This window comes from Schistocerca cancellata, chromosome 6 (assembly GCF_023864275.1).
Source record: "Schistocerca cancellata isolate TAMUIC-IGC-003103 chromosome 6, iqSchCanc2.1, whole genome shotgun sequence".
Classification (NCBI taxonomy): Eukaryota; Metazoa; Arthropoda; class Insecta; order Orthoptera; family Acrididae; genus Schistocerca; species Schistocerca cancellata.
This window is the reverse complement of record NC_064631.1, coordinates 677,722,842-677,867,020: the sequence shown is the minus strand read 5'-3', so window position 1 is coordinate 677,867,020 and position 144,179 is coordinate 677,722,842. Positions and strand designations below refer to the sequence as shown.

At 40.4% G+C, this 144,179-nt stretch overlaps 1 protein-coding gene across 1 annotated transcript; it reads right to left on the bottom strand.

Annotated features, from left to right (window-relative positions):
* Nucleotides 1-37,362: 37,362 nt before the first annotated feature.
* Nucleotides 37,363-132,298, bottom strand: LOC126191272 (RNA polymerase II subunit A C-terminal domain phosphatase). The gene is made up of 8 exons (XM_049932081.1): nt 132,055-132,298; nt 101,059-101,215; nt 91,719-91,844; nt 87,777-88,021; nt 82,561-82,751; nt 81,675-82,477; nt 54,597-55,149; nt 37,363-38,633 (listed from the first exon to the last, which is right to left on the bottom strand). The coding sequence occupies exons 1-8, from the start codon at nt 132,270-132,272 to the stop codon at nt 38,353-38,355; spliced, it is 2,574 nt and encodes an 857-aa protein (XP_049788038.1). The 5' UTR covers nt 132,273-132,298; the 3' UTR covers nt 37,363-38,352.
* Between the last annotated feature and the right edge of the window lie 11,881 nt (nt 132,299-144,179).

The following is a 144,179-nucleotide window of genomic DNA, read 5'->3' as shown; positions in this document are numbered from 1 at the left end:
CACAAGTGACTGTGTTTCCCTCAATTGTGTGCACGGTGGTGACATGGGACGGGCGAGTCCATTTGCTCGGAGGTAAGGTAGGTATGTCAACAAAAAATGTGTGCTATCAGTGACAATAGTAGATTCCATTGCATAGTGTCTCCACAGCAGTGTTGCTACTATTTAAGTTCCAACCTATGTATAAACTGGATGTTGAATGAGAAGAATCAATAAACTGCTGCCACGTTTGGGCCACATTTTTTAGGCCATATGGCATGAAACAGTCCTCAAAAAGTTCAAGAGGGGTAATTGGAAAAATCTTGGGCATGTCGTCCTTGAACATGGGAATTTGGTAGTAAGCTTTGTGGCAGTCAAGTACATTGTACACATGTGCACCACTGAGCAATTGGGTAAAGTCCTGAATGAGTGGTATTGGTTGATTGTCTATAATAGTGTTAAGAGTTCAAGAGCCCTGTAGTCCCCATACAGAAGAAACAAATCATCTTTCTTCTGGACAAGGTACTTGGGGGAAGACAAATTGTTATGTGAGGAGCATATAATGCCCACATCAAGTAGATTGCTGACAGCTGTTTTAGCATGGCACAGTTTTTTGAGATTGAGGCAGGGAGCTTTGTGTCATATGGGTAGTCCCTCGATATTATTGGTTTTGTGACAAGTACCATTAGCAATCCAACTACAAGCACATTATTTGAATCCATGAGAGAAGTGTCATTGTCAGTTGAAGAGGGGTTGATGCACTGGGAGGAAGCACTGTGAAGCAAAGTGTCACTGACCTTAGAGTCCTGTGGAGGAGGTGAGGCCAGAGAGAGCATGTGCCTAGCTGCTGGGAGTCATCAGAGAGCAATGAGTTCACATCGGAGAGCTGACATTGCATCTTAAAAGCTTGCATCTGTTGCATGGATGCTGTGTTGATCAGTTAGTGAAGTACAGCATTATGAGTTCGTAGAGCATTGGAAGTGAAGTGCTCAAGTGTAAGCCCAACCAAGGATGCAGTGAGTTGAACTATTAAAGCAGAGCACTCAAGAGAGAGAGAGAGAGAGAGAGAGAGAGAGAGAGAGAGAGAGAGCTAAGGAAGGGTTATTTGTGGTTAATAAAGAAGAAGAGCTGAATGAACCTGGGATTAGGGAGCTGGAGTCACAGTGGAGCAATGAGACAGATTGGATACTTAGTGCTAAAATGAAATGTTTAATTCTATACCAAGCAAAGGTTTGCCAATTTCTCTGATGTGGAAAGTAAACGTAAAATTTAGATCAGGAGTGAGATTTGCTGCGCTGAGAACATTGATACTTGAGGTGTTAGCAACACATAAATTTAGTTTGGTCAGAAATGCGTGAGTGGGGGCTAACACAGTAGGTACGATGCTAGCCTTCATGCCTGTATCACTCAGAAATCTTGAGCCCAATATGTGGTCCACCACATAGATATGACCACCTAGAATGGAGGTGGTATTTGTCGATTGTTGTTTTGTTGGGTGCGATGTGAGGGCAGTGTGGGCTGGGGTGCCAAAACCAGTCCACGAGCAGAGTTTGAGAATGTGCAGAGAGGTTGGCAGTTCTGTACTGCATCGTTGAATGTAGCTTGGAACCAACAGAGGGGGTACATGGGGTGACGGGTGCTCATCTCACTTGTGCATCCTCTGCTGGGTTCCAAATGAGTCACCTGTGTGTTCAAATCAGCCTTCAGTGGCGATTAGAAGTGGTTGTGGGTTCAGTGCAAGTAGTGCTTGGAACTTGCCAACAGGTGTTTGCATGTCTTCCTGAAGTATTGTGTGTGCTCTCACATAGCTTCTGCCAGGGCAAGTTGGAAGGGGGTTTCAGAGTATTATTGGTAGTACCAACCCTGTCCTCTGTGCGACCACTGGGGTTTGTGCGAAGATGTCTGTGCCAGAGAATGCTGTAGACTTGATATTTGAGGTGGAACTTAGTCTCCAATGAATCTGAAGCACGTGAAAGCAGTTGCAGTTGCAGACCATACAGAAGCTAAGCCACAAAGTCCACAATGTCAGGCAGGACTTCCACATCAACGAATGCCCATAGGTGGCACTGTAGTTGGGATGGCGTCTGTGATCCCAACCTTTTATTCAGATGGAGGGTGCGATAAACTCTTGATTATCGTAGTTTTGACAACAGACATGGCCTTGATGCCTGAGTGAGCAAGATCGTGCAGGGAGGCAAACATTGCTCATCAGAGAGGCCCACCTGCAAACCAATGACACTGAACTTGCAATCATACTAAAGGACACAAAATGTGCATTGACTCTTGAACTTGTGGTGAGCAACCGGGCAGAGAACTAGATTACTGATGGGATCTGTGTGGTCATACAGACAGCTGATGAGATAGATAAAATGTGAGTTGTCATCTGCAATGCCATGGAGGCAAGGGATGTCTTTCAGCAGCAGGGCTGACAGTTTAGGAAATCTGCCATTCAGGAAAGTGACAAGGCACTGAGAGTGATAAAATCTTGATTGGGCATTGAGCAACAGATGGTGTCCCAGAGCAACTTTGCCACTTTGCCAGAGGTTGTTGCAGAAAGGGGGGGGGGGGGGGGGGGAGGGAGGTCACAGCAGGTAGGTGTGAGAGAGCATGGTTGAGTGATGCAGCAGGGGGGACAACTACGGTCATCAAATGCAGCAACAGTGTGCTTTGCTTTGATACAGAGGGGGAACACAATGTGATGTGTCACTACAGGACTCCCTGGGGGGGGGGGGGGGGGGGGGGAGATTTCATGGTATGGAGAGTGCGGAAGTGCCGTTGACCATCATGAGTGATACAGCCGTGGCTGTGAAAACTGATAACAGAGGATACATGGTATACAAAATCAAAGAATGTACGGTACCTTGAGGGGTACATTGAGTGTAGTAGTTCACAGTTTGGTAGCCACTGAGCATCAATGACAATATATGTAGTACATTAGAACTGTATTGGATGGTTATATTAAGTCCAAAACACACACGTTCACCAGCCTCCTGAGACACTTGCAGAGTGCTGAGATTGACATGACCTTGTGAACCACTGAAGACAATGCACTTTTTATGTGTGATTGTGAACTCAGATAGGTCAGAGAGGTCACCTGTGTTGCAAGAGGAAGGAATCGCTCATGTTCCAGAGTAACAGTGGTATGTGGTGGGTAATACAACCAAGATTCACAACCTGAAGGTGAAATGTGATGAGAAAACATGGGATTTGGTCCAGTGTACAGTGAATGGCTCATAGTCCATAATGTGCACGTACCACACCATAAACACTCACTGGCAGAATGTGCAAAGAAATGAAAATGAATTTGGGGTCACCAATGTGGCAGTTTCCATCCCTTTGTTGTATGATGAAAGAATAGAAATTACCAGCACGAGATGTACTGTAGAACAATTTATTCACTAGCTACAAGAATACATAATGAACAAACAAGAGAAAAACCCACACAAGCAAAGTTGGCAATTAACATATACCTAACAGTCTGCGAGTCAAAACTCGTAGGTGCTGTTTTTGTGTTCGATAGTCACAACACGAGGAAAGCCTGACAAGATTGTTAAGGCTGTCATGGCCACTTGTTGACAAACTACTCGTTGGTTTCTGTCTTGGGTTCTTTGGCCAACATTTGTTTGGTGATATTTCTGATATTTCACCAGCACAAGTGGCAGGCGTGGTCAAAGCTTTACCCTCCATTGCTGGTGGCAAAGATGGAGGGTGAAGCTTGATGATGCCAGCCACTTGTGCTGGTGAAATATCAGAAAAATTGCCAAACAAACATCAGACAAAGAACCTGAGACAGAAGCCAACAGGCAGTTTGTCACACTGATAAAACTCATCACCTCGGTTTTAGTCATAGGATCACCATTTATCTGTGCATAGGTAATCTCATTAAAAAATTAAAATCTTCTTGTCTTCTGGTTGTAGTCATTAAATGCACGAGACAAAAGTGAGACCTTAGTGATTTAATTCATGTATTTAAACGATATTGATTTAAACTGAAGCACAGTTAATTATAGATTCATAAAAATGAACTGAAAATTCCTTATCCCTTGGAACAGCTATAAACAAATTTGATTAGATCATTATTTTAAAATGTAACTGGGATGCATGAAAGCGCCTTTATGATTCTCTGATGAGCATTATAGAAAAGCACTAGCCAATACTATCAAAATAAAAAAATACACAAAAGCTCAACAGTGATGATGTAACTTACCAAACACAAACACACACACAAAATTCAAGCTTTCGCAACCCACGGTTGCTTCATCAGGAAAGAGGGAAAGAGAGGGAAAGACGAAAGGGTGTGGGTTTTAAGGGAGAGGGTAAGGAGTCATTCCAATCCCGGGAGCGGAAAGACTTACCTTAGGGGGTAAAAAGGACAGGTATACACTCGCACACACACACATATCCATCTGCACATATACAGACACAAGCAGACATATGTCTGCTTGTGTCTGTATATGTGCGGATGGATATGTATGTGTGTGTGTGTGTGTGTGTGTGTGTGTGTGTGTGTGTGTGTGGGTGTGCGCGCGCGCGCGAGTGTATACATGTCCTTTTTTCCCCCCTAAGGGGGCGCGCGCGCGCGCGAGTGTATGCATGTCCTTTTTTCCCCCCTAAGGTAAGTCCTTCCGCTCCCGGGATTGTAATGACTCCTTACCCTCTCCCTTAAAACCCACATCCTTTCATCTTTCCCTCTCCTTCCCTCTTTCCTGATGAAGCAACCGTGGGTTGTGAAAGCTTGAATTTTGTGTGTGTGTTTGTGTTTGTTTGTGTCTCTATCAACATACCAATGCTTTCGTTTGGTAAGTTACATCATCTTTGTTTTTAGATATATTTTTCCCACGTAGAATGTGTGTGTGTGTGTGTATATATATATAATAGAGGGAAACATTCCACATGGGAAAAATATATCTAAAAAGAAAGATGATGAGACTTACCAAACAAATGAAAGATGATGAGACTTACCAAACAAAAGCGCTGGCAGCTCGATAGACACACAAACAAACACAAACACACACACAAAATTCTAGCTTTCGCAACCAACGGTTGCCTCGTCAGGAAAGAGGGAAGGAGATGGAAAGAAGAAAGGATGTGGGTTTTAAGGGAGAGGGTAAGGAGTCATTCCAATCCTGGGGGCGGAAAGACTTACCTTAGGGGAGAAAAAGGACAGGTATACACTCGCACACACATCCATATCCAACCGCACATACACAGACACAAGCAGACATTTTACAGAAAGGGGAGAAAAGGAACTAAAGACCTTTTCTTCAGCATTATGTAAAACAATGTTTTATACAGTAATTAAATACACATATAACAAAAGAATCACAGTAAATAACTAGCTTATATAATATCAAAACATTTTCTTCATGACTTAGGTAAAACATATATTTTGATGATTAGTTTCTATGAATTCTTCAGTTGTATAGAATTCGTTGTTTTTTAGCCATGTTTGCAATGTATTCTTATATTTATTTAGTGGTACTGTATGAGCTGAGCATGGTAACTTATTGAAAATTTTTATGCTTAAGTACTTGTAGTTATTATGGACTACAGCAAGTCTTGTGGAAGGCAAGTCCAGCGGGTGACTGTTTCTTGTACTGTGTGTATGCACATCACATCTCATGTTCAATTTTTTCAGATTTTCTCTGGCATACATTAAACAGTTATATATGTACATGCTTGGCACTGTCATTATGCCAAGAGATTAAAAATAATTTCTGTAGGGCTCTCTGGGTGCTAATCCTTCCATGCACCTGATTGCTTTCTTCTGCCATAAAATACATTCAGCCCCTGGCGAGTTACCCCAAAGCAATATTCCATATTGCAGTTGGGAATGAAAAAAAGCGTAGTATGAGTGGAGTAGCAATTGCTTTCTCACACTGTTTCTTAATTTATACAATAAGAAAAGTACTCATGCTAGTTTATTACATAGATAATTGGTGTGCCCTTCCCGTGAGAGCTTTTGGTCTATGATTAGTCCAAGTAATTTCACTGTTTTGTTTCCATTTTTAGTTACTTTGAGATTAAATATTATTTCTTCTGCTTTTGTTTTATTTATGCACAGCTGGTTAGCCTGACACCAGTAATTAGCCATTTGCATCATTTCTCTATTTTTGTCCAGTCCATTTTGTAAGTTCTCTCCTGTACTTATTAATGTCATTCATCAGCATATAGTATGTTCTTACACGGTATGTAATTCGAGAAGTCATTAACATAGACAATGAACAGAAAAGGTCCAAGAACAGAGCCTTGGGGTATTCCTCTTTCTATAGGGAGTATGCTTATTTGCATATACAAGTTGTAACCTACTGCTCAGATAAGATTTGAATAGCCGGAATGTGTCATCTTCAATGCCATAGTATTTTAACTTTTTGATGAGTATGTCATGTGACACCGAGTCAAATGCTTTACTTAGGTCAATAATTGTTCCAGACATTGATACCCTTTTTTCATACCCTTCATAAACATTGCTCACCAAAGCTTCTACTGCTTTTACAGTTGATAGGTGTGACCTGAAGCCAAACTGTTGTTCATCTAAAATTTTGTTGGTTTCAAAATACTGCTTATGCACACAATTTTCTTCCAACTTGGATATGATTGGTACTATTGAAATGGATCTGTAGTTATTTGGGAGGTTTCTTCCACCTTTTTTATACACAGGCAATGTAACTGTGAGCTTAAGACAGTCGGGGAATATTCCTTCATCAAGTACTCTGTTTGATAGTGAGAAAAGTAGCATTTCAATTTCTTTTGCTATACATTTAATGATGAGGTTACTGAGTCCATAATAATCTTCTGTTTTGGAATTACTTAATTTGTTTATTGACTTATGAATATCATTTAATGTGATTCGGGTCAAAGTGAACTTCTCACTTCTTGTCTGTTTTACACAAGTGAGCAATGCTTCTGCATCAGAGGCAGAATTGATGGGTGGGGTGGTGATGCTATTTACAAAATATTCATCGAGAATATTGCAGTCAATAGGGATACTCCTTTCTTTATTGGTATTATTAATTTCCCTTTAAATGACAGTCCAGGCAGCTTTACATTTATTTTTAGAATTTAAAATATATTCATCATTTGCACAGCACTTAGCATTTTTTATTTCTAATCTGTAAAGGTTTCTCATTTTAGTGTAATTTTCCTTGTCCCTATCACTGTTATGAGATTTGTCTTTCATAATCATCAGTAGTATTCTGAGTTTGTTAAGTTGTGGGGTGTACCACTTGTTAGTATTTTGTTGCTTATGAGTAATATTACTCTGGTACCTTTGGTTACCAAGGGGCATGTCATTTCTACTACATGCTTGATCTCTGTCAGGAAAAAGGAAAAACATGTATTAATCATTTTCTTGTTATCCATTACATGAGTCCAATCCATTTCTTTTAACTGGTTAATCATTTTGTTTACATTAGATTCACCTAGAATTCTATATGTCACTTCTCTCTCTGTAGAACTGAAGGCTGACTTTTCTATTTTAAGCCATAGCCCTGCATGATCTGATATTTCTAATTCTATTACATCACATTGTATGGAGTCTCTTTGTACATTGCTAATTATGTTATCAAGGCATGCATTCAATCTAGTGGGTTTTTCCTTGAGACAGTAATAGTTTAATGACTTCAGAGTGTTAATCATATGAATTACATTTTTTCTCTTTGCCCTTATATCTATGTTAATATCACCTACAATTACAATTCTATGCTGTTTATATTTTGACAGCTAACTGAAACTCCTTGGTAGCTAGTTGCTCTTCCTTGACCAAAATGCTATGTTTCTCTGCCAGCTAGTCTATTCCTCATATGCGTAGGATCAATAATCTGTGTGTAGGACCAAAATATTGATTGCTGGACATATTCTTCAGTAGACTTGCTGGGTTAGTCTGCCCACCTTTTTGCTTAATCTGTTCATAATCCCTTGTAACTGGTGAAAATATCTACCTTATTATTATTATTAAGCATTTGGATCGGCCATATGATTTATTGAACTATTTTTGAAATTATTGGAGATATTACAATCAAAATATAATCTTTGAAAATAATTATAACAGGTTAGATTGCAAGGCACATTTATTAAAAGGTGACCAGTTCTGATAATTACGTAACATCTTCAGACCGCAGCCATATTGACAGTCAACACAACCATATTGACAGTCAACAGCTGTGCATGGAGCAGGAACTACTGGCTGATGATAGCAACAGTTAACTATCATCGTTCAGCAGTTCCTGCTCCATGCACAGCCACTGACCATCAATACGGCTGTAGGTCTGAAGATGATCATTCAATGATCTTTTAATAAATGTGCCTTGTGATCTAGACTGTTATAACTATTTTCAATGATTTATTGAGGCCCAGAAAACTTATATTCACTGTATAAAGGAGACAAGTAGCAGTCTGCCCTTTTTATAATATTGTCATTGTTCCATTCTGGACTTTCCATTTTATAAATCTTATATTGTGTTGTGTCAAAAATATGGGGCTGATGTCAACCCAAGATTAAATGTATAGAACATTTTTTTTCATAAGGATGAGTCCTTTGTAGCAACAATAAATGTTTAATATTTAGAAAAGTAAAGTACTATTTACATTAAACAGCTGGTACCTGAGAAGAGACAACAAAATTCTGCACACATACTGTGGCATACACTACAGTGGTGATGAGATGTAGACATGGCAACACATACAGTGGCTATGTTAGATACAAAAATATAAACAATACATGCTAATACATTCATAGAACATGACACATATAAATACATGCAAATTATTTCTTCATTTGGTTTACTCCTTACGATCAAAGAGATGTACAAGGTATAGAACAATTAGAATATTACACTTAGGACAAAATTAAAAAATATAAAGAAATTATATGCACTGTTGAGGTCTGTGTATGTAGCATGTTTAGAGTATACTTTTCTTAAGATTTATAGTATGTGGGGGAGATGATGAGTCATATAGTTCATGCAAGTTTGCCTTCATGCATTCATCAAAAAGAATAAAAAGTATGTCGCAGTACTATTTCCTTTAGTTTTGTTCTAATGGTATTACTTTTATTTCTAATCAATAAAGGCAGTTTCTAGAAGAGTAGGCTGCTCATATTTCTTCTGCTCAGTCTTTGGCTCACCAGATTAATGTTGGCCTTGGTTTGTGTGTCATGGATGTGGATTTGTCAATTTGTTTCCCCAGGTCCCTAAGAATGCTAAAATTTCAGCAGAACTCTTGTTGACCAACACCTTCAACCAGTTGCCTGAAACCTGGTCTTCTACATCATCAAAGATACTAACCACTTCCTTCACCAACTTTCCACCATCCCCCCACCTCTGCCGCCCGGATCCCTACTTGTCAGTGTTGATACCACCTCCCTATATACCAACTTCCCTCATGTGTATGGCCTTGCAACTATTAAACAAACACTCTTCCAACATCCTTCAGACTCCAAACCCACCACTGATCCCTTATACACCTTACCAACTATATCCTGACCAGCAGCTACTTTTCCTTGTTTTACAAACAAATCTGTGGCACAGCCATGGGTACCTATGTGGCATCTTCCTACACCAACCTGTTTATGGGGCATGTAGAGGAAACCATCCCAGCCTCCCAAAGATCCCAACTCCTAGTCTGGTCCACTTTCATTGATGATATCTTCATGATCTGGACTCAGTTCCAAGACATCCTATCCACATTCCTTCATAACCCCAACACCTTTTCTCTCATCACTTCACCTGGTCCTCCTCTACTCATCCTTTCTGGACGTTGACCTTCACCTCGGTAGTGGCTCCAGCCACTCCTCTGTCCACACTAAACCCACTAGCCTCCAACATTATCTGCATTTCCATAGCTGCCACCCCTTCCGCACCAAAAAATTCCTCCCACACAGCCTAGCCACATGTAGACAACATATCTGCAGTGACTAGAACCCCCTTGATCAGTATACTGAAGGTCTTGAAAAGACCTTCACAGACAGGCAGTAATCCTCAAATATAGTACACAAGTAGATTTCCCATTCTGTATACTACACACCCCCAATCCTCCCACCACCCCCAAGAACCAGGTACAAAGGAGCACCTCCCTTGTCACCCAGTATCAGTCTGGACTGAAACAGCTGATCCCTATCCTTTGTCAGAGCTTTGATTGTCTCTCATACTGCCCTGCAGTTAAGGACATCTTACCCAATGTCCTTCCCTCCCCTCCTAAAGTGATGTTTCATCAACCATCCAATGTACACAACATCCAAGTCCATTCCTATGCCACTCTGACTCCCAACCCCTTGACACAGTGATCATATCACTGTGACAGACCAAGGTGCAAGACCTGCCCAATCCACTGACCCAGCACCCATATTCCAGTACTGTTGAAGGCTTATCATATCTCAAGAGAGCCTGGACCACGTGTGAAAGTACCCACGTCATATACCAACTCCACTGCAAACACTGCACAGCCTTTTACGTTGGTGTGACTATCAACCAGCTGTGCACCACGATGAATGGCCACTGCCAAAAAATTGTCAAGAACAAAATTGACTAACTAATGGCACAACATGCAACTGATCACAACATGGTCAATTTCAGTGGTTGCTTCAAAACCCAAACCTTCTGGAACTTTCTATCCAACCACCAATTTCTCTTAACTATGCAGATGGGAGTTATCCTTACAACACATCCTCCACTCCTGTAATCATCCTGGTCTCAATATCAGGTAACCCACTGCCCTACACACTCCAACAAAGATTTTCCCCTTCCTCTGTCCTGTCACCCCCTCCCAATTTATGTTCCCACATCGCCTTCAGCATGTGCAGCTTCCCACCGGCTGCTACAGCTGTAGCTGTCATCCCCCACCCACATTCCTATCTGACAAACCGGCCTCCCTCCAAGCCACTAGCCACCCACCCCAGTCCCTCTTCCTACCACTCCCCTCTCTCTCCCTCTACCCATCCCACTTGACTCGACACTATCTCCACCATAACCAGCCCACCTGCTGCAGAATACCATAGGCTCAAGTCAGCCAGTCTAGCTGGTACCATGTAGGGACAGTGTGTGTGTGTGTGTGTGTGTGTGTGTGTGTGTGTGTGTGTGTGTGCGCGCGTGTGTGCGCGTGCGCGCGCATGTGCGTGCGTGCGTGCGTACATGGATGTGTGCGCGAGCACATGCTCAGCATCTAGCTCATCAAAGGTTAAGTCTAAAAGCTAGCAAGTTTTCCTTCTTTTGTGTGTGCATATTGACAACTCAACACTTCTGTTTTTTGGTGGGTGGTCTCCTTCAATCCTAAAGTATTTACATTCCATAGGAACTTTCCTACTTCACTATTTTAATTATTCTTTATGACATAAAATCTTTCTGTAAGTAACCCCCAGCCCCCCCCCCCTCCCCCAGAGAGGGATGTCATGCTGTTGTAGAGTGGGAAAGCTGATGATACACAGTTTCAGAGCAACTGCCCAACAATTCTAAATGTGTAATAGAGACTACCCAGGTTTTTTGACAGTTTCTCTTTGTTGTGGTTTCAGTGGAATGAAGCGCCAATCCACACTCCCAAAAATCTTGTCTCTGTCACTTGTTCAATTTATATCATCAATTTGTAACATTTCCATATAGGCATGGTGTTTTCTAGGTGGGTAAGAAAGAACATTAGCTGTCTTATTTAGTAACAATTTTTGTTATGGAGGCAGGAGAGGAGTCTCTCACTTGTGTCATAAATCTTTTATTTCAATAGCAGTGCTGAGTCAGTTTGGAAGGTCACATTTGTGTCATCTGCAAATGACACAGGATAAGTATCTGTGAGCTTTAATGGAAGTTCTATCTTTTGCTTTTGCTGATCAGGTAAGATTTAAACCACTAATTTGCTGATCCTCCAATGTCATATGATTCTAGCTTCTGAAGCAACTGTGAATGTGTCAGTGATTAACAATACCAAAAACCTTAATTAGATCAATGAAAAGCCTAGATGAAAATTCCTTTTTATTGAAGGATTTAACAATTTGGTCAATGAAGCTGAGCCTAAAAAGTGCATCATTAGCACCCCACCCCCCCTTTTTTAAATCAAATCTGCTGTTTGGTCTACGATTACATTTTATCACAAAATGCCAGCAACACATAAGTACCCACTATTTCCATATTTCCATTACTGGTAGATGTAACCATCCTGCTCCTATGTCTACATCTGCACCTTACATACATCTACGATCTACAGCTTGCAGTTTCACAAAAAATCTAAGATGAATGCCGTAATTAATTTTCCCTTCAATAGAAGTTTGTTCCCGAGGACCTTAATACTGAGGCTGCTATATTTTTGGTTTCGTGTTCACTAGAACTGCTCTCTGAATTTATGGTGAAATCTATGAAAAATGCTGCATGTTGCCTGTAAATGCTTTCTCTCTAGACTGTCTATAGCCCATACAACTGGGTACCAGTCATTACAATTACTAGTCTCATCAAACAATCAGAGTGGTTGAGAAGTCATACTGGGTGATCCCACTCACTCCTGAAAATTCATGAAATTTGAAAACCCTACCTCTATTACTGACCATATTACTTACCTACCCTGCTCCTGCTTTTGCAGTTAATTCCACTGAATCTTTGATTATTTCCTCTTCTTTTCCTCCTTATAGTATTTTATCATCTATATGCTCGAATTGCGATATGTTTTGTTAGTAATGTTTTGGTTTTGGACTGATACTTCATTCCTAAATTGAGTAGTGTGTCCCTGCATTATTCTTCAGTCCTCTCCTTTTTCTGCCCTGCAATATGCTCTGATATTAATCTCACTTCTGTTTAGTCTCCTGTGACTGTTACCCTCAACTGTTCTTGCTGTTTTGTCATCTCTATGTAATTCATGAAAAGGATATATTGCTGCTCACCATATAAGCGAGATTTTGAGTCGCAGACAGGCACAGTGAAAGCGAATGCGAGATATATTCAGTTACCGTACTAAGTACTTCATCAGATGTAGAAAATAGACACACATTCACTTCAGCACAACTCACATGCGTATGGCCACTATCACCTTCCCTGTCATCAGATCCAGGCAGTGCAGACAAAAGTATCCAGGTCGATCCTGTGTTCCTTGATTTCTGAAAAGGTATTAGATGTAGTTCCACTCTGCTGTTTAGTTAACAGTTAGTGATTGGATTTAGGGTATCCTAGCAGACAGAACTGAATATGTTGATTTTAAGTTAAATAAAGTCGGAGGTGCAAGCCCTTGACTGGGCTATCAATCTGAATGTTGGTAGATTGCAGCCTTCTATCCACTGAGCTACTAGGAGGAAGACGGGGTGGCACGTCCTTCTACCCCTAGGAAGGATCTCCAGTACACATTTTGACAGCAGTCTGAGTGGACCTGGAGCCATCCTGGAGGGACTGGAATGACGAAGAATCCCTGCTCTAACCTGGGTTGCATCTTCATTCTCATATGTACCCAACAAGCCACTGCGTGGTAATGGCAGGGGGTACCTTGTACCACTCCATCATTTTCTTTCCTGCTCCACTCACAAATTGAACATGGGAAAAACAATTGTCCACATGCCTCCATAAGAGCACTAACTTCTCTTAAGCGCAGGGCCCCAGTGCCGGAGTCTACTGCTCTACCCACTATACTATCAAGGTGCAAACACATTGCTCTTAATAGTACAAAATCAACAGACATAAAGGTAATTTTTGGAGTACCCCCTGAAGAGTCATGGCGCCATTACTGTTTACAATTTATATTAATGGTCTACTGGATAACCTCAGAAATGTTGTGAGGATATTTGCCAATGATGCTGTAGTCAATAGGTAGGTTACAACACCAGGAGACTGTAGCAACATGCAGAAGACTTGCACTGTAGCAGGGGTTGGTGCAGGGACTGGTAGGTGGCCCTGAATATAAATAAATAACACACAGTGTGCATAAATAGGTGAAGAGATCGACTACTGTTCAATTACACTATTGGCAAAAAATCACTGGAAATAGTAATGGCTGTAAAATATCAAAGAGAAACCATATGGAGCAACCTAATGTGGAATGACCACATAAAACAAACTGTAGGATAAGCAGATGTTGGCCTGAGATTCAATGGAAGACTCTTATGGAAATATAATTCATCCACAAAATAATTATATTACAAAACACTCATTTGCCTAATTCTTTATTATTTTTCATCAGTCTAGGGCACTTCCTAACGGTTTTGTCACACATCTCTTGCAGCTGACTTACATATTGTGTGCAGCCGATCTTCTTCTCGGATCAGACGGCTATGTTGATCTTCACAAACTCTTCTTCTCCGAAGATTATAGCTGTTTAAAGGAATTTCAAAAAAAGACTTCTTTTCTACTCTTGAAATGATTCTGTACTCTCAGGATACTTTTTGTTCAACTCTGTTGTATTTTCATCTCCACAATAAAACAACTTTACAAGTTTCACATACACGTTCAACTCTTGCAAGTCAACCCCGTCTTCGACCATTAGATACTAACAGATACAATTACAATATGTTTTGTTTAATAACCACTATAAAACCAGTTCTTGCTTCTAGCAAGTCCAACACCAGAAAATCAAATGTAAATGTCTTTAGTTCAATACATAATTCATTTGTTCACAACAAACACAGTTGTTACACCATCAAGGAATGAAGGCTGCTTGCTCCTTGTACTGGACAAACAGCTTATATAGCGCGAGCGGCAAACACTTGTCCACAACGATCGATCATCACTGTTGCAGTATTCTCCCAATACACGTCCATCCTGCACACACAGAAACCGGCGGCAAGGTAGACACATCTCCACTCTCTCACTCTTGTACTTAAAATATTGGGTGCTTGAGATGGTGGAAAGCCGAGTGTCTCTAGAACTTACACCGAAATTCTCGAGGCACTACGACTTGAAAAGTTGAATAAATAGAAGAGATAGAGAAGATCCAGTTTTGTCATGGGCTTATTTAGTTGGCACAGAAGAATTATGGAAATCCTCAACTAACCCCAGGCACAGACACTATAAGAGAGGCTTTTTCGTCATGGAGATGTTTACTTCTGAAATTTTGACGTTCCAATAACAGTTGGAAAATGTATTACTTTTCCCCACATGCGTCAAAAAATGTCCACAGTGAAAAATTTAGAAGGCCCAGGCAGCCAAACCAGAGACAGTGGTCATGTGTGTGCGTGCGTGTGTGTGTGTGTGTGTGTGTGTGTGTGTGTGTGTGTTGTCTATTTCAGAAGAAGGCTTTCTGGCTGAAAGCTTACGTGTTTGGTAGTCTTTTTGTTCTGCCTCTCTGTGACTCAACATTTCCAATATATGGTGAGAAGTGATCTATAATTTTCACGATATTGTCATTGAGCTCATACAGGGCTTTACTGCAATCATTGTTATCGCATGCTATTTGTGGATGGAACAGGGAAGCAGGTGAAAGATTACTTTAAACTGGCTTTCAGAGTACAGATATGGATATGGAACAGCCACATAGCACACTTCAGTCTTTGTGGTTATCACCTGCCATGTTAAGCCACACAAAGCTATCAGCTTACCTCCCCAAGATATCTATCATGGGTCTGGACAACATCGGTCCAGAGTTACTTAAAGCAGATCCCTCCATAACAGCAGAAATTTTATGTCCACTCCTGATAGCCATATCGATGAATGGAAAAGTATCAAATGTTTGGAACAGAGGCTTGCTCATCAAGCTCCCCAAGACAACAGACCTGTTGGTTTCTGATAGTTGGAGAGGCATCACCCTGCTGTCAATTCCAAGCAAGATCCTCTCACGAATAATCCTAAATAGGATAAAAGCATATGTAGACAAGAAACTAAGAAGAGACCAAGCAGAATTCAGGGAATGTCGCTCTTGTATTGATCAGATAATAGCTGAACATCCATATGAATACCAATCTCTGCTTTACATACTGTTTGTAAACTTTGAAAAGGCCTTTGATATTATAATTAGAACAGAAATATGGAGTTCACTGCAAACTTTTGGAATTCTGAAGAGAGTAATTGCTCTTGTCAAGTGCTTGTATAAAAACTACACTTACCAGGTTCAACATCAAGGTCTGCTTTCAGATTCAATAGCAGTGAAAACAGGAGCTAAGCAAGGTTGCATGCTCTCACCAATATTATTTAACATAGTACTGAATCTTGTAATTGCGCAAGCAATGGATAAAATTAGAGGAATAAAATGGAGCAATGGAACACATCTAGAAGACCTAGATTTTGCAGATGACCTTTGCCTTCTGCCCCACAGCCTCAACGACATGAAAGAGAAACTAGAAGATCTGAAATCTGCAGCAAAGAAAGTTAGTTTGAAAATTAACACCCAAAAAACAAAAGATATGTTGGCAAATGATAACACCACTTAGGTAATCAAAAGGATGGATAAGTTTTGCTATCTTGGAAGCATGATTACACCATACGGTGGTTCAACAGAGGACATTAACAGTCACATCAACAAAGCCAAAGGTGCTTTTACAACTCTCTGCTCTATCTGGAGATCAAAGGAAATAACATTGAGGACCATGTTGCAGATATTTGAAAGTAATATAAAATCTGTGCTTCTTTATGGATGTGAAACAAGGAGAATGACAAAGCAGCTAATCCATAAGCAGCAGACATTCAACAACAGATGTCTGGGGAACATCCTGGGGAAATGGTGACCAAATGTCATTTCTAATGAAACAATCTCAAAAAGAACCAGCTAGAAGCCAATTGAGCTGCAAATAAGAAGCAGGTAGTGGAGATGGTTAGGACATACACTTAGGAGACCAAATGAACACAATGCGAAAGCAGCACTTTATTGGATCCTGCAGGGACGACGGAGACAAGGCAGGCACAAAGTGACATGGAGACCATAAGTTGAAGCAGAAGGTCAACAGCAAGGAATAGGATGGGGAGAAGTGAGAATACTATCAGAGGACAGAACAACATGGCAATCCTTTGTTGCAGCCCTATGCTCCACATAAGGAGTTAGAGGAATTAATAAAAAAAATAATAAAATTGCTGCTGGACACTGTCCTATAGCAGTCAGTATGACTCTCATGTGAAGTTTTCTATGTGAAATATTCCTTTCTTTTCACGAAGTCAATGATGAACCCTAGCTTGTTTCATCAATTTAATTCAGATTACAAGTGATATGTCGGGGTTTGCTACAAAAAGCAACTATGCTAAAGTACAAAAAAAAATATTGACACTTCTGAATGAATCTTCTTCATTACTGTATTTATCAAATTATTTTAGTGGTGGTCACCTACCTTATTTTAACATGTAAGTTGGGATCAGTCGGAATCACCTTCTGCACTATTGACTAGAAACCACGTTGTTATCTGGTTGTTCTTGGAAAACTTCTGATCCAACCACTAGAGTGGAAGAGTTACATCATTTGTCATCTCCACTTAAACACATACTAGTCCCATTGAACATCCTTGAATCTCTGGAGAGCGAAGTTTTAGAAAATTTGTTATAAAGATGAGGGCATAAAGTCACCCAATAGTAACTACACATGTATGGCTACATTATGGTGGCTGAATATCACAAATGGTATTTCAACCAAAACCTTCCATAAGGAGCAATTAGCTTTCAACCATTCAGCACTGTGTTTACAAAATGATTTGGTTTTGCATCAGACACAAATATTCCTATTGCTGCTATACATCTTCCTATGACTGCATTGCTCAATATTGTACACTCCTGGAAATGGAAAAAAGAACACATTGACACCGGTGTGTCAGACCCACCATACTTGCTCCGGACACTGCGAGAGGGCTGTACAAGCAATGATCACACGCACGGCACAGCGGACACACCAGGAACCGCGGTGTTGGCCGTCGAATGGCGCTAGCTGCGCAGCATTTGTGCACCGCCGCCGTCAGTGTCAGCCAGTTTGCCGTGGCATACGGAGCTCCATCGCAGTCTTTAACACTGGTAGCATGCCGCGACAGCGTGGACGTGAACCGTATGTGCAGTTGACGGACTTTGAGCAAGGGCGTATAGTGGGCATGCGGGAGGCCGGGTGGACGTACCGCCGAATTGCTCAACACGTGGGGCGTGAGGTCTCTACAGTACATCGATGTTGTCGCCAGTGGTCGGCGGAAGGTGCACGTGCCCGTCGACCTGGGACCGGACCGCAGCGATGCACGGATGCACGCCAAGACCGTAGGATCCTACGCAGTGCCGTAGGGGACCGCACCGCCACTTCCCAGCAAATTAGGGACACTGGTGCTCCTGGGGTATCGGCGAGGACCATTCGCAACCGTCTCCATGAAGCTGGGCTACGGTCCCGCACACCGTTAGGCCGTCTTCCGCTCACGCCCCAACATCGTGCAGCCCGCCTCCAGTGGTGTCGCGACAGGCGTGAATGGAGGGACGAATGGAGACGTGTCGTCTTCAGCGATGAGAGTCGCCTCTGCCTTGGTGCCAATGATGGTCGTATGCGTGTTTGGCGCCGTGCAGGTGAGTGTCACAATCGGGACTGCATACGACCGAGGGACACAGGGCCAACACCCGGCATCATGGTGTGGGGAGCGATCTCCTACACTGGCCGTACACCACTGGTGATCGTCGAGGGGACACTGAATAGTGCACGGTACATCCAAACCGTCATTGAACCCATCGTTCTACCATTCCTAGACCGGCAAGGGAACTTGCTGTTCCAACAGGACAATGCACGTCCGCATGTATCCCGTGCCACCCAACGTGCTCGAGAAGGTGTAAGTCAACTACCCTGGCCAGCAAGATCTCCGGATCTGTCCCCCATTGAGCATGTTTGGGACTGGATGAAGCGTCGTCTCACGCGGTCTGCACGTCCAGCATGAACGCTGGTCCAACTGAGGCGCCAGGTTGAAATGGCATGGCAAGCCGTTCCACAGGACTACATCCAGCATCTCTACGATCGTCTCCATGGGAGAATAGCAGCCTGCATTGCTGCGAAAGGTGGATATACATTGTACTAGTGCCGACATTGTGCATGCTCTGTTGCCTGTGTCTATGTGCCTGTGGTTCTGTCAGTGTGATCATGTGATGTATCTGACCCCAGGAATGTGACAATAAAGTTTCCCCTTCCTGGGACAATGAATTCACGGTGTTCTTATTTCAATTTCCAGGAGTGTATTTTCTCCAAGCAGTACAGGTCGTTTGGACTATTTAGATCATAATGTAGGAAAAAGTTTTAACTGACATCAATGCAAAATGTTATCTCAGTAAAAAGGCTTCTGCAATGACATCAAATGTGCAACAGACATTTTCATTAATGTTGAAAATACAGTCTTATTTAATGGGGTACCAGAAAGAGAAGTCTATGGGGACACACCAAATGAAATTCTATGTGCGAAATTTCTAGGCATTTGGAGGGTCACACCAGTTTTACCTAGTTTGCTTACAGATATATCTGTCATGCTGCTGACATGTTTGTGGGTTTGCTAATGCGGTCCTATGGCACAGTCTCCTGCAACAAGAGAAATAAGTTTAAAAAAGGATTTATTCTACAGAAGTAAGCAGTAAGAATGTTATGTTTAAGTAGAGAAGTGGACATCTTGCAAATGTTTCTACAGGGCCCTAGGCATTCTTACACTTGTGTGTCAATGTCGTAGCTCCTTATTAATGTCTGTGGATAATAATAAGAGTGAATTTAGCAACATACATGAAACAATACTAGAAATAAAAATACTAATTGTACAGACTATGTATCATTGACTAGGACTCAGAAAGGAGCTTTATATCATTTAATACACTGTTGGCAGAATATTACAAATCTATTAATATTGAAAACTAAAGTAACAACAATGTAGGAAAAGAGAGATTGCTACTTACTGTAAAGCAGACACATCAAGTTGCAGACAGGCACAATTAAAAGACGCTTACATAAAGTTTTCAGCCATATCCTTAATCAGTAAAAGAGGGACACACACACCATTCACACACACAAGCAAGCACACCTCACGCACATGTAACTGCCAACTCCATCATCTCGGGCAACCTGACATGTCTGCTTTATGGTAAGTAGCAATCTGTCGTTTCCTACATTGTTGATATTCCTATCTTGAGTTTCCATTGTTTGAAAACTGAAGTAAAGAGGAGCTTATTGACATTTTCTTAGTGCTTCACTTTTACAAATATATGAAGCATTACTTTTTCAATAATTTTGCATAAAGCTGTCAGAAGTGAGACTGGGTGGTAGTTGTTAGCATCAGACCTATAACCTTTTTTATGCTGTGGTTTAACAATAGCACATTTCAGTCTGTCCAGAAAAATGCCCTGTTTCGTTGAGTTACTGCATATGTGGCTGAGAATCTCACTTATATGTTGGGAATAAGCTTTTAGTACTCTGTTGGAAATGCCACCAACTCTATGTGAGCTTTTACTTTTGAGTGAATTTATTATTTTCCTAATTTCAGTAGGAGACATGGGTTGAATTTCAGTTTTAATAAATTGCATAGCAATTGCCTCTTCCATATTCAGGTTTGCATTTTCTAATGAACAACTGGTCCCATGATCTCCACAACACTTAAAAATGATTCTGTAAATATCTTCTACTTTTGACTTTTTGTTAACATAATTTTCATTGAGTTTGATAGACATACAGTCTTCCTGTGCTCTTGATTGCCTTGTTTCCCTTTTAACAATATTCCAAATTGTGTTACTTTTATTATCATCAGAGGTGCTAATCCCAGACATAATGCACATACTTTCAGAGTTTTTAATAACTTTCCTTAATACAGTGCAATAGTTTTTATAATGTTTGACTGTTTCTTGATCATTACTCCTCTTAGCTATAAAATACATTTCCCTTTTCTGTTTACAAGATATTTTTGTCCCTTTAGTAAGCCATGGATTCAGATGGTTTCTTAAAATTATGTTTCACTTGTTTTCTTAGGGACAATATTTTCAAATATACTCACAAAAGTATAATAAAATATGTTCAGTTTTAAATTAGCATCAGGTTCCCTATTCACCTCATCCCAGTCTAACTGGTGCAAGCTTTCCCTAAAATTTGCAATAGTTAAGTCATTAACTGAAAGCATTATTTTGGACTGTTTTGTGTTACTGTAAGGAGCTCTGTCATATACTGTAACTAGCTAAGCATCATGATCAGGAAGACCATCCTTAACAGGAAAAGTTTTTATTTGGGTCGCGGAATTCACACTCACATTTTTTTTATTTGAATAAATTTGTCTTGGTCTATAAAAACATATCTATCAGTGTGCTGCCCTCCTGTACCATACGAGTACGAAAATCAATAACTGATGTCAAATTGAGAGAACCAAGTAATACTTCAAGGTCATGCTTTCTATCAGACTCTTTCAGAAAATCTACATTGAAATCCCCACAAACAATAATATCACTACAAAGAATCCAAGTTTTTTTCAGAAAAAGCTGAAAATTTTCCAATGGGGACCTATACACAGCTACAATGATAAAAGTGCCATTACTTAGGATAAGCTCACATGTGCATTCTTTTATGTGCAGGGTTGCCACAAGTTTCCCCAAAGTGAAATTCCCTGATTTCCAGACAAGTTTTAGCATTTTTCCCTGACAAATTTTGAGATCTCAAGAGTGAGTAAAAACATTTGTTGGAAATATATATATATGGGGTGGTCCATTGAGAGTGACCAGGCCAAATATCTCACGAAATAAGCATCAAATGAAAAAACTACAAAGAACGAAACTCGTCTAGCTTGAAGGGGGAAACAGGATGGTGCTACGGTTGGCCCACTAGATGGCACTGCCATAGGTCAAACGGATATCAACTGCGTTTTTTAAATAGGAACCCCCATTTTTTATTACATACTCGTGTAGTACGTAAGGAAATATGATTGTTTTAGTTGGACCACTTTTTTCGCTTTGTGATAGATGGCGCTATAATAGTCGCAAACATATAAGTATCAGTAACGTTCCGCCAGTGCGGATGGTATTTGCTTCGTGATACATTACTCGTGTTGCGGAAAAGGTTGATATCATGTTGATGTATGGCTATTGTGACCAAAATGCCCACTGGGTATGTGCTATGTATGCTGCTCGGTATCCTGGATGACATCATTCAAGTGTCTGGACCATTCGCCGGATAGTTACGTTATTTAAGGAAACAGGAAGTTTTCAGTCACGTGTGAAACATCAACCAAGACCTGCAACAAATGATGATGCCCAAGAAGGTGTTTTAGCTGCTGTTGCGGCTAATCCGCACATCAGTAGCAGACAAATTGAGCGAGATTCAGGAATCTAAAAAACGTCGGTGCTGAGAATGCTACATCAACATCGATTGCACCCATACCATATTTCTATGCTCCAGGAATTGCATGGCGACAACTTTGAACGTCGTGTACGGTTCTGCCACTGAGCACAGGAGAAATTACGGGACGATGACAGATTTTTTGCAAGCGTTCTATTTAGCGACGAAGTGTCATTCACCAACAGCGGTAACGTAAACCGGCGTAATATGCACTATTGGGCAACGGAAAATCCACGATGGCTGCGACAAGTGGAACATCAGAGACCTTGGCGGGTTAATGAATGGTGCGGCATTGTGGTAGAAAGGATAATTGGCCCCCATTTTATCGGTGCCAATCTAAATGGGGCAATGTGTGCTGATTTCATACGTAATGTTCTACCGATGTTGCTACAAGATGTTTCACTGCATGACAGAATGGCAATGTACTTCCAACATGATGTATGTCCGGCACATAGCTCGCGTGCAGTTGAAGCAGTATTGAATAGCATATTTCATGACAGGTGGATTAGTCATCAAAGCACCATATCATGATCCGCACGTTCACCAGATCTGATGTCCCCGGACTTCTTTCTGTGGGGAAAGTTGAAGGATATTTGCTATCGTAATCCGACTACACCTGACAACGTATGTCAGTGCAATGTCAATGCATGTGCGAACATTATGGAAGGCGAACTACTCGCTGTTGAGAGGAATGTCATTACACGTATTGTCAAATGCATTGAGGGTGACACACATAATTCTGAGCATTAATTGCATTAATGTGGTATTTACAGGTAATCACACTGTAACAGCATGCATTCTCAGAAATGATAAGTTCACAAAGGTACATGTACGTAACACATTTTGGTGACAAAAATACGCATTTCCTTGGAGTCACATGACAGATTTAAAATATCTTCACTGATTTCAGAAGTAATCCCAGAGAAAAGTAGGCCTCTTGAAAGAAGTGTATAAAGTAGGGAAGAGTTGCGTAAACCAACAGTATAGGCGACAGCCAATAAAATGTTGGTTCTACTATGTTTGTTATTATCAGTTATTACCCACTGTGTTATGTCTATTATTTTAGTGGTACTGAGTGTCCGCCTGCTTAGCTGAAGGAGGAGGAGGAGGAGGAGACTAGTGTTTAACGTCCCGTCGACAACGAGGTCATTAGAGACGGAGTGCAAGGTTGGGTGAGGGAAGGATGGGGAAGGAAATCGGCCGTGCCCTTTCACAGAAACCATCCTGGCATTTGTCTGGAGCGGTTTAGGGAAATCGCGGAAAACCTAAACCTGGATGGCTGGACGCGGAATTGAACCGTCATCCTCCCGAATGTGAGTCCAGTGTGCTAACCACTGCGCCACCTCGCTCGGTGCTTAGCTGAATGGTAATGTGTTTGCCTACCATGCAGCGGGCCCGGGTTCGATTACCAGCCAGGCTGGAGATTTTTCTCTGCTCATAGACTAGGTGTTGTTTTGTTCTCATCATTTCTGACATGCAGGTCGGCCAATGTGACTTCATCTGAATGAAGAATTGCAACCCAGCAGCCAAACTTATCTGGATGAGGCCTCCCGGCCATCAGTGCCACACGATCATTTCATTTTACACGTATCATGTGATTTTTCTTTTAAGAAATATATGAGTACATAGCGTTCAAACCGCCATCAACTACCACAATTTTCTTCTTCTTATCGTCCATACTTTCTAATATATGAACTACTTTCAAAGTGCAAAAATGTACTAGAATAAATAAATGTCTATAAAACACAGAACTGTGTAATGTACTTGCACTCAGATAATCGCAGTTCCTGAAATCCATCGCCTGTGGCCTCTGGCCTGCCGAGAAGCACTGCAGTCCTGGGTCCGCAACCTAAAGCTACCTCATTTTGCCACACACAAACAGACCCAGCCTGCTGGTAGACCAGAGAGACTAGATCCAACGGGCAGGGCCTGCACGTTAGTGGGAAATGATGGGCTTCAGATTGGCACATCCAATCCGTCAGAGATACCCAAGGAAATGGCCTGCGGTTTTGGCCCATCTTGGAAGTTCACTCATGTGGCCAGCTGTTCATGAGTCACGGACACCATGTTGATGAAATGAGACTTGTGGTGATCAAATAGCTTGCACAAATACTCTGAGAATCAGTACAAATGAGGATAGGTACAACTCACTGTGTAGATGATTGCTGAACTGCAGACAGGCATGTATAAAAGACAATCACACTCTCACAACTAAATTTTCAGCTACAGCCTTTGTCGGAAAATGATAGCGTGCATACACACACATTCACTCGGACACAACTTATGCACACATGCCCACCATCTCTGGCCACTGCATCAATAGTCTCTGACAATTGGATCGAAACAAACCACACCTCACACCTCTCGTCAGCAGCTGCTAGGCTAGTGGCAAGACATGGTGGCAGCACTGACTGCAAGCTGAATGGAATGGTAGGAAGGGGAGACGCAGTAAGAATGAGGGAGTAGGGAAGCAGTGCATGGACTCGGCTACGCCCAGCCAGAAACGATGCACGACATCTCAGTAAACAAACCATTTCATCTACTGAGACAAAAACAAGATCTTTCCAGCACTTTTTTTTTTTTTAATTTCTCTGATATTTCCCTGACAAATTTCAAATTCCCTGATTTCCAGAACTTGTGGCAACTCTGATATGTTGATCTACACAAAATTTTTTACTTTCTAAATTTTTCACACAATGATAAATTTTAACATATATGGATACTCCTCCTCTCTCCATAATCTCTCTACTTACACGTACTGAAAGCATATATCCACCCACATTTACCTTTTCCATGTCTGTCACTATACGATGTTCAGAAAGGCATAGTACACTTATTCCACTCTCAGTTTCTAAATCTTCTAAACAAATAAGAAGCTCATGTAATTTGTTTTTTAATCCCCTGATATTCTGATGTAACATACTAACATTATTTTTCATTGTACTTCTATGAGAATCTTATGATATTTTAACATCTCTAGTACCTGCCTGTCTGAGCTTCTCATTAAGGTTAATTTCATTCAATACTGTATCACTGGACACCAATCTTAGCCTAAAAAAGAGGTACTCCCATGAGTTTCAGTGCCCTCCCTCAGTGCCCTCCCCCAAGCTTTTACTATCACCCTGCCCAATTTACCCTACCCCTTCCTACTGAGGTAAAGGCCACACCTTGTGAAGTACCACCTACCAATACCATCAACAGAAACCAAACCTATGCCTGACAAAGCAGCCACCTGAAGCAGCTGATTTAACTCCATACTGATCCTCCTCACAGAGCTGTTCAATTGGGCCGATCGTACCACATGAAAGCAGATATGTGGCAAATGTCTACAAACTCACAGGGAACAATATTTAACTACCAGGTCCAGATGGTGGCATATGCTGATGATGTAGCATTAACTGCAAGGAATGTCCATGCTTTGAAGGATGATTATGCTGCATTAGAAGGAGTGATGCAGAAGTTAGTACTGGAAGTGAATATAGGCAAAATGGTGATGGGAGATCACGGTAGGGATAGAGGAAAAACTTCAGTAAAAATAAACATGAAAGCATATCAAAGAGTGGAGCTATAGGTCTGATAATAACAGAAGATAACAGAACAGCAGTAGAAATTCAAGATATGACAGCAACCGGAAACTGACACTACCATTCCTTTCAAAAATATATTCAAGTCCAGAAATGCTGATAGGAACACAAAAATCAAAATATGTTTGACAAAACTGAGACCTAGTGTAGTGTATATGGTGTGGAAGGCTGGGCAATGACTACAAAAGAAGAAAGTTGGTTATTGAGATGGAAAAAAGAAGATTTTGTGAATGATATTTGGGGTAAAGAGAGAGGAAGAAAGTTGGAGAATAAAGACAAAGGTAGAACTACAAACACGTTTTGGACAGATGAATGCTGTAGAGAAAATCAAGTGCAAAAGAATAAGAAGGGCTGGTCATGTACAGAGAATGTCAGAAACTCTTGAGTGTTAACAAAGTGTTTGCAGGAAAGCTGAGGGGAGAGGGAGAAGAGAAAGACCCAGGAAAAGGTGGCTTGAAGATATGGAAGAGAATCTCAAAGCAAAGGGAGTCAGGAATTGGAGGATGAAAGCAACGGAAAGAGAATAATGGCTGCAGGTGACAAAAAAGGCCAAGGTTCTATCAGGACCGTAGCACGAACCAGGTGTAGTAGTAGTAGTAGTAGTAGTAGTAAATGATGAGCATGGCCATAAACAAAAGTTGTGGTGTTTTTATGGGAACAATTCCTTATAAGAATATGTAGGTACTTCAGAAGTGGCTACTTGGACCTGCTGGGAAAAATGATTTATAACAGTTTATTTTTTCAACACTGGAATTGCGTGACTTAAAGTTCAAAATATCACAAAATTGCATCAGTAAATAAATAAAGAATACAAAGTGACTGGTTGGCATTGTCTTTCCGGTTCCACCGATTTTGTTGGGTGTCTGTGTCACACTTTCACTGACTAAGGTCTGATTTACCACTGAAACATCAGTCTGCGAATTTCGAGAAATCAACATTCTGAAGAGGAGAAAACATATCCACAACATTTCATCGTACAGAAGATCCTAGTGGCACCACAACGAACTGCCTAACTGAAAGTGGATGGAATTTTTAGATTTGAAGAAGTGGGGATAAAAGGCTCGATAAGATGATAATAGCGCACAGAAAAAAAAATGTTCAGTATGGATGGTGTCCTATGCAATGTGAACATCCGACACCAAAACCAGATTTCTAACAAACACAAAAATTCAAAGGGGTAAGTACTTTGTTGTGTGGTTAATACACAGAGGTGACAGAAGTCATGGGACAGTGATATGCATATACAAATAGGCAGCAGTATCGTGTACACAAGGTATAAAAGGGGAGTATATTGGCAGAGGTGTCATCGGTACTCTGCTGATGTACGTGAAAATGTTTCTGACATGAGTACGAGCACACAATTGGAATTAACAGACTTTGAATGTGGAATGGTAGTTGGAGCTACACGCATAGGACATTCCACTTCAGAAGTTGTTAAGGAATTCAATATTTTGAAACCCACAGTGCCAAGAACACCAAATTTCAGGCATCATCTCTCACCATGGACAACACCGTGGCCGACTGCCTTGTACATCTATATCATCCACATCTATAAACATACTCTGCAAGCCACTGTATGGTGCGTGGCAGAGGGTACCCTATATCATTACTAGTCACCTCCTTTTCTGTTTCAGTTGAAAATAAAGTGAGGAAAAAATGACAGTCTACACGCCTCTGCATGAGCCCTAACCTCTCTAATCTTATCTTCATGGTCCTTTCACAAAATCAGCGTGGCTACTCAAACTTTGAGAGAGAGAGAGAGAGAGAGAGAGAGAGAGAGAGAGAGAGAGAGAGAGAGAGAAACACCCTGAGAATTCCAGGTGAGAGGGGGAAGACACTGTCAAGAACCTCTTGGTAACTTAATGAAAATTATGGAATAACATTCAAATAATTAACATACTTTGAATATTAAATATTTTAAGATTTGTGACTTATAAAACTCAATAACATTCAATTTTTGTGTTAGCTTAAAAATGCAGAATTCCCAGAGAATCTATGAAATTCCTTAAAATCCCGAAGTTTTCCCAGTAAAATGTAATTCCCTGAGAATTCCAGGTTTTCCACAAGAACTGCCATCTGTGAAATGCGCACTGGTGGCAGTAGTATTGCTTTGCTGTCAGCCTCAAATGCCAGTTCTCTAAATTTTCTCAACAGTGTTCCTCAAAAAGAACATCGCCTTCCCTCCACTATCTCTGTAACACCTGAGTGTTGCTCAAACCTACCTGTAACAAATCTAGCAGCCCGCCTCTGAATTGCTTTGATGTCTTCCTTTAAACTGACCTGGTGCGGATCCCCAACACTCAAAGAGTACTCAGCAATGGGTTGCACTATTGTCCTATATGTGCTCTCTTTTACATATGAACCTGACTTCCATAAAATTCTCCTAACAAACTAAAGTCGATTGTTTGCCTTCCCTACTACATTCTTTACACGCTCAGTCCATTTCATACCGCTTTACAATGTTACGCCCAGATATTTAATCAACGAGACTGCATCAAGTAGCACACTACTAACACTGTATTCTAATATTATGGGTTTGTTTTCTCTACTCAACTGCATTAACTTATATTTTTCTATATTTAGAGCTAGCTGCCATTCATCACACCAACTAGAAATTTTGTCATTTGTATCCTCCTACAGTCACACAACAACAACACCTTCCCATACGCCACAGCAAACAGCTGAAGATTGCTGCTTACCTTGGCTACTAGATCACTTATGTATGCAGAAAATAACAGCACTTCCCTGGGGCACTCCTGATGACACCCTTGTCTCTGATAAATCTTGCCACCAAAGACAACAAAATGGAAATTTGTGGTAAGGTCTTATGGGACCAAACTGCTGAGGTCATTAGCCCCTGAGCTTATGCACTACTTAATCTAACTTACACTAAGGACAACACACACACTCCCATGACCGAGGGAGGACTCGAACCTTTGACGGGGGAGCCGCCCGGACCGTGACAAGATGCCTCAGACCGTGCAACTTCAAGGACAACATTATGGGTTCTGTTACTTAGGAAGTCTTCAAGCCACTCACATACCTGAGAACCTACTCTGTATGCTTGCATCTTCATTAACTGTCAGCAGTGTGGCACCAACTCAAATGCTTTACAGAAATCTAGGAATACATAATCTGCCTGTTGTCCTTCATCCATGGTCCACAGGATCTCACGTGAGGAAAGGGCAAGCTGAGTTTCACACGAGCAGTGATTTCTAAACCCGTGCTGATTTCTGGACATAAGTTTTTCCCTTGCAAGGAAACTTATTATATTCGAACTGGGAATATGGTTAAGGAACCTGCAGCAAACTGAACTTAAAAGTATTGCTCTGTAATTTTGCGGGTCCCTTCTTTTGCCCTTTTTGTATAAAGGAGTCACCTGCACTTTTTTCTAGTAATTTGGGACTTTTTACTGGGCATAAGATTTGCAATAAATGCAAGCTAAGTAAGGGGGCCAATGCTTTAGAGTTCTCTTTGTAAAACTGAATTCGGGTTCCCTCGTAAGCTGGTAACTTATTTGCTTTCAATTCTTTCAGTTGTTTCTGTACATCAGCAGTGTTTATTGCTATGTCTTAATGTCCTCCAAATGGGAGTCTGTGAGATGATCAAATGATGGTATGTTTGTACGATTCTCTGCGTAAATAATTTTTTAACTTCACTTAACAACTGACAGCAGTGGCGTTTGTGTAGAGTCGTAACTGCTAAAAGACAAGTAACACTGCATGAAATAACCACAGAAATCAATGTGGGATGTATGACGAACACATCCATTAGGACAGCGGTGCAAGATTTGGCATTAATTGCCTGTGACAGTGGACGACCAATGTGAGCCCATTTGCTAACAGTATGACATCGCCTGCAGCATCTCTCCTGGACTAGTAACCATATTGGTTGGACCCTATGACTGGAAAAATGGGAAGTGGTCAGATGAGTCTCAGTTTCATTTGGAAAGAGCTGACAACAGGGTTCGAGTGTGGTGCAGACACCATGAAGCCACGGATCCAAGTCGTCAACAAAGCTCTGAGCAAGCTAGTGGTGGCTCCATAATGGTGTGGCGTGTATTGACACGGAATGGGCCAAGTCCTCTGGTCCATCTGAACCAATCATTGACTGGAAATCATTATGTACAGCTACTTGGAGATCATTTGCAGCCATTCATGTACTTCATGTTCCCAAACAATGGAATTTTTTTGGACAACAATGCGCCATGTCAGAACATTCTGGTTAATTTGAGTGAATGATATGGCCACTTAGATCGCCAGTCGTGAATCCTATCAAACGTTTATGGGGCATAATCAAGAGGTCAGTTCGTACACAAAATCCTTTCACAATTATGTGTGGCTACAGAGGCAGCAGGTTGGATTTCCAATGACTTGTTGAGCCCAAGCCACATCGAGCTGCTGCACTATGCCGGGCAAAAGAAGGTCCAACACAATATTAGGAGGCATCCCATGACTTTTGTCACCTCAGTGTACTTGTAATTCTTTTTTTATCTGCAGAAAAATGAAAGAAACTATTTTTTCAAATAACAAAGCATTTCTTAGTGAAAATCAGAAACTCTTAGCAGAAATCTTTTTGGAAAAATAGTTGAAACATAACAAATATGAAGGCTACTGCTTCCCATGCAGCACACTTTCATCTCCACCGCCACATATGCATAGCATAACATGGCCAGAAGCAACCCTGGAAAAAGTGCACTGTCTCCTGATTTTTATCATGCAAATGGGATGAAATTCAATAACTGACATTCAGTGCTCGGTCAAAGTGTTTAATGGAAAGAGTTTGCCGATACCTCATCACGAAGTAACAACATAACTTGTTATACGGAAAGTGGTTTGTGAGAAATGTGTGAATAATAATGCCATATGACTTAATGCATTCTCTTACACATCTGTATTATTTTTACTTCGCAAATGTACTCGCTAATCAGATGAAATTACACAAAATAATTACGTGTGGCACACCCTTCAAAATCATTAAACTGTTTCTTTATCTAGGCTGGTTCACATCCTTTATGATGCTTCCACCTTTACTAATATTTCTCTTTGCACTCACAGAACATAATGACACTGATGAGCCAAAACATTATGACCACTGCCCACTGCAACGTTGGATGTCATCTGGTGTTTTGTGGGCACGACACGCTATGAAAAGTATGTAAGCGCAGCACAGGTGGGTGGAGGATCACCCTAGCGAAGATACGGGCTGTAGATGGGGAAATCCACTGAGATAAGCGATTTTGTCAAAGGTCAGATCATTATTACACAAAGCCTGTGAATGAGTATTTCGAAAATGGCGAAGCTGGTCGAATGTTCATGTGCTACTGTAATGAGCACCTACAGAAAGAGGTAGGACACTGGAACAACCACAAGGTGCTAAATGGTTGGACATCCACAGCTCTGCAAAGTATGTGGCGTTCGGAGGCTTGTCTGCTCTGTAAAAAATGAAATGAGCGTGTGGCACTGTTGGCTGTGAGGCCCCGACCGGGAAGTTCAGCTGCCGAGTGCAAGTCTTATTCCAGTCGACGCCACATTGGGCAACTTGCGTGCAGATGATGAGGATGAAATGATGATGAGGAAAACACTGATCTGTAAAGTAGGATGGATGGTCATCTGTGGTGTCTCTGCTGAAAGAACACAATGCTGGTGCACGGACAAGTGTTTCGGAGCACACCGTTCATCATACCTTGTCGTACATGGAGTTCCACACCGGACCACCCTTAAGTGTTCGTATGTTGACCAAATGACATTATCAATTACAGTTGCAATGGGCACAGGACCGTCGGGATGTGACCATTGATCAATAGAAACACATCAGCTCTTTGAGTGAATCACAATTTTGCTGCACAAAATCAATGGTCATCCCCACAAATGCCGTCATCGAGGTGAACTGCGGGTCGAAACATGCAGCATGCCGTGGATGCAGGCTGGTGGGAGCAATAGTAAGCTACAGGAGACATTCTCCTGCATTTGATGGGGCTTGTGGTAGTAACTGAAAACATGCTGACAGCTGCAAACCACCTGTGTCCCTTCATGCTTGATGTCTTCCTCAACGGTGATATCTTCCAGCAGTATAATTGTCCCTGTCTTGGAGCCACAACCATGCTACCGTCATTTGAGGAGTGTTATGGTGAACTCACATTCGTGTCCCAGCAACCAAATTTGCCTGATGTAAATCCCATGGTACCCATCATCAGGCTCGCTGTCAGGTGCCACCACCGCATATGCAGATCAGCGGCCCATTATTTATAGGAATTACATGACCCGTACGTCGACATCCAATGCCACATACCTTCACAAATCTACCAACAAACTGTCAGAACCCTCATATGCAGAATCAGTTATGCATTTCATTCCAAAGACAGACAAACAAGCTATTAAGCAGTTAGTCATAATCCTTTGGCTCTTCAGTGTATGTTTTGGCAATATTAAGGTGACAATGGAATAATGAGATGTGACCTAACTAAATACATTTTATTCCACTGAACAACTCCCTATTGTCTTTTTTCATAGTGGATTCGTGAATAAGAAATATCCAAAGAAAACAATTGCATAATGTAAGTGAAGATTTAGTTATATTTAAACAATGGAAAATCCAGGTTGGGATGTAACAATATTATGACATGGATAGATGCTTTTCAACATATAACAAAGATCCTGAGTTACTGATAGGCACAAGGACAAAAAAGGAGACTGTCAGAAAGTGGGCTTTCAGCCAACAAGGCCTTTGTCGGAAACATGGAAAACTAACACTCTCTCTCTCTCTCTCTCTCTCTCTCTCTCTCTCTCTCTCTCTCACACACACACACACACACACACACACACACACACACACAAATGCACGTATGCGCTCTACTCTCTCTCTCACGCATGCAAACACACACACACACACACACACACACACACACACACACACACACACACAAACTCAGAATCTCCACTATTTGGTGTGTAGCAACTACCCTTTTCAAAAATTATATTTAATTATATCAAAGGAAACTGCTGTCAAGAAAACTAATAAATAATGAAACAGTACTAGCGATCATGACTTACCTTCAGTAGACATATATAAAAGTACAAGGAACAAACTATCTAGCTTTTTGAGCCAATAGATCCTTCACTGGGGATGAGACAGATGTGTCGGGGAAGGTCAATCTCTGATCTATTCTTTGTCGTGCCTTCCCCTTCTTCTTTGTCTACCCTCACCACAAGTGGGTCTCTCCCACTTACCTCATCATAGCCCACTCTCCTCCTTGATGAAGGAAATGTTAGTTTCGAAAGCTAGGTACTGTGTTCCTTTTACTTTTGTAGCACGTGTCTATCTGCAGTACTGTACACTCCACCAACTGAAGTTATTTGAACAGTAAATTCATCATTTTTAAAACACCACAGACTATTTATTTTTTGCATGAAACTGTCCACTGCATTTTCCACAGAAAGTTATTTTGCAAATTCTTCAGTATTTTGACTAGTCTGATACAGTCATTTATCTTTTGATCTCTACTTAACTATTACACCCAAACATTTCTATAATCTGTTTGGCATATTCTAATCTTTGTCTGCCATTACTATTTTTCTCCTCTACTGCTCGTTCCAGCAACTTAAGATAGGCAGTCCTGTATGCCATTATAAATGTCCAACTAACTTGCCTCTTCCTCTAGTAAGAACCTTTCACAGGTTTCTTTCCTCACTTGCTGTTTTTAGTACTTAATAATTTCAATTTTAATTGTCCATTTAATTTTTAACAATATTTGATAAAACCAGGTCCACATAGCAACGATGAACATCTAAGTACAAAGGGCAACCAAAACATGTAAGAAGACTTGTACAGTATGTTCAGCAAATTAAACAAAGAAGCAGTAGTGTCATGTTTCAGTAAGGAAGAAGCATGTAGAGGAACTACGGCTCAAGTTAAAAAGAATTGTTCACCATGCACTGGAGAGATATGTACCCAGTAGAACAGTTCATAATGGGAGGCACCCTCCATGGTATATAGTCATTGTAAGGAAATTTCTACAGACAAATTTGTTAACATTGAGTATAGATTTAAGTGTCAGGAAGTCATTTCTGAAAGTATTTGTATGGAGTGTAGCCATGTATGGAAGTGAAACATGGACGGTAAATAGTTTGGACAAGAAGAGAATAGAAGCTTTCGAAATGTGGTGCTACAGAAGAATGCTGAAGATTAGATGGGTAGATCACATAACTAATGAGTAAGTATTAAATAGGATTGGGGAGAAGAGAAGTTTGTGGCACAACTTGACCAGAAGAAGGGATCGGTTGGTAGGACATGTTCTGAGGCATCAAGGGATCACCAATTTAGTATTGGAGGGCAGCGTGGAGGGTAAAAATCGTAGAGGGAGACCAAGAGATGAATACACTAAGCAGATTCAGAAGGATGTAGGTTGCAGTAAGTACTGGGAGATGAAGAAGCTTGCACAGGATAGAGTAGCATGGAGAGCTGCATCAAACCAGTCTCCGGACTGACCACAACAACAACAGGTAGACACTGAATGAAACATGTTTGGCAGTCAAGAGAGCAGTGTGTGAAGGCTTCAGTGACGTCTGTAGCAGAATACTGTCAAAAAGTCTTTTACAAAAAACAAGAAATTCTGGTTGTATGTAAAGGCTGTTAGTGGCACCAAAGTTAGTTTCAAGTCACTCATGGGCAAGACAGGAACTGAAATTGAGGTTAGCAAAGCAAAAGCATAAAAGTTTAAAACTGTTTTCAAATGTTCCTTCATAAAGGAAAACTCTGGAGTTTTGCTCCAATTTAATCCTCGAACCACTGAATTGATGAGTGGAGTATATATTAGTGTTGGTGGCATTCAAAAACAGCTGAAATCACTGAAATTGACAAAAACACAGGGCCTGGTGGAATCTCCACCATAACTAATTTGCAGCTAAGTTAGCCCATGTGATAACTATAATCTATCATAAATCCCTTGAACAAAAAACTGTGCCCAGTAGATGGGAGAAAGCACGTCACACCAGTCTACAAGGAGGATAGTGGAAGTAATCCTCAAAACTGCCATCCAATATCTTTGACAGCCATTTGTTGTAGAATCTTAGAACATATTCTGTGCTCACACATAATGAGGTATCCTGAACAGAACGAAGTCCTACATGCCAACCAGCACAGATTTTGAAAACATAGATCATGTGAAACCCAACTTGCACTTTTCTCACATGACATTCTGAAAGACACAGATCAAGGCAATCAGATAGACGTGCATTTGACTCAGTACTACACCTGCACTTATTATCAAAAGTATGACTGTGCGGTGTATCGGTCGAGATTTGAGACTGGATTGAAGATTTCTCGGCAGAGGATGCAGCATGTTCTCTTGGATGCAGAGTCATTGACAGATGTAGAAGTAACTTTGGGTGTACCCCAGGGAAGTGTGTTTGAACTCCTGCTGTTCATGTTACATATTAAAACAAAGGACATGTTCCACATCCCCAAGAATCATCTCATATTTGGGTCTATGGATGAAAACTGAATCTAATCTAATCTAATCTAATGACTTTGTGATCAACAGAAATAGTAACTACAGTTTGAGTCTAGCTCCAATTGCTACAGAATGTGGTCATGTGTGTGTAAGTTGCATCTCTGTGTGTGTGTGTGTGTGTGTGTGTGTGTGTGTGTGTGTGTGTGTGAGCGCGCGCGCAGTCTTTTCTGTTGTGCCTTTCTGTGACTCAGCATCTCCACTATACAATGAGTATCCTTTTCATTATATTGTTTTATGCTTTTATGTTTATATGCTTTTTGCAGATGATGCAGTTATCTACAATGGAGTACAGTATGAACAAATATATACAAATGATCAGTCAGACTTGATAAGATTTCAAAGTGGTATAAAGATTGGCAACTTGCTTTAAAAGTTCAGAAATGTAAAACTGTCACTTTACAAAACGAAAAAACATAGAAGCCTACGAATATAATATGAGTCAGTAACAGATGGAATCAGTAAACTCATACAAATACCTAGGTGTAACACTTAGTAGGGACATGAAATGGAACAACAACATAGGCTCATTTGGGGTAAAGCAGGTAACAGTTTCTGATTTACTGGTAGAATACTAGCAAACTGCAATCAGTCTATGAAGGAGATTGCTTACAAATTACCTATGCAACCCATCTTAGAATAGTGCTTAAGTGTGTGGGACTTATACCAAATAGGACTAACAGGGGACATTGAACGTATAAAGACAAGGCAGCACAAATTGTTACAGGTTTGTCTGACCCATGGTAAAGTGTCATAGAGATGTTGAAAGAACTGAACTGGCGAACTGTAAAAACAGATGGAAACTATCTCAAGAAAGTCTACTACAAAGTTTCAAGAACCAATTTTGACTCTCTGATTATATTACAAATCCCTACATATATCTCCCATAGAGAGAGATTAATTACAGCATGCACAGAGGCATTTAAACAATCATTCTTCCTGCACTCTATATGCGAATGGAACAGGAAAAGCCCTAATAACTGGAAGGATGGGACGTACACTCTGGCACGCACTTCACACTGGTTTACACAGTAGAGATGTAAACGTAGATTCACTTCCATACAATGCTGTGCTCTAGGCTTACACTTTCGGGAACCACTACTTCTGTTCCATATCAATATCTGATACCAGTATTGCCCTTTTATTAAAAATAGTTTTCTTCATTTGTGCCAATCTACTTGCTTGAAAAACCTTGTATAATCTTTTACTTCTTCCACTACTTCGTCTTTCCCAATGTTGATTTTAAGTATGTCATTATCCTCCTTTCAGCTACTCTTCATCACCTTCATTTTTCCTCTGATTATCCTTCTGCTATATTCTTCAGTAAGTATGTATGCTGTCTATTCCTTTCACCACGTCTTCAAAGCCTTCCTTAAATCCTATCTTTTTCTCCTGATGGTTTCAGTAAAAGAATTCAATGTTACATCTGCAATTGTTATGTTACTGTCTGCCACTTGTAAAGGGTTCTGAACTGTCACTGAATGTCCTCTCTCTTACAAAAAAGTCAAACTTTCTACATATGTCATACATTTACATACTCACCATACTGTGAAATAATCACATGTTGAAAAGCTCATTTTGGTACCTGACTTATTAATGAAATATTTGAAGTGTCTATGTACTGTATAAATCCATAGAATTTCTTTATACATTAGGTTAAGTATAGTTCATTAATACATAAAAAAGCAAATAAATTTATTCACCAAATTAGTAACTATTTTACTGCAAATAATAATGTGTGGACAATAAAATTAAAATTTTCATTTACCATAAGAAACTTAGGTGAAAATTCTGAAGTTCCATTTTCAATTTAATTTTGAAGGTATAGCAACACACAGACAACTTTGTGAAATATTTATGGATGAAATTCCTGAACTGAAATCCCAAGTTTCTCCTTTACAGTGTAGAAATAGTGTAGCTGTGATGTTGAAAAACAATTATTGCTATGGTAATGATGGCATATTGAAACTAATATTGTTAGATGCTCAAATATTTAGAAACTCTATTTAATTTAATGCATCCTCGCACTCTTCTGAGGAAGTCAGCAACTGAACACAAGCAGGAAACAATCAGTTCAGCACACAAAATATTTCACATTTTCACACTTGTCACTACACATTTATGGTTAGTAACTTTTGTTACTTTATTACTACTGAGAAGGAAGGGAAAACAATGTTGTTGTTTTGCAGCATTCATTTACTAATAAATGCAGTTCACATAAAAAAACAAATTACTGATGAACACTTCAGCACGGAAAGACTCCTTGGGCAGTTTTGCATATATTTAAGTCAGACTGAAGTCTGTAAGGTTTTCCACAATATCAAAATGTGCTGTGAATCCAAATATTAATGTTATACAGCGTTTTAAAACCTTAAGATATTTTGCACCTCTCTCTTGTCCTCATACTGAGCCACACATTAAAAATGAGTGTTGTAATAATCCTAAAATTACCTTAGAAAAATATGTATGTTTAATGTACATGTACTTTCACAAACTTTCATGACTAGCACAATAAATTATTTGTACAATCTTTACAAATGATTACAGAAAAAGTGCTCATTGAAATGAATGTGTGTCCATGCAAGCAGCTCTGCAGTGCGGTCATATTCCTGTTGCTAATCATTAAGCAAATTCTAAAGACATCTGCCACAACAGGGAAACCTCATGGTGTCATACCTTTACAGAGTGACCCCCCTCTCCCCCACATGCACACACCCAGAAAAAGAGAAAAAGGAATGAGGAAGAGAGGAAGAGAGAAAGAAAGAGATAGAGATAGAGAGAGAGAGAGAGAGAGAGAGAGAGAGAGAGAATGCCCACACTGTTCTTGATACATGAGCACAAGCTAAAATTCATTGAAACTTGCTGTAATGTCTTTACAAATTATTAGTTCTTTTCCTAACATGAGAAATCTTTCACTGGGGTAACTTTCAAACTTCAGCCTTTAACTATTCATCAGTGCATAGCAAAGATGAATTTTTGGGTCTATAGTCACAGTTCTAGAACAGGGTACTACTGTATGCTAGTTTGACACCCAAATAAAGAATGTAACTATATGTGGCAGTATGTACCAACAGCAGGAACTTCCACCAAGGCACACTGTAACATAAGTTAGTCACTGCCCGAGAGGAATTCCCTTTCAAGAGCAGCACCCATCATATTCCATTCCCCATCATCTACTTCATCAGGAGGCTCATCACTTCCATCATTACTTGCACTCTCTTCATCTTCTGGACTATCAACATCCAGATCACTTGGCACCTTTTCCCCACGTCTGAATTTGGCACATGGTGAATCCTCTAGGAGATCTTCATCATCTTCAAATGCCTCCTTCGCTCGTCTTTTCTCTCTCTTAAATTCTTCATGGTGTTTCCAGCCATGTGGACTTTCCGCTGCAAATAAAAAAATTACTAGTGTTAAGAATTTGATGATATACTACTGACACATTAATCATATTATATAATTGCAAGCAATAATTTTACAATGACAAGGTGAAAAGTTTTCGACCCTGCACAGCGATGCCACAAAGATTGCTTTCTTTTTGATGGATGGGTGACATAAGCTTTATTGTATTCTGTAATATTTTCTCAGGCGTCAAGTATGTTTCCAGCTACATATATTTTTGTAGAATCATGGTATCAACATTATAGTCAGTGAATAATTTACATATATCCTTTGACAAATTCCCTTTGTTGAATTGTATGAGGCAGCCTCTGAATCTGAAACTTGCTGCTGCTTTGCTCTGAAAGTGCTGTGGTTTGCATTTATCAGTTAATGAGTGTGAACTTCAAACATAATATTTATCAATAAATTTTATACAAATATGTGCAGTTACTTCTTGTAAGTCTTCATGGTATCAAAAATTTAACTTGCCAAGAAGTAGGCAATAAAGAACTACTGACAGCTGAACTAAATGGCTTAGCAACCAATCAATATACAAACCACCTGACATATCTGTGCCATCACTTCTGACTTGTTTCATCTAGTTAGGGGATTAATAGCCAGCATTCATCTCGTAACAATTCAAACAACAATTAAAGTGGAGAAAGAATGACAACATGGAGTGAATGATAAAATCTATGTCGCAATTTTTATACAGAAACCAAAACATTTCCCTCTGCCTAATGGCAAATTGTTATAAATTTTTAACTGTTTTCTTTTCCACAAACATCCTTGTTGTCCCTCTGGACCATTCAAGAATGGTTTTAATTTCCCAAACAGTCAGCATCATCCAACAGGGCATCAACCGAAAATCATTCCAGCATAAGACACATGCTATAATAAATCTACCCAAGTGACAAATGAAGAGTATCAAACATCTGGTGATCTACTAAAAGCTAAAAGACCCCTAATAGAATTAAAGATGATGAGACTTACCAAACAAAAGCGCTGGCAGGTCGATAGATACACAAACAAACACAAACATACACACAAAATTCTAGCTTTCGCAACCAACGGTTGCCTCGTCAGGAAAGAGGGAAGGAGAGGGAAAGACAAAAGGATATGGGTTTTAAGGGAGAGGGTAAGGAGTCATTCCAATCCCGGGAGCGGAAAGACTTACCTTAGGAGGAAAAAAGGACAGGTATACACTCGCACACACACACATATCCATCCGCATATACACAGACACAAGCCTAGAAAGATGATGAGACTTACCAAACAAAAGCGCTGGCAGGTCGATAGATACGCGGATGGATATGTGTGTGTGTGCGAGTGTATACCTGTCCTTTTTTCCTCCTAAGGTAAGTCTTTCCGCTCCCGGGATTGGAATGATTCCTTACCCTCTCCCTTAAAACCCATATCCTTTTGTCTTTCCCTCTCCTTCCCTCTTTCCTGACAAGGCAACCGTTGGTTGCGAAAGCTAGAATTTTGTGTGTATGTTTGTGTTTGTTTGTGTATCTATCGACCTGCCAGCGCTTTTGTTTGGTAAGTCTCATCATCTTTCTTTTTACTAATAGAATTAAACATAGACAAAAATGAGAAATAGAAAGAACTAGTTTCTCACTTAAGGAAAAAGGCATGGTTGGCATTACCAAAAATTGGTACTGCATTAAACAGTTGTCAAAAAGAACAGAACTTCATGTGAGAACACAATCTGAGAAATTTCACATACATCCAGCCATCAAAACAAGAAGAAAGAAAGAGACATATGCCCCCCCCCCCCCCCCACACACAAAAACTCTCACTCTGAAGTTAGTCAGAGGTGAAAGAACACAATGAAAACTTAAAACACAGGACCCTTACTTAGGTGTTCCTCTGTTGACCCAATGACATTGTCAGTTATGATTGCGGTGAGCACAGTGTCACTGGGTTTCACTGTGAATCAATAGAAATGTGTCACCTGTCAAACGAAACGCATTTCTTGTTACATCAGGTCGATGGTTGGGCACTCACACATCGTCACCCAAGCGAATGGCTGCTTGGATATAAACTGTGCCCCAGATGCAGGCCAGTGAGGGCAGAATTATGCTATGGGATTCAGTGAGTTGGGCTTCCATGAGATCTGTGGCGGTAATCGAATGAATCATGACAGCAGTGAACTATGTGAATATTACTGCAGATCATCTGCATTGCTTCATGCTTGAAATCTCCCCATATGGTGACAACATCTTCCAGCAGGATAACTGTCCGTGCCGCAAGGTCAGTATCATGCTACTGTAGTTTGAGTGGCATTACAGTCAACTCTCATTGACGTCTTGGCCAACAAATGTGCCTGATCTGTAGCCTTCTTCTTCTTCCATTGGCACTACATCCCAAGATGGGACTTGGCCTCCTCAATAATTTTCTGTCATTCCTCTCTGGACTTCGCCGTGGACCTCCAGTTACGGCAACCGACTCTGGCAGCGTCCTCTTCAAGCTCGTCGCTCCATCTCAATCTAGGTCATCCTCTTGCTCTTCTTCCTCCAGGTTCACTGCAGCAGGCTTTCCTTGTGGGATCTGTCCCATCGAGTCGCATTCCATGTCCAGCCCATCTCAGTCTACACAGCTTTATGAACTTTACCACATCCTCCTCCTTACAACAGTCATAAAGTTCATAATTTCTTCACCTTCTCCAGGTCCCATTTTTATATACAGGTCCAAAAATCCTCCTCAATATACTTCTTTCATGTGATCTCAGTCCGTTTTCAACCTGCTTCGTAATTGTCCATGTACTGGGCATATCAGCATTTTGTAAATTCGGCACTTAGTCCCTCGTGATATACGCTTGGATTTAAAATGTCACAACATTCCAAAGTAGCATTGGTTAGAAGCACTTATGCAAGGCATAATTTCAGTAAAGTTGGTGCCATTTGCTTCTATTTTTGAGTCCAGATAGGTGAAACATTCCACTCGCTCAAATGCCATTCCATCAAGGGTTATTGTGGGCTGTGTGGGTTGGTTAGCCCCATTATGCATAAACTTCGCCTTTCCTTCATTAATTCTCCGGCCCATCTTCTCTACACTCAGTTTTAGAGCTGAAAATGCACTTTGTAGATTTCTAAGTGTAATGACATCCAAGTCATCTGCATATGCCAGCAATTGTACAGACTTATAGTAGATAGTTCCTCTTGTCTGAATACCCGATTCGCATACCACTTTTTCAAGCACCAGGTTGAAAAGTAGAAAGGAAAGCCCATCTCCTGGTCTTAACCCAGTTCGAGTAGCAAACTGAGGCGATAGCCTCGACTGCACTCGCACAGTACACTGGGGGTACTTCAGGGTGACCTCTATTAAATGCACCAATTTTCCAGGCACTCAAAATTCCTGCATTGCCTCAAATTTTTGCTCAGTTTATTGTGTCATATGCAGATTTAAAGTCAATGAAAAGATGGTACACACCAACAATGAATTCATTGGTCTTTTCTACTATTTGTCGGAGAGTAAATACCAGGTTTACAGTTGACTTTCCTGGTCTGAACCTGCACTGATAGCTTCCAATAATATCTTCTGCTATAGGTGAAAGTCTACTAAACAGGATATTTAACAATACTTTATTATATAATATTTAAAAGTGTTATGCCTCTGTAATTGCTGCATTTAAATAGATCTCCTTTCTTATGCACCAGACACACTATCCCTACATTCCGTTCTTCTGGTAACTCTTCCTTTTCCTAGACGAGGCACACAATCTTTTAGATCCTACAATTTAGCTCACCTCCTCCAGCTTTCAATAGTTCAGATGTTATACTGTCAGTCCCTGGTGCTTTATTGTTCTTCAATCGGGCAATTGCTTTGTTCACTTCTCCTTGGGAAGGTCATCCCCATCAACGCGCAGGTCTCCGAAATAGCGTCAACTCGAAAGCCCTGCACCAGGCGAGCGGTCTACCCGACGGGAGGCCCTAGCCACATGACATTTCATTTCATTTCATTTCAGGTGGAGGTACTATGGCACCATCTTCTGGAGTGACTGGGATATCTTCAATAGGGGACTCTGAAGCATCCAACAGTTCACTGAAATACTCTACCCAATGCTCCAATGCCTCCTGATTATCGGTTAGTAGTGCCCGTTTTTACTTTTACACAGGCTGATGCGCAGCTTAAATGCTCTTCTTTCACTGTTAATTTTCTGATAAAATTTTCTAACGTAATTTGTTTTTTGAATTGTCTCCAGTTCTTCAATATGCTTTCTTTCCCATTCCCTTTTCTTTCTCCAATGCAGTTTCTTCTCTTCTTTCCTTTTATCTTGATGATTTATTACCGATAAAAGAGTATATGATTTCTCAAGCATTTTCCTGTACACCAGATTTTTCTCCTGACTACTTCTCTTACATTCTTCATCAAACCAGGAATAATTCAATTTTTTTCCTTCTTTCCCTAGCACTTCTTCTGCTGCCTTAATGACTGCATCCCTGCAAGCGTTCCATCCCTGACAGAGGTTATCACTTACACTAGGGGTGTATAATGCAAGATTCTCAGCAACCTTCTCAGAGTACGTTTTAGAGATGTCTTCATTTTTTAACTTCGATACCATATACTTCGTGGTGTTTCTTTGACTTAACTTGCATTGGATACTCGAGCTCTTAGTTTCGCAATTACACGGCAGTGGTCTGAATCTACATTAACTCCTCTGTAAGTTCATACATCTACTAAGTTTGAGGAATGCCTGCCATCGATAATTACACAATCAATTTGGCTGAAGGTACGCTGATCAGGGCTACGCCATGTTGCTTTATGAACCCAGTGCTACCTACAGCCATGTTATGTGACGGTGCAAACTGAATGACTCTGGGGCCACTGTCATTTGTGTCTTCATGGAGGCTGTGCTTTCCTGTTGCTGGGAGGTAATGTTGTTCTTTACCAATCCGTGCATTGAGGTCTCCCATAATTATTTTAGTGTCATACACAGGGCATCTGTCATAAGTTCTCTCAAGGTTCTCAAAGAAGGTGTCTTTATCCTGGTCATCTGATACTTCTGTGGGTGCATGTAGATTGAGCAATGAGTAGTTTGAGAATCAGGTCTTCAATCTCATATGTGAGATCCTAGATGTTATTCCTGTGAATCCTCTCACTAGGTGTTTAAATTTTTGTCTTACCGTGAACCCTGTATCATATTCATGGTGGCTCTCTGAACCATGGTAGAAAATTATCCAGCTTCCTATATCAAGCACTCCATGTTCACTCCATCATATTTCCTGGGTCAATTATGCCTGCCTTGGTTTTATCAAGTTGATCAAGCAGTGACCTCGGGGCCCCTGCCATGTACAGCAATTGTACTTTCCAGGTTCCAATAAACACATTTTTTTCATTTTCGTTTGCCTTTAACAGTGCCATTTTGTCGTCCATAAATCTGTCTGGCTTCTTTACTCTGAGGTTTCTGAACAAGAATTTCTTTACAGGAATGGGTTGTTAGCCACTTGCCCAACTCCCAACTTGGAGGACCAGGATTTGTATGAGGTTTACTCCTTTAGGGAAGCTAGCTTCACTATGCCTATAGAGCTCTCCCTGCCCTATGTTGTGGGACACACTTTGTCTGGCTCGTTTGTCAAGACCACTCCTGCTTGGGTGACCCAGCCAGTAGCTACGCTACCACCGACACAGCTCTCGACTTCATCAGAGAATGCAAACCCTCCTGCCCAGCACTGAATTTACCTTCGATAAGGCGATGTCCCCTGGGAAGGCTGATTTGTAACCACTGGAACACATATTGGGTGCCAACTGCATGCCCGTAAACCACCATCATGTAGTCTGTGGGAATTGCTTGACCTGTGCATAGACATCTGGTGCCGCATACTTCTGGAATCCTGTCAGGTACCTATAGAATCCTTGCCAGTTTTACAAGAGCATCATCAGAAACTGGATTTAATAATTTAAAGTACAGTGGTTGGCTGATTACATAGCCGGTGCAAGAGACTGAATTCCAGAGATTTTAGTAACGCTTTTGTAAAATTAAAGAGCAAAACTGGTCAATAAAACATACCGAGTGCTGTTCTGGAAAACTTAGGAAATAAATTATTGCCCATTTTCAGAATACTTAAAACCACCATAAACACTTTCATACCAACCAAGAACAAGATAAGAAAATCATTAGGACAAGAAACTACAACTAAGGTCTTATACCAACGTAGGAACACTTATCATATCCAGAAAGCATTGCAGGGAACAAATGTGATAACTGACCAAACACACATCAACTCAAATTCTCTGCTACACACAACCACATTAAAATATACACAATATTATGAAGAGGATAGATTGCTACTCAAAGATGACACACTAAATTGCAGAGAGGCAGAACAAAATGAGTGTTACGCATTGAACTTTCAGTCAAGCCTGCTTCAGAAAAGACAAAACGCACACATTCATACAAGCAAGCACAGCTCATGCAAACAACTGCTTTCACTGGTCGTGTGTGTGTGTGTGTGTGTGTGTGTGTGTGTGTTTGGGCAGATCACTGGTGGTGGTGGTGGTTAGTGTTTAACGTCCCGTCGACAACGAGGTCATTAGAGACGGAGCGCAAGCTCGGGTTAGGGAAGGATTGGGAAGGAAATCGGCCGTGCCGTTTCAAAGGAACCATCCCAGCATTTGCCTGAAACGATTTAGGGAAATCACAGAAAACCTAAATCAGGATGGCCGGAGACGGGATTGAACCGTCGTCCTCCCGAATGCGAGTCCAGTGTGCTAACCACTGCGCCACCTTGCTCGGTGGCAGATCACTGGTATCATAAACACACACTCTACAGTTGGTAACAGCATTCACCAGCTGACACCTGTATCCAAAACATAACATCAAGTAAACAAATTTACATTTCCTTGTGCTCTGAAAATGCAATTTCAAAAGGCAGTACGCAGAAGAAGAACAGCTGCAAAGCAGGAAAAACACACATGTAAATCAACATCTATGAAATTTGTAATTAGTAATTTCTACTATTATCACAGATAAGTAGGACTGCTAGACGTGTGCCAGAACTGTGTGTGTCTAAAATGTAAAACAAAATACAGGGTGTATACGCGGACAAGAAAAAAAAATTCCTGGATTTCCCAGTTAAAAATACACTTTCTCCCAGGTGAAAATCCACTTTTTCCGTGTTAAGTAACACTATACTTTTCCTCAAAACTGTAAAACTTATCAATCCTTTGAATGGTTATGGTTTTATACATTGGCGTAGAATTTCCTGGCACTTTAGGAGACGAAAATCAGGAGGAAAAAAAAACATGTTGTGGAAAGATCTTCGATGTGCAGCAACATGTACGCTGCATACTTTCGTATTTCAAAGGTATAAATTCGAATTCCACCAAACACGGCCTATTACTTTCCGAAACATTGAAATAGAGATTGTGATGCGCTTTTGTAAGCGTCAAAATAGCAACATCACTGTTATGTGGTGTGAACACACAAATAGACAAACTTAATGGTTTAAATTAATATATATAGTGTTGCTACAAGAAAAGCAAAACTTTCACACATAATGTTGATATTTTTTGTGCGTGTTATGCTTTAAGATACATCACACAAATGTGCCAGAAAATTTTTTAATAACAATATAAATGTCTGATCTTCTGAGCTCAAAATTCTTCTAAATGGTCGTCCTCAAAGAGTTGATTTTTAAATGAGAGTCAAACCCTCTGTGATTTAAGAAATTCATCGTACATTCTCACACATAGTTCATCTTGCGTAAAAGGAAATTTTCTTTGAAATCAACACTTTTCAAACCGCCATTCGCAATATTTTCCTGTGATCTGTTACAAATTGGTTCGTATTAGCAGTTGCCAGACAGCGCCAGCTAACAGGCGTCACCGCGCTTGCGCAACTACGACAAAACAAGAAGCCTGTATGTTCGTATGTGTAAAACATTAGAAGATCTTACATTATGTCATAAAAGAAACAAGACATCAGAGGATACTGCAAGAGCATCGGAATTTCGTGAACCATACTGAAACCCATAATTTGGCTTAAAGTGCGCATTCATATTTCCAGATTCAGATGTAAATTTTCTTGGAGTACCAGTACTGTATTATTTCCTGTTTGATTCTTTAGTATGGCATAATGCCCTACGTGCTAGATGATGAAAACATGCACTTGAAAGGCAGCGAACAGTAGAAACTAGTCAACAGTTGGGAATTAAGCATTTCATTTCAAATAAATTGACTACCTCAGCGCAAAAGATTAATAAAAGCCAAATTTCTTTAGAAAATGGACAAAAATAATTTCATTGTTCTGCAAGTCAATTAATGCTTGGCAGTCAGAAAGGTGGAAATAACATAAAGTCACAAACTAATAACATTTGGCCTTCCGTAATTTTGTAAATGTATTTTAATTCAGTTGATAGCTCCCGGCCAGAGAAATCCGTTTTGTTTTCATTTGACGTGAGAGCAATAAACGAAGAGGAAACAGCAAAATCACTAAACGTAAACATGGGTCACATGGAGACTACCCATCTCGCCACAACAACTCAGACAGCTCTGCACAGATAGTGCGACCCCCCCCCCCCCTCCTCCCGAGCGTTTGAGGGGGGCGAGGGGGAAAAAAAAAGGGGTGGGGAGGGTGGAGGACGACTTTTCAAAAATATGTTCATTTTGTAGAGCACGTCTTTCTGAGGGGTCTGATACATAAAACATATATGCTTGAGGAATTGAAGACATGTTACTTGGTCTTAAGTGTGTCAAAATGCAGTGCCCTGCCTCTTCACACACCCTTCTTTTATCGCATGGCACTGTATTTCATTCTTTGGAATTAAAACATGTATTATTTTGTAACGGATGCCGTCAAGCTATATTCAGGACAGTGGAAGTTTTAAAATGTCCTGTGGTGCCTCTCCTGCTCCCAGTCAGCCGGTTCAACAGGGAAAAAAGCCACACTTGCAAGTAATACTGGATGGGATTATGGATTATTTGTAACCAAGAGAACAAGAAGTCTTCACAAAATTTGCAGTCTTTATTTCCTACTAGCTAATAACGTCCTGCTTTGTGTGACACAATATTAAATATACGATACATACAACCAGTGAAGACAAGAGACAATCACAACAGTACACATTTTTTCAATCTTTAAGTCATGCATTTTTTTTCTCTAATCTTGCTACAGCTTTACATGAAGTGCTTTCCTCTCTGTGAAAGAACTATTACCTCATCAAAGTTCGTCAAATGTTTTGCTACATGAAAAAATGAAATGTCGACGTCTAAAACTAAAAAAGCTGTTACAAATAGTACTTAAGACTGGTGTTGTTTCTCGATCTGATTATGTGTATTTTGTCACTGTCTGCTAGATAAAACGAAATAGGCCTGTCTAATATTGCAGCAATTGTAACCCACACGAAATAAATGAGACTGTTTTGGCACAAATGGCCATTTTTATAACATGACAGAATATAATTCACGAAGTACCAATATCAAATGCCTATTAGGCCTACTACTAGCAAAATGCTTTATGTCAGGAAATAGTTTCACATTCCACTCATACATTCCCACTTCTCAAGCATGAAATTGAAAATTAGTGGTACGAAATTTTTATATAAATTTGGAATCGTCTTATTCTTCCATAATCTGTGTGATGTCCCCATTTATTCTCTTTCCTCATTCTAACAAACAATCTTGTCATCACTAATTCTGTAACTACTCCTGCCAATGTCAAAACTTATTTTCCAGTTAACTTCACTAACTCTTCCATAATCACCGGTTTAGTTATCCAGTGTTTATTCTCCCATTAGACGTTATTACGTGTTTGTAGAACATGTTTTCCATGCTATTCCCAGAATAGAACTTTAGCAGCTGCTAGCGAGGGACTGTACAACTGGCCTTATTCTTGTAGTGGTCTGACCAAAAATTTTCTGTCAAAATTACATTTTCCTGGATACTCCGAGAAGATAATATGCAATATTTCTTACCTGTTATTTCTGTTAGTTGTTTATTTCCCCCCTGGTAGTCTGAATCTCCCCCCATGAACCACAGACGTTGCCACTGGTGGGAAGGCTTGCGTGCCTTAGTGATACAGATAGCCGTACCGTAGGTGCAACCACAATGGAGGGGTGTCTGTTGAGAGGCCAGACAAATGTATGGTTCCTGAAGAGGGGCAGCAGCCTTTTCAGTACTTGCAGGGGCAACAGTCAGGATGATTGACTGATCTGGCCTTGTAACACTAACCAAAACACCCTTGCTGTGCTGGTACTGCGAACGGCTGAAAGCAACGGGAAACTAAGACCGTAATTTTTCCCGAGGGCATGCAGCTTTACAGTACGGATAAATGATGATGGCGTCCTCTTGGGTAAAATTTTCCCGAAGTAAAATAGTCCCCCATTCGGATCTCCGGGCGGGGACTACTCAGGAGGACATCATTATCAGGAGAAAGAAAACTGGCGTTCTACGGATCAGAGTGTGGAATGTCAGATCCCTTAATCGGGCAGGTAGGTTAGAAAATTTAAAAAGGGAAATGGATAGGTTAAAGTTGGATATAGTGGGAATTAGTGAAGTTCGGTGGCAAGAGGAACAAGACTTCTGGTCAGGTGAATACAGGGTTATAAATACAAAATCAAATAGGGGTAATGCAGGAGTAGGTTTAATAATGAATAAAACAATAGGAATGTGGGTAAGCTACTACAAACAGCACAGCAAATGCATTGTTGTGGCAAAGATAGACACGAAGCCCACACCTACGACAGTAGCACAAGTCTATATGCCAACTAGCTCTGCAGATGACAAAGAAATTGAAGAAATGTATGATGAGATAAAAGAAATTATTCAGGTAGTGAAGGGAGACGAAAATTTAATAGTCATGGGTGACTGGAATTCGAGAGTAGGAAAAGGGAGAGAAGGAAACATAGTAGATGAATATGGATTGGGGATAAGAAATGAAAGAGGAAGCCGTCTAGTAGAATTTTGCACAGAGCATAACTTAATCATAGCTAGCACTTGGTTCAAGAATCATAAAAGAAGATTGTATACATGGAAGTAGCCTGGAGATACTGACAGGTTTCAGATAGATTATATAATGGTAAGACAGAGATTTAGGAACCAGGTTTTAAATTGTAAGACATTTCCAGGGGCATGTGTGGACTCTGACCACAATCTATTGGTTATGAACTGTAGATTAAAACTGAAGAAACAGCAAAAAGGTGGGAATTTAAGGAGATGGGACCTGGATAAACTGACTAAACCAGAGGTTGTACAGAGTTTCAGGGAGAGCATAAGGGAACAATTGACAAGAATGGGGCAAAGAAATACAGTAGAAGAAGAATGGGTAGCTTTGAGGGATGAAGCAGTGAAGGCAGCAGAGGATGAAGTAGGCAAAAAGACGAGGGCTAGTAGAAATCCTTGGGTGACAGAAGAAATATTGAATTTAATTGACGAAAGAAGAAAATATAAAAATGCAGTAAATGAAATAGGCAAAACGGAATACAAACGTCTCAAAAATGAGATCAATAGGAAGAGCAAAATGGCTAAGCAGGCAGCATGACTAGAGGACAAATGTAAGGATGTAGAGGCTTACCTCACTAGGGGCAAGACAGATACTGCCTACAGGAAAATTAAAGAGACCTTTGGAGAAAAGAGAACCACTTGTATGAATATTAAGAGCACAGATGGAAACCCAGTTCTAAGCAAAGAAGGGAAAGCACAAAGGTGGAAGGAGTATATAGAGGGTCTATACAAGGGCGATGTACTTGAGGGCAATATTATAGAAATGGAAGAGGGTGTAGACGAAGATGAAATGCAAGATATGATACTGCGTGAAGAGTTTGATAGAGCACTGAAAGACCTAAGTTGAAACAAGGCCCCGGATGTAGACAACATTCCATTAGAACTACTGACAGCCTTGGGAGAGCCAGTCCTGACAAAACTCTACCATCTGGTGAGCAAGATGTATGAGACAGGCGAAATACCCTCAGACTTCAAGAAGAATATAATTCCAATCCCAAAGAAAGCAGGGGTTGACAGATGTCAAAATTATCGAACTACCAGTTTAATAAGTCACGGCTGCAAAATACTAACACGAATTCTTTACAGACGAATGGAAAAACTGGTAGAAGTCGACCTCGGGGAAGATCATTTTGGATTATGTAGAAATATGGGAACACGTGAGGCAATACTGATCCTACGACTTATTTTAGAAGCTAGATTAAGAAAAGGCAAACCTACGTTTATAGCATTTGTAGACTCAGAGAAAACTTTTGACAATGTTGACTGGAATACTCTCTTGCAAATTCTGAAGGTGGCAGGGGTAAAATACAGGGAGCGAAAGGCTATTTACAATTTGTACAGAAACTAGATGGCAGATATAAGAGTCAAGGGACATGAAAGGGAAGCAGTGGTTGTAAAGGGAGTGAGACAGTGTTGTAGCCTCTCCCCAATGTTATTCAATCAGTATATTGAGCAAGCAGTAAAGGAAACAAAAGAAAAATTCGGAGTAGGTATTAAAATCCATGGAGAAGAAATAAAAACTTTGAGATTCGCTGATGACATTGTAATTTTGTCAGAGACAGCAAAGGACTTGGAAGAGCAGTTGAACGGAATAGACAATGTCTTGAAAGGAGGATATAAGATGAACATCAACAAAAGCAAAACGAGGATAATGGAATGCAGTCAAATTAAGTCGGGTGATGCTGAGGGAATTAGATTAGGAAATGAGACACTTAAACTAGTAAAGGATTTTTGCTATTTTGGGAGCAAAATAACTGATGATGGTCGAAGTAGAGAGGATATAAAATGTAGACTGGCAACGGCAAGGAAAGCGTTTCTGAAGAAGAGAAATTTGTTAACATCGAGTATAGATTTAAGTGTCAGGAAGTCGTTTCTGAAAGTATTTGTATGGAATGTAGCCATGTATGGAAGTGAAACATGGACGATAAATAGTTTAGACAAGAAGAGAATAGAAGCTTTCAAAATGTGGTGCTACAGAAGAATGCTGAAGATTAGATGGGTAGATCACGTAACTAATGAGGATGTACTGAATAGGATTGGGGAGAAGAGGAGTTTGTGGCACAACTTGGCTAGAAGAAGGGATCGGTTGGTAGGACATGTTCTGAGGCATCAAGAGATCACCAATTTAGTACTGGAGGGCAGCGTGGAGGTTAAAAATCGTAGAGGGAGACCAAGAGATGAATACACTAAGCAGATTCAGAAGGATGGAGGCTGCAGTAGGTACTGGGAGATGAAGAAGCTTGCACAGGATAAAGTAGCATGGAGATCTGCATCAAACCAGTCTCAGGATTGAAAACAACAACAACAGTCTGAATCTATGGATTTCACTAGTAATTATAACAACGCTGATCATTCGCAAAGCCAGTCAATCACATACACAGCGACTGGCATTAAGCTATTCGGCTTTATTCCTCTCAGCTCATATAGCTCCATCCCCTTTTGTCTGCAGGAAAGTTTCTTTCTAGATGCGGTGGGGATTCCCCTGGCAGAGGCATCTAGTACACTATGCACGCATTCAAAAATCAACTTATGATTCATTCAGAAATCAACTTAGAATGTGCTCAAAACCAACAGGAATGCATTTCAAAATCATATGAATAATCGATAGACCAACGTGCGCTGGATACTAGGCACTTTGTGAAACAAGTTTTTTTTTTCATCAAGAATATAAATTTGGCGCCCTCCCTGAAATTGCTGCCTGGAGCAGATTTGGCGCCCTCCCTGAAATTGCTGCCTGGAGCAGATACTCTGGTCCCCCCCCCCCCCCCCCCCCCAAAGATCTTGGTAGCATCTGGCTGCTTGCCGCTGCTGCTGATACAGGTAACGGCCACATTCTGTAGCTAGAAGCAGGAGAAGGTACTACTCATACACGACTCAACTGGGCAAGCACATGAGCCTGCTCGAAACTGCTCAAACGAATCTAATGTAAACAGTTGTGAAGTCACGCTCAACAGAGGCAATTTGTTGTTTTGAAGCACTGCATAGTCTTCCTAAAGCCTTTGATACATTTTGATGTTGGCAGATGGTCGTATGTGCACTGTGTTTTGTTGTTGTATATGAGCCATTTCCTTTGCAACTTGAATTATACTTTCGTTTTTTTCTGTTGTTTATGTTTCATTACTGCAGATTTATTCTGCAGTAGAGGGATAAAGTAATATTCTTTGTTAGAGTATTTGTCCTTACCAGTCAAAATTACAAAAATTTAACTGAAAACTAAAACAATGAAAAATTCCTGGGTTTTTCCCAGTTTTCTCCCGGATGAAAAAATTCCCGGGTTTTTCCCAGATCTCCCGGGTCGTATACACCCTGAAATATTTTAAACACAATATGGATATATTCCAGGCCACTGAAGATTCCACACAAGGGATAAAGGCAAGAAATTTTTTTTTTACTACATTGTGAGTTGATAGGCTAAAATAATAACTGTAAGTGTAAGTGTGGATATGTTTACGAGCATCTTGTGAGCTCCTTGGGGAGTGCCATCAGCTGTGGATTTTTCCAGGGACGCAGAGTGGCTAGCATGTTGCTTGAAAGAGTACAGGCACCTAAACTTAATCAAATCATTCAAAGTAAACTACAGGTTATTTCGGGGTTGTGTATATTCTCTGGTTTTGGAAACCAGTACCTTTTCTAACATCAACAGCATCAAATGGTGATGACTTTGTTAACTTGCTCCAAATATCAAAGCCAGCAGATGGAGAAAAATCTTCGCCAACAAATTAGAAACCTTGAAATTATCTGACACCACATGGAGACTGCAAAAATCCATCTGACAAGGGGACCATTCCAACTGCTCTGCCTCCTCTGGAATTTTCTTGATACTTTACTTACAAGATTTGAAGTGCAGCACCGAGGTATAAATTTCATAAAGCAGTATAACACAATATTTCTTTTTCTTTCTTTTTTTTAAGGGCACTTTTTTGAGAACTTTGTGATACTTGTTTACGATCTTCTATAAATGTCAACAAAACCGAGGAGAGTAAGTCCGTAAGGTCCCCTTGTTAGACAACATTCCTCCAAGTACAGCAACATACAATCTCAATATCAAATATGATTGGCACTTGGCCATAATTAATCATAAAGGTATCACAGACCCTTCAGTTAAAACTAGGGAGGCTCAATCTGATATGAGAGATGTGGCTAGACTCAAGTATGATTTGTATGCAATACCCTAATGGACAAATAAGAACTCCGCAACTTTCTTAACTGTCTTTGTGTCTGTTGAGCTCATGGAAAGAATACAGAACACCTGGTCAATGAATATCCTCCACAAAAATATCCGGAAAAACTTCAAAAGAAAAAAACGTCTTCAACACTCAACCGGCTAAATATACTTGAGTTAAGTCTATGATCAAAACCTCCATATTGTTCTTTTGAATTTCTTTAATAGCTGTTCTATCATATGAATAAACAAACGAACGAGCAACTAGGATGGGAGTTGGCTTTGTATCAGTATGAAATAACTCTTCAACGTAGTTGAATTTCCTACCTTTCCCAAGTTTTCGAAAATATGTTTAAAATAACACTTCAACCGTCATTGTCAATTTTCAAGTGTTGGAGACAGAACTAAAGGATTAGAATCTTTCTGGTGTCCAATGTGACAGGACTGTCAAACTATTCTTACAGTCTAGGTTTTTGAAATACATTTGTCTTGTTTACTGCATCAGAGGTGGTATGCTTGCAATTGTAGTATAACCACTTAGTGATGTTGCTATTGATTTTTATCCATGTAAATTATTTTGCTGTTTGTATGGTTCCCTTCTATAGAGAAGGGGTCTCTTTTCCATTTCTATCATTTGTATTAGTATCGGAAAATCAAGTAACAGAAGATACCAAATTAGGTATGTGTTAGTGTCATTACTATTCTGATAACATTAATTTCTCATTTAACGCTACAAAGAACGGTATTGCTGGAAAGGTTGCATGCTTAAAGCAATTAGATTACAAATCATTTTACACTAAAAAATCGTATGAACTAAGTTACATAGGCCACAGACATGGCCCTGGTCTTCAATCAAAAATATTACCTGTAAGTGACCCCGAACTACTGCTGCTGCTGTCATCCTCACGCCTGATCTTGGGAGGACTACCACCCAGAATACTGTCATCATTTTTATCATCCTCATCAGTGTCTGCCTTACTTTCACCTTCAGAGTCACTTTCACTCTCCGATTCATTGAAGATATCTTCCACTTCGCGGTCCATACTCGCAATATCCTCAGATGAAAAAGACATCAAGGGATTGATAATTTCCAAGACACTGTCACCAGACGTGCTCTTCTGTTGTCCTGAGGAATCATCTGGAGTTAACACATAGCTCGGAGGAACACGAGTAGGTGAAGCACAGTGAGCCGGTGGATGACGACGAGCAGAGGTGCCACGGCCCAGCGGGAAGAGGCGCTCCTCGACGTGTTCCCAGCGTTCTGCACACGCCCAGAGCCAGTCGGGAGTGACGAGGAGAATATTATCGTGCCTCCTCTGCACTGCATTCACCTTTGCAGTGCCTGGGCGAACAGCAACCAAGTGTGTAGTGTAATCTGTCAGGTCGGGTGTTACCACAGCACCCAATTGCACTGCCACCTACAAAATGATGGGAGAATTACACTTCTTGGAGAGACTCTTAGTAGACACATAAGCCTCTAATATGTGTACATAATGACAACTGCAGAAATCCCTCTACAATTATTGTAACAGATACACTGATGTCAAGCACTCGTGTTTTAACAAAAGCCCTGTTACACTGAATTACACAACTGTTTCAGTATATTAGAGTCACAGCATACCAGGGTACGAAAATTAACATTTCTACAAAGTATTCAAAAAGAGTGAATGGTTAATCAACATTGAGGCTTTTTATGATAACTAACAAACGTCATACACAGATGTTTGTACTGTTCTTGGATTTCCATCCAGATGCAGTCTTCTTTGTAACATGATATTTTGACAGCTTACCTTGCCATCATCTTCAGGTAATATCTGTAGAATGAGTTTCTTCACTACATCCTGCCTCCTTTAAATACTGTGATTACTTCGCACTCCTTCACCCACTACAGATCGTATGACGCATTGGGTGGGGGGGTGGGGTGGTGTGTTTGTGGATGGCATTGCCGAAGGTTGAGTGCGAACCCTGGTATAGTGTGCGCAGAATATCGTGTGCGATAGATGCGCGGATGGTAGGGCATGCTTGTGGGAGAGTCGTCGTGGTGGAGTCTGCGGACAGGCCAAGTGCCGGAGGGTTGGGTTGGGTTTGGTTTGGTTTGGTTTGGTTTTGTTTTGTTTTGCTTTAGGGTGCAAAAACAAGTGGGGTCATACGCACCCAAGTCAAACTATAGAACATGACAGAGAGGAGTTAAAAAATGACAATATATCAGCCCCAATTGCCATAAGAGAAGACAGCTAAAAACAGCGACGTGGAGAAGGTGCAAGAAAAGACACCAAACAGAAATGGAGGCCAAAAACTAAAAATTAAATGGCCTTTGCCATATTGCTTTGGCGTTAAAGTAAAGTAAAACGTGGTTGACAGGCCACACTTCAGTTATTAAAATGGCCGATAACTCAGAAGGCAATCTCAAACTGGAACGTAGACGGTTAAAAAAATGGGCATTCCATCAGGAAGTGGCAGATAGTTAAAACTTGGGCCCAATGTATACAAAGTTGTGGGGGAGCGCCACTTATCACATGACAATGGCTAAAAATGCAGTGCCCAATACGCAACCTAGTTAAAATGACCTCCTCCTGGCGGGAGGGCCGAGAGGTCATCCAAGCTGCTGGCAGAGGCCTAATAAGCCGGAGCTTATTCCTGTGAAGGGAGGACCATTGGTGATGCCAAAGGGACACCACCTCCAGACAGACGGCAACATAGAGATAGTCAGAGAGAATATAGGAACTAGTGTGCTGAGGTAGGAGGACTGCAGCCTTGGCAGCAGCATCAGCAGCCTCGTCTCCTGGCAGACCGACATGACCAGGAACCCACATGAACAGCAAAGTGGCTCTACCAAAAGTGAGCAAGTGACTGTTTTCCTGGACCCATTGTACTAAGGAATAGGCAGTGTAGAGCACAGATATCGAAAGACATGGGTGTCAATGACGAAGGCATGCCCAACACCAAGGTCAGTCCGAGAGCCATCAGCGTATACAAGGGTACTATCATGAAGATTCATGCGAAGGTTGTGAAACTGGAGGCGACAGACTGAAATTGAAGGTGATAGAGCGAGTAGTGCCCTTCGGAAGCGAATGAAGGTCAAGGTTTAACACGGGCCACTTCATGAAGCCAAGGTGGTGAAGGGTTCACACCCATCAGGAAAGTTGCAGGTAGTGTGAAGTTAAGCCGCCGGAGCAAGTACTGAAAGCGGACTCCAGAAGGTAACACAGAAGTGGGACGCACCCCATACTGGCGATCAAAGGAATCACCAAAGAAGGAGACATAGGATGGGTGGCCACGCATGCAGACAAACGGCATGCATACCTGCTGAGGAGAAAGTCATGGTGGTAGGACAGTGGTAGTTCAGCAGCTTCAGCATACAAACTCTGAACCAGAATAGTGTAAAAGGCGCCAGTGGCCAAACGGATACCACGATGGTGGATAGCGTTGAGACGGCCTACGGGGATGGGGGTGCAGACGCAAAAACAAGGCACCCATAGTCGTGTTTTGAACGGACAAGGGACCAGTACAAACAGAGGAAGATTTGATCGGCACCCCAGAAAATACGATTGAGGTCACATAGGAAATTGAGGGAACACATACAGCGGGCTGTCAGGTAAAACAAATGGGAGGACCAAGGGTATCCTATCGAGCATGAGCCCCAAGAATTTTAGTTTCGACTAACGGAAGGGCAACAGGCCCAAGACATAAAGATGGTGGGAGAAACCATTTGTGCCACCAGAAATTTATATAGACAGTTTTGTCAATGGAAAAACGAAAGCCACTGTCGATGCTGCAGGAGTAAAGACAATCAAGACAGCGCTGGAGTTGGGGCTCAGTGAGACAGGTCCGTGGACAACTCCAATAGATGGCAAAATCGTCTACAAAAAGAGAGCTGGAGATGCCAGGAGGGAGATAAGCCATTATAGGGTTAATGGTGATAGCAAAGAGGACAACGCTCAGGAGGCACACCGTTTTCCTGGATAAAGGTGTCTGACAAGGCAGACCCCACAGGCACCTTGAAAACTTCGTCTTTAAAAAATTCCTGAAGGAAACAGGGCAGGCAGCCATGGAAGCTCCACATGTAAAAAGTACAGAGGATACCATTCTCCAGCAAGTTTCGTAGGTCTTCTCCAAATCGAAAAACATAGCCACAGTCTGGGATTTCCCCAGAAAACCATTCTTGACATGGGTGGACAAAGTAAGAAGATGGTCAACTGCAGAATGCCACGCTTGAAATCCACATGGTGGAGTCGTTAGTAAATTGCGAGACTCGAGCCACCATACCAGCCAGGCATGAATCATACATTTCATCACCTTGCAAACGCAGCTGGTGAGAGAGATGGGGTGGTAGCTAGAAGGAAGATTTTTGTCCTTACCGGATTTAGGTATGGGTATGACGGTGGCTTCACGCCAATGTGCAGAAAATGTGCTCTCTCCCCAGATGCGGTTGTACATGTTAAGCAGAAAATGCTTGCCCACAAGAGAAAGGTGCTACAACATCTGAATGTGGACAGCGTCCGGCTCCAGGGTGGAGGATTGGGATGAACTAAGAGCCTGATCTAGCTCCCTCATAGTAAAGGTGGCATGGTAGCACTCACGATTCGGAGAAGAGAATGGTATTGCTGAGCCTCCTCGGCTCCTTTCCGATGGAGGAAGGCAGGGTGATAGAGGGAAGAGCTCAAAATTTCCACAGAATTGTGGCCCACGGTGTTGCAGACAACAACAGGGTCCATGATAACATCGTTTGCTTCTTTCAGGCTGGAAATTGGCGAACAGATCTTAGTCCCAGAGAGCCGTCGGAAGTTGGCTCACACTACAGAAGAAGTGGTGGAACTGTTAAAAGAACTAGTGAATGAAATCCAGCTAGCTTTTTTGCTATCCTGAAGAACGCGGCGGCCTGTTGCATGCATCTGTTTATAACGAATGCAGTTAGGCAGGGTACGACGATGGTTAAAATTGCGGAGAGCACATCTCCATGCGCAAATTGCATCATGTCATGCCTCAGTCCACCAAGGGACTGGGACACGGCGCAGGAAAGAGGAAGTGCGAGGAATGGAATGTTCTTCAGCAGTAAGTATAACGTTTGTGAGATAGTCCACCTGGTCATTACAACTGGAAAAATCCTGTTTTTCGAAAGTCGCCAGGAAGGAGTAAAGTAAGCTGCCATTTGGGTGTGCACACAGGTGGGGGTAGGAGTCAGAAAACGGATAGCACATAGGAAATGGTCGCTCGAAGAGGTGTCACAAAGAACGGACCACTCAAGACAATGGGCAAGCTGGGCAGTGCAAAAGGATAGGTCCAAATGAGAATAGGTGTGCGAGGAGTCAGAAAGGAATGTGGGTGCTCCAGTGTTAAGGCAGAAGAGGTTAAGTTCTTTAAGAAGATCAGCCAAGAGGGCACCTCTCTGACAGGTTCTGGGAGAACCCCAAAGGGGATGAGTCACCGTAGTAGAATTAGGAGGAGGGGGGGGGGGGGGGGGTGCTGCCCAAGAAGCTGATGTAAGTCTGCCCTGGTGAGATCGAATGACAGAGTGAAATAAATGGTACAGAGGGAAAAGTCACGTGAGGAAGGAAAAGGCAAATGGCAACAGCTTGAAGATGGGTAGTCAGGTAGATGGGTTGACAATGAATATCATCTCATATGAGCAGCATGACGCCCCCATGAGATAGAATTCTGACCTCAGGGGGATGGTCAAAACGAACTGGGAAGAAATCTGAAAGCTCAAAGCAGTTGTGAGGATGCAATTTTGTTTCCTGAAGGAATGCCAGAGTCATGATGAGGAAGAGATGAAAGGCTGTCATCTCGGTGGCTGCTGAGTGACAGCCTGTGAAGAATCGCTGCTACAGGGCACAGAAGCAAGAGGATCCTGCTCCATGGCGCCCACAGAAGCATCAGCTTGCTTGTGCTGTCATTCTGTGGAGTCCAATACAGAAAAACAGTTGGTGGTGTGCACCGGCAACATGGAGGTCAGCCGGGCTAAGTGGCAACAGCAACGAACAGGATCTTTGCATCAGTGAAGGAGAAGACCGTTTGCCTTTGTTGGGCTTCTGCGATTCTTTCTTGTTAGTAGAGGAAGACTCAAGTGTTGTTTGGCTCGAGGGACGTAGGAAGTCTTCACGGCAGTACTCCTTCTGACCTTTCCGGCCTGCTGGTTGTGTAACTAGTGGTTTCGCTCCTTGAGGCGAGAGTTAGATGGCTTGTTGCACAGCTGGAAGCAAATGAGAGACCTCCACATGAGCAGTTACTTTTTTCGCCTTCGAATGCATCCTCATGTGCCTTGATCACTGTCGGTGCTCCCTGGGCACCTAATTGATCCTTTCCAATTAGGCTAACTTTCAAAGAAGGCGATTTAAAGATAATTCGAACAGCGATTACGAAATTAACAACAATATGAAACCCTATACAAACGGCACTGTTCAGAGCAAACATGGAAACGTGCTCAGAATGTTGTCGTTGTGGTCTTCAGTCCTGAGACTGGTTTGATGCAGCTCTCCATGCTACTCTATCCTGTGCAAGCTTCTTCATCTCCCAGTACCTACTGCAGCCTACATCCTTCTGAATCTGCTCAGTGTATTCATCTCTTGGTCTCTCTCTACTATTTTTACCCTCCACGCTGCCCTCCAGTACTAAATTTGTGATCCCTTGATGCCTCAGAACATGTCCTACCAACCGATCCCTTCTTCTGGTCAAGTTGTGCCACAAACTCCTCTTCTCCCCAATTCTATTCAATACCTCCTCATTAGTTATGGATCTACCCACCTAATCTTCAGCATTCTTCTGTAGCACCACATTTCGAAAGCTCAGAATATGTCAACTGAATGTTGAGGGACTGTGCAGATATAAGGGCAAAATACTATCTGAAATTTTGAGAGAGAATAGGGCGGATGTCTAAGCACTGCAAGAGACTCATACTGAAGATGACAATGCTCTGTGGAAGCGAGGGCATATCCCAGGCTATAAATTAGTGTCCCAAATCAACCATCCTCAATATGGAGTTGCCAGCTTTGTCCGCAATTACTTAAAGGATGTCTCAGTTATTCTCGAACAACTCCCAGTGCTAGAACATCCTGCAATATATGTAGGTGATTTTAACAGCCATAGTTATGAGTGGGGCTAAGCCGAAGAGGATGAAAATGGTAGAAGTCTGGCAGAATGGTTGGAAGCAAACAACTTAAAGCTCCATTATGATGCAAAGGGAAAAGGCACATTCAGGTCTCGAAGATGGGGTACAGAGAGCACACCTGACCTCTGCCTGCCAACTATGGACCCTTCGGAGAGTAGTAGCGGAACTATCATCAGAAAGGTCCTGCATGACTTTCCCAGAAGCCAACATCGCCCCATTCTCATCTCCTAAGGGCTACACATTCCCCCAGTGCGATCTGCTCCTGTATCCCACTGGAACTTTCAAAAAGCAGATTGGGATACATTTTCTAAATTGCTGGACGAGTCAATAAAACAGGTCCCTGCACTTCCAAAATACTCAAAATTTTTTAAAAATCATAATATCTACTGCCAAAAAGAGCATGCCCAGAGGATGCCGGTAAGAATACATTCCTGGCTGGAATGAAGAGATCAACCAGCTGTTTAACCAATTCAAGGAAAGTGGAGACTAAGAAACAGCTATGAACCTTATGAATCACTTGAATGAACAAAGGAGAGAAAAGTGGCATGAAGAAACAAGGGAGCTCGATTTCACACACTCCAGTAGAAAAGCATGGACGCTGATTCACAAACTTGGAGAAGACCCTTCCCACAACAAAGAGAACTCAACGGTCTCATGTGACTCAATCGCCAGTCACTTAGTGAGAGTTTGCAAGGTCCCAACAGATAAAGCAAATCTTCAGCAAGTAAAGAGAGAGCTTACAGAAGTCAAGAAATCTCTGCAACATAACCCGGAATTCTCTTCTCCATTTACAATCACTGAACTGGAGACAGCCCTTAAAGATATGAAATGTAGATAAGCTGCAGGTGCAGATGGGCTTTACCCTGAATTTTTGGTGCACAGTGGACCGGTAACACAAAATTGGCTGGTTTGCCTTTTTAACGAAATTCTTCGTACAGCGACATTACCCAAAAAATTTAAAAGAGCAAAAATTATCACTATCAAAAAGCCAGGGAAAGAGGGAACAGCTGCAGAACACTTCCGCCCAATATCTCTACTTAGCTGTGCTTACAAGCTATTGGAAAGAATTATTCTAAACCGAATCCAAGATCAAATTAATGCTATGATACTACTTGAACAAGCTGGATTCAGACCTTATAGAAGCTGCTGTGAATAAGTGCTCTCCTTGACTACTCACATAGAATCTGGATACCAAAAGAAACTTAAAACTGGAGTAGTGTTCATCGACCTGTCAGCAGCTTATGACACGGTGTGGCACGAGGGCCTATTATTGAAATTTTTGAGAGCAATGCCTTGCAAAACTCTAGGCAACCTCTTAAATAACATGTCAAGCAACAGGAGGTTTAAAGTACATCAAGGAGAAGAGAAAAGCAGATGGCATGTACTCAATGATGGATTACCTCGAGGCTCTGTTCTTGCTCCAGTGTTATTCAACCTCTACACAGCTGACCTGGACCTGCCGAAAATTTCAATATGCAGATGACCTGGCAATTTCATATCAGAGTGAAGACCTTTCTGGATGTGAAGAACACCTAACGAACAGCCTTACTAAACTTTATGAGCATTTTGAGACATGGCGACTGAGACCAAATGTTTCTAAAACCGAGGTAAGCCTGTTCCACCTCTCCAATTGCCTTTCATCAGCAAAGACCAGTCCACAGTTCGGCCCTCTTGGCACAGTCACATACAACGAAAGCCCTAAATACCTGGGAGTCACTCTGGACAGAACTTTAACATACAAAAAACACATCTTCAACTTTTGTAGTCCTGTCTTCCTCAGTTGGGTGTAATATTACGGTATATTGATAATTTTTACTTTTGGACCGTCTGACAGCAACTGAATAAAACACAATTTTAGTGCCATACACGTTTCGCCTTTATTTTCTGCAAGGCATCATCAGTGGCCTGGAATATGTACATATGTGTGCTATTTAATTCACATTTTTGTCACTGTACCTATAGGTTATAAACAGTTGTGGTGGTTGGTATTTCCTATTAAATAGCAATGTTTTCAACTGTACTTACGGGTTGCGTGGACAATTTCTTACATATTGTGCTCCTGTTGCATTTTTGGTGTTGTTGTTCTTCTTATGAATGGCAATTTGCAGGTTTTTCCCCACATTCCACAGCACTATGAACCAAATGCTTGTTTCAATGCAATTTTTTGGTTTCTGTTGCCGACTGTCAAATGTTTTTGCCAAAGATAGAATGTTATTGCACAAACTTTTGAGTGTAATTATTGAAGCATCTGTGATCTGTTCGTGTATGCTTTTGTGTGTGTGTGTGTGTGTGTGTGTGTGTGTGTGTGTGTGTGTGTGTGTGTGTGTGTGTGTCATTTCCTTTATTAAGTGTAGTAGGGAGCCTGTGCTGATGCGTGTTTGTTCATTTATCACGTTTGTTTTCTGCTATGGCTTTCTGGATGTGGAAGTTTTCTTGCGTTTGTATAAGATGTTTGTCATGGTTGCTTATTCTCATTATTTTCATTTCTTGTTCCATGTTTGTAGGATGAGGTTATGGTGTTTTAAATGTTCTGCAAATGTGGAATGGTTTGTTTCATACTTGCAACATCTGATATGTTCTTTGTACCGTGTTTCAAAATTCCTGCATATCATGCCTATGTATACTGCATCACAGCTTTGACATTCAAGTTTATATATTCCTGATTGTTGGAATTTGTCCCTCCTGGTAGCTGGCTGGCTTAGGTGTGATTGGAGGGTTTGCCCAGGCTTATATGCTATTTTGAAGGCCTGTCTCTTTAGGGTGTTTGCAACTCTGTGTGTTAGTTTATGTGTGTAGGTCATGGTGTACCATCTGGTTCTTTTCTGTGTGGTGTTGTCATTGTGTGTGTATGTTGAGTGTGTTTGTAAGTTTTTCGCTTGTTAGTTCTCTTGTATTCTGGAAATGTTGTGTTTGTTTGTATTTGTGTTTTTATTTTTTGATTGAGCCTGTGTACCACCTGTGTGTCATACCCGTTGTTCCTAACTATTTGTATGATTGTACTCATTTCTTGTTCATAGTTTCTCTTGTTGAGTGGGATTCTGTTTAATCTATGTAAAATGTGTCTTAGTGCTGCAAGTTTCTGGCTGTGGGGGTGGTTGGATGTGGAATGTATTATTGTGTCTGTGGCTGTTGGTTTTCTAAAGGTGTTAAATGTATGTTTGCCATTTTATTTTTTTATTGTAGTGCCAAGAAAATTTATTTGATTTTCTTTTTATTTTTCATGTGTGAATTTTACGTTCTGATGAGCTTTGTTTATTTCCGAATGGAGTTCATCTATTTTTTCACTTGGCTCATCTACCAGACAAATAACGTCATCCACGTATCTGTACCAATATATGATTTTGAAACTTTCATTAGTGGTTATCTTTTCAAATATCTGATTTTCTAGATGACTGATGAAAATGATTGCTAGTGCTCCTGATATTGGGGATCCCATGGGCAGTCCATCACTTTGTAGATAATATTCTTTCTCAAACTGAAAGTAGTTTTGTTCAGTTGTCAGTCTGAGCATATCTGTTATTTCTTTTATTGCGTCTGTGGTGAAAATATGTAAGAAATTGTCCATGCAACCTGTATGTACAGTTCAAAACATTACTACTTAATAGGAAATACGAACCACCATAACTGTTTATAACCTATAGGTACAGTGACAAAAATGTAAATTAAATAGCTAACATATGTACATATTCCAGGCCACTAATGATGCCTTGCAGAAAATAAAGGCGAAACGTGTATGGCACTAAAACTGTGTTTTATTCAGTTGCTGTCAGACTGTCCATAAGTAAAAATTATCAATATACCGTAATACAAAGAACACCTTTCCATCTTGGCCAAAAGATACAAATAGAGTGAACCTTGTGAGAAAGCTGGCAGGCAGTACATGGGGAGCAACCACATAAGTCCTCCAAGGAGCATCCCTTGCACTGGTATACTCTGCAGCAGAATACTGTGCACCAGTTTGACTCCGAAGCACCCACGTAGTGAAGGTAGATGTCCAACTGAACTCAGTTATGAGAGTAATTAGTGGTACAGTCCGGTCTACACCCACTTGCTGGCTACCAGTGCTTTCAAACATCTGTCCACCAGACCTCCGTCAAAAGGCTGCTCTTTACAACCTCTGTCAGCAAGTTTCTGAAAACAACTCGATCCCTCTTCATGACGATTTGCTATCACTGCCCAGAAAATGCCTCAAATCTAGAAGACCAGCATATGAAACGGGAGTCCAAATGTGAGTGACAAGCTACAAGAACCCAAAACCACAAACTTGTAGACAATTCAACAGTTCCAGATCCAGGCTTCCACCAACCAAGGGAGGTGTGGGTGCAGTTAAACAGATATCGGACTGAAGAGGGTAGGTGCAAATGCAACATGCACAAATGGGGCTTTTCAAGTGACAGTTTGTGTAACTGTGGTGACACCCAAACTATGAGCCACACTGTGAATGAATGTCTAATCAGATGCTTTCCCAGTGGCATTGAGAAGCTCCATCAAGCATCCCACGAGGCACTTCGCTGGATCGAGTCCATCAACATCCAAGTGTAGTCTGAGCCATTTTAAAACTTGTGTACCGTATATAATTTCACATGTTCAATTTTATATATATTTCTTTGTTTTGCTAAATGTGTATTACTATAATTGATGTGTACGATAATAATAATAATAATAATAAAAACAGCTGGAAGCGGGGATTGCGATGCTATCTCGATACTGGGTGATTTCACAACCTTAGAGCTGAAGTTGAGGTTGCACATCGGCGTGGCCATGTCCTTCACAGAGCGAGGGGTAACAAGAACCAAACTATAGGTGCCAGGAGAATGCAGAGTTTGCAAATAGCCAATAACTTGTGAGCGACTGGGTAAAGCACTTTTTCCTTTACCTGGATCTCTTGGACAGCCTGCTCATCAAGATGCACGAGACAATGCCAAGAGGCGGCGGCATGGCCACTGTTTCAGTTGACATAGCGGGAAGGAGGGGGGCGGACAGTTGCCCTCGTGCGCATCCCTACCACAGGTTACACATTTGGCTGGATGTCGACAAGACGTTCTAGTGTGGTTGAAATGATGACACTGGGAGCAGCACATTGGGTTTGGAATGTACAGTTGGACTTTGATAATTTTGTAGCCTACTTTGGTCTTGGACTGAAGCACCACTCTATCAAAGGTGAGAAAAAGAGTGCGGGTGGGCACTAAAGAGGAATCTACCATTTTCATTACATAATGGACGGCAATGACACCCTGATCAGACAGATAAGATTGGATTTTGGCCTCAGTCAGATCGTCAAGCAGCCAAGGGTGAATAACACCATGGGGAGAATTCAGAGTCTTATGGGCCTCGACACGAACAGGGTAGCCATGGAAAAGCGAGGTGGTACGCAGTTGTGCATAAGAATCAGAAGTAATCTCCAAAAGCAAAGTGCCATTCCGTAAACGAGAGCAGGATTTCACCATGCCAGCAACTGCACTAACACCTTTCTGAATAATAAATGGATTTACTGTGGCGAAGGACTGACCTCCTTCAGTATGTGAGACCATGAGGAAATGTGGTGCAGCTGGAAGGGTCTTTGAATTGTTAGCCTCATTCTGTTTATGTTTCCTAGACGTTGATTGTGAAGATGATTGGCTCACTGCAGGAAAATCCCCCATCAATTGCCAGTGTCTTCGATGGCACGCTCCTTCCAACTGGGGGCCCCCTTCACATGGGGGTGCACCTGCCTTGGTGATTGTTCACACCTCAGGTAACACCTGACAGAGGGACCAATCGGCAATTTGGGAAGCTTGCAGCTCAGGCAATCACCTTTCTCTGGACCTAGCCTATAACAGGTGCAAACACTACCTGTCGACCCGGGGCTGGGAATTACGCATTATTCAGTCACCCATAACGTGTCAGTTGCATGAGCTGGCCTTCAGGAGCTTACAGGGAGGAGGAAGAAAAGGAAGAACCTCAAACGCCAAAGTGGAGGAACGAGAGGAGAAGGGAAACGGGGAAAAGAAAAGGGAGGGGAAAACAGTGGTGAGACTGTTCTTATGTCAGCGACAGACAATGCAGAACATTCGCTATAACATCTGGGACATGTTCCCCAAGGAAGGGGAAAAAGAACAGCAAGAGGATAGACATGCAGCACACAAGGGAAAAGATGCTGCAAAGGCTGGGGCCCCATGGTAGCTAAGCATGAACCCGCCAAAGAGTGGGACGCCCCCTGGGTGGAGTGCTGGAGGGAAAATGACGTTCTAAACTGAAGGCTACACTCACATTTTTTGTAAATATTAAGCGGGGACCCTTCACGCCACAACTTGCATTGTGACCATTCAAAAAGATCTATCACCTCAGCTCTTATCAGTATCTAAGAAGGAATTCCGCCGAAAATGCAGTGATTTATTTTCGCCTGGCTTGTTAACCTTTTGTAACCTTCAGCGAAGTGTCATGAGTGGCTGAGTAAAACGTACACATTTCTGTTGTTGCCATGTTAAAATTTGCTTCTTTTGCCAAAACTCGGTGGAGTTTACACAGTCTCACCTCACTAACATGTTGCACAGACACATTTGCAAGAGACTTTTGAAACAGTGGTTTATCAACTTTATTAAGCAAGGAACTGAGGAAAAGGAAGGTCGGCTTCTTATGAAAAAAACACATCCTTAGTACAAAATAAACGTGTAATGACTTGGCTTATGTTGTTCCAAATACATACCATTTCTCATTTCACCAACTATTGATGACCCTTAAAAATTATATTCCTTCATCAAGAAAGTCGGCAGTTAGTGGAATAACACATTGGATAATTAAGTTTTGCATAACAACCGTACGAGAAAGTACTGTCTTCTTTGAGGGCTATATTTTGCCAATATCTCATTGCAATATCTCACACCGTTTATAAAATATGAAGAATGTTGTGGATATTTCACTCTGGTTTTATCTCTGGTGTGGAACAATCACAGATGAGTGTGCTACGTCAAATTAATTTTCTTGAGATCCACACAAATATCACAATAACTATGAACATTAGTTAAATGATGTGCACATCATAATGAACCTGATATACAAAGCAACAAGTAAAGCAAAAATGATCTTTTTTTTTTACCAAACAGTTTCTTCAAAATCGTTTGAGAAAGACTGCACAGCGTGCACGTTGATTCTGCCATCACCAACCGACTGAAAGTTTGGCAAACACTTATCAGCCTCCCCTTCTGAACAAACAAATGAATTTGCGCAGCACTTTGGATGAAAACTGGTCACTGCGCATTGGCCTTCATTCCTACTTGAACTCTAACTCACTGCTTCTGTAGCCTCAGTCAGCTGAGCCCTGGATCCCTAGCCTTGCTTAGGGTGTAGCCACTGTCTCTGTTGATCTGCCCATTGGCCACTCAAATTTCAATATAGCCACCTTCAGAACACGAGGCCTGTTGTAACACTTTCGTTTCTTCATACTTCACTGAGTCCCCTGTAGCCCTGCAGTGTTTTTTAAGAGAAGATAACAGTACAAATTGTCAACCTGTCAGGAAAGCTTAAGATTATGCATCACACTCACATGTCTAAAACTGTATTTGAAAACAAGAAATGGTACTGAGAATCCAAGGAAAAAGTACCAGTTTAAATAACATACTAAGCTCAGGCTACCACAAGCACAATACTTTATGATTACTAGAACTGATGGGGCATGAGAAATGCATCTCATAGAAGTGTGGGACAAAGTTTAATAATGAGAAAAACAATCGTCTAACAGTGGTAAATCCATATGCTGACCTTTATGATGAACAGGATATGAAAGGTATGAAGACATATTAACTGACATATATTTTTGGCAAGATTTCAAGTTCATGTCATTCAGTGCCAACACTTAATCAGACAAGAAAGTAACTGGCGATAAAAACATTGTGCCCTTGTTTAATTATTTATCATAGTAATAGCTTTGAAGAATTTATGGATGAATGAAAAGCCACCATGGGGTGGGTGGCAAGATGGGTGCTCTGGTACTCACAACACAGTCCCTCTTTAATGAGAAATAGCACTGCAAAAAGACGGTGAAGTATTCACATCTGCCACTTTCCTTTCCAAAAAGAACTTCACCTAATTCTCTTCCCTCCAAGCCTCGAATCACTGAAATGCCCATTACCTCATCCACATCTACATGAAAACTCTGCAAATAGTGAATGGTGTTTGGTGAAGAGTCCCTTATACCACTACTAACCATTTTCTTTCCTTGTCCACTCACAAATTAAGCGAGGGAAAAACGTCTGTCTATACGCCTCCACATAAGCCCTACTGCCTCTGTCTTATTTTTGTGGTTCAATGTAAAACTTATCTCCAAATGCTGATTCTCTAAATTTTTTCAATAGTGTTCCACAGAAAGGACGTTGACTTCTCTCCAGGGATTCCCATTTGAATTCATGAAGCATCTCTGTAAATGTGCATGTTGACTGAACCTAGCAGTAACAAATCTAGCAGCCTGCCTCTGAACTGCTTTGATGTCTTCCTTTAATGAAACTTGGTGGGAATTCCAAACACTCGAGTAGTACTACTCCTGCTGCAGATTTCTGATGGTAGTCCATTCCAGTGTACTAACAGCTCTACACTTACCATTACCAACCTACTAATACTACAGCCAGGGCTGCATTTACGTGCAAAGCTATCTAGACCACAGCTTAAGGGGCCACACCACAAACATTTAAAATTAAAAAAAAACTGTTTTAGTAGGGCTTGCATAAGCCACTGAGTGGAATGGATAGAATCTTCAAAAGAACTATAGGACTTGAATGAACAGTTGAGTGGATGGGTCAAACCCAATAAAGGTTATACGATGAACAGCAACAAAATTAAAACAAGGGTAATGTAACGTAACTGAACTGAATCAGGCTATGCTGTTGGAAGTGGATTAAGAAATAACACACTAAAAGTAATCAATGAGGTTTGATACATGGGGAGCAAAATGAGTGATGATAGCTGAAATAGAGAAAATATAAAATGCAGATTGAAAACAGCAAGAAATGTTTTTTGAGAAAATGTAATTTGTTAACACCGAGTATAATTTTAATTATTAGGAAATTGTTTCTGGAGGTCTTTATGTGGCAAGTTGCATGGTTTGGAATGGAAGAGAAATATGTATGATAAACAGTTCACATGAGAAGAGAAAAGAAGTATCTGAAACATGGCATTACAGAACAATGCTAAAGATTAGATGGGATAACTAATGAAGAGGTAATGAAATGAGTTGAGGAGAATCTACATTTATGGAACATCTTGACTACACGGAAGGATTGGTTGACAGAACATATCCTGAGGGACCAAGAAATTATCAGTTTGGTAACACAAGTAAGTGGAGGAACAAGACTTGAATACATTCAGGAAGTTCAAATGGACGTAGGTCGGAGTAGTTACACACAGATGGTATGTCATTCATTTGTTTAACATTTTGATATGATCCAATACTTTATTTTGAACAATAGAAAATCCAGGATGTAATAATGACAGTATTATGGAAAGGATAGATTGCTACTCACCATATAGAAGAGATGTTGAGTCACAGACTGTCCCCATCATGTGCTGCACACTCCCACAAGCAGGAATTTACCCCCCCCCCCCATCCCCCCACACACACACCTACCCCACCCCCTCCCTGCCCCAGCCTCCTCCTTACCCTCAACAACCCAGACTGCTTCTCCCATCAGGCGCAGTTACTCACAGTCCAGCATCACCTACCAGAGACAGTACTCATACGTGTGTGAGTTGTGCTCGTGTGAATGTATGTGTCTTGTTTACTTTAGAGGAAGGCCTATAGCCGAAAGCTCATATGTTTAGCAGTCTTTTTGTTGTGCATGTCTATGACTCAACATCTCCTTTACATGGTAAGTAGGAATCCATAATTTTCATTAAATTGTCAATACTTTATTTTAGTGCCACAACACAAATTTTGATTCTCTGACATTTTCACACATTTGAGACAGTGTTTTGCTATTTGTGTGATTTTGTTTCTTCAATAACAATATATAAAAAAAAAAAAGTTGAGTTGTCTCTATAACTTTCACATGCATACTAAAACTTTAATAGAAGAAATGTGTCATGAAGGTTTATTGCCTTCCAGATGACGTGTAATGTTCTATAGTTTAGAAATCACACTACCTAATTTCTCATTTATAAAATTTCAAGTGCAACTACATCTCCAAACATCATCAATAAAGCTCTAATGGTTGAATTCTGGTATGCCACAAATAACAGTAGAAAAATTACACGATACATCTCATCAGAATTACCTTGTGTAAGCTAGGCAATAGGGGAATCATATGCTCTCCTGCAAGTGCCAGGTACATTCCATGTTGTGGATAGAGTAGAATCTCTACCATTTTTTTAAACAATGGAACATTTGAAGTGATATAACAACAATACGAAGCAGGACAGATTTCTACTCTGCCACAGAGAAAAGTAACACTGAAAGTAGACTGTGACAAAGAGAAACAGATTTCTGCAGTGAAGTAGTAGAAAGTATACTGTCACACAAGAATTTTACACATTAAAATCTACAGTACAGTAGTCAGACAGGCAAAAATTGTAGACTGATGAGTTGATAACACACTCAAATAAAGTAAGAACACCACAGAGAATTATAAAAAGAAAGAAACTTGTAGCTCAGTGCCGAAAAGAATGAATGTATTATGAATGCTAGAGGGCTCAAAAGTTACACACCCAAAATCAGTTGAGAAAGAATTAAATGGAAACTTCACTTTCCTAGCTGAAGATCTCAGTAATTTGTACAGGACTAGTCTGAAGTTTCTCCAACAAGTCGGCTGTCTCGGATGTCTCTAAGTATGTTTATAAAAGAAACCGTTACAAAATTACAAGTAAAATCGAATCATTATGCAATAAAATGTCAAGTGGATATAATAGAGGGAAACATTCCACGTGGGAAAAATATATCTAAAAACAAAGATGATGTGGCTTACCGAACGAAAGTGCTGGCAGGTCGATAGACACACAAACAAACACAAACATACACACAAAATTCAAGCTTTCGCAACTCAACGGTTGCTTCGTCAGGAAAGAGGGAAGGAGAGGGAAAGATGAAAGGATGTGGGTTTTAAGGGAGAGGGTAAGAAGTCATTCCAATCCTGGGAGCGGAAAGACTTACCTTAAGGGGAAAAAAGGACAGGTATACACTCGCGCACACACGCACATATCCATCCGCACATACACAGACACAAGTAGACATTTGTAAAGGCAAAGAGTTTGGGCAGAGATGTCAGTCGAGGCGGAAGTACAGAGGCAAAGATGTTGTTGAAAGACAGGTGAGGTATGAACGGCAGCAAATTGAAATTAGAAATTAGCAGAGATTGAGGCCTGGCGGATAACGAGAAGAGACGATATGCTGAAGGGCAAGTTCCCATCTCCGGAGTTCTGACAGGTTGGTGTTAGTGAGAAGTATCCAGATAACCCGGACGGTGTAACACTGTGCCAAGATGTGCTGGCCGTGCACCAAGGCATGTTTAGCCACAGGGTGATCCTCATTACCAACAAACACTGTCTGCCTGTGTCCATTCATGCGAATGGACAGTTTGTTGCTGGTCATTCCCACATAGAAAGCTTCACAGTGTAGGCAGGTCAGTTGGTAAATCACGTGGGTGTTTTCACACGTGGCTCTGCCTTTGATCGTGTACACCTTCCGGGTTACAGGACTGGAGTAGGTGGTGGTGGGAGGGTGCATGGGACAGGTTTTACACCGGGGGCGGTTACAGGGGTAGGGAAGGTGGTTTGGGGATTTCATAGGGATGAACTAAGAGGTTACGAAGGTTAGGTGGACGGCGGAAAGACACTCTTGGTGGAGTGGGGAGGATTTCATGAAGGATGGATCTCATTTCAGGGCACGATTTGAGGAAGTCGTATCCCTGCTGGAGAGCCACATTCAGAGTCTGATTCAGTCCCGGAAAGTATCCTGTCACAAGTGGGGCACTTTTGGGGTTCTTCTGTGGGAGGTTCTGGGTTTGGGGGGGTGAGGAAGTGGCTCTGGTTATTTGCTTCTGTTTCTGTACCAGGTCGGGAGGGTAGTTGCGGGATGCGAAAGCTGTTTTCAGGTTGTTGGTGTAATGGTTCAGGGATTCCGGACTGGAGCAGATTCGTTTGCCACGAAGACCTAGGCTGTAGGGAAGACAACTCACTCACCCTTCACAACCTTTCCAGCAAACCTCAACCTCCTCTCATTGCACACAGACCCAGCCTCTCCCATCTACTCAATCTCCCACTTCCAGCTCCACTCCCCCCAAAACCTCAAAATTCCAATCAACACAATCTGGAACCACAACACCCTAATTCAGTAGTTAACCTTTCCTCCAAACCTCTCTCCCAATCCGAAACCTCTGTCCTATCCAAAGGCCTCACCTTCAGCCCCACTCCCAGATTCAACCAAACAGCCCTTGTCAAAGATTTACTGTCCTACACCCGTACTCTCTGCTGGAAATATCACTTTGCCACGAAGAAAAATGATCCTAATCCTACTCCTAATGATCCAACTCCCCAAGACACTATCCAAATTGAACCCTGCCTGGAACAGTTCCGTCCTCCGTCACAGCGGGACCCACCTCCTCTTCCTCAAAATCACCCTCTCCAAACTTACCAGGAATTTCTGACTTCCAGCCTTGCCTCTCAATCCTTTTTAAAAAACCTTAATCCTACTCCCAACATCACCACTGCTGAAGCCCAGGCTATCCGTGATCTGAAGGCTGACCAATCCATCGTCATTCTTCCGGCGGACAAGGGTTCCACGACCGTGGGTACTTGATCGTCGGGAGTATGTGGCTGAGGGACTGCGTCAGCTTTCAGACAACACTACTTACAAAGTTTGCCAAGGTAATCCCATTCCTGATGTCCAGGTGGAGCTTCAAGGAATCCTCAGAACCTTAGGCCACCTATAAAACCTTTCACCTGACTCCATCAACCTCCTGACCCCACCAACACCCCGCACCCCTACCTTCTACCTAAAATTCACAAACCCAATCATCCCGGCCGCCCCATTGTAGCTGGTTACCAAGCCCCCACAGAACGTATCTCTGCCCACGTAGATCAACACCTTCAACCCATTACATGCAGTCTCCCATCCTTCATCAAAGACACCAACCACTTTCTCGAACGCCTGCAATCCTTACCCAGTCTGTTACCCCCGGAAACCATCCTTGTAACCATTGACGCCACTTCCTTATACACAAATATTCTGCACGTCCAGAGTCTCCCTGCGATGGAGCACTTCCTTTCACGTCGATCACCTGCCACCCTAACTAAAACCTCTTTCCTCATTACCTTAGCCAGCTTCATCCTGACCCACAACTTCTTCACTTTCGAAGGCCAGACATACAAACAATTAAAGGGAACAGCCATGGGTACCAGGATGGCCCTCTCGTACGCCAACCATTCATGGGACGCTTAGAGGAAGCCTTCTTGGTTACCCAGGCCTGCCAACCAAAAGTTTGGTACAGATTTATTGATGACATTTTCATGATCTGGACTCACAATGAAGAAGAACTCCAGAATTTCTTCTCCAACCTCAACTCCTTTGGTTCCATCAGATTCACCTGGTCCTACTCCAAATCCCATGCCACTTTCCTTGATGTTGACCTCCACCTGTCCAATGGCCAGCTTCACACGTCCGTCCACATCAAACCCACCAACAAGCAACAGTACCTCCATTATGACAGCTGCCACCCATTCCACATCAAACGGTCCCTTCCCTACAGCCTAGGTCTTCGTGGCAAACGAATCTGCTCCAGTCCGGAATCCATGAACCATTACACCAACAACCTGAAAACAGCTTTCGCATCCTGCAACTACCCTCCCGACCTGGTACAGAAACAGAAGCAAATAACCAGAGCCACTTCCTCATCTCCTCAAACCCAGAACCTCCCACAGAAGAACCCCAAAAGTGCCCCACTTGTGACAGGATACTTTCCGGGACTGGATCAGACTCTGAATATGGCTCTCCAGCAGGGATACGACTTCCTCAAATCCTGCCCTGAAATGAGATCCACCCTTCATGAAATCCTCCCCACTCCACCAAGAGTGTCTTTCTGCCGTCCACCTAACCTTCGTAACCTCTTAGTTCATCCCTATGAAATCCCCAAACCACCTTCCCTACCCTCTGTCTCCTACCCTTGTAACCACCCCCGGTGTAAAACCTGTCCCATGCACCCTCCCACCACCACCTACTCCAGTCCTGTAACCCGGAAGGTGTACACGATCAAAGGCAGAGCCACGTGTGAAAACACCCACGTGATTTACCAACTGACCTGCCCACACTTGTGAAGCTTTCTATGTGGGAATGACCAGCAACAAACTGTCCATTCGCATGAATGGACACAGGCAGACAGTGTTTGTTGGTAATGAGGATCACCCTGTGGCTGAACATGCCTTGGCGCACGGCCAGCACATCTTGGCACAGTGTTACACCGTCCGGGTTATGTGGGTACTTACCACTAACACCAACCTGTCAGAACTCCGGAGATGGGAACTTGCCCTTCAGCATATCGTCTCTTCTCGTTATCCGCCAGGCCTCAATCTCTGCTAATTTCTAATTTCAATTTGCTGCCGTTCATACCTCACCTGTCTTTCAACAACATCTTTGCCTCTGTACTTCCGCCTCGACTGACATCTCTGCCCAAACTCTTTGCCTTTACAAATGTCTGCTTGTGTCTGTGTATGTGCGGATGGATATGTGCGCGTGTGCGCGAGTGTATACCTGTCCTTTTTTCCCCTTAAGGTAAGTCTTTCCGCTCCCGGGATTGGAATGACTTCTTACCCTCTCCCTTAAAACCCACATCCTTTCATCTTTCCCTCTCCTTCCCTCTTTCCTGACGAAGCAACCGTTGGTTGCGAAAGCTTGAATTTTGTGTGTATGTTTGTGTGTCTATCGACCTGCCACACTTTCGTTCGGTAAGTGACATCATCTTTGTTTTTAGATATAAAATGTCAAGTGGCTTTGATGAAGTACCTGAATTCATAGTAAAAGTTTGTGCTCACTACACAGCTAAATTAATTTTAAAAAATTCTACTAAAACTTTTTTATAACAGGCTCAAAAGTTTCATAAATAAATATTCAACTTTTACCATCCAACAACATGGCTTTAGGAAGTCTAATTCTACATAAACAGCAATTTTTGAATTTGTAGACTGCACTTTAAAATCCCTCGATCAACAAAAATTAGCTGCAAGTATTTTCATAGACCTTTCAAAAGTATTTGATATCCTGGACCATAATATTCCACTCAAGAAATTAGGAAGACGAGGTCTAGCACATAGCTGGTTGTGTTTCTACCTAAAAAAAACTGCAGGCAGAAGGTATCACTTCAGCGTGAGTTCAATACTATGAATGAACCAAGAAACAACTCTTTCTCTTCCAGCAAATTACCAATAAAATATGGTGTATCTCAGGGCTCAATCCTAGGAACGCTACTCTTCTTGAATGTATGAGTCCTCAAAAAGACAGTCCTATTTGATGATTACAACAATATTTTTCTCACTGGATCCTGTCCAAAAACCTTGCAGTCAACAGCAGAAAGTTCTAAGAAAACACTTTCAGAGTGATTCACCAAAAGCAAACTCAGTGTAAATAACGAAATAATTGTATGCGTCAACCTCTGTTAACCTCCACCATCTAGCCAAATGTCTATTCGAGCAAGATTAAAAAATGATCTAGCAAATGTGACAAAATTTTTGGGTCTGTGGGTTAAGTAAGGCTTAAAATGGGATACACATGTAAATAACTTGTCAAAGATACTCTCATCTGTGTGCTACCGCCTAATAATATTGAAGTCCACAACATCCAAAACAACAGTACTTTGTGTTCTGAATGTTCTATGTTTATTCATTTATGAAACTATCTTGTTCATTAGGAACTATCTTTTGAAAACAGGCAAACTACTGCAGAACAAGAATGTACACAATTGCTGTAGCAGAGGGAAAATCAAATTCCAAAACAATGTCTTATCAGAGGACCATAATTAACTGTTAGTCTACACAATAAGATACCAGGGGAAATAAAAATTTCTTTGTAACCAATATTTACAATGTATTAAAAGCATTTCCAATAGAACACTGTTCCTATTCCACAAATTAATTTCCAAATATGTAAAATAAATATTACTTTCCACAAACTTGTTACACTGTTGTAACAGGCAGAGAGGTGCTACTCCAACATGACGTGTCCCCAGGTGGTGGATAAGGGGGGGAGGGGTCCTCACTGGCTTGCCAGTGGACTTGAGTAAAATCAAACAGCTCTCGCAGACCAAACACAAACCCTCTGGATTAACACTCCAGTTGTATCTCGAGCAATCTTCGGAAAGCTCCACCACTCCAACCTTACAAATTTTATGGATTATGAGTGGAAAAGAAAGCAAATTACCCCAGGGAGTAAACTCACTCGACCTCAGGTCACAAGCAGGCATTTCGGATTCCGGGGAGCCTGCACTTTCTGCTCTTGTTTTATCGAAAGAACCTGAGAAACTCAAATTCAAGAAGAAATATAATATAGGAACACTGAACATTAACTCTCTGATTAAAACAGGAAAACATCAAGAACTGACTCAAGCACTTTAACAACATAATATCCTAATTCTGGCAATACAAGAAACTCGCTATATTGATGAAAATTCTTTCGAAATGGGCAATTACAGAATTTATAAAGGAAAACCAGCAGAGTATATCTTTGGAAAATGCCCCCTATTAGGTACAGCCTTTACTGTTACAAGAAATATAAAGGAGTCCGTAACAAATTTCAGCTCTACGTCTAACAGGCTCTCAAAATTGATGATCAAATGTAAAAACAAAATGTATATGCTAGTGAATGCTCGTGCTCCAAACAAATATTGACAACAACAAAAATCCGAACAAAGTACAGACTTTCTGGGAAGAACTATAAGATATGATTCAGAAGATTCCAAAGGAAAATTTCATCATCCTGCTCAGGGATTTTAATGCACAGTTCGACAAGCAGAAGAAATACAAAAACATCATTGGAGAATACCCAGCACATAAGAGGGCAAACAACAATGGAATAAGACTTGTAGAACTCTGCCAAATCTTCAACCTCAAAATTATGATTACAAACTTCAAGAAACACCCCAAGAAGATGAAGACTTGCAAAGCACCAAATCAACTCCTTGAAGAGTTCCAAATTGACCACATAGCCATTTCTAGAAGAGAATTTATGACAATTCAAAATATTAAGGTACAGAAATGAGCCAAAATAGATACGGATCACTTCTTGTTAAGCCTAACATTAAATTAATCCCAAATTCAGGAAGAAATAGTAATAAACCTATGAGAAAGCATTTTGAAATCAGAAATATCGAGGCAGATACTCAAAATTATTTCAAATCAAAACTGCAAGGTGTGCCATGGGATGAAATGAAGTCTCAAATAATGAAAGCTGCAGAAGACACTCTTCCCACCAAAACTAAACAGAAGAATATCTGGCGGAATGAAAAGAGAAATGAAGCTTTGGAAAACATACAAAAGCTTTGGCAAAAATGTAAATCGAATCTGACAGAAAACACAACCTGGGAAGGTTCTGAGAAGGTAGAAAAATAGCCTCCTACACAATCAGAAACAAAAAGAGACTGTATGAAAGAATATCCCTTCAACAAATACGGGTGTACTTCACTCAAAACAAATCCAGATGCAACATTGTAGCACACTATTTCAAAGACCTTCTCAACTGTAAAGCGCCTCCAGAGAAACCGGAATTCAAATCTCCCGAAGAAATCCCTGCACAACCACATCCACCAACTCTAAATGAAGTCCCGCATGCTATAAAATCCCTCAAGAACAACAAATCTTCTGGCGAAGATGGAATCATAGCTGAACCTTTGAAACTAGGTGAGGATAAAGTAGCACTATACCTCGGTACAATTATTAAGGAAATTTGAAGAACCATGAAGATCCCAGAAGATTGGAGGACGGCACTTATACATCCATTTCACAAACAGGGTGACAGATCAGATGTGAACAATTACAGGGGGATTTCCCTTCTATCCGTTCCATACAAGCTCCTTTCCAAGATATAAATAGGAGTGAACCAGTTTTCGATCCACAGATAGGAGAATACCAAGATGGATTTAGGAAAGAGAGGAGCTGTTCGGAGCACATTATTAACCTTAAAAACATAATTAGAACACGTGCTGGTCAACCACATGTTACGACATTTACTGATTTTAGAAAAGCATATGACTCCATAGACAGATAAAGCCTCATTAGAACTCTGGAGGAGTTTGGAATTGACAGAAAAACTAGAGAGATAGTAAAGCAAAACTGACAGATACCAAGTCCAAAGTAATATTTTGAGGCAAGATTTTTGAACCTTTTAAAATCAAAACGGGTTTGAGACAAGGGGATGGACTCTCCCCAATTCTATTCAACATCACTTTGGAAAAGATTATGAGGGAGACACTGGAGGAATACACACAACAAAAAGTAAAGAGAATTTCTTTTGGAGTATCAGTTAAAGGCCTTACGATACATACACTAGCTTTTGCAGATGATATTGCTCTCCTATCCACAAATATAGCAGACGCAATTAAACACACAGAAATCTTACCAAAGCATGCAGCTAAATTTGGTTTACAGATATCACACGAATAAACTACATTCATATCTAACAAATATAAGGAAATCAAAGAATTGCACACAATTATTGGATGCATCGAAAGGGTCAAACACTTTCAATATTTGCGAGGAACAATAACAGATACTGGCATAGAAAAAGAAGCTGTCAAACTTCAAGAAGCTAAACTTAAGAGAGCACACATTTTAACACAGAAGCTTAACAACAAAAAATGCCTATCTTGAAATGCAAAGTTATTACACTACAATACAGTGATGAGAATAGAAGTTCAATATGCAGCAGAAACACTCTCCCTCAAGAACAAAGGACTAATAGATGAGCTCAAGATGAAGGAAAAAGAGTAATTCTGAGGATGATTCTTGGTGGACACAAAAGAAATTGATGAAAAATGGGTTACAGATGAGCAATGAGAAGATCTACCAATTTATTAAACCAGTCACAACGGAAATGAGAAAGAGGAGGCTGGTGTTCTTTGGTAATCTGGTGAGAATGGATGTTGGCAGATTAATGAAGAAAATCTTCAATATAATTCAGCAGAGGAAAACACTCAACTCTTGGTTGCAAGGAATAAAGAAAGACCTCGATGAAATTGGACTCGCAGAAATGGACGCGATGAATAGGGACAAGTACAGAAAGGCAATAAATTAAATCAAGGTTTTTCAGGAGGCTCCAAAAGTGAAGACAAACAAGGAACTAACAGCGGAACATCTGGCAAAAATGGTAGCAGGCAGAAGAGAAAGAAAAGAGTAAACATGAAATAGAATTTGTAACGTGGTTCTTAGTTGTAAATAAATAATAATGAATATTACTTTCAAACTGAATTGTAAGAACGGGTACCTAATTTTAATCTGACTCTTATTTTGCTCATAGTATACATTATTATATCTTTATTTTGCCCTGTCCTTTAACAATTACTTACAAGCTTATGTTACAAGATTATATGTCAATCAATCAATCAATCAATCAATCTCTCTCTCTCTCTCTCTCTCTCTCTCTCTCTCTCTCTCTCTCTCTCTCTCTCTCACACACACACACACAGAAGAGAGAGAGAGAGAGAGAGAGAGAGAGAGAGAGAGAGAGAGAGAGAGTCCTCACTTTCGTCTCTGGGCTTAACAAGATCTCGGTGACGAATTGATTTTCCATTTATGATTACCTTCCTACCACTGCATCCTAAATCCTTTTGAACTGGAACACGACTAATCATAAGACATCAGCACAGGGATGTATTTACAATCTTTCACAAGAAAACTACACGAAGGAAGTAACTGCTGTAGATGTGGCAAAGGCATATGCATAAGTTAAAAATATTTGAAAAGAACGTTTGTGCTGTGGTGTTTAATATAGCAGGAACTTGCAACAGTTATAAACAGGATTGATGTGAAGGTATGGCTACTTCAGTGTAGTATCCGCATCCCTCATACTGTGAACGGTGCAAATAAATCATTGTCGCTTACTGCTGGGTGATGGTCAATGTGCAACCATTAAAAAATTAATTAATTCCATCTGTATTTGCAAAAGGAACTGATTTCTTACTTTTTTGTAAAATACATATTTTCTCACTTTCATTCATTTTCTGAAGAAACCTGAAGACGATGTACCAAAATTCAATCATATGTTATAGTGTCTTGGTAGCAGCTCTGTGCGCTGTGGCATTCTCACATGGACTAGTGTCACCAACAAAATCAGCGTTGTTCCAAACAATGTATGTTGAATTAAATACAGTCTGTCCAGCAATTTGAGTGATGGAAGTTAGTTGGTCACTGCATTGAGATTTACTACAAAACTTCAAGAATGTCCAGGACACCTAACGTTGTCTCCAGAAAATAAGTTACTTATCCGGCATCAGAATCTGATAAAGTTAACAAAATCACAAATTAAAGACTTAAGAATTACCACTGAACTTACAATGGTGTATAGTACTCAAGTGAAGCTTATGAGTTACAAAAATGTGACTTGTATGTTTACATTCCTCCAGTGACAATATTGTTTTGGAAGGGATTATACCTGCAGTCCTCACACCCCACCCCCACCCTCAGGGTAGCACAAATTAAGCTATGTCAAACAATTAATAATAGTTAAAAAGAGGTTAAAATTGCTAGTAATAATGGCTGCAAAAATGTCAGTACTTGAGATGCCTGTTGTTCTAGGAGTATACTGTAACTACACTATTTAACATACTCCTCATATGAAGAGTTTCTTGAAGATTGTGACCAAAACATTAAAAACCAAGCAAATATTTTTCTTGAAATTACCTGATAGGCACGACTACGTTCCAGAGGTACGTGTGTGGGAACAAGGCCACTAAAGACGAGATAAGTGCCTGCCAAGACTTTTCGGCGTACATAAGGAATCACATTTTTCAAGTCTGGCATTTCACCTGGTGATTCGTCATACAGTTCATAAAAGGAGCGATGTATGGTCTTGAGTATCTCTTCAAGATATATCAAATAATCATCATCATCCTCCACTTCTGTTAGTTCATCATCTCCATTGGCACCTGCCGTACTATCAGGTTTCTCCTCCTCTTTGTCTGAAACACCTGATTTTTCAGCAGCTTCCTCTTCTTTCTTTAATGGCTCTGCATTTGGCTGTTTATTTTCTCCCTCTTTGGCTGACCCAATATTTTTTTCTTCTTTCTTCAACTGTTTATCCACCCTTGACAAGTTCTTATTTTTCTTTTGCTCATTTTCTTTCTTCTGGTCTGGCTTTTTCTCTGCTTTCTCCTGCAAATCTGATGTAGAACTCAGTCTGTTAGCCAATTCACATTCAGTTTCATTACCTAAGCTTGACTTTCCTGTAGTAATTTCACTTGCAGTTGCTTCCGTACATTCCATTTGAGAATTATTTACTGCAGGACTACTTTTTTTATTAATGTGATTCTGTATACTTTCCTTCCCAGGCAGGGTATTTTTAAAACCATCTTTCTCTTCCTTACTATCAGCTACTACACACGTTTTGTTCAAATTATTTTCTTCACCTTCTACAAGCTTATTCGACTCTGAGGCAGAACCATTTCCTTTGGTATCACTCTCCATTTCAGTTGCAGGTTTAGCACCTGCACAGAAAAAAGAATCAGCTGACTGGAAATACAAATGCACAAAACAGTCTGTGATATGCTAAGAAACTATTGTTACCTACCTGATTTTCTAAAATCGTGGCCACTTTTATCATCATTTTCACATTTTGCTAGACCTGGAGGGGCATTTATATCCCCCGTGTGTTGGAAAAAGTGGTATGGCTTGACGTGGATTAAATTAGGAGCAAAATTCCAAACATCTTCTCGGTCATCAATGATACACACCAAATTGTCACCACAGGGAAAAAGTGCCCTGAAACATTGCATCTTGCATCAATAAACTAGAAGAAGACCTCAAAACAGTAACAGATTATAGCTAATTTGGTTCAGACTAATGAGCAAACACTGGACACAGACAAAAAGAACAGTGTCCATTATTATAATAATGTAATCAGAACATAATGTGACCCTCTGTTACCCAGTAATTACAGCAGTGAAGAAATTTGCAGCAATATTCAGAGCTCAACAAAATTTTTGTAGATACAGACAATGATTTTGTTTTCTATGTTTTGGTGGAGTTTTGCCATTAATGTAATTTTAATTCTGAAAATATGAAAATTAGAGAGCATGTACAGCAAAAAGAGATTTTCATTATTAACTCTATCCTGAAATATATTTATACCTTACATTTTTTTCACATATCTTCTCTTCATGTTTTTAACAACCTGCAAAATGTTTAAGGTGGCATGCCACTGTACAAATTTCTCCTGTCTCCACTGCATAAATTTCTTCTCAGCCCTCCCTCTTCTTTTTTAATTTTTTAAAACTTTTTTGAGAGGGTTACAACTGTACATTAATTTTTGGAATGACATATAATCACAAGTAGGTAGGTCAGATTAACAGGTCAAAAGGGAAATTGAGAACCTGTTTTTCTCAAAGGAAGTCATTGAGAATGAATGAGATGTGTGCAGCTGCGCTATCATGATGAGGGTGCCAGCCTTTTTTGTTATTCTGTCAACAAATTTGTCCATAAAATTTTCCTAAATACTGCTCAAAAAGAATCACTGAATAACTTCCACTGTATGTTTTTTTATGATATTAAAACGTGAAATAAAAATAAATTGTCAGCATATTAGCACTGACTTTGACTGAAAACAACACATCCAGTTTGCAACAAAACAAACAGGGAGTGACAAACGTCACTGCAAAGACCACTATCGTGTTATGCACTCACAAGATATTAGCAATTATAAGTGCACGAGAAGTTTGGAACGTCTTTACTGTACCTAGCAGCTTAGTGCACCACTGATCATGACAGTTCCTTTGATTGCTATCTAAGCGAGGGAACAAACATCTTTCAATTCCAAAGTAAAACATTCACTCTGCAGTAGGGGCCACATAATTATGAAATTTCCTACCACACTGAAATTGTAAGATAGAGTGAGACCCGGGCCCTTTCTTCAAAGTTAAGTCCAGCATTGCATGCAGAACAACTTATTTGACATTTGGAGAACAGGAAAGAGAGAGAGAGAGAGAGAGAGAGAGAGAGAGAGAGGTGTTGGCAAAATAAAAGCTTTGAGTGTGGGCATAGGGTGGACAGCTCAGTATTAATCTGTGAGCAAACTTCAAAACAGTGAAAATTCCACAACAGAGCGAAATATTCATTCTGGAAACTCACTCTATGCTGTGGCGACACCATTTCTATACAGTATTCTTTCTTCTGGGAGTGCTGGCCCAAAAATGTACGTAGGAGAGCTTCTGTGAAGCATGAGACATCTACTGACAGTACTGAAGCTGTGAGGGTAGGTTTTGAATTGTGCCTGAGTAGCTCACAGTCACTAAGAACACTAACCATCAAAGGTAAGGCACCCAGTTTGAGTCCCAGTCCAGCACACAATTTTAATCTCTCAGAATGTTTTATCACTCAGTTTGTATTCATTTCATTTGTTAGAATGCACTGGCAGTACCCATAAGACAGTCAATCCTGCAACCATCATAATCATAGCTATCTTCCAAGCACCAAGCTCCTACTTGGTTTAAAGCCTATTCACTAAAAGCCTCCTTTAATTGAAATTTTTTTCTCCATTTGCAAAAAAAAAGAAAAAAAAAAAAAAAGGAAAAAAAAAAAAAAAAAAAAACCTTAACCAAGTCCTTTACTCATCCAAGCTGTAACAGCCACTTTAGGTCACTACCACATTCTGCAGTTACCACAATATATATCACCCCAAAATTTCTATATATTATTTCAACCACTCGCTGTAACACTGAAATCAAACTAGTTCCTTTTGTTCCACTTGGATCATGTGCCCTGCTGTCTGCTATACAAAATGTGTATTTGATATTATATGTTTCTTCCAGTAAAAATAACTCCTGAAAGACACTCTTTTACACTTGTATAATGGGTGGCTACCTTACCGAGTACCTGCTTTTTGTTGCTTTGTCAGTTTTCCCCTTTGTCCAGCTTGCTTCTTTTGTCCCCACTGAGTGTTATTCTCACCCTCTCTCTCTTCTGTTCTCATTCTCATAGTACAAGAAGAATCAAACATATATCTTAAGCTGGAACTGCAGTAATTAATGTTACTCAAATATGGGTTACTTCCTTTGAAGTTACTGGATAAATATTTGATACAGCTGCTGTTCTAAAGGAGTTACTACCCAAACTACTTCCCTACAGACCCAGCCTATGAACTTCCAAACACTCCTACACACTCGACAATTGTGCCAACAGTCTGAACATACCATATTTACCCAAGTGTAATACGACCCTGGTTGCAAGACAACCCCATTTTTCTCAACAGGCTTCTTGAGATAAATTTATTTTTAACAAGTTCTGACTAATCAAAATCAGGAACTGTTTTATTGACAAAGTATCTTCCCAAAAAGTTAACATTATACCTATTCTAAATTTATCAGACAATGGAAAATCCAGGATGGAATGTAGCAATATTATGACAAGAAAAGTTGCTACTCACCATATAGCAGAGGCAACTGAAATCGCATGTGTGTTTTTATTGTTGACAAAGGCTATAGGCCGAAAGCTTTAAGTGTGCTTTTGTTGTGCCTATCTGCGACTTAGCATCTCCGCTATATGTTGGGTAGCAACTTTCCTTCTCATAACATTATTGTAAATTTATGATGTTTATTGATTGCTACATTTTGGTAATAAAAGGAGAAACAGAATAAATGAAGAGAAATGGTTTTCATCAATCTGCGGACCGTTTTCTTTTCAACATTTTTCACTCACTAACCCTGTCATCCGAGGAACCACTACTTTTTAATCATCGTCATTCTATTAGCATACCTGTAAAACTTATATCTTATTGGTCACAAATATCTGGCTGTATCTTCCGAATATGTTGCAAGTTTTGTAGTTGTGGTGACTATGGGACCAGACAACATAGCTGCTTTTATGTGAATACATTTCAGATTTCGCTTCTTGCTGACATGAGGATGGTGCAATGACTCTTACTTCCAAACTTATCATCCACTCATTGCTTTCTCATTGTCTATGTAGAACAAGCTGCTGACACACCCCCTTTCATTCCCATCGTACGTCACAGTGAGTGTTGACAATATTGCAGCACTTGAGTAAGCTACTGGCCCCTATCTAGACTTTTACTGTCTCCTGCAGGAATGAATACTACTGCTGAGTATTTGTCAACTTTCAAGTCAATTCAATTCTGAGTACAAATGGATTCAGACGACCTTCAGTTTAAATGTGGTAGGTGTTCTTAAATCACCAAAGTATGCGGTATATGTTCCCAAGGTTGGCAATATGACACAATTTGCTGCTTGCTCACTATTCCCCTACCCTCACTCATCAAGGTCTCAGTCAAAGTGGTATCACTGTTCCCCCTCCAACCCATCCGCAGTGCTGTGCTTGAGTGAGTGCAAAACGAACTGCAATATCTTTTAGCGTGCAAATCATATGTAACAATATAAACTAATACATAAATAAAACATCACAATTACATTTCAGTCCAATGTTTGAGCTTTCACTCATCCCATGATCTACTAACTTCTGTTGATACTACCTGTATGAGGGATCTTGCCACAGTAATTCATTCTCGTGACAAAGTCATTTTAATACACTTTATTTCATTTGCAAGACATTTCACTCTGGATTAATTTTTTTCCTTGTTTCATCTTAATGTTACCATTTAATGCCAATTAAAAGCTGGTAATGTTTTTACCCAGATTCTAATATGTGAATAGCTACCAAATTTCTCATTTGCAACTCACTTAGTAAATCAATACAGTCTCTCGTAATCAAATAAAGTAATGATCAGGGTTCAGAATCAATTAATGTTTTTTCAAAGACAACATTTCCATTTTTGAATGTCACCTTTACTTAAAATGCAGCATTAATGTTTGTACATGGTATCCATACATATATGAGAACTTTTATTGCAAACCTGTTCAAACACAAAAAGAGTTTGTAAGGTAATAGAATTTAATGCCACTTCCTCTGTTGTTTCACAAAATTGTCAAATTTTAAGCAGAGTAATAGAATGTTGTTGTGGCTGTTCATCGTTTCTCAGATACCCCTTGCATATGATACCTTGCATTAATGCTGCGTGATCAAATGTTGCACGACTGTTCGAGCAATGTTGATACTGTACTGTATTAAGCAGTTCTGTCCTCACGAATTCTTCAAAATAAATCTGCCTGTGACTCATACATTCTCTATTAAACAACATAAAATTGTTAACCTCGGCAGCAATAATTTAATCTGAGAATATAAGACAATACTGTATTTTTTTAATGAATATATCTGGGAAAAAACCTCATCTTATAATTGTGTAAATACAGCAAGTACGAACTGTAGATCTCTCATATTTGTGACTGGAAATTACCAAGTCCTATAGACCACTGCTCCATGTACGAATGGAAAAAAAAACAGTATTCGGCATCTATCAAATGAATTTTCCATGACAAGAGCAACAAGAACATTAGTGTATTTCAGAACTTACAGATTAATAATTCAATAATTTGTAGTCAGATCTGTTGCTTGAGGTACACACAAGATTAGACAAACTAGCCGAGAACAATTTCTTAGACATTGATCATAATAATCATACATTTATAGCATGAATTATGAAATATATCACATAATATATTAAGTTAATATTCCTTCACTGTTTGGCACACCATCCTCATGTCTGTAAACATTAAGTTAACTTTGACATCATTCTTCAGAGAAGTGGAATTAATGATACTCTTGTTCAATTCTGGTTTCAAAGTATTCCACACTACTGTTTGAACAAAGGGCACAAAAGCTTATAGTGGAAAAAGCTTATAATATAAAACAAAAATAGCAATGTTTGTCACAAATTACTTAAGATTTGCTGTCTTCGTATTAGAACTGAAGCATTCATCACGGGAAAGAATGCGATGTGAAAAGTATTTTCCATCTGGATCGAGAAATGTGGCAATCGTATGTGCGTAGTTGCGAGCACCGAATGTACAAATATGTAATTCGTAATACTGTGTTATTTCACTTAAGAACTTCTGGGTGCCAGGTCTTATACGAGTGTGGTACCAAGGAGACACTGATCCATACAGCTGAAAGTGATAAATATCCTGCAACAAAAGAAATAATTTTACGTTAGCCTTGACCACATACTAAAATTACAATAATAATACACAAAATAAATTTTGTCATGCCAGAGCATTAGGGAAAACAAAATACTGAATGGCTCTAAATGGTTCTGAGCACTATGGGACTTGACATCTGAGGGCAACAGTCCCCTAGCACTTAGAACTACTTAAACCTAACTAACCTAAGGACATCACACACATCCATGCCCAAGGCAGGATTCGAACCTGCGACCGTAGTAGTTGCACGGGTCCGGACTGAAGCGCCTAGAACCGCTCGGCCACCGCGGCCGGCAAAATACTGAATGACTGGCATTAAAATGGAAACACACACACAGAGAGAGATGTATAATGAGACAGTGGTCTTTACAGATGATATTGAAGATTTCTGTTAATAACAACTTGTAAAATCTTCTGTAAGATTACAACAATTCACAAATGATAGCACAGTAAGTTAAACCACGCCAATAATTTTAGGCAGAAAAATCTATAAACTTTATCACTCGCTGCATAGTACCATAGCATTTCTTTCTTTCTCAAACATGTACTGTTGACTGTAGTGTAGAAACAGTGGGAATCACAAACTAAATGAATTAATTGAAGACAGAATAAAGCTGCCATTTTTACATACTTCTGAAACTGGAAAAATGCCAATATGTGTATGAAATACCAAGCATTTAAGTCCTCAATATGTTTCTTACAAGTAAGTTGGCTGAGCAACAACAATTACAATTTTTTTATGTGCCTATCCACTATACAGGATTTTCACACTTTGTGATGTGTGGTAGTCAACCATCAAAGCATTTTTTTTCTTCTTCTTCTTCTTCCAATCAGGCTTTTCCATACTCTCTGTATGTGATCTAACAAAGTAATTAATGGAGAGTAAAGTCTGTTACATGCAGAATACAAATGAATGAAAAAGTATACAAGTTTGGTTACTCCCTTTAACTTGTTAGTGGAGAAAATTTCAATAACATCTACACCATCAAAGTTATCTGTTGTTAACCAAATGGTGAAAAGGGCTTAGTTTCAGAATGTGAAGTCAAGTGAAATGTAAATCTTGTAAATATAAATAAAACAATGGGAACTCCAGGTTGGAATATCAACAACTTAAGGAAAAGATAGATTGCTGCTTATCATAAAGATGAGTGCAGACAGGCACAGTTAAAAAACATTTAAACATTAGCTTTTGGCCGCTGCCTTCGTCAGAAAAAGAAAGACAATCACACGTAATTCATTCACACAAACAAGCACACATCACATAAACACAACACATGACTGCCAACTCCAGCAGCTCAGAGCAGAATGTTATCTTTTCCTTAGATTCTAAATATGAATAAAACATATGAACATGAACCATCAAACTGCTGTGGCACTACACTATTTCAGAGTAGAACCTCGTGACTGTAACTGGTCAGTACATCTATTATGGAGGACCCTTGGATTCATACTGAATGACATTTGGTTAGCCTCTGGTTGATTACATGTTCTTACGTATGTCTTGGATTCATACTGAATGACATTTGGTTAGCCTCTGGTTGATTACATGTTCTTATGTATGTCTTTGAATGTGCTCTAAGACACGAGTCTATTACTCTCTCATTTGTTGGACACTCTCCTTCAAATCCAAGGAAAAACCTACAAATGTTTGACATTAAACTGCAAGCCAACTTTCTTTAATAACAAACTCATTTAATTTTATTCACACAGCTGATCTTTTCACTTAAGTGACAATGTGAACAGAAAAATGTTGTCGCTTGAGTATTATCAAAAGGAATTAACAGTTTGTCTTTATTTATTACCTAAATAATTTCTAGCTGTTCAATATTCTCATGATTTTCAAGGTTTTGTAAATGCTAAACTACTACTTTAACAGGAAAACAGCAACACTTAAATTTATCCCATTATATGGAAATGTTTGAGGTCTACAGTTGTATTGTAAATTTGTGAAATACTTTCTACTGCTTCAATCACTTTTTACAATAGTCCAATTAAAAGTACTTGATAGTTGATGTCTGACACTTGCAACTAAGGTGTTGCCAAGTCAGCTCGCAGACACACTAACATGGAAAGTTGCTTCACAAATGCTGTTAGTGTGTAACGTGAAGAAACATTGAAAATGGCCACCATGAGGTATGTCGGAAATGCGAGATGCTCTGTCAACAGCTGATTTTGAGTGACCAATGATTGAACTGCACATTTTATAGCCCTGAATACAAACTCATGTTCTAAGCTAACAACATCCTCCTTAGGTGCAATTCAAGAAAATGGCTGTCAACAATATAAGGTGGAACTAAAATCCTGTAATTTCTTGCTGTCATTGGTTACATGAAACTAATCTCACTACGGCTTCATGACATGCTGCATTACCAACTGATGAACACTCCTGGTTGGCACTCAGTCACAGATTATAGGCAACACAGGAAAAGTCCAAATGAAAAGAGAATGACAGGAAGATAAATAAGAACAAAGTCAATGCAATGATAAAAAATGATGCAACAAAGAATTAGAAATAAAAGAAATTATGTATGAGTCAGTTAATTTAATAATAATAATAATAATAATAATAATAATAATAATACAACTCTCTTGAGTAGATTTACAAGTTAAAAAAAGTATGACGCATGTGCTGAGATTCGAATGTATGCTCCTTCACACTTCATCTTAATATGCACATCACAATGTAAAGCACATATATACATATATTTATGAATCTACTGACCCAGTCACAATGATAAATTGCATCGTTTAAAAAATTCAGCTTCAAAATTGTCAAGTTTATCTAATGTACACCAATCTCTGTGATTATAATTACCTGTTTAAATGACGTTTAATCGTGTCTTTGTGGAAGAATCCAGTAGTGTTTGATTAGTGCTGTGTATGAAACTTGTGGTTTTTCATTAGCATTGTTTAGTGTGTGTGTGTGTGTGTGTGTGTGTGTGTGTGTGTGTGTGTGCGATGAAATAAAATTGCGAGACTCGTGATCTGGGATCCAAACACATAAGGAAAGAATGCCAGAAAAGGAATTAGATGTGAATGACCAGTTGTTGTGGCAGTTTGGTAATGGTGAACAGTTCGGGAGTGATGTTTAGCGCTAAGGTTGGAGGAAACCAGCTCCAACGCATGAAGTGTCCACCATCCAATAATTTTAATCAGACTTTAATACTTAATTAGCATGACATGTTTCAGTACCTGTGTCTTGCTTGTTAAGTATTAGAATTAGAAGAAAGGAACTTAAGCACTAGAAATTATTTCATAAAGACAGCATCAGCTATACTATTATGAGCAAAGTACAGTTTCATCACTGAGTTTGCCCATGACACATTCCTAGATGTAGCACCTGCATGCCAGTTTGCTGTGGTACTTACTACATAAGACTATGAATTACTTAAGCAGTTATTGGTTACATACATTTCTTTGCATCCAAAACATAATAGCAAAAAAGCTGAGTCACAAAATAAATAAATAAAAATAATGCATCAAGATTATTGGAGGAATCTATTCTTGCATGAAATTTAATTAACTGTGATGAAACTGTTTCAAACTTCATGGTTACTGCTTTAGTGCAGTTTGGCCACACATTTTTACAATAACAATAGCAAATCAAACAATTTTATGAATCTCCCTTAACATATATATAACACAAAGTGATAAAAGACTTCCTAAGTGATAAAAGACTTGCCTTTATGTTTGGTGGAATATTATCATTTGTAGTATGGATCAGAGTCTGATCCAAGTCAACCAACAACACCAACCTCCGTTCCTTAAGAAGCCTCTCTTCATCAGCTTTTCCAAGAATTTCTGCTTGCTGTACAGAAAGACAAAAAAGGATAAAGCTGACTGATATGACACATTTCACTGAAAAAGTGTAAATTTTAGAAAGTTGATTGTAACATAGCCCTTATATATACAAGAGGTTTGAAGCAAATTGAGAATTTAATTCCATCACAGAATTAGTTTTCCAGTCACAATACAGTAACTTCTAAATGCTATTGCACTGCTTAAGTGAGTATAAAACAGTTATCAAATAATATATGGAAAATCATTTGGTAAGTCACTTACAGAGCAGGAATTCTGGGGAAGTGTACAAACTGTGTGCAAGTGTAAGTATATGACTGAAGCAAGGGATCTGAAATTTAACATGTGCTGACATTTCACAAAGTTTTGCGTAGGAAATCACTGAAGCAATTAGCAGAACATGATTGAGAAGAGAAAAAAAAAAGAGAGAGAAAGAAAAAAAAAGAGAGAGAAAGAGAAAAAAAGAGAAAAGATAAGGTATCTAGCATCCAATTCAAGTTGTTTACAACAGGAAATCCAAATACTGTGCTGTGTCAACTACTTGGTGTGATTTCTACGACTGGAAATGCTGCATATGAAGCAAATTTTTAAGTGTGCATAGGGTGTCTGCAATAAATTACAATAGTTTCACTGCCATAAATTGCTCAAGTCGCTTCAATAATTCTTTTCTTCTTTGGAATGATACAATCAATTTTTTGGAACTGGAATTTTTGACTAAACATACAAAGCTTTTAAACAGCTAGTTGTTATGATACTTTTAAGACATGATCTTTATTTAATATTCAAATATTCAACCGCAGTTACAAAGCTAGACCTTCACTGCCATTGTTTTTACTCACAAGAGAGACTATCCAAACCATGTGCAACAAAACCCACCAACCTAGTCATACGTTATACACAGTTTTTACTCTGTATATCAGACAGCAGCAAGTGCCTCCTTCACCAGATTTTCATTCTTCATGTGCTTACAACTATTCACTTCCTTCGGCCTTTTAGCATTAATTTTCAATTTTCTACCACTGCTTCGCCTACAGGAAATTAGCGTAATATAGCAGCTTTGGTGTTTGTAGAAGAGTAGACGATACACAATATTTAGTGTATTACTTGACACTGAATCTTTTATTGTGTTATATTACTTTTGGGTTTATTCCTTTCACAATTATCACTCATTATCTAGCAGTATTTGGAATAACTGAATGTCCTGAAAATAAAAAGTTACTTACACTAATTCATTTACAAAATTATGACACTTTGGAATTTTAACATACACACTATCATTCTACTTCACGTAATTTTTCATTCTAGCTTTACAAAAATTACATTTTTATGAAGAGGTAAATGCAAGTGCAAGTTGTTGTTATTAGCACAGTTATGGGTTAGATATTTGTTGTAGATCATGCTGCACTGAAATGTGGCAGAATGGATTTAAATTAATCGGCAAATTGGAATCGATGAGTGTGTAAAATTGTGAATTTATCTGCTGCATCTGGGAGAGGAGGGAGGAGGTAATTGGAAGATGTATACAAATACTGACGGGTTATTATTTTATGATCAAGGGGCCTGGACCTGTTTATTCTACACGGAAGATAGGCATTATTGTTATTTTTGCACTGCTGAGATCATTTTCCAAAATTTTTTAGGTGGTGGTGTATTCTAGAATAGTATCTTACCTTAGCAACAATAATATCCTCAAGTAAATCACAGTTTGGGTTTCAGGAGGGTTGCTCTACTAAGAATGCCATTTATATGTTCACTCACCAGATTTTACAAGCATTAAATAATAAAATAGTGTCAGTTGGTATTTTCTGCAACTTATCTAAGGCATTTGACTGTATGAATCACAGTATTTTCCTAGACAAATTGAAGTTTTGTGGGATGATGGCATAGCCAATGAATGGATAATGTCATCTCTAACCAAAATAATGCAGAAAGTTGTACTTAGTGATACACCCAATATAGTCTGAGGACATAATTCTGGCTGGGAAGAAATAACATACGGTGTTTTCCATTACTCTATCTTAGGTCCACTATTGTTCGTCATATATGTAAACGACCATCCATATTTATTATTTATTTACATATTTTACGCCCACATTGGAGCACTTTATTCAATCCCTATACATCTAAGTTTTAATACAAGTTGTAGATTTGACTTTCCTCTCTGCTCCCAAAATTTCTTCATCCTTTCTGACCTGGCTGTCCTTTCTTCATCAGTTATGGCGTATTTTTTGTGTGTTTAAATGTCCTTACTTTAAATCTCGTGTCACTGTTTTTCAGGATCTTCTCTTCTCTGCCTTCAATGTGCTGCATTGTCAAGTTTAACTCGTCTAAATAATCTTGAACTTCTTTGAACCAGATGTTCTTGGTCTTTTCCAAAATTAGGTGAACAGTTGTTTCAGTAGCCTGGTTTCTGGTAGTCTGGATATGTGGCAGAAAAAAGCAACCCTCATTTTCCGAATTGTGTCAATTATTGACTCAGTTTCTTGGTATACAACTTCATTACGCAATGGTCGCAACTGTCCCTCTACTTGGTATTTTTTGTTTATAATTGTTCTAAGGATTCTTCTGTCTGCCTCCTGTAGTTTGCCTGTGGTTGATCTGATGTTCATCTTGAACAGTGTTCCACTAGCATAGGTTGCTTCAGGTTTAATAGCAGAGTGGCAGTGTCCGAGTTTTGCATTTATCAAGAGACATTTCTTCTTGTATGTTGGCCAGGTGAAGTGTTGCGCTTGTTTCAGTTTAGTTGTTCTGCTTTCTACTGACATTTTCTTGTTTGAATTCCAACTCATAACCTCCCCAAGATATTTGAATTTATTTACAATTTTAATTTGTTTATTATCATTCAGTGTAATGGCTGGTGTTTCAACCATGATGATAGCATCATTTCTGTCTTTTCAAATGAGATCTGTGGTCCGACTTTTGCTGCTATTTTTTCGAGTTTTTCAATTTGATGTTTAGCCTCTTCCACGCTATTTGCAAGCAGCGCTAGATCATCTGCAAAGACCAGGCATTTGAGCTTGATATTTCTGCCAATCTTGATGTTTGGTTGGCATTTCTTATTCCACTCTCGCATGACTTTCTCCAGTGCACAGTTAAATAGTAGTGGTGAGAGACCACCCCCAGTTGAAGTCCCGTCCGGATTTACAATGATCCAGATAGTTCCCCTCTGAATTTAACTTTTGATTTAGTATTCTTAAGGGTGAGTCCAATAGGAGTTTCAGGTGCGATCCAAATTCCATGAGGATTTTAAGTAATGACTCATGATGGATACTGTCATATGCTTTCTTGAAGTCAACAAAAGTGGTGACCAACTTTTTGTTTCTCACTCTTTGAAGTTTCATGATACACTTAAGGCTGATAATCTGATCTGGACAGCTTCTTCCAGGATGAAATCCTCCTTGACATTCTCCAAGTTCTTTGTTGAGTTGTTGCTGAATTCTTGTAAAGATAATTCTAGACAAGATCTTATATGTGACATCAAGCAGCGAAATCCCCCCCCCCCCTTTTCCCCGATTGTTGTTTGGATCCAATTTATCATCCTTTTTGTGTACTGGGTGGATTATAGTTGTATTACACTCTTCTGGCATTTTTTTCAGAATTCCAGATGTCTATTATGTGCTTATGGAGGCTCTGAAGTGTTTATTTATTTGTATTCTTCTAGAGCTCTGCGGCCAGTTGATTCTCCCCTGCTGCTTTGTAGTTCTTGAGCCACCTAGTTGCTTCGATCACTTCACTGAGATCTGGTGGTGTAATCTTCTGTGGATGTGTTTTGTTTTTTGGATGTGGTTCGAAATCTAGGTATTGTTTTGGTTCCTCGGAATTTAGTGATTCTCTGAAGTGATCAGCTAGAATGTTGGCATTTTTCTATCATGAGTGTGGGAAGAGTATACTTCGACTGATATTTTCTGAATGTCCTATAATAGTTTGTTTGAATGATTCCTCTGTGAAGTTTAGGGTTCCTTTTTGATTGCCTCTTTTGATTCTACAGATTTCCTTGGCTGTTTGTCTTCTGGCAAAGGTTAGCTCTTCTTGAGATTTTTCAGTTTTCTTTTGCTGGTCATTCAGCCATGCTATATCTTCAATGTAATATACAACAAACATAATTAGTTCCTTTTGCAGATGACACCAGTATTGTAATCAATCCAAGTATAAATGCAGAAACAGACGAAATTGTAATAATTTTCTTCAAAGTATCATTGGCTGGTTTTCTGCAAATGGTCTCATCCTCAATTTTTAAAAAAGACACAACATATCCAGTTCTGCACATCTAGGGGTACTACACCAATGATAAGTGCAACACATGGGGAGGAAATAATAAATAGGATGGAAACTTCAAAATTCTTAGGTGTCCATATTGATGAAAATTTGAACTGGGAAAAGCATATTTTGGAAATCCTAAAACAACTTAGTTCAGCCAAATTTGCACTTACAATCATAGCAAACCCTGGAGAGAGATAAATCAGCAAGTAGACACATTTTGGATATTGTCATTCAATTATGTCATATGGAATAATGTTCTGGGGTAATTCATGCTTAAGAAAGAAAGTCTTTATTGCGTAAAAATGTGCTGTAAGAAAATATGTGGTGCTCAAGCACAGTCATCTTGTAGACATATGCTTAAGGAGTTGGAAATAATCCACTATGGTTCAAAAGGAACAATGATGTACATAATTACAACACCAGAAGGAAAAATGACATTCATTACTCCACATTATGGTAATCTTTAGTACAAAAAGGGGTGCACAATGCTGCACTTAAAATTTTTGATCACTTACCCAGTGATATAAAATGTCTGACAGATAGAAAACTAAAATTTGAAAACAAACTGAGAAAGTTTCTCCTTGACAATTGCTGCTATTTCACAGAAGAATTTCTATTGCTGTACTGTATAAAAGGTTGTGGGTAGGACTTACTAACTCATAACAACTGTAAACATTTTTTCTTTTTCAGTGGAAAAAAAAACTTAGAAATGTTCAGAATGTAACTACATGTACAATTTGATTTGCAATGGAAATTTTAAATGACTCATTCCACATAATTATGATCTAGCGTGTAAAACAATCTATGTAACATGAAACTAACTAATGACATCCAGTTAACTGACAGTATGTAGTGTTATGACTTGGGTTGATGTACCAATTATATCAACTTACACAGATAATTTTCTGTTAAACAATTGGGTAATTTTGTTACACTAGTAATCACAAATGAGCACTCTTACTAATAAGTTAATATGAACTGAAATTGGCTAACGGGCCTTAGAAGAGACCAAACATATTATATAAGTGGTGACGGCAATCTTCTAGAGAACTCATATACAAACTATTTATTGCATTAGAATTTCGGATCCTGTCGAAGGCAGAACATACAGTGATTGCTGATGCACCCAACAGTTCACTGCTTCATCTTCTACACTTTAAACATTACGCATTTCCCTGATGTAGCATTCATTTTATGCAGACCATTTCTCCCTCCAGATGTACACCAGCTGATTTTTGGAGACGTTCTGTAACTACGCTTTATGTTAACACATTCACTACATTTTGCTCTGTTTTCATGAACTTTACTTACGAATTAGAGAGAGAGAGAGAGAGAGAGAGAGAGAGAGGGGGGGGGGGGGGGGGGTCGGACTATTCCTTGGAACTAAGTTAACTTGGTGGGAGGAACTGATGGCAAAGAAGAGTTTCCACTGTAGGTATAGAGAGAAGGTTTTAGATGAGTCCAGTGAGCTGAGCTTGGGTGTGGGGGTGAAGCTGAGGTCTTTGAATAGGGCTGAAACTTCTGTAAGATTAAAGTTTTTGATGGACAGGTTGACAACAGTGTTTTGAGTTTGTTTAGGTTCTGGGTTTCATGGAATATTGCGATGGAGTTCTGGAGGATGTGGAAAATGGAAAAGGTCAGTAAGGGGTCCACAGGGGATTTCCTTATGCATCTTACCCATTACATCATCATACACAAATGCTTCTCGTTGGAGGGGAAGAAATATAAACAAATCTGTGGCACAGTCATGGACATCTGATAGCAGCCTCTTATGCCAAACTGTTTACGGAACATCAGAGGAAACCTTCCAATCCTCTCAAAACTACAAACACACTGGTGGTGATATCTTCATGATATGCACCAGAGCCAAGGTATCCTATCCTCATTCCTCTGCAATCTCATTCTCTCTCCCATCCACTTCACCTGGGACCACCTCAGCCCAATATGACACCCTCCTGGATGTTGAGCTCCATCTCTCAAATGGATCCACCCTTACCTCTGTTCATATCAAGCCCATTAACCACCACCAGTACCTGCACTTCGTTAACTGTCACCTCTTCGACACCAAAAAATTACTACAATTTGGCCTGGCTACATGTGAATGAGGTACTCGCAGTGACAGAATTCCCTTGTCCAATACACTTCATGTCTCACAAAGACTTCCACAGACAAACCTAGTCCGCAAACAGATTTCCTGTGCCGTAACTCCCATCCCCCCAAACCATCCCACTATCCCCAAGAACTAGGTGCAGAGGAGCACCCCCTCATCTCTCAATATCACCCCACACTGGAGCAACTGAACCATGACTTCGCCATGGCTTCAACTCTGGCTATCATCGTGCCCAGAAATGAGGGACATCCTACCCACAAATCTTTCCACCCCTCAAAGTGGTATTCTGCCACCCATCCAACCTACACAACATTCTGGTCCATTTTCTGTGCCACTCGCACTCCCAACGCCTTGCCACAAGGGTCATATCCATGTGGAAGACCCAAATGCAAGACTTGCCCCATTCATTCAATCAGCACATCTTGCCACCAGTTTATCGTACCCCGTCACAGGCATGGCCCCCTGTGAAAGCAATCATTTCATATACCAGCTCTGCTGTAATTTCTGCATGACACTGTATACGAACATAACCACCAACCAGCCAAACTGTAGCCAAGAACAGAAATGACCACCCAGTGGTGGAAAACACTCTTGAGTACAAAACACTTTAGTTTAATGGCTGCTTCACAAGCCGTGGGAACTGGATCCTTCCCCATAAAATTCTGCTTTAAAAATAGTATTGTTTCTAACTGGAAACAAACTGATGCTTTCCACAGACCCTGGATGCTGCATGAAAGACATGCTGAGCTTTATGATGGGCTAACTCCAGCTACACATTATAAAAATGTAATTGCAAATATCTGCAGTGTGATACAGCATTATTAGCACCTGACAGAGTTTGAAAGTGTCCTCATTGTGTGTGTCTGGCGAACTGGTAGTTGTGCAATATACAGATTTGTGGGGCATTTGGATGTGATAGTGGTCTGATGTTAGACTACATAGGCACACGAGGGTAGGCACACTCGTTGTCAAGGTTTTGGTTGATCACGTCAGACCTCCACAAGAGAGGATAGCTCTATCGGTGCTACGAGTATCGTAACCTGTTCACATCTGCGCCTGCCATCTGAGAACAACTAATGGACTCCCTGAAACATTCTGTGTCACCCCCTACTATTGGTCGGATACTAGCAGCAACCTGACTAGCGAATTATTGCCCCATGCACCACAACACACATCCGGAGTGGTACCATTATTGAGAAGTACAGACTGGTAATGAATAACATTGACTGTATTCAGCAACGATTCACGAATGTTCACTAGCCTCCATCATTGATGACTATGGTGGCTACCCAGGGAAAAGTCCAAATTGTCCCATGTTTTAGAGATGCATAGCAGTATTGCTTCTGGCTACGCGCTCAGGGGGCCATTGGCTATGACTTCAGGTAATGGCTGGTAGTGATTAGGTGAGCTTTGATGACACAATGATATGTCATGGACGCCCACCCTGTGTCATTTATTTACGGTGGTGCCGTTTTCAACAGGACAGTGGTCGTCCACAAGATATGTCTCTGTACGAACTGTTGGTGCGAAGCTGACATACTATCATGACCAGTAAGATCCCCAGATCTGTCACCAATAGAGAATGTTTGGGACCAGCTTGGACATCAATTCTGTCTCACTGCCAGTGTATCATGGAGCAGTTACAACAGTTGTGGGCTAGCTTGCCTTTATGACACTGTTCACAACTGAAAAGAGGCATGCTTCCAGGATGGATGGGGTGCAACATCATACTGATAAGTGGCCTCATACTGCCTGCTAATTTTCTGAATTTGACTCGATTTTGCATTCACTGAAATAACAGCACAAATCCTCTCCACGTGTGAAGTTTCATTTCATTTTCTTATCCCCTTCTGGGTAATTCACCTTTCTTTTTTTTTCCTTTTTTTCAGGCGATGGGGTGTTGCTCTATGGTAATAAACTCTTAAAGATTCGCTGTAACAATCACATAGTGTCTATATCACAGAAACCAAATAACTGACAGGAATCATCTGCAAAACATAATTCACCCCACACTATTCTCCCCCCTCCCACCCCAAACACACATGAAAACACACACACACTGTCTCATGTTATGACACAAATAACCAGCATCGTTGTATCATACTTTCTTCTTTTTTTTTTTTTTTTTTCAACTACACCAAAGTGAAGTTGTGTTAAGTACTGCTATTTAGACAAAGTAATTTTTCTGACACTCCTTGCACTAAGCACAATCATTGGATAGTATGTAAACGTCGTAGCACTATTACACTGAGATAGGTTCCATCTTTGAAAACAACATCCTAAGACAATTCAAAGAGTATTTTTCTTCAACTTATGACTTCTACTTTGCTCAGGCATGCATGATAAGGAACTGCTTACTTATAGACAAAGATAGTCCAATGTTCTAAAATGCTTATTAAAGTGTGCCATAGAATGTTTTCCTGGGTATCAAACAGCCACTGCATACTTTGCAGTGATTTTTGTGTTATACTTGTTTAAGTTTATAAGCAATGCAGAAGTCAAGACAAGGAGTCCAGCCCTAAACTACATTTCTCAAGAATCAAATGTGAATTATGATTTCAAGAAAATTGCTTTCACCCCCTTTTCCTTTGAACAGCAACAGTATTAAAATTTAAGAAAAGTTTCAATCCAGATGGCATTTAATTTTGGAACAAGATTAAATGTTTCCCTTCAATACATATAATTATGAGAAAGCAACAGAAAGTGCCTAAAAATACAGCTGGGATTTATGATACACACACATTCAATAGTTGGAGACAAGACGTTTTGAATAATGCAGAACCCTCCCGTATGTTAGTGCCCCTCCCCCCCCCTCCCCCAGGTCAATGTGGAGAGGATAGGTAGGCTGACTCACCTCTCTGCTGACTTTGAGATCAGGAATGCTGTGTATAACAGGCACAGATGCATTACTTTCAACCTGGTCATCTTCCTTCAAGTCTACTCCACATTCTGCACACATGGAATTCATAACAGTTGGATGTGTGCAGCCATCTAATTCCAGTATCTCCTTCCTGCAAGCAGAAAATAAAATGGTGTTTCAAATTAAAAGAGTATAATACAACTAGCTGAAATGTTTGTGAAAGGAGAGGGCAAAAATAACATCATGTGATGAGCAGAGAAGCCCCCCTACCACTTTTAACAATGTTCTATACTTTAAAATTTATAAGAATAAAACTGTCAGGATAAATCTGAAACAGAATTGACTTTCAATAAACATATTCAATATTCTGTGACAACCTTACTGCTGCTGTTTCATGTTTACTACATTAATCAACTTGCAACCTTACTCACCTGCAGAACAGATCAGTTTACAAACTTCGCCAAATTTTACAAATGAAATAAGACTAAGGTTGTCATTTGAACATCTCTCAGACATTTTCAACCAAAGAAAAACAAACTGATAAATTAAGCATCTCTTCTAGCCTTCTTTTACCTACTCTGAGCCAGATCTCCCTTCTCTATTTCGTCCCTTTGCTTGTACACTACACATTTTTTTCTGATGACATTCACAACTGAACTGCTCAATATTATTTGTGAACATTCTAGTGACCTCATCCTTTTTTTGTTGTGAACCACTGCCTTCACTATGCACTTTGTATTTCTGGTTAACAAATGCGTGCCTTGAGTCATTCCTCCTTGAACAGCTGGCCCATTCTCTTCTTACAGCTGGCAAACAATGCTCACCAGTGTACACCATGCTCTCCATACTCAGTGCCAGTGCCAAAATCACAACACTAGTATGGGAAAGGCGTATCATTGCACTGCTGCTAATGGCACTTTTATAATTTACAGCTTTTACCAAATACATAATCAGTCTTTAACCCAGACTATACTGTCAGTATTTGTCAGCCACCTAGCTGAAACCTGTTTTATTCACTGTTCTGCTGTATTCCTTGCCTTCACTCTTGTGCACGTGCTTTGAAGGAGAACTCAACTTTATAAGCCAAACTAAAATTCTCAGATTCTTCGGTACATATTTTTCCACCACTTAGTGTCTCTATTATAGGTTTAATGGTCTGTATTTACTTAATGAACAGTATCTGATGTACGATTTTCCAATACAATATTAAAGCTGTATTCTCCTCGAGAGCTATGAATAGTGAATTAAAACACACACACTTATGAATGATAGTGTAACTAATTTAAATGCCGTACTACACAGAAAACTTTTCCAGGGGCAGATGTGGACTCTGACCACAATTTGTTGGTTAGGACTGTGGAGTAAAACTGAAGAACTTACCAAAAAGGTATGAAATTGATGAGATGAGACCTGGATAAGTTAACAGAACAAGAGATTGTTGAGAGTATAAGAGGAAGCATTAGTCAAGGACTGAATAGAATAGGGAAAAGGAACACAGTAGAAGAAGAATGGGTAGCTGTGAAATGTAAAATAGGGAATGTAGCAGAGGATCGAATATGTAAAAAGAAAAGGCTTAGTAGACTCCTCACATATCACAGGAGACACTGAATTTAACTGATGAAAGGAGAAACCACAAAAATGCAGGAAATGAAGCAGGCAATAGCAAATATAAACGTCTAAAAAATGAGACCGACAAGAAATGCAAATTGGCTAAGGTGGAATGGCTAGAGGACAAATGCAAGGATTTAGAAGTGTTTTTCATGACGGGGAAAACAGACTCTGCCTACAGGAAAATTAACGAGGCCTTTTGAGAAAAGTAAAGCAGCTGTATGAATATCAAGAGTGCAGAAGGAAAACCTGTTTTAAGCAAAGAAGGAAAATCTGAAAACTGGAAGGAGGATTTAGACAAGAGAGATGAACTTCAATACTATCAAGTACCATGGGAGATATGAGACTGAAAGAATAATCTGAAAGAGCACTGAAAGACCTAAGTTGAAACAAGGCCTGTCAGAGCTACTGATTGCCTTGGGAGAGCCAGCCATGACAAAATTATTCTACTTGAAGTGTAAGCTGTAAGAGGCAGGTGAAATACCCTAAGACTTCAATAAAAATGTATTACTCCTGTTCCAAAGAAAGCAGGTGCTGACCAGTGTGAATATTATCAAAATAACAGTTTAATAAGTCATAGTTGTAAAATAGTAACACGAATTCTTTACAAAGAATGAAATTCTGAAGGTAGTAGGGGTAAAATACAGGGAGTGATAGGCTATTTACAGCTTATATAGAAACCGGACGGCAGTTATAAGAGTCGAGGGGCATGAAATGAAAGCAGTAGTTGAGAAGGGAGGGAGACAGGGTTGTAGCCTATCCCACATGTTATTCTATCTTTACATTGAGCAAGCAGTAAAGGAAATGAAAGAAAAATTGGGAGTAGGAATTAAAGTTCATGGAGAAGAAATAAAAATTATAAGGTTTGTCGACGACGTTGCAAAACTTCCTGGCAGATTAAAACTGTGTGCCGGACCAACGTTCCAACTCAGGACCTTTGCCTTTCGTGGGCAGGTGCTCTACCATCTGAGCTACCAAGCACAACTCATGCCTCATCCTCACAACTTTACTGCCACCAGTACCTCGTCTCCTACCTTCCAAACTTACAGAAGCTCTGCTGTGAAATTTGCAGTACTAGCACTCCTGGAAGAAAGGATATTGTGGAGACACAGCTTTGCCACAGCCTGGAGGATGTTTCCAGAATGAAATTTTCAATCTGCAGCAGAGTGTGCACTGACATTAAACTTCCTGGCACATTAAAACTGTTTGCCAGACCTTTGCCTTTCGCATGCAAGTGCTCTACCATCAGGGCTACCCAAGCATCTGCCAGGAAGTTTCATATCTGCGCCCACTCTGCTGCAGAGTGAAAATTTCATTCGGATGACATTGTACTTCTGTCAGAGACTCCAAGGGCTTGGAAGAACATGTCTTGAAAGGAGATTATAAGATGAATATGAACAAAACTGAAATTGGGGAATGGAATGTATTCAAATTAAACCAGGTGATGCTGGGAGAATTAGACTAGGAAATGAAACACTTAAAGCAGTAGATGAGTTTTGCTACTTGGGCAGTAAAATGAATGTTAATGACTGAAGTAGATAGAATATAAAATGCAGACTAGCAATGGTATAAAAAGTGTTTTTGAAGAAGAGAAATTTGTTAACACTGAATATCGATGTCAGCATTAGGAAGTCTTTTCTGAAGGTATTTGTCTGGAGTGTAGCCATATATACAGCGTGATTTTTTCCACCATGTACAAATCTAGGGATTGTTTGATGAGAGGATACAGAACAAAACAGGTTTCCATGCTACAGACCATTTATTCAATCATTGATTGTTTCAGAGACTGTTGTCTAATACATGCTGTACCATGTAGCCACAGTTACAGTATGTGTTGAAAATGGTTTCCATGAGCCTCGATGCATGCACGTACATGCCGTAGCATGATCTGCATCACGTTCTCATCGGCTGCGCTGCCATCTGAACAGTGCCAAAGGCAGCATGAATATGCAGCTTCAGTGTCTCCACATCTGGAATGAGCTCTGCATACACAATACTTTTGAGATGGCCTCATAACCAGAAATCGCACACGTTGACAACCAATGAATGAGCAGGCCATGCAAATAGACCCCCCTCTACCGACCCATCAACCAGGGAAGATGCCTGGTGAAGAACCAGCGACAAAAATGCTCCCGATGTGGAAAATCTGTTCCTAATAAGCTCTGAACACACTAAGTGATAAGAGTAGTAAAAATTGGTGGAGAATGTTCCACACAGTCATCTGGCTTAACCTGTACTGGCAGGCCAACTGCCTGGTACAACACGGCGGACACCTTCCACAGTGTTAATCACATTTTCCTCCAAGTCTAGTGTCCGAACATTTCAGGTCTATCCTTCATGATTTCCTGCTTCCTTGAACAACCCTGTCTCAGACAAATGGTGAAACACTGTTGCAAACATTAAATGATGTGGTGGTTGTGGGTGGGGATAGGTCTCCTGATACAACCTTGCTGCCCACTGCCTGTTGCCATTTGCCTTTTCGTAAGTCTACATTCTACATTCTACATTTATACTCCGCAAGCCACCCAACGGTGTGTGGCGGAGGGCACTTTACGTGCCACTGTCATTACCTCCCTTTCCTGTTCCAGTCGCGTATGGTTCGCGGGAAGAACGACTGTCTGATAGCCTCTGTGCGCGCTCTAATCTCTCTAATTTTACATTCGTGATCTCCTCGGGAGGTATAAGTAGGGGGAAGCAATATATTCGATACCTCAACCAGAAACGCACCCTCTCGAAACCTGGCGAGCAAGCTACACCGCGATGCAGAGCGCCTCTCTTGCAGAGTCTGCCACTTGAGTTTGTTAAACATCTCCGTAACGCTATCACGGTTACCAAATAACCCTGTGACGAAACGCGCCACTCTTCTTTGAATCTTCTCTATCTCCTCCGTCAACCGGATCTGGTACGGATCCCACACTGATGAGCAATACTCAAGTATAGGTCGAACGAGTGTTTTGTAAGCCACCTCCTTTGTTGATGGACTACATTTTCTAAGGACTCTCCCAATGAATCTCAACCTGGTACCCGCCTTACCAACAATTAATTTTATATGATCATTCCACTTCAAATCGTTCCGCACGCATACTCCCAGATATTTTACAGAAGTAACTGCTACCAGTGTTTGTTCCGCTATCATATAATCATACAATAAAGGATCCTTCTTTCTATGTATTCGCAATACATTACATTTGTCTATGTTAAGGGTCAGTTGCCACTCCCTGCACCAAGTGCCTATCCGCTGCAGATCTTCCTGCATTTCGCTACAATTTTCTAATGCTGAAACTTCTCTGTGTACTACAGCATCATCCGCGAAAAGCCGCATGGAACTTCCGACACTATCTACTAGGTCATTTATATGTATTGTGAAAGGCAATTGTCCCATAACACTCCCCTGTGGCACGCCAGAGGTTACTTTAACGTCTGTAGACGTCTCTCTGTTGATAACAACATGCTGTGTTCTGTTTGCTAAAAACTCTTCAATCCAGTCACACAGCTGGTCTGATATTCCATAGGCTCTTACTTTGTTTATCAGGCGACAGTGCGGAACTGTATCGAACGCCTTCCGGAAGTCAAGAAAAATAGCATCTACCTGGGAGCCTGTACCTAATATTTTCTGGGTCTCATGAACAAATAAAGCGAGTTGGGTCTCACACGATCGCTGTTTCCGGAATCCATGTTGATTCCTACATAGTAGATTCTGAGTTTCCAAAAACGACATGATATTCGAGCAAAAAACATGTTCTAAAATTCTACAACAGATCGATGTCAGAGATATAGGTCTATAGTTTTGCGCATCTGCTCGACGACCCTTCTTGAAGACTGGGACTACTTGTGCTCTTTTCCAATCATTTGGAACCTTCCGTTCCTCTAGAGACTTGCGGTACACGGCTGTTAGAAGGGGGGCAAGTTCTTTCGAGTACTCTGTGTAGAATCGAATTGGTATCCCGTCAGGTCCAGTGGACTTTCCTCTGTTGAGTGATTCCAGTTGCTTTTCTATTCTTGGACACTTACTTCGATGTCAGCCACTTTTTCGTTTGTGCGAGGATTTAGAGAAGGAACTGCAGTGCGGTCTTCCTCTGTGAAACAGCTTTGGAAAAAGGTGTTTAGTATTTCAGCTTTACGCTTGTCATCCTCTGTTTCAATGCCATCATCATCCCGGAGTGTCTGGATATGCTGTTTCGAGCCACTTACTGATTTAACGTAAGACCAGAACTTCCTAGGATTTTCTGTCAAGTCGGTACATAGAATTTTACTTTCGAATTCACTGAACGCTTCACGCATAGCCCTCCTTACGCTAACTTTGACATCATTTAGCTTCTGTTTGTCTGAGAGGTTTTGGCTGCGTTTAAATTTGCAGTGAAGCTCTCTTTGCTTTCGCAGTAGTTTCCTAACTTTGTTGTTGTACCACGGTGGGTTTTTCCCGTCCCTCACAGTTTTACTCGGCACGTACCTGTCTAAAACGCATTTTACGATTGCCTTGAACTTTTTCCATAAACACTCAACCTTGTCAGTGTCGGAACAGAAATTTTCGTTTTGATCTGTTAGGTAGTCTGAAATCTGCCTTCTATTACTCTTGCTAAACAGATAAACCTTCCTCCCTTTTTTTATATTCCTATTAACTTCCATATTCAGGGATGCTGCAACGGCCTTATGATCACTGATTCCCTGTTCTGCACTTACAGAGTCGAAAAGTTCGGGTCTGTTTGTTACCAGTAGGTCCAAGATGTTATCTTACAGAACTACCTCCAGCCCAAACAACACACTCCACATACTGTGAATTAGTGATGATGCGCCACTGATGCATTCAGTACCTCGTATAAATTGAACTGAGACATAACTGTGGCTCTACTGATGACATTTCACATCTCCAGACAACTACTGTCCATGTCAGCAAGCTCTCAGTTTGAATACGGAACCACTGTGTACAACACAGTATCACATCCACTACAGGGTGAGTCAGCAAGAGAAGTGAATCGGATGCAACATTACCACTTACAATTGCAAGAGAGGGCGGTAGGGCATGACATACGAGGAACAGTACCACCCTCTAGGAGGAAACCATGCATTCTGTAACTGTGGTAGCATGGTACAACACATATTAGACCGCAGTCTCTGTAACAAAGTATGGATACACGGTCTGTAGCATGGAAACCGAGCATTTCCGGACATAGGTTCATTAGACCTTTTTTGTTCTGTATCCTCTCACTGATCAATCCCTAGAGTTTGTACACGGTAGGGGGAAAAAAAAAAAAAATCACCCTGCAAAAGTGAAACACGGACAATATACAGTTTACACAAGAAGAGAGTAGAGGCTTTTGAAATGTGATGCTACAGAAGAATGCTGCAGATAAGGTGGATAGATCGTGTAACTCATGAGAAGGTACTGAATAGAATTGGAGAGACAAGAAATTTGGCACAAGTTGACTAAAAGAAGGGATTGATTGATACGACATATTCTGAGACATCAAAGGATCACCACTTGGTAATGGAGGGAGGTGTGGGAAGTAAAAATCAAAGAGGGAGACCAACAAATGAACACAGTAAGCAGGTTCAGAAGGACATAAGTCGCAGTAGTTACTCGGAGACAAAGAGGCTTGCACAGGATAGAGTAACATGGAGAGCAGCATCAAACCAGTCTTCACACTGTGGCACACATACATGCTCGAATATGGTCGGTCAGATAATACAATGTTATCACATGAAACCCACCAATATCTCGTAACTGACCAGGCAAAATATACAAAACACATTCAGTTGTAAATAATGTCCTGGAAAGATTTCAAAGCATGTCTGAAAGTTCCTGAAGGCCAACTGCAGCCAAAGTCATTAATAAGCACACTGAACAAAAACATTTGTCACACCCAGAAAACATCCCACTAGTGCCGCGTAACTCCACCTGTAGCTTTAATAATGGGCTCAATTCAGCAAGATGAGAGTCCAGACGTTTCTTCTGTTATGCAACATCCAGATGAAGCTTCTCACTTTTGGTCAGGTTCCACAGGGCTGCCAAACTACAGGTGTACTGATTGCAACACTTCACCCCCTGCTCCAAACAATCTCAGACATTTTCTATGGGATGAAATTAAGCAGTTTAGTAGAGCAGTCAAGATGGAATAGGATGCCCAGGAATTCATCAAACTGGGAGCATATGCGTGCAGCACAATGGTCACGGCTGTTGACACTGTGGAAGATGGGGGTGTGAATAGCATATCACATTGATTTTGAGGAAAGGGCTACACACGGACGTTGAGAATGTTGAAATGATCACCCTGATTCATGTTCACAATAAACTGAATGAAGGCCCACACTTCAGTCTATGAAGAATGTACCCAAAGCATTACAGAACTACCTCCAGCCCAAACAACACACTCCACATACTGTGAATTAGTCATGATGCGTCACTGATGCATTCAGTACCTCGTATAACTTGAACGGAGACATAACTGTGGCTCTACTGATGACATTTCACATCTCCAGACAACTACTGTCCAGTGTCTGTGTTTCTTGGTCCATTGAAGACTTGCAGCTTTATGTGCTGTTGTGAGCAATGGTCTCTGCGAGGCATTTGACTCAAAATCTCCATTGCATGCAGTTTCCTCCACAACCTCTATTGTTCACAAGGCATGACAATCATTCCGGCCCGTCAGTCTAGATTTCCTACAACCACTGTTCTTATGCCATGTTACACAGCTGCGAATGGTACACCATTCCTCGCAACATCTTCCTTCATGGTGTGGTTATGGTGACATCCATACACGACATCTTCTTTCTGACATTCTGTCACATCTCCACATCGAGTAATCTTACAACACTGGTTCCGTGCAACCAACAGGTACATATACACCACTTCATGACTTAGCTCAATCAATAGTGGATTGGTTGGGAGGTTGTTTGTTGCAGTTAAAGGGACCATAGAGGTCATCAGTTCCATCATCTTACATGTATGAAACCAGGAATGATTTTCAGAAGAGTGTTACAAAAAGCAAATCCTGAGACTCTCAAAGAGATAATTAGAAACCATTTTTGCAAGTGAAACATAAAACAAGGTCAGCCACTTTGGCGTCGTCCTCCAGCACTACAGGTAGCGTGTCAGGAAGGTTAAGATATTGTGCCAAATTTAGGCAGTCTAGTAGGATGTGAGCCATCCTCAGGCAGGCACCACATCAGCAATAAGGTGGACCCTTACAGCGGAGAATATGACCGTGTGTCAGCCAAGTGCGGCCAATGCATAGCCGACAAAGGATTTCCTGCAACAAGCACCAAGAGAAGACTGCCACGAGATCGTGGTCTCCTTTATTGCCCTCAGGTTGTTTGGGGAGTCCACGGCAGACCATTCTGAGTTCCCGAACTCCAACAACTGATGCACGGAGCTGACCGAAGGTCCAGTTCTGGGACCCCGATTTCCGAAATTGGCATCCTGGTAGCCAACTTTGCCAAGTGGTTAGCATGTTCATTCCCTCAGATCCCAACATGTCCAGGGGTCCAAAGACAACTGGCTGTCCAACTTGATGGAGGCCAGAAAGAAGATCCTGGATAATTGTGACTAATGGGTGACAAGGGTAGTACTGGTCTATAGCCCGAAGGCTGCTCAGTGTGTTGCTGCAGAGTGAAGCATCTTGATTGTGCAAGACGAGCATGGTTAAGGGCTTGTTTGATGGCCATCAAAGTAGCACTGAAGACACTGCATCCATTTGGTAGGGAGCACAGTTCAATACACTTTGCATGTGTGTATGCAAAACTGGTTTGTCCACTGACCATTGAGCCATCAGTGTACACCACTTCCAAACCCGGAAATGCATCAAGGACAGCTAGCAACAGGCAGCAAAACAACAAAGGGCCAAATATATCTTTCAGTGCATAAGATAAATTGAGACACATCTGAGGTTGGGGTACACCCCATGAAAGCATAAGCAACTGCTCCCTGACAAGAAGCGAGAGTGGAGAAGTTTGAGTTCAGAGCAGAGACACTGTAATCAAACAGCAATTGTGACCCCAGTTCTTGGTCTCTGTTGTGGGAGATGACCCCCCACCCTCCAAATTAGGAAAAATGGACATGGTAGTTTGGATGCTTATGGAAGCTGCTGGTGTGTACAGCATAATTGAATAGCTGTTGTTGGCACCTGATCCATAGTAGAGGGACCTCAGCCTCCATGAGTAGGCTGCACACAGAGCTAGTTTGAAATGGTCCTGTTGCAAATCGGACGCCACAGTGGTGTATTGAGTCCAGTGACTGCACTGCTGACGTGATGCTGAACCGTATGACTGGACAGGATCAGGGCTTTGTAAAGCTGCAGGAGGATAGAGTAGTCCTCACCCCCGCTGGTATTACTGAGGCATCAAAGTGTATTACGGTGTAGCCAGCACTGTTGTTTAACTTGGCGAAAATGGGGAATTCACATCAGATGGGTGGGCATCGAAGAGCAATCCCAAAAAGCAAGAAGTCTCACCGAGATCAAGTAATTGGTCATCGAGGTATAGTTCTGGTTGTGGATGAACATTACAACGGTGACAGAAGTGCATGACGCAAATCTTGGTGGCTGAAAACTGAAAGCTGTGAGTGATGGTACATGACTGCACCTTTCCAATGGCACCCTGCAGTCAATGTTCAGCAATACATGTAATTAGTACAAAAACGTATCTTAAACAATGGAAACTTCAGGTAGGACCATCAACAATGTAGGAAAAGGTAAGATTGCTACTTACCATAAAGATAACACACTAAGTTGCAGACAGGCACAATCATAAGACACTTACACACATAAGCTTTCGGCCACAGCCTTCGTCAGAAAGAGAAACATAAACCATTCATTCACACAAGCAAGCACACATTACCACGTTTACGGTAAGTAGCAATCTATCTTTTCCTACACTGTTAAAACTGTACATTGACAGTTTCCAAACTAATTCAGATTTCCATTCCTACAACACAAAAACATGCAATGACAACAACACTTTAGCATAAAAACAAATGTTCGGGGTACTAGTTTGTACAACAAAATCCCAGAACAGATAAAGAAATAATCATTTCATGAAGCAGTATTCAAATTTTTAGTGGTCAGCTACCAATACAGTGTAAATGAATACCTGCAATAAACTTGTAGCAAATAACTCTTACATGTACTACAAGTCAATAGTATTTTTAAACAAGTGCTTTCTTTAATGTAAATGAATATTGTGAACAGATGTGTTAGAAATCAAATTTTATTCATAAGTAAATGTCAACTGTATACCTTTATCATACAGTTTTGCGATTCATCAGATTTTTATACACAATTTGGGGTGGGATATTGTGTAGTCTACTGTACACACTTGTGCGAAGGGGGACCCAAAAGAAACCGGATTGTTGTCATAAAAAATTTATTGCTGAACCTTTTTACAAAATTACTTCAGTCACCTTCAAAATACTCTCGATTACATGTGATGCACTTGTCAAGTCTCTTTTCCCACTATTGGAAGCATGTTTGGAACTCTTCAAGTTTGATATTGTCCAGTGGCCTTTGCGAAGCTGTTTTTACCGCCTCCACATCATCATAACGCTCCCCTTTTAGCATTTTTTTCCATTTGTGGAAATAGGAAAAAGTCGCACGGGGCTAGGTCTGGCGTATAAAGAGCGTGGGGAACGACAGACCACCTCTGAGATGCCAAATAGTGGGTCACTCGTCAGACCGTGTGTGCTGGAGCGTTGTCATGATGCAGAAACCAGTCACCTGATCGCCAAAGTTCTGGGCGTTTCCTCCTCACATCCTCTCGCAGACACCTTAAAACATCCAAGTAAAAGTGCTGGTTAACAGTCTGGCCAGGAGGTACAAATTCCCGACGCACAATTCCACAAACATAAAAAAAAGACAATGATCATCATCTTCACATTTGACCTCACTTGCCTTGTTTTTTTTTGTCTAGGAGAGTTGGGAGTCCTCCACTGGCTTGACGCTTGCTTGGTTTCTGTGTCATACCTGTAACACCAACTCTCATCCCCTGTAATGACTTTGTTGACGAAGTTTGGATCACGCGCAATCTCTGTTTTCAAGTCCTGACACACATTCATGCGGATAGTTTTTTGCTCCTGTGTGAGAGGGCGCGGAACAAATTTAGCAGCAACACGTCCCATGTGCAAATCCTCACTCAAAATCCGCTGGCACGAGCTCCAACTGATTCCTGTCTCTGCTGAAATTTGGTCGATCGTTTGGCGATGATCCTCGTTCATCTTTTGGCGGACCTTTTCAATGTTCTCCTCATTTCGTGATGTTGAAGGGCGTCCAGAACGAGCTTGGTCTTCAACACACACCTCACCACGTTTAAAGCGCTCAAACCACTCGAAAAACTGTGTGCGGCTCATAGCGTCGTCCTGGAAAGCTTCCTGAAGCATTTGGTGTGTCTCCGTTGCAGTTTTTTAAAGCAGGAAACAAAATTTCACACATACTCTTTGTTCTTTTAAAGTTGCCATAACGACTTCGCAGAGGTAACCCGCCAACAGTCAGAGAAACACAATACCACACTTGCACGGTCAGTTCTACACTGACGCCGTCTGCACAGCTGTTTCATGAAGGTCTCTACTAACACCATCTAGCGTAAGAACCCTGCACTACGTCTACAAGTGGCAGCGCCGTCGGAGTCCGGTTTCTTTTGGGTCCCCCCTTGTATACCTATGGTATGTATATACTGATGAAATCCATTCAATGTGTATTGTCTCTGCATGTGTGCCTCTGAATGAATAAACTACAACAACACTACTACTTCTGCTACTACTAAGTTACAATATCAGTTGTTAAAAGTGTTCAATTTGTCTATGAACCACCACAGCATTCAGTTTGAATGTGGTATTCCTGAATACGTATCCACTATAACACGCAATTCATTGAAAAATATTCTGGCTCAGCTGTGGGTCACAATTTATCAGACTCAACATAATATTATCGTCAAATTATGAAATGTGTCTGCTAATAATGTACAAAATAACTGGTGAAAAGTAATACGACCTCATTTTAAAGTACTGGTATCAGGGCTGAGAAAAACCCAAGCATTTTCTTCTTTTGAAAAAAATACTCCATGGGTTAGACTGAGTTTTTATGGATTTTATTTAGTTTTCTGTTGTTTTTTTTTTTCTCCATATTGACGAATAGTTCAATGTTAGTGCTTACGATTAATTTATTCAAAACACTAACCCATTCTTACAACTACTTTACCTGCAGAAAAAAAAGATAAATTAAACCAGCAAAAATTGGTAAATTACATTTTCTTATGTTGGCAGCCAGAACCTATCACATTCCCTTGTTTATACATATGGCTGTAAAAAACCACCTTTGTCAATAATTCTTCTAAATATTTAGAAATTGTAATGGTGCACTATGAAGAAGTCCCTGCTAACATTAGCATAATCTAGGATATATTATAATTTATAAAGAAGTCATTCATCTTCTCCAAAAATTGTTAGAGGTCTGTAGAGCCCTGGATCTTCTTCAAGAAGACATCACAAATATTGCACAAGCTGTTCAATTGTGAATCAGTCTTTTAGAAAGTCCTGGTATAGAACCCTTAAACAATAAAATAAAGCCACCCACACACAAAAGGAACAAGTTTTAGAACCCTTTTACTGTCTTACTAATATTGTAAATCCAAGATTCAGTGGAAGAAGATTAAATGCCGAACACGAAGAAAGTCCAAAAAACTGGCTCACAGAGATGCATCCAGAGTGGACCGCAAGTGTTATGTTTTTTAGGAATGCTGATTCTCATCATTTTCCTGCTACTGTGTCTTCTGATGCAATTGTAACACAGTTTCATCCACACCAATGGTGGAAGATAATGAGCTAACATCAGCAAAAAAGGAAATTTTCCAACAGGGTACATTACTTTTGTGAAAATCCTCATTTATTTCCCTGTCAGCATTGCAATCACTGGGGCAACTCCTCCAGTTCGCTCAAAATTAAGGGATAATGCAGGAGAGAAAAGAGCTGAGAAATCAGTGAAGATCTATAAATTTCTGCTGCTTCCAAAAGGGGCTAAATTGTACTTAACCGACATTAGGATTTTACATCACGTTTGAGGATCTTTTTTTCTCCTGGAAGTGTAAATGTTATTTAAGTGTGTTTCTTATACTGTGAGAAAAGTTAAAACACAACATTAATAAAACAGTTGCCTTCAATAAACATAGTGACTCTTTTCAGTTTCTGTAAAGTAACTATGTACCACTTTGTACATTAATTAAATTTTCATAATTAAATACTGTTGGTTTTTTTAAAAAAATTTTAACCTCACATGGAGGGTGTTTTTTTTTTCTTTTTTTTCCTCTCCAGGTGAAATTACAATCCTGACTGGTATTCACCACCTTGAGCTACACTCGATGTGTTCCCCAGAAAATCACAACATTATGCACCTAAAAGTTACACACTTTTACTTGGCCCCTCTACAATTGCTGCTAGCAGCTGACTTCTTGCCTTTCAGGAATGTTTATGCTTGTTGACAACCTTAACTATATAATAGTACTGTTCGCCACAGAATACATAGCTGTAAATACAGCACTGACCCGTGTGCATTGATGTGCAGAGTGATTATTATTACGTTAAAAAATGAGCAACTTGCCATAAACTGTCACGACACTTGTGTGGTGCATTAATCCATTACAGTTCATTTCTTCTATACACCATAAGCCGGTTGCTCTGAGAAAAGGAGATGGGGGCTTGTCTCAGTCAATGTGCTACAAGCCAATCACAAGCTTTTATTTCCCGCATCTTCCACTCAGTGGCCAAGTAAAAGTATGTGATCCATTTGCAGGGAAGGGACAAATAAATCAACTGAGCCAACCGATACTGGAAGTGGACGTCAAACTGTGACATAATGGTGTTGTGGTGTGTGACGATAAAAGTGCACAGACAGGGAAAGTATAGAACACTGACAATATTCTGTTTTGTGTTTGTTATTTTCTTGAAACATATGTTGTGTTAACAGACTGATCAGTGATATAGTCCGAGGTGTAAATTACCCTGAAAGGTGACAATTTGGTTCCAAGTTGGTGAAGCCAACTAGCACTATTGATTATTTATGAAATATTTGTTATATTTCCTTTGCCACCCATAACAAAGAGTATAATGGCTAACTAGTGGTCACAACAACTATAACAATAAAATCAACATAAAATATTTACAATTTATGCCATGGTGCTTGCAAAAGCCAGAATTACTGGCACATCACATCTTACACTTCATTTTCCCACTGCACTGCACTGATCTTCCCCATCTGCCTCCTTAGCTGCATAACATCCCAGCATGGAAGTAAAAGAAACTGGGTAATTCAGGAGGATTTGAATAATGCATCAGACAAAAAACAGTTCATATCACAGCATAATGGTATTTTATGTATAGTTTCTTCACAATGACCTAAATGAGGGCACCCTAGATCTGGATCGGCTGAAGTCAGTAAAGTCAGTTGACTTTGGGCCATGAGTGTCTTATGATCTAATAATATTGATCATGTGTGTACATTAGTCATTACAAAGTAATTCACATGTAGTGATTAAATAGTAAGCACACGTATAATGACAGCACTGCATGAAGAAGCTGCACTTTGCACCCTCTGAATACTCACTCTCCCCTCAAATGTCAATGTGTTGGGCTTTGGTGGGCAGAGCTTGCTTCCTTGCTCCCAGCACCCCAATGAAAACTAAGACAAGACATTGTGAACAAATAGTAATCTTTACGCATCCAAATGGGTTTGAGTCTGATACTACCTCCCTCAAAATCTTGGTAGTCGTGACAGACTGATCTGTAATGCAGCCTGGCATCTAAATTAGTTGGAGGATGACAATCTGGTTGGGAACTGGTATAGCAAATAAATATGACAATGAAATAAAGGTTGTAGTAACAGACTGATCCACAGAGTAGACCAGGGCCTATGATCACTCTATATTTAGTGTGTTTACATTTTGTGGTGTGCAGTTGCATCTGCGGTGGTTGGTTCTTCAGTTAAGTTCTGACAAAGTTGTTTGTGCACTGTTATACAGTTATTAAACTCAGTAGTTTCCAATGATGTCTTATGCAGTTTCTGGCGAAATAACGGTTTAATAAACTTCTAGAAACATTTGCTCACTGTGTTTTTTTGAGTTGTCTGTGCATTGAAGTCATTTAGTAAATTTCGTGTGGTAGTTTTCAGCTGACGTTTCTTATTGTTTCTAGTGAAATATTTCAATAAAATTTCCATTCACTGTTTTAACTTCATTGAGTGTTCCAGTGGCCGCTTGAATTTTCGGTTTTAGCTAAGAAATTGTGTGAAGTTTTGGTGGTATTGGTATTAATTGTGGTTAGTAGTATTAATAAAAGTTGTTGCTTTCTTCGTAGAGAGTGAATTTTGAGACAACTATTGTTAGTTCTATAAATAGTTCTACTGGTGTAACTGAACTTCGGTAACGCAGATGTTCCATTTTTTCAGTAACAGTAAAATTTTACCATGAGTGAGAAGAGTGGGCTTTGGCGTAGGTTTGTGAGTAGTGGGTTATGGTGTGGGATTTGTTCAAAGAATTTTCACTGGGGAGAATGCAGTGGGGGAAGCCAGTGGGCTTTTTAGTGAGATCTTCTCCTGGGAATGCAGAATCTGCAGCAGAAATAAGTCTACAGAGGAGCAGGAGAGTAAGATCTGTGCCCTTCAGGTGTAGTTACAATACGCAAAGGAGGAACTAGATAGGTTGAGGAGGGTGAAGGATGCTAGGGAATGGGAACTGGCAGTTGGCAAGAAGGCAGCTAGGAGGAGGAGCTATTCAGACAGTTGCACTTTGCATATACCCAATAGATTTGACCAACTGTCACAGTTTAGTGGAGAGTAGCCTCTTGTAGCTGTAGGTGCAGGAAACATTGTAGCAGTCCTCAGCAGTTAGGAAGTCTAAGTCAGTTGCAAAGTCTAACAGAATGGAGGAGGTTCTGCAGTTACGTAGTTAGCATAGTAGAGGTGTGGGCCAGCAGTTGCAGGTAGTGTTTGGGGAGTGAGTACCAGGTCGCCAGCATTGTGAAGCCTAGTGCAGGTTTGGCCCAGGTGACTGACAGCGTAGGGGAGTTATGTAGGAATTTAACAAAAGAGAATTAGGTAGTGATTGTGGTTTGAGCAGGGAATAGTCTTGATAGGTACGGGGAATATGATGTTGGTGGTGACCTGGCAAAGATAGCTACTCAAACTGGTGGTACTACTGTGCACTTCATGCAACTGTTTCAGTGTCATGATCAGCCTCATCTCAATGCTGCTGTTTGTGTTAACATGGCACTGGAGAAGACACTGATGGCATAGGGCATGGTTCACATTGCAGTGGTGTCAGTTGAATCTATCAATAGATCAGATTTCACTAGGCAGGGCCTGCACGTCAAGACAGTGTAGTGGGTGGTGGTGGAATCACTCTTGGAAAAATTTCTGTAGTATTTGGTGCTAGAGCTGCAGCTTTTTTATATTGAAGTCAGCTGATAGGTATACAGCCTACTTAAAGGAAGTCCAATCAAACAAAGGCAACACCTTCAGAGGAGGCCAGGTATCCAGGTAGAGAAGGAATTAGCATATTTCATCAAAATATAAGGGGTATTAGAGATAAAGTTAGTGAACTGCTTATAGAAGTTGACTCTGACATCATTAGTATTTGACAATTCGTAGGCTTCCTTTACCAGGATACAGATTAGGTGGCTGTTTTTCAAGGAGTTTCTTGCAGAGTGGGAAGGGAGGGAAGGGGGGGGGGGGGGCATGGCCATGTATGTAAAAAACAGTATTCCATTTGAGTCCATAGACTTATCACGGCACTGCACTGAACAGATATTTGAATGTTGTGCAGAGGCAGTTGAATTTAGTGAAACTAAACTTCTAATTGTTGTTGTTTATAGGTCTCCTAAGTCTCACTTCAGAGCATTTCTATTTCTGCTCAAGCTAAAGAGGGTACTTGGTTCACTTTATAAGAAATACCAGAGATTAGTTGTGTGTGCTGACTTCAGTATTAATTTTGTATGTGATTGCGTAAGAAAAAGGATGTTGGTAGATTTCCTAAACTCATATGATCTGATGCAGACTGTGTTTTTTCCAACTAGGGTGCAGGGTAACAGTAGCACAGCCTTACACAATACTTTTATTCACGTGATTCTTCAATTTCTACAAGTGTATTTTTTGACGAAATAAATCTCGGGTGAACAGCCTGGTATGAGTGTGCATAGGACACAATATTTCGGCAATCGACCACGTTGCCATCATCAGGTGCACTGATGTACTGACCGGCAGTGGGCTAGCGCCAGGTATATATAGGACAATCCCCATCCTCCCCCAGGCGCTTCCTACGAGTCGGTGCAGTCCGCACCCCACGTGCGGTCCAGGTACAGCACCCGTTCTCCCGCTGTCTGAGCGCGGCGTCCTAGGTCTTCTCGTTCAGGAGGGTCTGCCGGTACCACTCTCGTTATTCTTCCCTCCTCCCCCGAAGTCAGTACACTCTGGCAAATATCCTTTTTCTTCTTAATCTGGGTGACCGCAAGTTCCCACACCTTGCTAAGGACGTAACCGCTGTCACTATTTAGTTGTGGCTCCCTTACCCTAATCTCTATGGCTTCTTTGACGACACAGTCCCAGTATTTGGAAGTCTGTGTCAGGACTTTGGTTTGGTCATAATCCATGCTGTGGAGTTCCAACGGGCAATGCTCAGCGATTTCCTATTTACTGGGCTGTTGCAGTCTAGTGTGCCGTTGATGTTCTCAGCATCGGTCCTCAATGGTACGAATGGTCTGACCTATGTATACACTCCCGCATTGGCAAGGTATCTGATAAACCCCTGATTTACGTAGACCAAGGTTGTCCTTGACACTACTGAGAAGGCTCTTGCTTTTGCTTGGAGGACGGAAGATGGTTTTCACTTGGTGTTTACGTAAAATGCGTCCAATTTTTCCGGATAAGGCCCCACAAAACAGAATAGTAGCCAAGGCCGCCTCCTCCTGAGGTTCACCCTCAGTTTCTGCCAGTGCTGCAGGTGTGGGATGTAGAGTCTTCCGAATTTGCCCTTCCTTGTAACCGTTCCTCCGAAACACGGTCTTCAGATGGACCAATTTTTGTTGGGGACTGTCCCTGTCGGAGATGGTGTGAGCTCTGTGTACAAGAGTTTTGAGCACACCATTCTTTTGTGCCAGGTGGTGGCAGCTATCCACATGTAGGTACGAATCAGTGTGCAACCTCTTCCTATACATGCTGTGGCCCAAAGTGCCGCCAGCTCGTCTTCTAATCACAACATCTAGGAAAGGGAGCATCCCATCCGTTTCGATCTCCATAGTGAACTTAATATTCTCATGTCTGGAGTTGAGATATCTGAGGAAGTCTGCCAGTTTCTCTCTTCCATGTGGCCAGATAACGAAGGTATCATCCACATATCTAAAGAAACAGATGGGTTTTAGACGTGCTGATTCAAGAGCTTCCTCCTCAAAATGTTCCATGTACATATTTGCAACAACGGGTGAGAGTGGACTCCCTATGGCTACTCCTTCTGTCTGCTCATAGTATTCACCGTCAAATAAGAAGTAAGTTGATATCAGAAATTGTCTGAAAAGGTTGGTGGTCTTTTCGTCAAATTTCTGGCTGATGAGTTCCAAGCATTCCTGTAACGGAACTTTAGTGAATAGAGATACCACGTCGAAGCTCAACAGTATGTCAGATTCCTTAAGTGTAAGGTTGTTGATGCATCCCAAGAAATCCACGGAGTTACAGATATGGTGTGTACATCTCCCAATGCAAGGGCTAAGCAGTTGTTTGAGGTGCTTGATGAGAAGGTACGTTGGGGCACCAATATTGCTGACAATGGGACGTAACGGAATCGATTCCTTGTGCACCTTCGGCAGTCTGTAAAGTCTAGGAGGAACAGCAGCCCTCGGGCGTAGCTTCTTGGTAATCTCGTCAGGGAAGCCGGAATCCTTGAGAAGTGCCAGAGTCTTCCTCTCGACCCTCTTGGTAGGATCGGTGTCAATCTTGCGGTATGCACTGTCACCAAGTAGGCCCCGCGGGGAGGAATAATGAGAGCAGAGCCCGCAGACCCTCCTGAACGAGAACACCTAGGACGCCGCGCCCAGACGGCACGAGAACGGATGCTGTACCTGGACCGTGCACGGGGTGCGGACTGCACTGACTCGTAGGAAGCGCCTGAGGGAGGAGGGGGATTGTCCTAGATATACCTGGCACCGGCCCACTGCCATTCAGTACATCAGCGCACCTGATGAAATATTGTGTCCTATGCACACTCATATCAGGCTGTTCACCCAAGATTTATTTCATCACTTTTATTCATTCTTCATAACTACGCGGGCACTCTGATACTACAAGGGTTAATGGTCTTTCAGACCATGATGCACAAAATTTAACACTATGAGGCTTTTGTACTCAAACAAATGTCAAATATAATTACAAACTATATAGAAAAGCTAATCCATTGGCAAGAGTGAGTTTTTTAAACCTTGTTTAGGAACAAGAGTGGCAGGATGTATATAGTGCCCACAACATAAAAGACAAATACAATGATTTCCTTAACACATTTCTCATGGTCTTTGAGAGCTGCTTTCCATTAGAATGTTCTAAATGGGGTAATAGCAGTAAAAGCCAGCCTGGGTGGCTGACTAGTGGGATAAGGACATCATGTAGTAGAAAGCAGGAATTATATCAAAACGTTAGAAGTAGTTACAATCACGCTACAGTAGTCCACTGCAAACAGTATTGTAAAATGCTTAAAAATGTTATTAGGAAGGCAAAGAGTATTTGGTACGCAAATAGAATAGCTAAGTCACAGGATAAAATTAAAACTATATGGTCAGTTGTTCACCCAGTGGCACAATATGCATCGATGGGTGCTACCCTTACAACATATTCTCTGCTTCTGAAATTATCCTGGCCTCAACCTACAGTAATTTATTGTCCCAATACCCTCCACCCAATAATTTTCACCCTCTCTGTCCTGTAACTTGCTCCCAATTTGTGTCCCTCACCCTCATTGTGTTCTGCCCTCTACCAATGCACCCACCCATCTTTCCCCTTCCCTGCTCCTCTCCTTTTCTGAACTCCATTAACCCCTCCCCCCTACCACCTCCCCCACCCATGCCCCACAGCCTCCCAATGTTTCCTCGTGGCATTCTTGTCATGCCTCCATCTAATTCCTGTATGCTGTAGCAGACAGCACTCTCTTCTCTGCCCACCCCACCCATACTCTGCTGTCCTTCCCCATTCCCTGTCCAACTACAGATTTCTGATCAACATGACAGCTGCATTCTGATCCAAGATCCTGGAGATGACCGTCATGTATGCTTGGGGTGCTTGGTTATGTGAATGTTTTCTTCTCTGAAGGAGGCTATGGCTGAAAGCTAAATGTGTAATAGTATTTTCATTGTGCCCATCTGCAACTCAGTGTGTCATCTTTATGGTGAGTAGCAGTCTGTCCTTTTATAATATTGTTGATATTCTGACCTGGAATTTCCATTATCAGTAACAGAAACATTTTTACTATGTATTAACTTTACATCCTCAACCTTGTGCTGCTGGCCAGACACTTCATTCACAACTGACAATATGGTGTTAATTTTATCCTAAGAATTAGCTGTTCTATTTGCATTTTATTGTCTTCCTAATAACATTTTTAAGCAACATACAGTATCGTTTGTAATGGGCTATTGCAACTTGATTGTGACTATTTCTAAGTTTTTATATGATTCCCACTTTATTCTGTATGATAGTCTTATTCCACAAGTAAGCCACCCAGGTTACTTGTTAGTTCTATTACCTGTTTGGGGATTACAGATCGGTCACTTCCCTTCACCTACATACCTCAACCACAGTTGTCAATACCACAAATTAAGAAACCAATTACTCCAAAAATTATAATCACACAGCAACTATCGTGGTTCATGGTGTGGGTTCCTGTAGTCATGTCCTAGTTCATGAACCACGGGCAACGTATGAGTGGCCAAGTAAGTGGTCCCGACAGTCAGGATACCAGTTACTTTGGAATAAGGCTGGGCATCTCGGACATATTCTGAGTCGTGGTCACCTTTGTGCTCATACGGCAAAGACTACCAAATCCACCGGTTAGTCCCTCAGCCGTTAGGGGTAAAATCCAATGGGACTCGGGGCAAGTAAGGCTAGCAACCTGCTTCCCTGGTACTTTAAATATGATGCTGGCAACAATCAGAGCAAAATGCCTCGGACCTTTGGAGGTGACAGAGTCCCACCTCTAACTGACAAACCAGGGACTCCTAAGATACGACTTGGCAAACAAATGGTAATGAGATGGGGAGCTATTAATATCAATGGGGGCTACTCTGCGAAGAAGGTAGAGCTGGCAGAGGCTGCAAGTAAGATGGGGCTGGACGTTTTAGCTGTTAGTGACATTCAGGTAAGGGGTGAGAAAGAAGAGCAAGTGGGAGAGTACAAGCTCTACCTGTCAGGAGTCAAAGCAGGAATAGCACAATGGGGTGTAGGGCTTTACATCAGGAAAGAAATGGAACCCAGCGTAGTTGCAATAAAGTATGTAAACGAACGACTGATGTGGATAGATTTGACAATGTCTAGCAAGAAAATTAGGATTGTGTCAGTATATTCGCATTGTGAAGGGACAGATCAAGATAAGATGGATAGTTTTTATGAGGCACTCAGTGATGTAGTTGTTAGAGTAAAGGACAAGGGCAGTGTTCTGCTCATGGGTGATTTTAACGCCAGGATTGGAAATCAAACAGAAGGGTATGAAAAGGTTATGGGTAAATTTGGAGAGGATATGGAGGCCAACAGGAACGGGAAACAACTCTTGGATTTCTGTGACAGTATGGGATTAGTAATCACAAACTCCTTTTTTAAACATAAGAACATTCACCGGTATACTTGGGAAGGCAGGGGAACCAGATCTGTCATTGACTATATAATAACAGATCAGAAATTCAGGAAGGCTGTGAGGGACACACGTGTATTCAGGGGATTCTTTGATGACACTGATCATTATTTAATCTGCAGTGAAATTGGGATTGTGAGGCCGAAAATGCAGGAGGTCAGGTCCATATGTAGGAGGATAAGAGTGGAGAAACTTCAGGATAAGGAAATCAGGCACAAGTACATAACAGCGATCTCAGAAAGGTACCAGTTAGTTGAATGTAGTCAATTACAGACATTGGAAAAGGAATGGACAAGGTACAGGGACACAGTACTAGAAGTGGCTAAAGAATGTCTTGGAACAGTAGTGTGTAAAAGTAGGATGAAGCAAACAGCTTGGTGGAATGATACAGACAAGGCAGCCTGTAAAAGGAAAAAGAAGGCGTATCAAAAATGGCTACATACCAGAACCCAGGTAGACAGAGAAAGTTATGTTGAAGAAAGAAACAAAGCCAAACAGATAATTGCAGCATCCAAGAAGAAATCGTGGGAAGACTTTGGAAACAGGTTGGAGACTATGGGTCAAGCTGCTGGAAAACCATTCTGGAGTGTAATTAGCAGTCTTCGAAAGGGAGGTAAGAAGGAAATGACAAGTATTTTGGACAGGTCAGGAAAACTGCTGGTGAATCCTGTGGATGCCTTGGGCAGATGGAGGGAATATTTTGAAGAGTTGCTCAATGTAGGTGAAAATGCGATCAGTAATGTTTCAGATTTCGAGGTAGAATGGGATAGGAATGATGATGGAAATAGGATCACATTTGAGGAAGTGGTAAAAATGGTCAATAGATTGCAGTGCAATAAAGCGGCTGGGGTGGATGAAATTAAGTCCAAACTCATCAAATACAGTGGAATGTCAGGTCTTAAATGGCTACACCGGATAATTGAAATGGCCTGGGAGTCGGGACAGGTTCCATCAGACTGGACAAAAGCAGTAATCACACCAATCTTTAAACATGGAAACAGAAAAGATTGTAACAATTACAGAGGTATCTCTTTAATCAGCGTTGTGGGTAAAATCTTCTCAGGTATTGTTGAAAGGAAAGTGCAAGTATTAGTTGAGGACCAATTAGATGAAAATCAGTGTGAGTTTAGGCCTCTTAGAGGTTGTCAGGACCAGATCTTTAGCTTACGGTAAATAATGGAGAAGTGTTATGAGTGAAACAGGGAATTGTATCTATGCTTTATAGATCTAGAAAAGGCATATGACCAGGTTCCTAGGAGGAAGTTATTGTCTGTTCTACAAGATTATGGAATAGGAGGCAAACTTTTGCAAGCAATTAAAGGTCTTTACATGGATAGTCAGGCAGCAGTTAGAGTTGACGGTAAATTGAGTTCTTGGTTCAGAGTAGTTTCAGGGGTAAGACAAGGCTGCAACCTGTCTCCACTGTTGTTCATATTATTTATGGATCATATGTTGAAAACAATAGACTGGCTGGGTGAGATTAAGATATGTGAACACAAAATAAGCAGTCTTGCATATGCGGATGACTTAGTTGTGATGGCAGATTCGATTGAAAGTTTGCAAAGTTTTATTTCAGAGCTAGATCAGAAATGTAAGGACTATGGTATGAAGATTAGCATCTCCTAAACGAAAGTAATGTCAGTGGGAAAGAAATATAAACGGATTGAGTGCCAAATAGGAGGAACAAAGTTAGAACAGGTGGACGGTTTCAAGTACTTAGGGTGCATATTCTCACAGGGTGGCAACATAGTGAAAGAACTGGAAGCGAGGTGTAGCAAAGCTAATGCAGTGAGCACTCAGCTACGATCTACCCTCTTCATATTATTTATGGATCATATGTTGAAAACAATAGACTGGCTGGGTGAGATTAAGATATGTGAACACAAAATAAGCAGTCTTGCATATGCGGATGACTTAGTTGTGATGGCAGATTCGATTGAAAGTTTGCAAAGTTTTATTTCAGAGCTAGATCAGAAATGTAAGGACTATGGTATGAAGATTAGCATCTCCTAAACGAAAGTAATGTCAGTGGGAAAGAAATATAAACGGATTGAGTGCCAAATAGGAGGAACAAAGTTAGAACAGGTGGACGGTTTCAAGTACTTAGGGTGCATATTCTCACAGGATGGCAACATAGTGAAAGAACTGGAAGCGAGGTGTAGCAAAGCTAATGCAGTGAGCACTCAGCTACGATCTACCCTCTTCTGCAAGAAGGAAGTCAGTACCAAGACTAAGTTATCTGTGCACCGTTCAATCTTTCGACCAACTTTGTTGTATGGTAGCGAAAGCTGGGTGGATTCAGGTTATCTTATCAACAAGGTTGAGGTTACGGATATGAAAGTAGCTAGGATGATTGCAGGTACTAGTAGATGGGAACAATGGCAGGAGGGTGTCCACAATGAGGAAATCAAAGAAAAACTGGGAATGAACTCTATAGATGTAGCAGTCAGGGCGAACAGGCTTAGATGGTGGGGTCATGTTACACGCATGGGAGAAGCAAGGTTACCCAAGAGACTCATGGATTCAGCAGCAGAGGGTAGGAGGAGTCAGGGCAGACCAAGGAGAAGGTACCTGGATTCGGTTAAGAATGATTTTGAAGTAATAGGTTTAACATCAGAAGAGGCACCAATGTTAGCACTGAATAGGGGATCATGGAGGAACTGTATAAGGGGGGCTATGCTCCAGACTGAACGCTGAAAGGCATAATCAGTCTTAAATGATGATGATGATGATGAGCAACTATCGATTTTCACTGGGGAGAATGCAGTGGGGGAAGCCAGTGGGCTTTTTAGTGAGATCTTCTCCTGGGAATGCAGAATCTGCAGCAGAAATAAGTCTACAGAGGAGCAGGAGAGTAAGATCTGTGCCCTTCAGGTGTAGTTACAATACGCAAAGGAGGAACTAGATAGGTTGAGGAGGGTGAAGGATGCTAGGGAATGGGAACTGGCAGTTGGCAAGAAGGCAGCTAGGAGGAGGAGCTATTCAGACAGTTGCACTTTGCATATATCCAATAGATTTGACCAACTGTCACAGTTTAGTGGAGAGTAGCCTCTTGTAGCTGTAGGTGCAGGAAACATTGTAGCAGTCCTCAGCAGTTAGGAAGTCTAAGTCAGTTGCAAAGTCTAACAGAATGGAGGAGGTTCTGCAGTTACGTAGTTAGCATAGTAGAGGTGTGGGCCAGCAGTTGCAGGTAGTGTTTGGGGAGTGAGTACCAGGTCGCCAGCATTGTGAAGCCTAGTGCAGGTTTGGCCCAGGTGACTGACAGCGTAGGGGAGTTATGTAGGAATTTAACAAAAGGGACTAGTAGATGGGAACAATGGCAGGAGGGTGTCCACAATGAGGAAATCAAAGAAAAACTGGGAATGATCGCTATAGACGTAGCAGTCAGGGCGAACAGGCTTAGATGGTGGGGTCATGTTACACGCATGGGAGAAGCAAGGTTACCCAAGAGACTCATGGATTCAGCAGTAGAGGGTAGGAGGAGTCGGGGCAGACCGAGGAGAAGGTACCTGGATTCGGTTAAGAATGATTTTGAAGTAATAGGTTTAACATCAGAAGAGGCACCAATGTTATCACTGAATAGGGGATCATGGAGGAACTGTGTAAGGGGGGCTATGCTTCAGACTGAACGCTGAAAGGCATAATCAGTCTTAAATGATGATGATGATGATGATGATGATGGTCAGTTGTGAAGGAAGTGTCTGGTCAGCAGCACAAGATCGACAATATAAAGTCAGTTCGTAGTAAAAATATTTCTGTTAGTGATAAGTATTTAACAATCATTTTCTGAGCATTGCTGGTAAATTAAATAAAAACTTAGTTTCTACAGGGAAACTTACAACTCTCTTGGAAAATGCGTTTCCGAGACTGATGTCTGAAATACTCCTCTGCGATACTGACAATGGGGAGACTGAGTCAATAATTAACTGAAGACTAAGGACTCTCATGGATACGGTGGAGAGCCTAGCACAATATTACATTACTGTGCTGCACATGTTAGCATGTTAGCCCTGTACTTACCCATATTTGTAATTTTTCCTTTAATAATCGCCATTCTGCTGAACAATTGAAGTACTCAGTAGTACAGCAGCTTTATAAAAAGGGAGAAAGCGATAATGTAGACAATTTTATCCTGTTTCTATGCCATCAGTGTTTGCTAAAGTTGTTGAAAAGGCAGTGTATGTAAGGATAATTGATCATTTTATATCACACAATTTGCTATCAAAGGAGCTGTTCGGCTTCAGTAGTCATTTAACAAATGTAAAGGCTATATTCTCTTCTCTCTGTGAGGTACTGGATGGAGTAAACAAAAGATTTTGAACACTAGGCATATTTTTTTATTTAACTAAGGAGTTTGATTGTGCTTATCACAGAATATTGCTCAAGAAGTTGGACCATTACAGAATACAGGGAGTAGCTCACAATTGGTTCACCTCTTACTTTAACAACAGACAGTAAAATGTCATTATTCACACTGTTGAGAATGGCTGTGACATGGGGTCTGAGGGAGGCTATGGTCAAATGGCAGGTGCCCCAGGAATCAGTGAAAATTAATATAGGCTACTTTGCTTATTTTCATTACTTATGTCATATGGTATTATACGAGGGTATTTGGGAAAGTAAAGATACATCGTACGCTGGAGGAACAGAAGAGTTTTGGCGAGCAAGTTGGCAACCCTGGTGTTAACCTTGAACCGTTAGCTTTCTCCTCGCAGTCGTTCGGCAGTTGAACGTTGCTTCTGGTTGGAGTAGGTCGTGTTTAAAATGGCTGCGCCGATTCAGAATCCCACCAAATGCGAAGTGCGCTCCGTCATATGTTTTCTTCATGCAAAAGGTCAGTGACCAGCAAATATTCACAAAGAAATTGTTTCTGTTTACGGGAACATAATGAATCGACAAAATGTAACGAAATTTTGTCGTCATTTCTCTGAAGGTAGGACCATTGTTCATGACGAACAAAGAACAGGTCGGCCATCTGTGATCTTTGATGCCCTTCTTCGGGGAACGGAGGAAGCAATTCATGCGAATAGACGTCTCACATTGAAAGGATTGCATCAGATCATACCAGATGTGTCAATGACAACTCTTTATGATGTTGTGACTGTCAAGTTAGAGTACAGGAAATTGTGTGCGCGCTGGGTTCCAAAACTGTTAACAGAAGAACACAAAAAGAAAAGGATGGGCTTTGCACTCTGCTTCCTCACACGCTATGCTTAAGCAGGTGATGAGTTCCTTGATCACATTGTGACAGGTGACGAGACGTGGGTTTATCACCATACACCTGAATCCAAGCAACAATCAATGCAATGGTGCCATTTGAATTCACCAAAAGCCAAGAAATGCAAAACGTCAATTTCAGTGAAGAAAACCATGGCTTCTGTTTTTTGCGACAGGCAAGGCATTCTTCTGTTGGAATTTATGCCTCCTGGAACGACAATTCATGCTGCTGAATATTGCCAGACTTTGAAACGTCTTCGAAGGGCAATTCAAAACAAACACAGGGGGATGCTGACAAGTGAAGTCCGCTTGCTTCATGACAACGCTCGGCCTCACACAGCGCTCGTAACCTAAGCACTACTCTAACAATTCAAATGGGACGTATTGGACCGTTCGCCATACAGCCCGGACCTTGCGCCCACCGACTTCCATGTCTTCCGTTACCTGAAGTCACATCTTGGTGGAAAATCATTCCACGATGATGAAGGGATCAAAGATGAAGTTGAAACGTGGTTCCGACAACAGGCGGCAACCTTCTATGACTGTGGGATACAAAAGCTTGTGTACCAACTTAACAAATGTTTGGATAACGGGGTGATTATGTCAAAAAATAACAAATAATCCAGTTAATAAGATGTAACTGTCTTTTTCTAAATAAATGTTCTATTTAAGGACTGCAAGCCATTGTATCTTTACTTTTCGAAATACCCTTGTATTTTGGGATAACTCTTCCCATTCTCTGCAGTTTGTGCGATAAATGGTGTCAGTTCCCGAACCTCATGTCAACTCCTGTTCACTAGTCTGAGTATTCCGACATTGGCCTCTCAATATATATATTCTTTTCTGCCATTTCTAGTTAACAGTATCAGCTTATTCCCAAGAGTTAGCAGCTTTCACTCAGTTAATACTAGGCAGAAATCCAATCTGTATTTTGACTGCAGCACTTCCTTAACTTTTGTGCAGAAAGGTGTGCAGTATACTGTTGCATCCATTTTCAATAAGTTACCACAAGAATTCAAAAATCTTAGCAGTAATCAACATGCTTTCAAATTGAAATTGAAGAGTTTCCTCACGGGTCACTCCTCCTATTCCGTCGAGGAGTTCCTTGAAAAATTTTGCTGATGCCTATGTTATATTGTTTATTCCGTTTACTTAAACTTATGGCTCGACTTTTTTTGGGTTCATAAACATTTTATTTTATCTGTTATTACTTTTATGTTGTAATTTCATGTACTGACATGGTCAATGACCTTGGAGATTTGGTTCTCAAGAATGGTTCAAATGGCTCTGAGCACTATGGGACTTAACATCTATGGTCATCAGTCCCTTTGGTTCTCAATTTGGTCCTACGGAACTAGAGATGTAAATAAATAGATACCAGTCTTATACAGGATGTCCAGACAGAAATGGTCAATATTCAGGAGTCTAGATCTACACATAAAAGGAATGATCATTCGAAGCAAAGTAGTATAGTAGTACAGTAGTTCAGTAGAAGAGATGAGTTTCACAGCAGAAAAGATGAACAAGTGCTCATAGCTCTTAATGTATGCACTTTAGAGCCCACATTACTGGATATTTTTTCTTGTTTTGGTCCATACTACCACCTCTCAAAATATGGAAAGCAAAGATCCTGAAGTAAAAGAGATTTAGATCAGAACCTGAAAGATGAAGTGCTCATAACTCTTAAGCTGTGCATTTTAGAGCAAATGGTCATTAGACTTTTTTGCTTCGAATGGTTGTTCATGTCATATTCCTGAATATCAACAACGCCTCCTGGGACATCCTGTATATACATAAAACTGCAAGGTAATTCTTACCGAAGGGTATACACTAGATGCAAAACACTTTCATCACTGTACTTTGCTCCCCCTATTAACAATCTGCTTTTAAGTTTAACATTCCCTGTTTACTGTCTTTATGAAGTACTAGGACAACACAATGGCACTTGGTCAAGCAATATCTTACCTGTCATACCTGTAAAACTAATTACGTGGTTTATGGTGTTAACATGATGGACATATATATATTTGGACATGTGCGTGTGTCCATCATTTTAATACCATGCAAAAAAATGATTGCCTATACTTGAGTAGTGGACTACACCTCAGTATCCTACAAATAAGCACATATTTAATAATGCTGATGCCAGTATTCTCGAAGCCAGAAAATACTGACGAGAGCAAAGACTAAGCCTACTTGAGAATCAGTGATAATGATATAGATGACACTGATGTGTCTTTAGTTTTAATTTGAGTATGAATGAATCCTTCAACTTTATTTAAAGGTCTTACAAAAGAATTCATTCAATCTTAAATAAAAATGTAGGAACGGTTTGCATACTATGGTTCACTACATGAAGATATGATATCTCTACTCGAACTATGAGACCATAGTTCAGGACCAAAATTGTCAGAAAGCTATATTCACACTCATCTGTGCAATAAAAATGGAACAGTTAGTAAAAACAAAATCCAGAAACCAAGTTGTGCTGAATCAGACAAATCTATCCAAGCTTGCACTCCACAACAAACGAAGAGAATGTTCATGTGGGAGGTAATTCCTTGAAGAATGATGTATAGCCCATGACAAGAAAACAGAGCAGAATGTATACTAACAATTGTCTCGCCATTTAGTAATACACAAATATTGGAATAATGAGAAGGCATATTTATAGGTCAATGACAGCCACTGTGATAGTTTACCAAACAATTTCTTTAATTATTCTCGATGTCAAGAATTTATTTCAAATGTACCTTAAAAAGGAATTCACGCTAAGGCCTACAATACAATGTACGAGTTACCACTGTTATGAAATGCTGTTCACAACTGTTCCACTAATAGTTAGATGCAAATTAATTATTAGTGATTAATGTCATGTTTTTTGTCAGCATGACTATAGGCATTTAAGTACACTTTTAAATTTTTTTAGAGTCAACTGGTGGAGAAACGCTCGGTATCGGGAAATAATTATACTCGTTGTGTCAATAAATATTTCGGTCACTAGTCAAATTAATTTCCGAATGCAACCAGTTAAAATGGTAAACTTTAACGTACGCTGATCACGTCAGTCATGCCAGTTCTGATTAACATCAACATTAACGCTGACACAATGATGCTTTTGTTGTTGTTATTGTTTACATCGTGCCACTTCGCTACTCATTCACGACACTGATTTCCTTGCTCCCACGACAATTAATTTCCAATAATACTGCTAGTGTAACAAGTATTACGGCATATAAAATAATGAAAATATGAATTTCAACCACAGATTACGAAAGGCACCACGCTACAACATTAATTAAGTAAGTTACATACCCTGGTTCGATTATTTCGCCTTCCTTCACCAACAGCTTTCGAATTACACCCACAGTCTTTGCCTTCAATTTTTGTTCTGTCGGTTTCTCTGCATCCACATTTAGGTTGTAAAATAGTAGCACACGACCTATAGAAACGAAAGATCCTACCTCCACGGCCCATTTTAAAAGTTTTGCTGGTTTTCCAAGCGGGAACACAATTACGCCTTTTGCGCCCATGTTGACTGAATGTCTGCTTTGTTTTTCTAATACTATCTCACACACTATTGGATGGCTCCGGCGGAACTGACGTACTGGTGACCAATCCGACGTGTTTCGTCACGACGTCGCAAACTTTCGAGCGTAATTTGAATTTAACAACACAGCGCAGCGTGTTCGTATGACGCTCGGCGGACTGCATGTGGTACCCAACATACCAGTTAACGACACGATTTACAGCATGTCATTATGAGTTCTAATTAAAGTCGTAACTTTGAACAGGCTACAGCGTCACCAACATTCACGGTGTCAGGAACGGACCTTCTTTTTTAAAATCTAAATATCTAGAAACGGGGACAGTGGAAGGAAGTAAATGTATTGCTAATATATCTTGTGGCGATTTTCTGCAGGAAACTCACTATTTGCGCTCGTATTTCTTTCAACGAGGCACGTAACCGAGAGACGGTTCTTTGTGGGGAGGGGGAGTGGGTCACAATTTGTTACTCTGTCTTCCCCCAGTGTTATTTTATGTAACTCAACCACTTTTTACAGATACAATAAACACAGTATTTCATATGGCCATCTAAATATTCTTGAAATATTTGTACATATACATCTATAATCTGCAAACGATCGTAAAGTGCGTGGCAGAGGGTATGTCCCATTGTACCAGTTATTAATGTTTCTTCATATACCCAAGTGCAGGAATAATGATTGTTTAAATGACTCTTTCATGCTGTAATTAATCATATCTTGACAATGTCACAATTACTATATGAGCAATATATGGAGGGTTGTAGTATACTCCTAGTGTCATCAGTTAAACCCACTTCTTGAAACTTCATAAGTAGGCTGTAACACTACTGCACTGCCATCAGAAGAAAAGAGCATGCAAAGAACCATCCATAGCTAAGACAATTGTATGCCTGCAAAATCCTTATGTACCAGATAATCCAGAAAACATGGAACCTGTCACTGCATGTCCAACTGCACCCACAGGAACAACAACAATAGTAGTAGAAGTAGAAACACCAACAACAGAAGAAGAGGAAACAACTGCATGCCCACCCGTACTCACAACAGCAGCAGCAGCAGTAGAAGACACAGAAACACCACCAACAGAAGAAGAGGAAACAGCTGCAGGTGAAATGTGTAGTGTAACAAGCAGGCAAAAAATAGTGCCTCCATCCCACCTGAAAGATTTTTTAATGTCGGGCACAAAGAGGAGGAAACCATTACAATAAGTAGAACTAAATTCTTCACTGTATTTCACCAAAATATACAGTCCATAAAGAATAAAATTCAACAACTAGAATTAGAATTGCAAAAACTAGACAGTACCATTGTGTTTATTACTGAACATTGGTGTAAGGAAAATGACATTATATATTTTGCATTAACATCTTATGACCTGACCTATTCCTATAATAGAATTAATATGAAAGGTGGGGGTTCATGTATTTATGTGAAAAAAGGCATAACATTTAAATAGAAAAGATCTTATACCATTAAGTGAAGACAAACATTTTGAACTATCGGCAGTTGAAATAACAGGAAACAGCTTGTCAAAAAAAATTAATTTTATTTTGTGTCTATAGATCCCTCAGTGGTAATATGGACATTTTTGTCTCAAAACTCAATCAGAGCTTAGAAAAGGTAACTTGTCACAAAATGAACATTCTCATATGTGGGGATTTAAACATCAACACAGTGCAATCAGATGACCTTAGTAGTACCTACTTGAACATTCTCTGCAGCTATGGCATAACATCACTTGTTAACTATCCAACCAGAGTGACCAAACAATCTTCCTCAATAACAGACCATAAAGCAACAGACATAGAAAGAAAGCACTACCACTTACTCGTTCAAAATCTATGCCTATCAGTTCATCTCCGTCAGATATTAAAAGCAAATATTAGTGTAGAAGTCTGCTAAATTGAATGCATGCAAGAGAGCCTTCTCAGAATCAAACCTATGTCATTTCTCGTCTCAGTTACAGCATGAAGGGTGGGAGGAAATGTATGCAGAAACAAATGTAAACAAAATGTTTAATAAGTTCATGACAATATTTAAACTAAAATTTGAGGAAGCATTCCCCAAAACACTGCATTCAATTGGAGCAACAAACAAAAATAAATGGGTGACCAGAGGTATCAAAAAATCCTCTGAAACCCTAAGGTATCTCGCATCCATCAAAAATTGCCAGACTGACCCAGTGAGTTCTACAAAAATTACAGGAGAACATAGAAAAGTATTGCTAGCAGCAAAAAAAACTTACAAATTCTCAGGCTAAACAAATGTACACACAACATAAAAACCCCATTAACAATAATAATTAATCTAGCTTTGGGGCTGCTTTCCTGAATAGCTGAAACAAGCAAAGCTAATACCAGTACTAAAAAAGAGCAATGCAAAAAATGTAGAAAACCACAGACCAATTTCCTTGTTATCTTGCATTTCCAAAATAATAGAAACCATAATGAAAAATAGACTAACTAGAAAAATTTAACCTTCTCCGCAATGAACAATTTGATTTCAGGCCCACAAAAAGTACACAGACAGCTATAGCACAGTTTACCAAAGTCATACTAGAAGCATTAGACAAGAGTGAGAATGCAACAGGCATTTTGTTGGATTTATCAAAGGCTTTTGACACAGTTGAGCTCAGAATTTTATTACACAAAGTAGAAATATTAGGAATAAGGGGTACAGCAAAGCAATGGTTTAAATCATACTTGGAAAACAGGGTGCAAAGAGTTGAAATCTCACATATTTGCCAAAGATTGGTAGTAAAACACTTATCTCATCCAATATATATTAATATAGGTGTCCTCCAGGGAAGTGTACTGGGCCCAGTCCTCATACATATATATTTGCTGACGACAGGCACTGTAGTGATTACAGACAAAAGCTCAGCACTGTTAATAGAAAAATCCAGTGAAGCTCTCAGAGACATCCACAACTGGCCACTAAAGAATAAAGTAACCCTAAATGTCAAAAAGAGAAACTCTATAAACTTCTGAGTAAATAAAAAACCCATTGACATTACACTGAAAGTAAACAATGAGGTACTTGATTGTGTAACAGACTGTAAATTCTTGGGGATGAATGTAGACTGTCAGCTAAAATGGACAGGGCATGTGAGAATTCTTGTAACAGTGTGCAATATTTCCTCCCTCAAAGTAATCTACTTTGGGTATGGGTATATGAATTTGTCCTCAGTTATGGGATAATGTTTGTTTTTTTATGGGGGGGGGGGGCGAAGTGCTGGAAACATACAAGCTATTTTCAAGATACAGAAAAGAGCTGTTCGAATAGTAACAAATAGCACTAACAGGGCACACTGCAAAGAGTTGTTCAAAAAGTTAGAAATTCTGACAGTTCCGTGTGAATATATTTATCAAAACATAATGTACATAAGGAAAAACATTAATCCGTATACCACAAACAGCACAATTCACGACCATAGAACCAAATCGAGACACTGTTTACATCTAAACAGAAGAAACAAGTCAAAAACTCAAAATAGTGTATTATATCATGGTATTAAATTGTACCGCTAAAAATAAAAGGTGTAAATGATCCCCACACCTTTAGTCAAAGGCTAAAAAAATATTTACTAGATAATAGCTATTACACTGCAGACGAATATTTAAAATAACTATAGACTAATGTTCATGAACATTGTACTGCATAACAAATTTAACTTGACATGATTAGAAAAGTAGAACTGAGTATAGGAGCTGTATATACTGTAAAGAGACACGTTTATTTTATAAGAAATATTGTACAAACATTTGATGACATCCATGCAATGTATATTGTTCTACGGATGAATAAATCAATCAGTCAATCTTGGGATAGTTTGTCTATCTTCTGGAGTCTGCCAGTTCAGTTTGTTTAGCATATCTGTACCACACCCCCACAGGTCAAACAAACCTGTGACCATTCATGTTGCCCTTCTATCTATGTATTCAATATCTGCTGTTAACCCTATTTGGTATCGGTCCCACACCCTTGAGCGATGTACTAGAACCAGTCACACAAGTGGTTTGTAAGCAATCTTTGTAGACTGATTGCACTTCCACAGTATTCTACCAGCAAACCAAAATGTACCACTTGCTTTACCCGTGAATGAACCTATGTGATCATTCCATTTCATATCCCTACAAAGCGTTACACCCGGGTATTTGTATGAGTTTGCTGATTTCAAAAGTGACTCATTGATATTATATTCATAGGATACTATGTTTTTTTGTTTGGTGAAATGCACAATTTTACATTTCTAAAAATTTAAAGCAAGTTGTCAATCTTTGCACCAGTTTGAAATGTTTTCAAGGTGTGGCTGAATATTTATGTAGCTTCTTTCAGGCAGTATTTCATTATAGATAAACTGTGTCATCTGCAAAAAGTCTGAGGTTACTATTAATATTGTCTGCAAAGTCATTAATATACTACATGAACAGCAAGGGTCCCCACACACTTCCCTGGTGTTCCCTGAGGTTACTTCTACATCTGATTATGACTCTCCATCCGAGATAACATGATGCATTCTCCCTACCAAAAAGTCCTCAGTCCAGTCACAAATTTCACTTGATACCCCCTTTGATGGTATTTTTGACAATAAGCTTAGGTGTGGTACTGAGTCAAATGGTTTTGGGAAGTCAAGAAATACTGCATCTACCTGCCTGCCTTGATCCATATGTTTCAGTATGTCATGTGAGAAAAGTGCAAGTTGTGTTTCATAAGATCGATGTTTTCAGAATTCATGATGGTTGGCATGGAGGAGGTCACTCTGTTCGAGATACTTCATTATGTTTGAAGTCAGTATATGTTCTAACATTCTAACCAAATCGATGTCAGGGATATTGCACAGTGGTTTTGCGGACCACTTCTACTACCCTTCTTGTACACAGGTGTACTCTGCGAATTTTCCAAGAATTGGACACAGGTTTTTGTTTGAAGGATCTATGTTTATAGTTAGAAGAGAGACTCAATCAGCCACAAATTCAGCCTTAACATATGACCAGATTTCTTTGGGTTTTGTGAAGGATCATTGGGCAATATTCTGCTGTGATTGTTACTGAAGGCTTCATGCATTGCTCTCTTGATAGCCAAATGTGTTTCATTCAATATTATTCTATCTATAGCACTATGCTTTGTTTTACACCTATTATGCCGGAGAAGATACACATTTGGTGAGTTCCGTTTTTAGTAACAAAAATCGCGAGTTTAAGTGTTTCCTGTGCGAGAAATACAACGCAGGGTGTGATAATTTGTGCGTGCCTTGCCGGATCTTAATTAAAAACACTGGGGAAAAAGAACATGTAAACTCTCGTGTATATACAAGTGTTAGTGATCAGCCCGGTAAACACAGACCTTTGCAACAAAATTTGGACGATATTCTGTGTGAATTAGCAACAAAAGAAAAAAATCATTGACATCCTGTGTGACAACATAGTAAAGCTAAAACAGGACTTGATATATCTTCAGTCACTGAGCAGTGTTAATACATCGCCAAATAAAAGTTGTGCTGAGTTTAATAGGCCTAAAAAGTTCACTCATTGAAAACCAAACGAATCTGTCATCCAAGTGCCATTAAATAATTGTTTCAGTGTTCTTGAAGAGATTAGAAATAGTGAATACTCATTTGCTACTGCATTGTCAAATAAAAGTGCATCAGGGAAGAAATCCTTTAAGGTAAATATCCATTCGGATAGTCACAGTCATGGATTAGCAAAAATCTTACGTGAAGATCACGATGTTAAAGTTTGCAGTTATGTGAAACCAGGAGCACCGTTGTATGAAATCAGAAAAAACATAAAAGACGGGTCTCCAAGAAATATAAATAAATATGCAGTAATAGTGGGAGGAGCCAACGACGTTTATAAAAATGAGTTGTCGAGTGCTGTCCAAAACTTGAATAGGATACTTGATTCTAATAATAGTAAAGCAATTATAGTCATGGGAATTCCACATAGACATGACCATACACCTGAATCATGCGTAAACAAAGAAATAATCAAGGCTAATGAACAGTTCGAAAATATATGTAAACTGTATCTAAATACTCAGTCTCTGCCTGTCGACTTCCTACTTAGAGACAGCTTCACGAGACATGGGTTGCACCTTAATAGAAAGGGAAAGAAATTTCTCTGCAGAAAAATTGTGGAAATGCTGCCTGTAAGTGCCAGAAAAATAAATTACTCGTCTAGAACAGTTCAACCTTCAGTACCTCAGCAAACACCACCATATGTAGCAGCTCAACTTTCCAAAATTACTGCAACAACTCAACTCCCAACAGTGGACCCACTATTAATAACATTAGCAAATTCACCATCATCAGCGAATTCAAGAGAGCCAACACCTGTGGCAGCATTACCAGGATTAATTGCGGACACAACAGAGACTTCACCAAGGGCAGCAACACCTGAATCAACTGAAGGAAAATCACCCTCATCAGAAGTGGTTGCAACAGTAGTACTAGCGTCAACAAATAATGTTGCTCCAATGGTCATTCAAGAAATCACTTCAGAATCCAGAATAGACCTACCAACAATTTCAGAAGAAGAAGAGGGGATTTCATTACTCCCACAAGCAGAAGAGGCTTTCCCTGCATCACCTCAGGAAGATATACTGGCATCAAGAATAGTTCCAGAGCAAAAAGATGAAGCATCATCAGCACCCAGAGTATCATTTGCTGCTGTTGCAGAACCATCAAAGCAGCTAACAGACAAGAAATCTTCAGCAACCCAAGGAGAAGTGCCAACTGCAAGGAGGAGGAGCAAGAGGTCCAAAAAAGCTGCAGTTCATGGTGAGAATTTTTTATGGTATCATCACAAGGAAAGGAAATTTGTGTCATAACTACAACTCCAAGTAAGCCTAATGTTAACACTTTAAGAGAGACTAACCCAATCAACCACCCCAAATCTCCAGCCAGTGCTAATAAATTTGCTGTTTACCATCAGAACATTTAAGGCTTATTAAGTAAACTAGATGAGCTATCCATTAACATTTTAGATAAGGACTTTATTAACAATGCTGATGTAATCTGTTTTAGTGAACACTTTATGAAACTTGGTTGTGACACAATGCAACTGAATAACTATAACCTAGCAGCTCTTTACTGTAGACATTCTTTAGATAAGGGTGGAGTGGTGATTTATGTTAAGAACAAAATAGCTTATAGATCTTTAGACTTGAGTGAATACTGTGTTGATCAACATTGTGAGGTTTGTGGAGTTGTAATCTGTACTGATTTCTCTGAAATTACTGTCCTTTCATTTTATAGGGCTCCTGCAGGCAAAATCTGTATTTTTCTAAAACAGTTAGAATCTCTGTTAACTCATCTCTTTGTAAAAACAAAAGATATTATAATTGTAGGTTTGTTTTAATGTTGACTTTCTTACAGATAACATGGGAAGAAATGATTTACCACATTTAATGAACTCTTTTAACTTAACAGCACTGGTGGATTTTCCCACTAGAGTCACAGCTAATTCTACAAGTCGAATTGACAACATCCTCTTAAACAGCAGTAGAATTCTAAACATAACTGCAAAATGTATATTGAATGGGCTCTCAGACCATGATGGTCAACTACTTTCAATTGACAATGTTAGCCCTCTTTGTAAGAACAACTCCTGCAGTAAAACTTTCAGAGTAATTACCACACAGTCTATCAATAGCTTCTGTAATTCCCTACAAGAAGTAGACTGGGACCAGATTGAGCTCTTTGACAATGTTAATAACAAGTACAATGCTTTTATTGTTCCTGAGAGACTAAAGTTTGCTATTGTCAAACCTCTCTTTAAAAAAGGCGATAAAGCCAACATTACCAACTTTTGGCCTATCTCCCTTTTAACAACCTTTTCTAAAATTCTTGAGAAATTGGTTCAGAAAAGACTTATTGAACACCTCAAGTATCAAACAGTAGCCAGTTTGGATTTCAACAGGGTATATCAACAGAACAAGCTATTTTTTCCTTCACCCATCAAATCTTAGAGTCTTTTAATAATAAATTGTCTCCTGTTGGTATCTTCTGTGACCTTTCTAAGGCCTTTGATAGTGTTAATCATGAAATCCTCTTAGCAAAGGCTGAATATTATGGTATAAGTGGCTCAGTTGGCTCATGGATTAAATCCTACCTAGCTGGAAAAAAGCAGAAGGTCATGTTGAACGACTCTGAGGGGTACTCTGTGTCATCTAGCTGGGGCTCTATTGGCTGTGGTGTTCCTCAGGGCTCTGTACTTGGCCCCCTTCTCTTCCTCATCTTTATCAATGACCTTCCCTTGTGTACTAGCTTTAAAACTCACTTTACTCTTTTTGCTGATGACACCTCTATCCTCATCAACAAAACTCCCAACCTCAATCTTGAGGAATTGGTCAATATTGTCTTTAGTAAAGTATGTAAATGGTTTGTAAATAATGGGTTATCATTAAATGTTAATAAGACCCAGTTTGTACATTTCCAAATAAGGAAAAAAGTTGAGGATCAATTAAGTATTACATTGAATGGTAGTGAGTTACTACAAGTTGAGTCAACCAAGTTTCTGGGTGTACACATTGACAACAGTCTAAAATGGTCTGAACATATTTTGCACCTCCACAAAAAACTCAGCTCAGCAACATTCCACTGTATGTGACCAAGACACCACAAAAACTGCTTATTTTAGTTATTTCCATGCACTATTGCTGTATGGCATAGTTTTCTGGGGTAATCAGCCATTATCCAAAAAAAATATTCATTGCCCAAAAGAGAGTTATTAGGATAATGAGCGGAGTCCAGCCTAGACATTCTTGTAGGAATCTTTTCAGAAAATTAGGGATACTGACAACTGCATGCCAATATATCTACTCCCTGTTATGTTTCATTGGTAAAAATGGACAATCGTACAAAACCAATGATTCATACCATATGCACAAAACCAGGAGGAAGATGAACCTCCATTATGAATCAAAAAACCTTACTATTGTACAAAAAGGAGTCCATTACAAGAGCTGCAAGGTGTTCAATGCTTTCCCACCATCACTGAAATTACCTATCCATGAGCTTCCCAAATTTAAACAACAGCTCAAACAGTATTTATTAGATAATTCTTTCTATTCAGTAGAAGAATATTTCAGTAGAGTTAACTGTATTTGATTTTTTTCATTTACTAACTTGATGTGCTATTGTGCATTACGATACTCACAATCACTGTTAACATTACTGTGTCTTTCATTTAGCTATTAAGACCTACCATTTTTTTTAATGTAATTTTTTCTATACCTATTAATGTGTATTTTGTCTTATACCAGTTATCCTCTTGCAAGAGGTACTTTTATGTATTCCTTTTGTATTATTTGTAATAATTCTGACACATCCTACATCCATGCAAATGTCTCACAGTATTGGATTTATGGGATTTAAATAAATAAATAAAATAAAATAAAAAATAAAATATGCAGTAAACTATAAATCTTTAGGAGTTTCTTTACACTGACTATGTACTGTGGAGAGCCCCTCCCATTATGAACTTCTCTACTGAGTGCATATCTATCCAGTGCAAGGTGAATTATTCTTTTAAACTTGAGCTATAGTTCCTTCACATGCCCCTGCCCTATACTGAAAGTTTCAAGTTTGTCATTGAGATACGACACTACTGATTTTTTATCTAGTTTACTGAACATATATGTCTTTCTGTTTGTTGTAGTTCTCTTTTGCACACTGGCAATCATTGTTGCCACGATCATGTCATGGTCACTGATCCATCCTGCTCCATCTATCTGCACCATTTCAGAAATGTATCCCTTGCCCTAGCTACAACCCAGTTCCAGTCCACAACCGGTTCTTTAAATTTTTTCTAAGCCATGCAATTCCCCCTCACCCAATGGGCTGTACATGAAAAGTATTTTCTCTGGATTCCACCCCTCCTTTCGCAATGACCTTCAACTTTTCTGCCAGTTCTCATCCCTCCGAAACCTGGTGCTGGCACCCCTCTGCTCCCTCCACAAGCTACTCGTACTGTGCAATCCTTACTACAAACATAACATCTCTGAAACTGAATCACTTGCTCTACAGCACCTGGAGGAGCTTTCCACACACTGCATCCATAAGTTATTCAACTGTTGACATGCTACTACTGCCTTGGTGCAACACTACCTAACCCTTGTCCTACCCACATTGTTCCTCCTCGTCGATCCCTCAAAGCACCCAGACCCTGCCTACCTGATCTTTTAAACCTCCCCAAACTCTCTAACAACACTCCACTAATCCAGAGCTGAAGCTGAAACATTCCCAGAACACTGTTGTTAAACTTTCCACCAAAATTCTCAGCTCCACAGAAGTTTCAATCCTATCCAAAGGCCTCACCTTTAGCCCCACACCCAAATTTAACCATGTTGGACTTATCAAACACCTACACTCCTTCTCCCAAGCCCCACAACTGAAACACTTCTTTGTCACCCATCCCTCCAGCCAAAGCCAGCTTAATCCCAACACTGAACATGCCTCTCCCAGTTCATACCACGATCCAACTGTGCCCCCCCCCCCCCACATCAAACCACCCCCTGATCACCTTTCAGGAATTCCTTACCTCCAAATTGGCCACACCATTCTTCCCCAGGTCCATTCCTAAGAAAGCCAACCTTTCAGCAGAAGAAAGGAGAGTGATAGAACCTCAAAACAAATCCAGACCTAGTCATCCTACCTGCTGTTGAGTGGTACTTAAGATAGGTAAATAAATTAGTCAAATCAATGTGAAGTGAAGTAGAAATTAGAAAATAAATGAAAAACTTAGAATAGTTTAGAAGAGTTACACACTGGCAAACAGCAGGCAGAGCAGCAGTGGCAATGACCGTAAAGTCAGCACATTCAGTAGAAGCCATCACCCTCCCCACATAAGTGGACGCTGTCGATTCAGCCATCAGGGCATCATCCGAATGGCTCACGTGTTTCTCAATTGTCACAGGTGATCAAAGGCCCTCGCCTACATTCCAAGAGCCAATGACCGATGTTAAGAAGATTCTTCGAGAAGCTTTTCAACGTGACAGAAGAGGCAATGACCGTGAAGTCGTTCACCTCCAGTGAACGGAAGTAAAAAAATATGCGAGACACAGTGGTCCCGACAGTAGTTTTCAGTTCAGTTCAGTTCCAGTACAGTTCAGTCGGTGCTGAAGACCGTCATGCAGGAAGAGACTACATCGTCCACAGAAGCACTAAGTCCGCCGCTGTAATGGAATAGCAAGCAGAAGCCTCGCTGCCAGAAGACAGAAGCTAGAAGGTATTTGAAGACTGATATTTATGTACCCAGGTGACTCGTGAGGACGGGAAGGAGACAGCCTCACATCAGCAGTCACCTGTGAGCTGGGATGAAGATCTGACAGCCGAAGACTGGCAAGCTGGAGTCCATTGTTTGAGTCCGGGACACTGGCCTTCCCCCACGTGCCGCTCCGCTGGCCAACGCACAACACTGTCACACTCACAGCACAGATACTCACAGCCAGGCGTAATCAGACGCCGCCACTCACACTGCAGAAGGCTTCGCAAACGACACAGTAAGGAAACCATTGTACAAATCTTTCAATAAAAGTTATCTTATATAAAAATGCTGTTTCATTCTACCTCATACCTGAGCCAAGGAAGAACTCACTCTGCCCACATTTTGTTAAGAGAGAAAAAGTAATTTATTTAGTGTTTTTCGCCCTGACATAATGCTTTAGAATCAAATGCCCTTTGCAATAATGCTCATCCTGATAACTGACTAGCAATAAAAGACGTTACCCAGTTACACTGTAGACAAATGTTCCACCATTGTCATTATGAATTGCAATTACTACCTAGCAGAAGGCTTCTGCTAATTATCTGACTATTACACCTATAATCTCTGCCACAGTGATCCCATCCCAGAAGTCCAACATAACCTCCAATCCCTACTTATAATC

Excerpts from the sequence above, each read along its gene's own strand:
- LOC126191272 (XM_049932081.1), bottom strand. The coding sequence starts at position 132,272 with ATGGGCGCAAAAGGCGTAATTGTGTTCCCGCTTGGAAAACCAGCAAAA. Across the intron at positions 91,845-101,058 it reads ATCTCAAAGTCAGCAGAGAG|CAAGCAGAAATTCTTGGAAA; the intron begins GTGAGTCAGCCT and ends CTTTCTGTACAG. Across the intron at positions 55,150-81,674 it reads AACGTAGTCGTGCCTATCAG|GTGGCAGTGCAATTGGGTGC; the intron begins GTAATTTCAAGA and ends ATCATTTTGTAG.